Here is a 144,179-nt window from a genome sequence, read left to right on the forward strand (position 1 = left end):
TTCAACAGTTATTTAACTCTCCCTGGATCCCAAGCATGAAGCATTTCACTTGCCCAGAAACAACCTCAATGGGCACACAAAGACTCCAAGAAGTTTAATACATTGTCAAAGGTCACGCACCACAACAAGGAGGGAGTCATGATTTGAACCCAACCTTCTAACCCCCCAATTTAGAGCTCTGCACCATTCTGCTTTAGTTGGACTGTATTTTACAGACACTGTCCTATTTTACAGATGTTCTTCAATGTTAAATGTAGCAAGAATCCCAAGCTGAGCCTAAGTGTGCCCAACATGGAGCTTGGGAAGTTTGGTTGGATGGGTCTACCAGGAGTCTACCTGGAGATGTTGGTGGAAAACTCATCCTCAGGGGACAAAAGGTTCGATTCATGCTGGGATCTTAGCATTGGTAGGCAAGTGGCAAAATGGGCCAACTCTGGCCATCAAGTTGATGCTAGGCAGCACCATCGCCTGTGGTGCAGACTGAAGCAACATTAGCTCAGGGGTTGGCAACTTGGCAGCAGTCGTGGTGTTTTAAGCAGGTACCAGCATCCAGTCAGTGTCCTCTGGCGACCCTGATGGCCTTGTCTCCCTCTGTAGCATAACCACAACACAGCAGGAGGATGGGTTTCATTTGGTGACAGACCATTCCTGGTGGCTCCTAGAACAATTTGAGTGGAACCTCAGCAGGAGGAGTTTGGACAGAGGAATGCTGTTGTTTTGCGACTCCCTTTTTACTCTCAAGCTGTGTGCAATGAGTTATGTAGGTTATATGATTACAATCACCAACCAAGGAGCACGCAGAACCAGGCAGCGCTCAGATCTAGAGCTTTGGAAGAGAACTAGAAAACAACAACAATGAAAAACAATTTATTTTCAGAGAGCAAGGAAAATGACATATTTGTCTCAAGGAAAAGGCAAATGTCATGGGGAGGAGGGGGAATCAGCAAATCAGAAATCAGGAGATGCAAATTCTGGTCCCTGCTCTGTCCCAAATGTCCTACGTCACTGAGGAGCTGTTGCTATGTCCTTCGTCACTAAGGAGCTGTTGCTCGCCTCACTGGACTGCCTGCCTCATTCCCTACTGCACGAGAGGGCCTGTCTGGCTGGATGACTGACCTGGATGTCCACCGGCCTCACAAATGCTGTGATTCTGCAAACACTGACTTAGACATTCTAATATCCAGCTGACCTTTAAAATAGCTGTGCAGGGGACTCAGCCAGCAGAGATTATGCATAACAACAGCAGAACTATGTGACTTTCCAGGCCTCGGAATTCACGGTGGTAAAGCAGCAGGAAAACTGAATGCCCCCGTGCAGGTAGAGTAAGCCAGTGTACCCAGCAGGTTCGGTCAGGGAAGACAGGCTCCCTGTTTGGAAGTTAATGACTGCTTCTGGCCAAGCATGTTTTGGTCAAACTAATTGCACATGTGGGAAAATCATCAGAGAATGTACATTTCTTAGCTCACATTCCCACAGAGTGTATACCGATGGATTTAGTGGCCATAGGTAAAATAACATCACATTTTTAAAAGGCAATCAGTGAGAGAACATTTTCATGGTGTAATGCCTGATTAACATCTGGCTAAACTTCTTCTGTCTCTATTCTTACGTGACTCTCCATTACATTATGACTTCACAAAGCTGCGTGGGGAGTTAATTTTCATTAGGTGACCATCATGGAACTCCTGGGCTCTGGGGTTGGCATGCCCCTCTCTCCACGTTCCACTTCCCACTTGACAGTGAGGTGCCTTCCAGGCCTCTGTTTCAAATCTTCCTTCTGCATCCATCACGCATCAGGCAAAGGAGGCCATTCCATGGACCAAACACTCTGGGCTTTCTTGCCTGGTGCCATTTCTTCTGCTAACACCCCTCTTAATTCTTTATTATTCCACATCTTACCCATCCCTTCGCACCCTGAAGCTTTCAATTCTCCCCAAAGTCATCTAGACAGTTAATGCATTTCTGATCAAAATCTTGATGGTATTTGTTATGAACTTGATTCTGAAATTTAGAAAAGATTAAAACTAGCCAAAACAATTACAGGGAAGGACAAGATGGCCAAATTACCACGCCAGGTGTAAAAAGTGATTGAACACAAGACAGTGGGCAATGGCAGGGACAAACCAACCCATCAATGGAAGAGAAAAGTCAGGCCCAGAAACAGGCCCACACTTAAGCAAAAATTTGACATGTATGTGACAGAGATGGTCACAGAACAGAGGCCTTTAAACAAAGGATGTGGAGAGAGTAGGGGATCCCCATGGAAAAACATTCAATTAGATGTCTATCTCACCCTAACCACAAAATTCCACATGAGTCGGACAGAAGTATAACAGTAGATAGCGACGGCCACCTCAATACGAACTCATGTGTGCCTCCTATTCACAAGACCATCAAGGAAACAAGCATTATTGGCCCATTCCTAGTGAAGAGTGAAGCTTAGCTACATTAAAATACTTAGGCCTCATCAGACAGCTGACAAGTCACTGGTAATAATTACCGATTGTCCTCCCAAAGCTGTCATTTCCCCCCATGTCATATTGTCGCTCCCTCTTCTGAGCAGTCTTTCAATTATTTGATTGGTTTTTTAAAGTTTACTTCAATATGCAATATCTACCATTTTTCTGTGAATCTGTCTACCTGCCTTTGATTTGCCTTATCGGTGACATTTGCCTTATCTATCTCATTGGATTGGAGACCACATCTTGCTTTGTGGCATTTCTGCCAGAGGCCTGACATAGGGTCTTCACAGGAGACCTTTCTGGCATCCTAATGATCTCTGGACCATTCAAAAGCCAGATCTAAGAGTTATGGAAGAAAGGCTTTCTAGGACTTACCCCTTTTCCATTCCAATTCTAATGTATCCCCTGTGATAATACCTTGAGGAAGATTCAAGGAAATTGTATTCTGAAATACAATTTGTGTTCTGATCCAAGAATGTGTTTGTGATTACAAACAGGTCCATCCTTCCACAATGAAATAAACAGAAGAGTCAGGCCTGCTATGTTCTTCCACAACCATCCTCCCATCGGACTCAGATCTAAGTAAGATATGAAAGAGTTATTTCGAGAGAGGTTTCAAGATGGCGGCCTAGAGGGTGGCTGCATTTCATGTTGCTCCAGGACTCAGGATTCAAAAGAGGAGATATTGAGACGCTTGGGACCAACTCAAAGCAGCCGGGTGACTCTCACCCCCTGGGGAGGCATCCCGGATGGGACGGTGGTCCCGGAACGCAGGAAACTTTGTGAAGTAGAACTGCCGGTGAGACACCCCTCCCCCCGCTGGAGCAGTGAACGCGAACAGCTGGGAGCGCCGTAAAGGAGGCAACTCGGCACAGCGCTGGGACTCGGAGCAACCACTGGGGCTCCGGCGGCTGCCCAGGGGAAGAGTGGCGAGGAGAGCTGTGTGGACTCAGGACACCGGGGCCTGCCCTGAGGAGGAGGAGGAGGAGCGTGGCCACTTGGATTTGGAGTGACTGCACCAGAGCTACAAGCGGTTGCCAGAGGAGAAGCTGCGCGGCGAGCTGTTTGGACTCAGAACGACGCTTCTGAACACTGGGGCCTGCCCTGAGGACGAGGAGGAGGAAGAGGAGCGCGGCTGCTTGGATTCGGGGTGACTACACCAGAGCTACAGGCGGTTGCCAGAAAAGGGGCTGCGTGGCGAGCTGTTTGGACTCAGACCACTTCTGAACCCCGGGGCCTGCCCGGAGGAGTAGGAGGAGGAGGAGGAGGAGCGCGGCGGGCGTTTGGACTCGCAGTGACTGCATTAGCACTCCAGGCGGCTGCTCAGAGGAGAAGGCGAGTGGTGAGTTGTTTGGACTTAAAGTGACAGCGCCTGAACAAAGGGGGGCTGCCTGGAGGAGAAGCGTGGTGGGACGCTTGATCTTGAGTGGCCGCACCAGAGCTCCGGGCGGTTGCCCAGAGGACCCGTGCTGCGGGTCACGTGGACTCAGAGCCACTCAGAGCGACCGCTCCTGAACACCCCGGGGGTTATCTGGAGAAGGAGGAGGAACGGGGAGGGTCACTTTGACTCGGAGTGATTGATTGCCCAGGGCTACGGGTGGTTGGTGGGAGGAGGAGGCACGCAGTGAGTTTCTTGGACTCCTAGTGACCCCACCGGAATACTGGGCGGCTGTCTGGAGGAAGAGGCCTGTGGCGGGTCTCTGGGATTCAGAGCGATTGTACGGGGCCCCAGGTGGCTGCTCAGAGGAGGGGCCGCAAAGCCAGGCGATTAGGTGCAGAGCAGGGTCCCAGGATCTAGGAGGCTTCTTGGTGGAAGAGCCACACAGAGACAGGCTTAGGGCGGAGCGAAGGTTCCAGGCCTGAGGGCATATTCTCTGAGGAAGGGCAGCCTAAGGAGAGTCATCTGCAAAGGGTGAGGCTCCCAGGCCCAGGAGGTAGGGCCAGGCCCCTGGGAACTTTGCAGAGGAAGGCAGCCCAGCCCAGGTGGTAGCTGTAAATTGAGGGGAACCTCTAGGAGGGAACTGACCAGCGAGACCTCCCCACCAGGTGAGTCTTCCCTGCTGGGTGAGGTTTCCCCACAAGGACGGTAAAACCAGAGACTCAGGCCCAAACAGGCCTTGCCTCAGCCCACAGCCTAGGTCCCCTTTAGAGGACCATTGGTCAACAAGTGGAGGCACCTCTGCCCACTAGCAGGGATTATACCCCAACTGAAGGCCACCACTCCTAGAGAGGCAGCTTCCTTGTGGAGCACCGCATTATCAACTTCCTCCAAGACTTCAGCCTACTGAAGGCTAAGGGGGGATATATACAGAAATCTTCAGGGACATTGTAAGTCAATAGAGGAAATCTGCAATATCTCAGCGGTCCTCTGATACCTGAACAATATGAGAAAACAAGGAAAGAAAATGCTGCAAACAAATCTAGATGTTACATCAATAAAACCCAGTGACAGCATGGCAGAAGAAATGACAGAAAAGGAGTTCAGAATGTACATAATTAAAATGATCAGAGAAGCAAACGATGAGATGAAAGAGCAAATGCACGCACTGAATGATGAGATGAAAGAGCAAATGCAAGCATTGATTGATCGCACCAATCGACAGTTAAAAGAGCAAATACAGGAAGCAAAAGATCATTTCAATAAAGAGTTAGAGATATTGAAAAAAAACCAAACAGAAATCCTTGACATGAAGGAAACAATAAACCAAATTAAGAACTCCATAGAAAGCATATCCAATAGGATAGAACACCTGGAAGACAGAACCTCAGACATTGAAGACAAAATATTTAACCTTGAAAACAAAGTTGAACAAACAGAGAAGATGGTAAGAAATCATGAACAGAATCTACAAGAACTATGGGATATCATGAAAAGGCCAAATTTAAGAATTATTGGGATTGAGGAAGGCCTAGAGAAACAAGCCAAAGGAATGAACAATTTATTCAATGAAATAATATCAGAAAATTTCCCAAATCTGAAGAATGAAATGGAAAATCAAGTTCAAGAGGCTTATAGGACTCCAAATACACAAAATTACAACAGACCCACACCAAGGCACATTATAATGAAAATACCGAACATACAAAATAAAGACAGAATTTTAAAGGCTGTGAGAGAAAAGAACCAAATTACATTCAGGGGGAAACCAATACGGATATCAGCAGATTTTTCAATCCAGACCCTAAAAGCTACAAGGGCCTGGAACAACATTTTTCAAGCTCTGAAAGAAAATGGATGCCAACCAAGAATCTTATACCCAGCAAAACTTACCTTCAAATTTGACGATGCAACAAAATCCTTCCATGATAAACAAAAGCTAAAAGAATTTACAAAAAGAAAGCCAGCATTACAGAACATTCTCAGCAAAATATTCCATGAGGAAGAGATGAAAAACAAAGAAGCAAATCAGCAAAGGGAGGAATTATCCTAAAGGAATTGTCAAATAAAGGAGGAAACAAGTTGTGTCAAACAAATAAATAAATAAAATTTAAAAAATGAACCAAATGACCGGGAAACCAAATCATATCTCTATAATAACCCTGAATGTTAATGGCCTGAATTCATCAATCAAAAGACATAGACTGGCAGATTGGATTAAAAAGAAAGATCCAACAATATGTTGCCTGCAAGAGACTCACCTCATAGAAAAAGATACCCATAGACTAAAGGTGAAAGGATGGGGAAAAACATACCATGCACATGTACTCAGCAAAAAAGCTGGAGTATCCATCCTCATTTCCGATAATGTGGACTTCAAGCCAAAGTTAGTCAGAAGGGATAAAGAAGGTCATTTCATACTGCTTAAGGGAAGCATAAATCAGCAAGATATAACAATCATAAACATCTATGCCCCAAACAGTGGCTCATCCATGTATGTCAAACAAATCCTTCTCAATTTCAGAAACCAAATAGACCATAACACAATAATACTAGGTGATTTTAACACACCTCTCTCACCACTGGACAGATCTTCCAGATAAAAATTGAACAAAGAAACCATAGATCTCAATAACACAATCAATAATTTAGACTTAACGGACATTTATAGAATATACCATCCAACCAAGAGAGAATACACTTTCTTCTCAGCAGCACATGGATCCTTCTCTAAAATAGACCATATATTATGCCACAAAGCTAATGTTAGCAAATACAAGAAGATAGAGACACTACCATGTATTCTATCAGATCATAATGGATTGAAGTTAGAAATAAATGAAATTGTAAAACACAGAAACTATTCCAATGTCTGGAGATTAAACAATATGCTATTATATGATGAATGGATAACAGAAGATATTAGGAAGGAAATTAAAAAATTCTTAGAGGTAAATGAGAACAAAGAAACATCATATCAAAATCTCTGGGACACGATGAAAGCAGTACTTAGAGGGAAATTTATTTCATGGAGCGCATTTAATAAAAGAAGTAAAACTCAACAAATAAACGACCTAACACTACAGCTCAAAGCCCTAGAAAAAGAAGAACAGAACAGCACCAAAAGTAGTAGAAGACAGGAAATAGTTAAACTCAGAGCTGAAATCAATGAAATTGAAACAAAAGAAACAATACAAAAAATTGACAAAATAAATAGTTGGTTCTTCGAAAAAATTAACAAAATTGATAAACCTTTAGCCACACTAACAAAGAGAAGACGAGAGAAAACCCAAATCACTAAAATTCGGAATGAACAAGGAAATATCACAACAGACAGGATTGAAATACAAAACATAATTAGAAGCTATTTTGAAAATCTATACTCCAACAAAATAGAAAATTTTGAAGGCATCAACAGGTTTCTAGAGACATATGAATTGCCTAAACTGAACGAGGAGGACATAAACAATTTAAATAGACCAATTTCAAGTACTGAAATAGAAGAAGTCATCAAAAGCCTACCAACAAAGAAAAGTCCGGGACCAGATGGGTTCTCAGCCGAGTTCTACAAAACCTTTAAAGAAGAGCTCATTCCAATACTTCTCAAAGTATTCCATAAAATAGAAGAGGAGGGAACCCTCCCAAACTCATTCTATGAAGCCAATATCACCCTGATACCTAAACCAGACAGAGACTCATCAAGGAAAGAAAATTTCAGACCAATATCCTTAATGAACATTGATGCAAAAATTCTCAACAAAATTTTAGCAAATCGCATACAAAAACATATTAAAAAGATAGTGCACCATGATCAAGTGGGTTTCATCCCAGGGATGCAAGGTTGGTTCAACATCAGGAAATCAATAAACGTAATTCACCACATTAATAGACTTAAAGTCAAGAATCACATGATTATTTCAATAGATGCAGAAAAAGCATTTGATAAAATACAGCACCCCTTCATGCACAAAACACTAGAAAAAATAGGGATAGTGGGAACATTCCTTAACATTGTAAAGGCCATTTATGCTAAGCCCATGGCTAATATCATACTAAATGGTAAAAAACTGAAAGCATTCCCCCTAAAAACTGGAACAAGGCAGGCATACCCTCTTTCACCACTTCTATTCAACATCGTTCTTGAGACTCTGGCCAGAGCAATTAGACAAACCAAAGAGATTAAAGGGATACGAATTGGGAAAGAAGAACTCAAACTATCCCTGTTCGCTGATGACATGATTATATATTTAGAGGAACCTGGAAATTCCATCAGAAAACTCTTAGAACTCATAAGTGAATTCAGTAAAGTAGCAGGTTACAAGATCAATGCCCATAAATCCAACGCATTTTTATACATAAGTGATGAATCTTCAGAAAGAGAAATTAGGAAAACTACCCCATTCACAATAGCTTCGAAAAAAATAAAATACTTGGGAATCAATTTCACAAAAGAGGTGAAAGACCTCTACAATGAGAACTATACAACACTAAAGAAAGAAATTAAGGAACACCTTAGAAGATGGAAAGATCTTCCATGTTCTTGGATAGGAAGAATTAATATTGTCAAAATGGCCATACTACCTAAAGTGCTATACAAATTCAATGCAATTCCAATTAAAATCCCAATGACGTACCTTACAGAAATAGAGCAAGCAATTATGAAATTCATCTGGAAGAATAAGAAACCCAGAATAGCTAAAGTAATCCTTAGCAGGAAGAGTGAAACAGGGGGTATTGCAATACCAGATCTTCAACTCTACTACAAAGCAATAGTAACAAAAACGGCATGGTATTGGTACCAAAATAGAAAGGTAGATCAATGGTATAGAATAGAGGACACGGACACAAACCCAAATAAATACAATTTTCTCATACTAGACAAAGGTGCCAAAAATATGCAATGGAGAAAAGATAGCCTCTTCAACAAATGGTGCTGGGAGAATTGGAAATCCATATGCAACAGAATGAAACTAAACCCATATCTCTCACCATGCACGAAACTAAACTCAAAATGGATTAAGGACCTCGGAATCAGACCAGAGACCCTGCAGATTATAGAAGAAAAAGTAGGTCCAAATCTTCACCTTGTTGGTCTAGGATCAGACTTCCTTAACAGGACTCCCATAGCACAAGAAATAAAAGCTAGAATCAACCACTGGGATAGATTCAAACTAAAAAGCTTTCTCTCAGCAAAGGAAACTATCAGCAATGTGAAGAAAGAGCCTACAGAGTGGGAGAATATCTTTGCCAATCATACTTCAGATAGAGCACTAATCTCCAGAATCTATAAAGAACTCAAAAAACTTTACTCCAAGAATTCAAATAATCCAGTCGACAAATGGGCTAAGGAAATGAATAGACACTTCACAGAAGAAGATCTACAAGCAATCAACAAACATATGGAAAAATGTTCAACATCTCTAGTAATAAGAGAAATGCAAATCAAAACCACCCTAAGATTCCATCTCACCCCAATTAGAATGGCGATTATCAAGAATACGAGCAACAACAGGTGTTGGCGAGGATGTGGGGAGAAAGGTACACTCATACATTGCTGGTGGGGCTGCAAATTAGTGCAGCCACTCTGGAAAGCAGTGTGGAGATTCCTTAGAAAACTTGGAATGGACCCTCCATTTGACCCAGCTATCCCACTCCTTGGCCTATACCCAAAGGACTTAAAATCAGCATACTACAGAGATACAGCCACATCAATGTTCATAGCTGCTCAATTCACAATAGCCAGACGGTGGAACCAACCTAGATGCCCTTCAATTGATGAGTGGATAAAGAAACTGTGGTATATATATACAATGGAATATTACTCAGCCATAAAGAATGATAAAATGATGGCATTTGCAGGCAAATGGATGAAATTGGAGAATATCATGCTAAGTGAGATAAGCCAATTTCAAAAAGCCAAAGAACGAATGATATCGCTAATAAGTGGAGGATGACACATAATGCGGGGGAGGGAAGGGTTAGTGTTAGGGTTAGAGTTAGGGTTAGGGAGGGGGGCAAGTATGGAGGAAGGAAGTACTGTATAGAGGGTAAAGAGGGGTGGGAGGGGTGGGAGGAAGGGAAAAAATAACAGAATGAATCAAACAACATTACTCTATGTAAATTTATGATTACACAAATGGTATGCCTTTACGCCATGTACAAACAGAGAAACAACATGTATCCCATTTGTTTACAATAAAAAAAGAAAGAGTTATTTCATCTAAAACCTCTTTCCTTTCTAATATTAATTAAGTTATAGATTTCACTGCTGTTGTGAAAGTCAAATTAGTAGTGAATTTAAAGAGGTAATTTATTTCTTTTTCATATAATAAGCATCAACAATCCAGAGATAATTTATAGGCCAAAAATATTGGGGATTGGTGTCTCTTCTCTGGTTAATCTTCCTTCCTTTGCATCATCTGGTACTCAAGATAGCTGCTTCAGTTCCTACCACCACATTCCGATTCCAACCAGCAAGAAAAAGGTAAGAATAGAGAGACAATATTCATATGTACTTTAAATTTGTGAAGTTGATGTTCTATTAGTGGAGTAAGAGTAGGGAAGAGTTAATGTCTCACCACATGTTTATGGAATTCTTGCAGTCTAGGTGACTAGAATTTCTTCAGGTGTGCTTTGTCCTTGCTCTCTTCCTCCATTACTCATAGACAAGGCGATTGAAGCCTCTCCTTGTCCACACTGAAAGCACTCATAACACAAAAGAGGCATGTGAGTAAAACTGGCAAAGTGGCTGGATCAAAGCTGGCAAAGAGAGAAAGAAGCCAGAAACTGGGCAAGGCAACTGTGGCCTGGCATGACAGGTGACAACCACAGTGGGAACAAAGGGCAGCTGTGGCCAAGGGGACAGCTTATTCCCAACCCACAGAAGAACGAAGACAGATTCATAAGTTGCAAGAGGTGCCCTGAAGCTGGAGGGGAGTGTAAGGAGGGAACTGGAAGAATTGAAGCTGGAATCGAAGCTGTGGTCAGACTCTGGGGTTGGACTTCATCTTTTGTAGGAATTACCAGTGGAATTTTGAGGGTAGAGGGTGAGCTTCTCTTTAAGACAGAACATACTATGCATCATCATCAGAGAGACTGGATACAGAGAAATACTGTATAAAGGTAATTGTCTTAGTGTGCTTTGTGTTGCTATAACAAAGTAACTGAGGCTAGGTACTGAGATTTATTCAGCTCAAGTTCTGGAGGCTGAAAGTCCAAGATCAGTGCTATGGTTGGAAGAAGTATCCCAAAGGCCCATGTGTTAAGGGGTCTGTTCTCAACACCTGGCACTTATTGGAGGCAGTAGAGCCTATGGGAAGTGGGGCCTGGTGGGAGATTTTTAGGTCTTTGGGGGTGTGCCCTTGAAGGGGTTCCTGGGACACCCACCCCTTCCTTTCTCCCTTTTCCTTTCTGGTCATGTGATAAGTGGTTTTGCTCCACATGAACTTCCACCATGGTGTGTTGCTTTGCCACAATCCCAAAGCAATAAGACCAATCAATCATGGTCTAAAATCTCCAAAACCATAGCCAAAATTATCCTTTTCTCTTTATAAGCAGATTATCTCAAGTATTTGTGATAGTGACTGAAAACTGGCTAACCCAATCAGATCTTCCTGTCTGGTCAGCCTATGGTGAAGACCTTCTGGCTGCATCACAACATGGCGGTCAGCATCACATGGCATATAAGAGAGACTGCATGGCAAATGGGCAAAAGAGGAAGTGAGGGGCTGGGAAGGGTCTGACTTACTTTTTTATAACAACTCACCCTGGAGGAAGCCACTCCACTCTTTCAAGGTCTAACTGACTCTGAGACTGGCTTTGATCCCTTCCTGGGACCATGATGACCAGCCAGCTCCCACTAGGCCCCGCCTCTTAAGATCTGCCTCACCACCTCTCTATATCAGTGCAGTGGGGACCCATCTTCCACCACATGAATCTTTGGGGAAGACACTCAAATTGAATCCAAATCATAACAACATTTGTCATTAGTTTTTGTCACCCAGACCCTGAACCCTCGGCTATGGATGGAGACTCCCATATCTTTTGAATCTAAGCCCAACTTCCAACAGAGAAGCTGAAAAATCCCACACACTCAGCCTCTGTTGCTATCATGTACAACCCGCGGGAGGTAACCTTGACCTGCCTGCTTCGGACTTGAACTTGAAAGACAGTAACAGAGGGGCTGACCAACTGTCCCAGATTGCCTGGGTCTGTTCTACTTTGAAATTGAAATTCTAACATCCCAGGAAACCCCTCGGTCAAGGTTGCACTGAGTTGGTGGGTCACCCAAGCAGGGACCACCAGGAAAACATTAAGAACCCTCAGAGGCACACAAGTTAAGCCCCTGCCAGAGCCTGGGATAGCAGATGTGAGGGCGTGATTAATGGAATAGCTGTGGAAACCGCTCCCTCTGACAGGCAGGAGAAAGAAGGGACTGGAGGTGTCAGCACGTGGTCATGCGGGGGGCTGATGGCAGAAGGGCAAGAGCCTGGGTGGCTGAGTTTCAGGTTTGAAATGTCTGAGTGAAAAGGCATCATGCAGGAAAGACAGAGGGGGTAAGGTCAGTCTCGAACATGCTGAATCGAGGGGTCTGCAAACAATATCTAAGAGATTTTCCCAGGCCTCTATCCATGCTGCTCCAGAGCCCAGGAGACAGATAGATGGAGAAATTGGTAGGACATCTAGCATAGTCCCCATACTTGGTCTGTGTTGACAACTGCTGAGTGCTGAGTTCCCTCATCAGCACGGAGGGAACATGCAGTTCTTTGCTCACAACAGACACATGAGAAGTTCACGGTAATCAACTGACGACAAGTCATTCCTGCGTTCAGCACACGCAGATGTCTACCTTCAAAGTACCTTTTCCACTTCATTTATTGATTATGAAATGCAGAAGCCTGTTTAGAAGAGAAAATGTTCTCCTACTAGCTGTGCCCCACTTACAGTTTCTATCAGAACACTGTGTCCGTTTCTTGAAATTAGGCAAATGTGGGGAACTTCAAGACCTCCCATCAATTCTAATTCAAATCAAAATCCTTACAGTTTTACATCTTCTAAAGCATTACTCTCAAAAGGTCTGAGGATTGTATTTCAAGGACCTAGGTTGAAATGACAACACTATTAATATACTCTAAAACCAAGCCAAAGGAGGAAGAAACCAGAGTGGGGAAGGCAGAGCTTTCTTATTATTAATATGATCATTATTACTATGTTATTTTTAATCATGAGTAGCTTGGAGGAACTGATTAGTGGAGAGCAAATGAAAGAGGAGAATTAGGAATAGGAAGTATTTGCTCTTCTTAACCCCACTTTTGTAAGGGAAAACCAGGAGGGGAAAAATTAGTCAAGGTATTGGGTTGGAAGAAGAGTTAAGGTAACTGAAAGCCGCAGACTCACTAGCTGGCCTTTGCTATGTCCTTAGGACTCTGGCACCGTGCCAAGCACATATAAACGCCATCTTATGTACCTTAAAGTTTATTGCTATGTTATTTAATTTTTATAAAATATTGGTAAATGGGTATGTGCAGCAGTCAACAAGTATAGTAAAGATTAAGGGAAAAAGGGGAAGAAATAACAGATGAAGTTCTATGGTACATTCCTCCACCACTTGACTCAGCATCCTGCTGGCCAGAGATGATGATGATGATGGTGATGGTGATGATGATGGTGGTGGTAGTGGTGGTAATAATGGTGGTGATGGTGATGATGATGATGGTGGTGGTGGTGGTGATGTGGTGGTGATAATGATGGTAGTGATGGTGATGACGGTGGTGGTGATGATGGTGATGATAATGGTGGTGGTGGTGGTGATGTGGTGGTGATGATGATGGTGGTGGTGGTGATGATGGTGATGATAATGGTGGTGGTGATGATGGTGATGATAATGGTGGTGGTGGTGATGTGGTGGTGTAATGATGGTAGTGATGGTGATGATGGTGGTGGTGGTGATGGTGATGTGGTGGTAGTGCTGATGGTGGTGGTGATAATGATGGTGGTGAGGAGGATGATGGTGGTGGTGGTGATGATGATGGTTGTGGTGGTCGTGGTGGTGATGTGGTAGTGATAATGATGGTGGTGATGGTGGTGGTGGTGGTGGTGAGGATGATGATGGTGGTGGTGGTGGTGATAATGATGGTGGTGATGGTGATGGTGGTGGTGGTGATGGGGTAGTGATGATGATGATGGTGGTGGTGGTGATGATGATGATGATGGTGGTGGTGGTGGTAGTGATGGTGGTGATAATGATAATGATAATGATGATGATGGACTTAAAAACTAAGTCATGAGGCGAGAAGTAGGAGAGGTGTGCTCCTGTCCCTAATGCCATGTTTTTTTTTTTCCTTTTAAAAATAATCAGCATAATTGATGACTTAGAAAATGAGCCACCCCAAAACTCAACACCCATAAAACAAGTGACCCAATCAATAAATGGGCTAAGGACTGAACAGACACTTCACAGAAGAAGAAATATGATTGATCAACAAATATATGAAAAAATGTTCAACATCTCTAGCAATTAGAGAAATGTGAATCAGAACTAAGATTTCATCTTACTCCAGTCAGAATGGAAACTATCAAGAATACAGGCAACAATAAATTTTGGTGAGGACGTGGGGGAAAAGGCACACTCAGACTTTGCTGGTGGGACTGCAAATTGGTACAACCACTCTGGAAAGCAGTATGGAGATTCCTCAGAAAACTCGGAATGGAACCACCACTTGACCCAGCTATCCCATTCCTCAGTTTATACCCAAAGGACTTAAAATCAGCATACTACAGTGACACAGCCACATCAATGTTTATAGCATCTCAATTCTCAATAGGTAAACTGTGGAACCAACATAGATTCGCTTCAGCAGACAAATGGATAAAGAAAATGCGGTATATATACACAATGGACTATTACTCAGTCTTGAAGAAGAATGAAATTATGCAGGTAAATGGATGGAGCTGGAGAATCTCATGCTAAGTGAAATAAGCCAATCCAAAAAAAAAAAAAAAAAAAACCAATGGCCCAATGTTTTTTCTGATATGCACATGCTAATTCACAATAAGGAGTGGTAGGGGCTAGGGAAAAATAGAGGTACTTTGGATACGGTAGAAGGGAGTGAAGTGTGAGGATATGACTACACCACCCGTGGGATTCTACATCATGTACAACCAGAAGAAAGAGAAGTTATACTCCATTTATGTGTGATGTGTCAAAATGCATTCTACTGTCATGTATAACTAGTCCTCTCGTCTAAGGCTTCTCCTAAAAGAAGACCTGGAAATAATCAGAGTCTAAGAAGAAGTTCCTCACTTTCTTTTGGTATGAAGAAAATAGCTGAATATAGGACGATGGAGAAGAAAGGGCCCCACGACAGGCCTCTGCTCCTCTTGCGTACACGTGTGGGGTCTGGGAAAGGGACAGAAGGGCGGCCTCGGGGCCCCAGAGAGGAGCTGCCATGCCCGAGGGCAGGGAGAGGTGCAAAGGGAGGACAGCAGGCAGGCGGGGATGGGGCTCCACCTCCCTCCGCCTGACACTGCTGTCCTGTGGTTCCCACGGGGAAGATTTAGCCTCGGCTGACCCTGCCATGGGCGCGCCCCCCGCACAGCGGACACCCGCAGCGCCCTTGGCCCGGCACGTGGGCCCTTAGCACAGCATCTCGTGGCTGGTACCTGGACCTGCGCACCCAGAACGCAGAGGGACCCGCGCAGGACTTCAGTGTGCGGAAGGATCAGCAGCCATGAGCAAAGAGAGGCGAGCCCTTGGGGGAAATGGAAGGAAGACACAGCATGGGGTGCAAAATAAAAAGGAAGAAGAGGGAGAGAGGGAGCTGAGCCAGGGTCAGAGGAACGCGCAAGCGGGGCGGAGGCCAGGGAGAAGAGGCGCCGCTCCTTCCTCCTGCGCCCTCGCGTATCTCTCCAAACTCTTTTTTATCCAGGAGGCCACGGGGCAACGCTGAAGTGTGGCAAAATTATACATGCCTCCTGCACTCGTGATCTAATGAGTGCTGCTGCTTTCCTGTGTGGACGAGAATCTTGTAAACAGGATAAATGAAAGCCGAGAGGATATAAGGAACCCCGAACACCCGCTGCACCTTCTCAGAGGTTTGACTCCAGGAGGGCTCATCGCTGCGCCCCGTGCAGGGTGCAGGATGGGCGGGCGGGTGGAGCGAGCCAGCCCCAGTTCACCCAGCCGCACCTCCTCCGCAGAAGGCACTCAGGGTGGGCCCTGCACCGGGCAGAATCCGTGACGGTCCTGTGGTCTCCCTGAACTGAGCCACAGAAATCTGAGTGGGCTGGGAACCTGCTGATTACATGCTGCAGCCAGGATGCAAATGTCATTGCTATTTTCAGCACCAGGCTAATGAATTGTATTTAACTACATTAAAAAATAATGATTTGGAAAGGCTACAATTATGATATTTAAAACATAAATTGTACCCAACGGATATTAAATGTGGGCTTCCCATTTTGCCTTACATTCAGAGGCCAACAAATACCCTTTTATCCTCTGAAAGAAAATGGGCAAACAGAAAGATCAAATAGCTCACTCGAAGCAATTAAAACTTTCCATTACCATATGGAAGGATGTATGAATTGATCCAAAACACTTGTCTTTAATAAGGACATATTAACATCTGCCAACTGGAATTCAGACCTTAAATGAGATGGCAGTGGGGGAGTGGGAAGAAAATGATAAGGCAGAAAAAGCCCCATTAGTCTGGAAAAGTCATGAATATATCTGTGTATGTACACATATAAATGAAACTCTTCTGTAAACAAGTTCCAAATGAATCGTTTCATAAATGAGCCGGGTCTCAGGCTGTGCCATTCATTCTACAAATGATCTTCTAAAAACATCAAGCAGCCTGATAATTTGGTCCCTGATAGGGAAGCAGGATTAGAGATGCAAAGTTTATACCTGTTATTCAAGTCAGAAATCAACGTTTTCCCCAAAGCCAATGCCTCCAGCCACTGTCCCCTGCTCTTCCCTGCACATCCAACAGCTGGTGGCCCAGGAAGCAAAGCAAAACCTGAGCTCAGCGCCATCCCTGCCTCCTGTCCCACCCTTCATGTCTCACCTGCCCTGAGGAGGCACCCCAGGTACCCAGGTTTTCTTTCCACTATGTTTTTGGAATGTTTTTCATCCCCAATTCCTTGGAGATTTTTTCCTGACTTTGCTGTAGTGACAGTGGATGTAGTGATGGCTAAAGGGGAGGTCTGTAAGACCATCCTCCATTACCAAAATAAGTTAGAAATTCAACCTTTGGCCACCGAAAGCTTTCATGCACAAGTGTAAAGGATGTATTGTGTGTGTGTGTGTGTGTGTGTGTGTGTCCTTGCATGCACAATTCATACTGCTGCACCTTTATGGAGAAAACGAACCCTTCAGAACTGACCTGAATCTACATTTTGAATCTATATTTGCAATGGAGTAATATTTAGGATTACATACATTACAATATGATCACATATATGTAAAGAGTGCATGGTTACTTTCAAAAAAAATCATTCCCAATTATTATGCAAACATTTATATCTGACATAAGTACCATTTTAATCCTTCTGACTTCTTACCACATGCAGATACTATAAATGGCTCCATACGCGCATTATGAGGTTACTCTTTCCCAAAATACTTTCCCTGAGTTAATAGAGAATCTTCCCATTTTACAAAGAAGAAACTGAGTCCCAGAAGAGAAGAGCAACTGGCTGTGAAGAGAAGACACAGTAGCAAAGAGAGGAACACACCAAAACCTGCCTGGTTCTATGAACCAGAGCTGTCACCTGTGTCCTAAGGAAAAGTAGATACAAAGTAAGTAGAAGGTTGCCTTCAGGCGGCTGGGGAGAAGGCACATGGGTTTAGCTGACGCCTCTTCACTGGCATTTGGCCCACATTCTCCTGGAGCATGTCGGGATCTCATGGATATATTCAGGTGAGATTCATAGAACTTGCCTTATCTAGAAATGTAAGGAACCAGCGCAAATGTGTGACTTTGGGAAGGTCGCATGACGTGCCACCATCCTCTGCTTCCCTAAAGACCCCTGGAAAAGGTGTTCTAACATCTTTTACTGATCCGTTCTGAATCTAACAGCTGTCACTGTGGAGTCCACCTGCCAACCAAGCCTATTTCTCCACAGGCTCAGTGCACTAAGAGGTTGGTCACCATCTTTTTTTATAATTGCTTCTCATAGATTTTAAGGCAGCCACAAAATTTCTCTTCATTCAAGAATCATCATCTTTCTTTTAGTCTTGCTTTTATGCCTTCTCATTTTCAAGCTTTGATTAACTTTTGGGACTCTGTTCCCTGAGCCTGCTCCAAGCTTTTCAGATCTCTGTGAAAGCCACAGAAGACAAGCAGGAGAGAACAGTCCAGGCTCCACACGTGCCGCTGGGGATGGGCTTGCTGTTCCATCCCATTGGAGAGCCTATCCGGTTTCCTCCCTGACTCAGAGCCTTCCATTGCTGAGTCATGATGCTCTCTGGCATTCTCTGAATGTCACCTAGAGCCATGTCAAGGTCCTTTCTTCCCAGGTACCCTCGTCAAATTACAGTCTCAAAGCATCTGCTGTCATAAACCGGAGAGAATATTGATGGTTAAGACCATTGCTCAAGTCCTCCAGCTTCGGTGGAAATAAATTCAGCATTTATGACTCTAATTAGACTGGTCACATAGAAAATGCTCGAAATATGTTTGATGGACAAATGGATGGATACTTTAAAAAGAAACTCATTTGACTTTAGGAGACTATCAACTGGTACCCACATTTGGCCCTAACTCCACCGTGGAATCCTGTATTGCAGGGTTGAGGAGGAGCCTGGAAATGTCACCAAGGAACTGAGCAGTAGTGTGTGGAGATTCTAGAATTTGAGGTTTTTGTATTAAGCCAAGTTCACTTAGGAAAAGGCTTCCTCTGAAGGAGGTTTAAAGCAAAACCATTCATCTGGTCTCCCTGAGAAAATTAAAGATTAAATAGTATGCAAGATTTACTTAAGAAATAGTCATAACCTCACTCCTAAAATTGGTAAAATCCTCTCCTTCAGGTCTAAAAATGTTCACACCAGTGAAGTGCTTAAAAATATGGATTCAAAGTCAAGTGCTTTGGGCTTGAGTCCCAGCTTGCTGCGTTACTGACTGTGTGCCTTGGGGAGGTCGTTACACGCTCTGTGTCTCAGCATTCTCATCTTAAAATGGAGAGGATATTAGTTCCTGCTTGACAGTTGTTAGGAAGTGGAGCCCTGGGGATGGTGCCCAGCACACAGGGTCAGCTGTCATCGTCATCATCATCGTCATCATCAGTTATCTTCCATCTTCATACATTACAATCTAAGGAAAAGAAAAATATCCATGAGTAAGAAAACCAAAGCGAGGGACAGGATACCAACGCCATCGCTGCCTTCAGTTTGCAAGATGGGTGTGGAGGTCACTATAGGGAGAAAAAATGTGGGAACTTTCAAATGGACCAAGTAAACAGCTGGGGGTCTTCAGGGGACAGCTAGGTAGCTAAGTACACCACCTGGGTTACCCGATCCCATGGTATCTCTGTGCCTTTCAGTCTCTGAGCTCTTAAAGTTGCAAGATATTGCACAAGAATTTCTTGTCCATACACACATGCCAATGAATTTTGTTTCCCATGGAAGAGCAATTGATTCCCTCCCACACCCTACACAAGCCAGTTTTGCATCTTATTTACAAATTCATTTAACATTATCTTCTGTCTATAGATAAATGATTATTAGTTCTCCTTTGAACTAGTTATAACATCTTCCTTGTTTCCACGTTATTTAATGAACTGCATTCATTTTAGATTTGTTTGACACTTATCATAAGACCCTATTTTACATGCTACCCTTTAATAATTTATTCCTGATTATGCATTCATCTATTCACTCACTCACTCATCCATTCATTCATCACAAGCACTGAGTCCCCTACCGGCAAAAGGAATTATATTAAAATGTATGCTTAACACAAAGATGAATGAGCATGGTCTTGCCCTCAAGATGCTCACACAGAATTATAACTTAGTTATAATTCAAGATCATGAAAAGGGGAATTTGGAAGGAATACATTGTGTTTTCTTGGGAGAAGATGGAAGAATCCAGGAAGGGATTTTGCAGGGACTTGTGCCTTGCAGGATTCCAGCTTTCAGAGACGTGGGGAGGACACTGTGAGGAAGTGCCCGTCTGGCAGAACTTCAGTGTATGAAGCTGAGGGGCAGGAGACAAGCGTGGGAAGTAAGGCAGGTATGGTATAGGCAGGGAGTCACAGAAGGTTGCTGTTAGGGGAGTATCGCTGTCAAGCCATGGAATACTGAGGTCCCTTCTAGATGGAAACTAGTTTGGAAAAGAGTGCATTTGACTCCAGGGAAAAGATTAGGAGCCAACCACAGGGGTGCAGGGGAAAGCAGGAAACTGGACCTGGACCAGGGCAACCATACAGAGGATGGGAAAGAAGGGACCCAGACGGGTACTGCCTGGTCACCATCTTCACCCTCATGCCAACAAAAATGCTGGCACTTCTGCAATTTTCTCCCTCCACTTGTGGCTTTCAGAAACCAGCAGAGCTGTGTTCTTTATGATTTCCTCTATTCCACACAATTCCTTCAGCTACTGCTATCTGGCCTCCCTGTTTGCAGAGAAAGATTTCCACACCCCTTGTGCTCCCTCAGAGATCAGACACACCATTGCTTCTCAGTAAATGCTTTTAAATGACATTGAACTACCTGCTAAAGTACATCCATAAAGTGTTCCTATTTGACCTATGGGGACGCCATGTTCCAGGCCAGCAGAATGTTCTTGTGTGCTGTTAATGCATGACTGAGTACTTTAATCGTGACAATAAGCTCCCCATCAGTGGCATTTTGCAGGTACAGGTGCAGAGATTCGGCAGTGGCAGAGTGCACTCGGGCACCATGGCAACCAGAGCATCAGCCGGGTGCACTCAGCAGCCGTGGAATAGTCAGCTCGCCATTCATCTTAGCTGACAACAAAAACCTGAGATGTTTTGTCCTGCCTTTTCCTCTCCAACACGGCTGTCTAGTGAGGAGGAAAATGCTGGCATGTCCCAGGGCAGCAAGCATGCTGGTCTTCACACCCAGGAAAAGATAGGGTGGAGGCTGCAGCCCAATTTAACTCAAATGCTTTTAGTCCATCTGCAGAGGCTGCCTTCTGTTGGAGTTCCAGTCAGGGGCTGGCTGCTGTTGTTTCGTGTGGGTTGCTTTAAATTGATTTAAAACCACTTGCCGGACACCTTTTCTCGGCTATGCAGTCCCACATTTTATGGGCTTACGGAAAAATGTATATTTTGTGTTTACTATTATAGCCCTTGTGTAAAAACTGCCTAAGGTGCCAGGATGTTATTGCTTTCGGGAGAGTCTGCAGTGATGGAAATGCAACTCAATCTTGAGCAAAACTGGGTGGGGAAAGGCTTATGCAGCTGGGCAGTCTGAAGGTAGTGTTGACCTCAAGGACTCAAACACTATTTCTTTCTCTCTCCCTCTCCCTCTCTCTCTCCTTCTCCTCTCCTTCTCCTTCTCCTTCTCCTCCTCCTCCTCCTCCTCCTTCTTCTTCTCCTTCTCCTTCTCGTCCCTCTGACTCTCTCTTTCTCTCAACACTTACTCTAATTCTTTTCTTTTCCTTATGATCTGTATAAGTGCAGGGCCATAGGCATTTCTAGGTTTAAATTCCAGATTAGCAATGCCATAGCAAAGGAGACCATCTTTATGCCCATGTTTGCAAAGAAAATCCCAGGGAAGTGCTCTGATTGGCCAGTGCTGGGTCACATGTCTGTTGCCATAGTTCCATTGGGAACTGTGAGGAATAAAGCAGGTAAGGTACCTACCACTCTGGCCAGAGGATGAGTACTATAATTAGTAGCCCCAGAAAGATAAAAAGAAGGAGGAACTATTACAAGAAGAGGGGAAGAAGAGATGGTTGCCAAACCAAACACTAGGTGAAGTCAAAGATATGCAAAAAGATTTCTCCATCCACTAGCACTTCAGACTCCTTGGGATTTCCCACTTCCAGGGACACTGGCTGTAACACTACAGTTGCCCAAGACCAGGGTGCATCATTCACAGGTGTTCCAGGTACTGTCCTTCCAGGGATGTCTTCCATATGGATACCGGGGGAAATTACCTCTGGAGTTGTGCGACCTCTGGGATCTTGTCACTCCTGAAGTAGGGAGGAGGGAAGTGGTGTCAGTGGCTGAAGTCAAAGAAAACAAAGGTCTGGGAGATGGAAGCTCATCAAGGACCATGCAGCCTTGGAGGCTGGGTTTTAACAACAGCGGTGACAGGATCACGAAGCGCCGTCTGCTCCCAGGCAGCCACTTTCTCTAGAAGAACATGAACATCCCTAGTGGACAGGAGATAACTCCAGCTGGAACAACTGCTGTGGAGGGTTTGTGCCCCAGCTGCTGCAGGAACAGAAGAAGAGGAGGAGCCAGTGTTCTTGTCTTCATTGGTATGACCATCCCTGAAGAGGGGACAACCTGGCCTCTTGCTGACCTGCGCTGCCTGGTAGAGCTGCTCAGGCGAGTGCACTCTGCCCATCAGTGGTAGGGAGAGGGAGGCTGATAGCCCCACCCCTACCTCCAGTGTCCATTCCGACTGTCCCAGCCTGTCCCAATGTCATTAAGTACTTTTACTATCTCCCTGGTTGTGGGTTCCTGTTTATGATCTCTTCAATCATCTGCTCTCTCTTCCCTTTCAGGGACTCTAATTGCACTTACCAATTAGTAATACCACCCCATCCCATATATCTCTTTTCTATCTTTTGGTTCCTTCCAGTATTTCAGTATATGTTTTCAATATTTCTTGCACCAGTAACATCTTGAACAATGCCTAATTTTCTGTTAGATCTATTACTCTCTCCTTTTGTATTAAAATATACATAACAAAATTTATCATTTTAACCATTTCCAGTGAATGAATCCATTGCCCTCTTGGTTATTGTATTTTTTTAATTCTATAATTTCCATTTCCATTATCAGTTCTCTTGTTCAATCCTATCTTTAAATCCTTGAGTATATTAAGTATATTATTCTAAAAGTCCACGTGTTATGTTTTCACTCACTGGGTTTCCCATAGACCTTTTCAATTTTTGTTTCTACTTTCTCTGAGCTTTTGGGTCAATGCTTATCTCTTTGACTGCCAGATTTAATTGTTTCATGCTAGGAAATATATATTAAAAACTTTAAAGGAACTTGAGGCTCTGGTTGATATTTTCTTCCTCCTTTGCATCTGGCAGGCAACCAAGAAGTCCCAAAATACCAAGTGTTAGTGAAGATATGAAGCAACGGGAATGTACACATTTGCAGAAAACAATTTGGCACTAGACAAATTGAATTTTTTACTCATGGTAGTAATCCATGTTATAAATGAGGAAACTAAGATCCCCCAAGTTAAATATCTTGCCCCAAATAACATTGCTTTAGAAGTTAGGACTCAGAGACAGATCTTGAGCTACTTGATACCAGCGATCATGATCTTTTTCTTACATGCTCTTTGAGATTCAACTTATGTAAACACTCCTGCTTAAAGTAAATCATGATCAGTTCCCTGGGGTTATTAGTTATGCTAATCTACTGCTACATACATTTAACGTTTCAGGCCTCTATTTGTTGTCTAGAACAGGGTTGAAACGTAACAGGGACCTATTTGTTGAGTCATTTTCCCATAGCTCCCTACAATTCTCACTGCCTGGAGGCATTGGAGACCATCTCTCTGAACTATCCCATCAGATCCCACTCCTCTGCCCCATGCTCACTGACAACTGCTTTGCAGTCAGCTACCTTGCGGGATGAGAAATCTTTCCCCTGACCCCTTTCCTCCTTATACTCCTGAGTCAAAGAGAAGGATCTGGCTGAGAGGTAGCAAGGTTCCTAACAAGGGGGCGGGGTTGAATTTATTTTCCCTGCTAGCAACACGCAGGTCATGACCTGGAGCTTTGGCAGCCAGGAGAGATGGGCATAGATATCATACACATCTACTGTATATGCTCCTTTGGGATAGAGCCTCCTAGATCAATGTCGTCATCAATCTTCTCAAATCTAGGTATCACCCTCCAATTCACATTGATAGATAGGAAGTTCATTTCATTTTCTAAAATAAATAAATATATAAAACTACTTCCAAGCAAGAAATTTTGGAGTCATTTCCAAAAACACTATCTTCCACTACTTCCTGTCCCTGGCCAAAGAGAGCCACCTTGCATTTCTAAGTCCATCACTTGGTTGGCTCTCTGCTGTCTCCCTTGCTCCCCTCTTGCTCTATTTTGCTGTAACCATGACCTTGAACTCTCTTCTCTCCAGCAGAAGCACTCCCACCTTCTCCCCTACATTGTGACTAGGACTCTCATAGGAAGTGTGGGAAGGTGGGAGGGATCTAGAATAGGAGCCCATAGGAGAAGCAGGAAACTGAAGTTTTCTCACGCCTCTGCAGTCAGTTCTTGGAGATGCTACAAACGCATTCCTCCAGCAGGGCAGGATACCTGGCTCTTCATTTCTTACAGTTTGTTCTTCCCGTGTCTCTCTACCCCCCCCCCCCAAGGAGGAATATTCCAGAAGAACCAGTAATTCACTGGCAAACCTTCGGTTCTAAACATGAATCAAATATTATTCACCAAAATAAGTAATGAGCAAAAACTTAAGTTTGATTAAATTTGATAGAAGACAGGAGCAAGAAAAGAACACTGCAGTCCCACCTACTAAAAGACAGCCACCATGAGAGAGATAGATGACAGATGCTATTTCTTTCTATGCCTTTTCTTACTTGAGATCGTCCTGCAGATACAGTTTTCTAATTATTAATTTCTTTGGCTTAATATTATTTCATTAGTATTTCTCATGTCATTAAAAATGTTTAATTAGACCATTTTAGTGACTTCAGTATTCTATGGTGGTACCCTATTTTCTTATGGTTCTGAGTTTTGAACGGTTCTAAATTTTTGACCTCGTAATAATCTTTATCATCTCCTTGGCACCCTGTCCTTAAGTCGCACAGCTCAATCACATTTGTAAGGACTTCAAAGTGTCAGTATCATCTTTTCAACAGAGCTGCGGCATCTGATTACAGCTCTCTCACAGAGTGATAGTCTCTCACACAATTTTTTTTTTCCTTCATAGCACATTTTTTCTACTTTACATATTTTCCCTTCTTGCAATTTTTCAAAATCAGCTTCGAACTGATTTTAAATAAGTTTCTCTGTGGCAAGGTATTCTTGTGCTATATTCTAATCATCTTTATGGACATTTTGGAATTATATCAGATTTTAAACAAGAGCTATTTGGGAGATTTATGGAGGGCCAGTACTGCTGCATGGACAACTTTGTTTGGTAATAATAAGGAGAAACTGCAATATTTGAAAAAAGAAGTAAATGTTCCCTCCCACCCCAACAGCCAGATTTGTCTTAGAGCTTCACTCTGGAGCACAGGGAAAACGCTCCTGCTGGTGCGGAATGAAGGTGAGCGTGCTGGAGACAGTAGATCAGGCATCTGTCCCTGGCAAGGGGGGCTTGGAACTTGCCTTCCTTGCTGTCTGTGGCACGGCTCTTCTGCTGAATCCAGCATATAGGAAATGCGCTGAGAGATGCTTTCTGGGGTGGGAATGTCAGCTGTGGGCATTTGCAGTGTCTTTCAGTGACCGGACGCTCAGAGATCAGCTCACGTGGCTGTGGGCTTGAAATTCAGCTGACCTGCAAGGTGCAATTACGGGGCCTCAACGCCTGCCCTCCAAGGCTGCCCGGCAGCAGGGTGGGGGATGGGGCATGCAGCAGCTTTTGAATCCTACTCCTGGCAAAAGTCCAGTGAGGGTCTGCTGCAGGCCAAGCTCAGGGCTGTGTGGAGGCTGGAGAGACAACTGCTTCACCAAGCCGACCGACTTGTGGTGAAGATGAACTGGAAAACAAATAAGTATGACCCAAATGGGAAAGTCTGAGCACAGTAGGTGACAGCAGAAGAAGGGTTCCCTACTGGAGCAAAGCAACCCTGGGCAAGGGAGGGGACTCGACCTCAGTTCAAAGGGTAAAGAGGAAATCTCAGGTCAAAGTGGAAGCTGAAGTAAAGAAGTCTTGGAAGAGGAAGGACAATAATGGAATCGGTTGAACATTTTACCAGGTGGCCGGCTCTACTCTAATCCTCTTCTGATATTATCTCATTTAATCCTCACGACAATCCTACAAGGCAAGTTTCTTTTCCAGCCCCCATGTGCAAATGAGCCAATGCACAGAGGAGTTAAGAAACTTGCCCCAAGTCATACTGTGGTACTTTAACTGCCTTTACTTTGTTATTGCTGGAGCATAGTCTAGTTGGCATGGGGCCAGTCTTCAAAGAGCCTTGAATGTTATGCTAAGAGATGGGGTTTTAATCCTATCGGTTGCAAAGAACTCTATGTTTAAAGCTCTCTAAACATACATCAAATAAGTATGGTCAAAACTAGAGCTGGCGAGTCAATGAAGAGTCTATTGCAATAGTCCTGGGAAGAGTAATGAATCCTTAGTGAAGGGCGAGAAAGAGGGCAGAAGTGAGAGAAGTTAGGGAAGGGTGACCTACCTCCCCGGCTCCTTCCTTCATACTGTGTAGCATCCATCCCTCAGTAGGTCCAGACACAGTCAATAAAAAGCACACCTGACCTTCTTCCCAAGGTCCTGGTACAGTAAATAGAGAAGAAGGAAGTGTGGAGCCCACAGCGACATCACTTCCAACTCCAGCACCGGCAAGCGATCATGCCCTTTCTGCTGAAGATGGGGATCCTGTTCTCTAGGGGCTTCAGGGACAAACTAGGCAATGCGCCCTCAAGCCTGAGGTCCCCAGGCCCACTGTCAGACCGACCCCACTACTCAGAAGTGGTCCAGAGTGGGAGGTGGTTCTGAGATGGTCCTCCCCACTTTCTTCCATCCTACACTGGTAGATCTGCCAAAGGGTAGATGCACAAAAGCGCAAAGGAGCTTTTAGCAGCAGAGTAAGCACATGTCTGAAGAAAACCATTTTGGTTGATTCGTTCTCTTTCCGTTTGTTACACCAAGCCTGTGAACTATGACTATGGACTGTGTTTCTCCTTCAAAAACAAATGAGGCTCAGCTGTGTCTTCTTTTGCCGACTGAAGGTGTATGAAAGCTTTTTGATTAACTGATTAAAAAAGGGATACAGTCTCCTAATTGGGTTTTATAGAGCTATGGATTTTGTATTAAGTGGTTTCCTACAAATTGTTGGAAACATTGATTCAAGACATTAGATAATTCTGATTAAATTTGCAGCACATGGGGAAAATTTGGGCCAATTATAGGAATACAGGTCCCTTGTTGTGATGTTATTCCACCTAAAATATGATCTCTCTAGTGATTGCTTTACAAGTCAAACCAGTTCCTACCATCTTTTTGTGTCTTTAAACATTTTTCCCATTGAGAGGAATTGGCACACTTAGCTTTCTAGAACTGAAGTGAGTGTGTAGAACTCAATTATTAACTCTTTTTGGGGACCAGAAGACCAGGTCATTTTGTATTTGTTATTTGTAAGATTTAGCCACATGAAAGTTTTTAATGTCTGACAACGGATGACTTTTTTTAAAAAGACTGGTATATTAATAGAATGGAATATTGTACAAGCATATGGAATTGTTTTTGTCAAATCTATTGAATTACCTGTGAAATGTTCAGATCGTGATGCTAAATGGAAATAAGGTGAGAGACATATCACCATGTTCCGTGTGATCCCTAAAATATGAGCTCATATTTGTGCACTCACAGATGTTTGGGAGTCAGGGTTCTAGAACGAAATCTACAAAATGTGTATAGTGTGTACTTTGAGGATGATATGATAGCAAATTTCTATTGTTCTAATTTATTTATGATTTTCTAGAATTTTGGGATTTCCCACTATGAATATTACAATCAAAGAAAAAAATAATTTCATAAGTAACTGTTGTCCTTCCAGGTGCTTCTGTGGGAGGCCACACATTGACCACAATGACACTGCCTTTGATCACTTTTGCAATTAACCCCAAAATCCAGACCAAAACAACACTTCACTTACAGTTACATTTATTTTTCTTTCTTTTTTTTTTTTTTCTTAATTTTGAAAATGTCTTTTGTTCAGTCATCCACTTTATTCAGTTGCCTTGGCTTCACACAAAATTTGGCTGATTCCAAATGTGCCTTCTTAAGGACAAAGATTTGCTGTTCACAGATATTTAAAAGATTATATAAAGGCTATTAGTCAGCTCAAGCTGCCATAATAAAATACCAGACTGGGTGGTTTAAACAACTGTAAGTCATTTCTTAAAGTTCTGTAGAAAGTCTGAGGTCAGGAGCCAGCATGGCTGGGTCAGGTGAGGTCTGTCTTTCTGGTTCTCAGATGGCTACCTTCTCTTCATGTCCTGCCATGGAGGAGAGATGAAGAGAGAACTCTCTGGTGTCACTTTTGTTAGGACCCACAGGGTCAGGAACTGTCCCCTATCACCTCATTTAACCTCAGTTACCTCCTTAAAGACCCTGTCTTGAAACACAGTCACACTGGGGGTATCTCAACATGGGAATTTTGAGGGGGGTGGGCACATTCAGTTCACAACAGGTACTGAAAGCATGTCTGATGAAGACAGTCCAAAAGTATGGAGCATTCAATATGTGTTTCTTTAGTGCCAGTGTGGCTGGCTAGGAGACTCCCTAAGCCACTACACCTATCTCAAGACTTTGGGAGAGCTACAATACAGAGGAAGAAGCTGTAAAGATATTTCCTCCATGTTAAGGAAAAGATAATGAAGAAAACTTTACCCTGGATATACGTTTAATGTAGATGACACTGGTCACTATTAGAAATGAATCACGCAGGATTTAGTCACCCACGCCTGTCCCACAGTCATTCACCCACGCTTGAGCAGATACTGCCATGCCCACCTGAATACCAACGTGCTGCAACTTCTCATCTACCAATGCATGGCAGCCTCCATCTTGGGAAACTACAGCTGCCCCCATAACCCCCTCACATGGTAGTCTCCACCTTGGGACACCAGACAGGGCCTGAAGACAGCCACCTGCCACAACACCATCCACCACAGTGCTGCATCCCCCAACAGACTGCCCATCGTCACTGCATGGCCCACCCTCGCAGTCCAATCTGTGAAAGAGGTCACCTCCATCTTGGGACACTTCTGCCACCATCTTGGGTTACCTCTACTGCTGCCAGCACCATCTTTAGTTGGGGCAGCATCCATCTTGGGACACCAGCAGGAAACTGGAAGCCCAATATCAAGGTACCTACAGGTTAGCCACCACCACCAACAACAACAACTAAGGATGTGGTCACTTTCATCTAGGGATAACAGCCAGGGCCTGAAAGAACATCACCAAGGTTCCTGCAGGCTTGGTTACATCTGAGGTATCCCTGATAGGTGGGCTACTAGCCACCATCTTGCTGCAGAGGCAGGAGAGAGTCTTGCAAGGGGTAGGTAGGTTGGAAGAGGGTGGGGGCTAAGCTTGATCCCGGCTCACCCAGCAAACCAGCCTGGCACCCACCAGGATCCCAGAGACAACTCAGGCAGCACTTGCTGGGACCCAACATCAGCCTGGTCCATGACTTTCTCCCCAATACAGCACCCACCAATCACCTGGTCCCTCTGGCTTGGCAATCAACAGGGCCCTCCAGCTCCTCAATCCCCAGTCTCCCAACCACCCATTAGCCACCAACATGACCCAGCACTTGCAGATACGTGGCTGGCCCACAGCTCTCAACACCTAGTCATGATCTGCCCAATAGGGAACAATTTTCCTCGACAGGCTCACAGGTCCTGGCACTAAGCCTTCAGGATCTCTGGGAAGAGAGGTTCCTGATTGGAAAGTCAAAGGGCAGAGGCAGGAGAGATGCCATTTAGAGGCTAAATTATAGACCAGGAACTGTGGGGTCCACAAAGGAGGTGAGGGGCTAAGTTCAGACGCCTACATCACATGAGTGAGTGAACCCCAAAGGAGAGTCCTGGGGTGCTGTCTTCCAGTGGGACTGGAAATTGCTACACCCTGCCTCCAGGAGTCCTGCCTCCAGGTCTAATCCTCTCACATTAGTAACTGTCCATCCTGAGGGTGGAGTTACCAGCAAACTCCAGACAACCCCTCCTATCAGACGAGAAGGGAAGCAGAGAAGATATTGATCTCCAACAGAAACAATTGTTCAACCTTCCTTCAAGACTCCTTTCTACCCCGCCTATTTTTTTCTCTTTTCATTGTCTGCTCTCACATCCCAACACTTCTTTAAATCAAGTATTTTTCATGCATCAGGCTCCTGAGGACTGGGAGTTTTGAATAGTGTATTACAGTTTGGTTGTAGATTGCTTCATTTTTTATATTTTTATCTTTTTTTTTTCCCTCACTCTATTTTCCTCTCATGTATCTGTTTCCTCACAGTCTCCTCCTCTCTTGTCTCCTGCTAACAACCAACTTCTTTTATTCCTCTTTCACTCTTTCTATGATCTAACACCTATATATTCTCACCTCCAACCTCATTAACATCACATCCTACACCCTCCCCCATTCTCTCTGTCCACCATTATAAATCGGCGTTTCAATTTCAAACCTAATGCTTATGTTGTAGAGAAAATTGAACACATCATCTCTGTTTATTGCGACAAAACTTGTAACATCTTAATAGGGGCTATTTGGTTTAAGGCTGCATATTACGTGCACTGGGTGCTGTTAATATTGATCTTCCCCTTAAAGGCAAAGTATTGGAAACCTGAAGGGACACTATAAATCTCTAGGGTGGAAACTGTAATACCTCAGAGCTGCACTGCTAGAGGGGAAGACACATGGAAAAAAAAAAAAAAAAGGAGGAAGAAAGCACCCCAAACAAACCAAGATGCCATATTAATAGAATCCATTAATAGCACAGTAGAAGAAATGTCAGAGAAGGAGCTCAGAATGTGCATAATTAAAAAGATCTGCAAAGTAAAGGATGATATAAGAGAGCAATTGCAGGCAACAAAAGATTACTTCAGTAAAGAGTTAAAAGAGCAAATGCAGAAAGCAAAAGATCACTTCAACAAAGAAAAAAAAAGAACAGAAATCCTTGAAATGAAGGAAACAATGAACCAAATCAAAAACTCAATAGAGAGTACTCACCAACAGAATAGATCACTTGGAAGACAGAACCTCAGACAATGAAGACAAAATATTTAATCTTAAAAATAAAGTTGACCAAACAAAGAAGGTAGTAAGAAATCATGAACAGAACCTCCAAGAATTATGGGATAACATGAAAAGACCAAATTTAAGAATTATCAGGATAAAGGCACAGAGATACAAACCAAAGGAATGAATAATCTATTCAATGAAATAATACCAGAAAATTTTCAAAAAACTTGAAGAATGAAATGGAAAATCAAATACAAGAGGATTACAGGACATAAAATGTACTAAATCCACACCAAATCACATTATAATGACAATACCCAGCATACAAAATAAGGATAGAATTTTAAAGGCCACAAAAGAGATGTATCAGATTACAAATAAGGGGAAACTAAATCAGATATCAACAGATTTCTCAACCCAGACCCTAAAAGCTAGAAGATCCTGGAACAACATATACCAAGCTCCGAAAGAAAATGGATGCCAACCAATGGATATCCAGCAAAACTAAACTTTAGATTTGATGATAAAAGAAAAATCTTTCATGATAAAAGTTAAAAGAATTACAAATAGAAAGACTACACTACAGAACATTCTCAGCAAAATATTCCATGAGGATTAATGAAAAATGACAATAAAAATCAACAAAAGGAGGAACTACACTTAAGGAAAAGCTAATCAAAAGAGAAACCAAGTCAAGTTAAAAGTCAAAAATAAGCCAAAATGCAAACCATATCTCAATAATAATTCCGAATGTTAATGGCCGAAACTCATCAACCAAAAGACATAGACTGGCAGATTAAATTAAAAAAAAAAAAAGACCCAACAATATGCTGCCTTCAAGAGACTCATCTCATAGGAAAAGACATCCACAGACTGAAGGTGAAAGGATGGGAAGAAACATGTCACTCTCACGGTCTGTATAAAAAAGCAGGGGTTTCCATCCTCATATCAGAAAAAGTGGACTTCAAGCCAAAGATACTCAGAAGAGATAAAGAAGGACATTTCATACTGTTTAAGGGAATCATACATCAACAAGACATAACAATCATAAATATTTATGCCCCAAATAATGGAGCATCCATATACATCAAAAAACACCCTTCTCAATTTCAGGAATCAAATGAACCACAACATAATAATACTAGTGACTTTAACACACCTCTCTCACCACTGGATAAATCTTCCAAACAAAAATTGAAAAAAGAAACTACAGAACTCAATAATATAATCAATAATTTAGACTAGAAAGATATATTTATATATATATTATATATATGTATATATATATAATATTCCATCCATCAACAAGCAAATGCAATTTTTTCTCAGCAGCACATGGATCCTTCTCTAAAACAGACTGTGTTATTCCACAAAGCAACTTTTAGCAAATTCAAAAAAATAGAGATATTATGTTGCATTCTATCAGATCATAATAGAATGAAATTAGAAATCAATGATAAAATTAAAAAATAAAAACTATTCCAACACCTGGAGACTAATAATACACTATAGGATGATGCATGGATAGCAGAAGACATCAGGGAGGAGATTTAAAAATTCTTAGGGGCTGGGGCGATAGCTCAGTTGGTAAAGTACTTGCCTTGCAAGCACAGGGCCCTGGGTTCAATCCCCAGCACTGAAAAAAAAAAAAAAAAAAAAAAAAATTCTTAGAAGTAAATGAGAATACTAATATAACATACTCAAATCTCTGGGAAACTATGAAAGCAGTACTAAGAGAAATGTTCATTGCACTGAGTTCATTCATTAAAAGAATAAAAAGTCAAAATAAAAGAATAAAAAGTCAATATATAAATGACCTAACATTACATCTCAAAGCTCTAGAAAATGAAGAACAGAGCAACACCAGAAACAGTAGAAGACAAGAAATAATTAAAATCAGAGCTAAAATCAATGAAATTGAAACAAAGGAAACAATTGAAAAAACTGACCAAAAAATGTTGGTTCTTTGAAAAAAATAAACCAAATTGATAAACCCTTAGCCACACTAATGAAGAGGAGAAACAAAACTCAAATTACTAAAATCTGTGATAAAAAGGAAATATCATGATGGACACTATTGAAATACAAAACACAATTAGAAGCTATTTTGAAAATCTATACTCCAAAAAAATAGAAAATCTCAAAGACATCAACAAATTTCTAGAGACATACAATCTACCCAAACTAGGAGGACATACACAATTTAAACAGTTTAATTTCAAGCAACGAAATGAAATAGAAGATGCCATCAAAAGCCTACCAACCAAGAAGAGCCCGAAATCAAATTCTCAGCCAAGTTTTACAAGACCTTCAGAGAAGAACTTATACCAATACTCCTCAAAGTATTCCATGAAATAGAAAAAGAGGGAATCCTTCCATAATCATTCTATGAAGCTAGTATCACCCTGATACCAAAAGCAGACAAAGACACATCAACGAAAGAAAACATCAGACCAATATCCCTGATAAACATAGATGCAAAAATTCTTAACAAAATTCTGGCAAGACACATACAAAAACATATTTAAAAGATAGTGCACCACGATCAAGTGGGGTTTATCCCAGGGATGCAAGTTTGGTTCAACATCTGGGAATCAATAAACATAATTTATCACATCAATAGACTTAAAGTCTAGGGATAGTAGGAACATACCTCAACATTGTAAAGACTATCTATGCCAAGCCCAAGGCCAACATCATTCTAAATGGAGAAAAATGGAAATCATTCTCTCTAAAAACTGGAACAAGACAGGGATGCCCTCTTTCACCACTTCTATTCAACATAGTTCTTGAAATTCTAGCCAGATTAAGTAGACAAAAAGAAATTAAAGGGATACAAATAGGAAAAGGAGAACTCAAATTATCACTATTTGCCAATGACATGATTCTATATTTAGAGGATCCAAAAAATTCCATCAGAAAACTTCTAGAACTAATAAATGAATTCAGCAAAGTAGCAGGATATAAAATCAACACCCATAAATCTAATGCATTTCTATTCATAAGTGATGAATCCTCTAGAATAGAAATTAGGAAAACTATCCCATTTACAATAGCCTCAAAAAAAAAAAAAAAAAAAAAAACAACTTGGGAATCAATCTAACAAAAGAGGTGAAAGACCTCTACAGTGAAAACTATAGAACACTAAAGAAAGAAATTAAAGGAAACCTTAGAAGATAGAAAGATCTCCCATATTCTTGGATGGGCAGAATTTATATTGTCAATATGGTCATACTACCAAAAGCATTACACAGATTCAATGCAATCCCAGTTAAAATCCCAATGTCTTTCCTCATAGAAATAGAGAAAGCAATCATGAAATTCATTTGGAAAAATAAGAGACCCAGAATAGCCAAAGTATACTTAGCAAAATCAGTGAAGCAGGAGACATTGCAATACCAGAACTTAAACTATACTACAGAGCTATAGTAATGAAAACAGCATGGTATTGGCATCAAAATAGACCTGAAGACCAATGGTACAGAATAGAAAACACAGAGACAAATCCACATAAGCACAGTTATCTCATACTAGACAAAGGTGCCAAAAATATACAATGGAGAAAAGATAGCCTCTTCAACAAATGGTGCTGGCAAAACTGGAAATCCATATGTAATAGATTGAAATTGAACCCCTATAACTCACCCTGGGCAAAACTCAACTCAAAGTGAATCAAGGACCTTGGCATTAGACCAAAGACCCTGCACATACTACAAGAAAAAGTAGGCTCAAATCTTCACCATGTCGACTTAAAACCAGACTTCCTTAACAAGACTTCTAAAGCACAAGAAATAAAATCAAGAATCAACAAATGGGATGGATTCAAACTAAAAAAGATTTTTCTCAGCAAGGAAACAATCAATAACACGAAGAGAGAGCCTACAGAGTGGGAAAAATATCTCTACCTCATGCACTTCAGATAGAGCATTAATCTCTAGGATATATAAAGAACTCAAGAAACTTAGCACCAAAAATACAAATAACCCATTCAATAAATGGGTTAAGGAACTGAGCAGGCACTTCACAGAAGAAAATATACAATCAATCAAAAAATACATGAAAAAATGTTCAACATCTCTAGTAATAAAAGAAATGCAAATCAAAACTACTCTAAGATTTCATCTCACTCCAATTAGAATAGTAATTATAAAGAATATAAGCAACAATAAATATTGGTGAGGATGTGGGGGAAAAGGTACACCCATACATTACTGATGGGAATGCACATTGGTGCAGCCGCTATGGAAAGCAGTATGGAGATTCCTCAGAAAACTTGGAATGGACCCACCATTTGACCCAGCTATCCCACTTCTTGGCCTATACCCAAAGGACTTAAAATCAGCATTCTACAGTGACACAGCCACATCAATGTTCATAGAAGCTCAATTCACAATAGCTAGATTGTGGAACCAACCTAGACATCCTTCGATAGATGAATGGATAAAGAAACTGTGGTATATATACACAATGGAATATTACTTAGCTTTAAAGAAGAATAAAATTATGGCATTTGCAGGCAAATGGATGGAGTTGGAGAATATCATCCTAAGCGAGGTAAGCTAATCCCAAAAAATAAAAGGCTCTGATAAGTGGATGCTGATACCTAACGGGGTGGGGGAAGGGAAGAATGGAGGAACTTTGAATTGTGCAGGAAGGAATGAGGGGGGGTGGGGGCAGGGAATGGGAAAGACAATAGAATGAGAAGGACATTATTACCCTATGTACATGTATGATTGCCCGAATGGTGTGACTTAACATCATGTACAACCAGAGAAATGAAGAGTTGTACTGCATTTGTGAACAAGGAATCAAAATGCATTCTCTATTATGTGTAACTAAATAGAACACATTTTTTAAAAAAGTTAAAAAAAAAAAAAAAAGAAAGAAAGAAATGAACCACACATGGGTCCCAGGGTTCTGGGTTGCAAAGGACCCGTGCCCGACACACAGATCAGCACACAGTTTGACAGTTTGCACCAGGTCACGGTTTCATTGTATTTTCATTGGTCTTGTCTGTCCTTGGTTAGAAAGTACCCTTGTTTTTGTGGGATCTGCCTGATCTTATTTTCCCCGTAAATCCTGTTTTGGTCAATCCACAATTTTGCAAAAGACAATGCTTTCAGCCATACACGTGTGGAGTTATCTTAAAATGCCAGAACATAAGACATTTTATACTAACAAAAATGGACCAGTTACACCCTTTATAATCACTCCTCTCTTCCTCCTTTCAAACCTCAGCCCTTCTGAAAAGGCCTCCTGGCCACGGTTCCCAGCCTCCCCCACTGCTTCCATTGCCACCCCCATCCCTCTCCTTGGTTCCTATTTCACGGAGCCCTCTGCAGTGTGAGGTGAACTCTGGAAATCCACAAAAGAAGAAAGACTCACCTCTGTCTGTCAGTCCCCACACTTGTACAGACCTACCTATGTCCGTTAAGTGGCACTGGCCAGGAGAGGAGGCAAGCCCTTCCAATGCACGTGGCCCTAATCACTGTATCTAGCGTCCAGCGCAGGAAGCACTCAGTAGGCACGTGTTCAGTCACCATGTGTCATGACCAGTCAGCTGACCGTCTTGTCCGCATTTGAACCATCCTCCCTGAGATCTGCTCCCCACAGGGTAACTTGGCATTTTTTCCCAACACCCAAGAGCTGGCACGACTGGGAAACAACGTGCTCATTTGGACGTAAGCACGTTGACCTGCAGACAAACGTGCCAGAGAAGTCCACCATGAGTCAGGGCCTGGACAAAAGTCGGCCACATCTCAGGCCCTGACTCATGGCTCCGACTCCCTTCCACTTGGCCTTCTGTAACCGTTGCATCACGTTGGATGGCCCAGCTTCCTGCTAGAGGATGCAAATGGTGGAGGTGACCTGTGTGCCTCGCCAGGGACATGCCATCGTCCTGCTTGGCTCTCGTGCTGCTTAGACTGGATATCATGCACGTGGGGCACTCACATTTTTACAGAACTTCTAGGGGTTACAGAAAATGCCTACCACACCCAGCGTCTGGTTCATAAGCAGTAATCAGCACTTCCTTCTACCCTCCCTGGGAAGTCCATGCAGACTCTGCCCATTGCTCTCTCAGACCAGGATGACTGGGCTCTTGGCTTTTTGCAATTCTTCGTACTTACTTTATTGTTCCCGCCTGAGAGTCTTTGCCCTTGCGTCCCCCTGCCTGGAAAGTGTCCTCACTTAGTCAAGATTCTCTAGCTTTTCTATCTTACTCAAGCCTCTCCTCCTCAGGGAAGCCTTCTGCGACTCCCTGGTTACACCTAATGGCAGGTTCTCGGCACAACACCATCTCCCGCGACCCCCATCACGGACACAATATTACATGGACATGTCTGATTCTTGGAGGGGTATCTGCAGGACGGCAGACGCCGTTAGTTCTTGTTCAGTCCTGAACCAGCCCATTTGCGCTGGGCCCACCATGGACTTGTCTTGCTCTCTCTCTTTTGTGTCCCAACCACCGGCTCCCCTCTCGGTGCTGGCCCCGTATCTGGGTCAGTTTGCCCAAACTCATCTCAAGTCTCAGATGCACAGGTCTTTCAGGCAGAATCCTCTAGAGCTATCAGGAGCCCCACAGACGTGCAGCAAGAGGGGGAGGGGGAGGGGAGGGAAGGGGATGCTCCAGTCCTGAGGTCAGGCCTGGGTCTTGGGTCTTGGCTGAGCGTGTGTGCCTCACGAGCAGTTCTCAGGTTTGCTTTCTTTTGCCCTCTCCCCGCCGAAACGCCAGAAAGCACTGCGGTTGGCTATTTCCCTTTCCCATGTGGATTAGTCCTTCATTAAACACAAGGGTCAGGCCCTGCTAGAACCGCTCCTCTTGAAAGCCTTGTTGAGAACAGAATTTTCTGGACCAATTCAAAATGGCTACTTTTCCCCTCCCCCTGCTGGAAGCAGAAGATTTTTTTCTCTGATCTTCACTCTGAGAACTATATACACGGCACCTGAAGGTAAAAACGAATGAAGATGTAGATCCCCGCCCTCACCCCGCAAGACATAAAACGAGTCCATCTTCAATTTGCTCAGCATTTTTTCTGTTGTTTCAAGCTCCTCGCATGATAGAGCAGAAGCCAGAAGTGCAGCTCCCGACCCTCTCCTACCTGAGCAGCGGCGGCAGAGCCAGAGCTGACTCCTCTCGCTGCCCCTTACTGAGGTCCACAGGGTTCATGTTCTGCCCGCGTGGGTTCCAGAAGGATGAACTCAGCGTGACTCACAGAGAAGGTTTTGCAGTGGGTGAGCTTGCATACAGACACACAATCACTCGAAGCTCATAATGTTTCAGGACATCTAAATTTCATATGTGGATTTTTATCAGATGCCATTCGAGTAATCCGAGGTAATTGTGGGTATAGAACTAGCCCCATGGGACAGCAAAGGCTTAGACACATTTTTAAGAGGTCTTTATATTAATGAGGACAAACGAGAAAAGAATCAAGACAAGATGGCAGTGCGCATGCTGGCACCTCTGTGAGTGAGTCCGTGGCTGTCTTTCGAGTGAGTCCGGCCTGGGAACAGACAGGCCCTGTGGGGACTTGCTAACGAGTTTGTCATCTCACTGGAAGGCAAAACTGACGGGAACAACTGCATCCAAGGTTTTCATCACCTGGGGAATCGGATATCCACAGCATATCGATGCCCGAAGATTAAGAACACAGACGGATGACAGACAAGGACAGGGTCTTCGCAGAGCCATGGGGGAGGGCTGAGCCACGTGGAGCCACCATGGGATGCAGCCGGTCAAGCATTAGCTCATGGCTTCCCTCACGTCTACTCTCCTGTTGGTTTCCCCCTACAGCCCAATTAAGCCATTTTGTGCTCATTGCCTCAGAGGAAATGAGTGACTTTGTGGAAAGGAGAAGATAAAAAAGAATTCTTTATTTTCCATGTTTCAAAGGCAGATGCCCCTGGAGAAATAGAAAAGCTTGGATAAAATGACTGCTGGGGGTACAGAGGACATTTTCTCCTTCCCAAACTAGAAAAAGATTCCCCAGGCTTGAGGAAGATCAAAGAGAGACAGAAGGAGAGCATGTGTCAGCAGGTCTGTGTCCAGTGAGTGGGTCAACAGCTGGAAGGCAATATGGTAGACCCACACAAAGGGTCCTGGTTAGGGCCCCAGAGAGGCAGCAAACCTCACTGGAGGATTGGTAAGACTCAGGTGGAAGGAACCCACCTCTAGGCCTAGTTAGAGCCCCAAGAAGGAAACAGGACAGGCACTGTACGCCCACATGGATTATCGACAGAAACTCCAATGAATAATGGATGCCCCGGTGGGCAGGTGCCATAAAGGACCCGATGTTCCCCAATCCCACCTGAAGTCGGCGCTAGGGAAGCCACACATACACCCACCTGAAACGGGAGCAAGAGATACCTTGAGCACTTCCACTTGTCCCAGAAGAATGAGAACCTATGATTGAATTATAGAAAATAACAAAATATGTCTGTGGATTTAGGTCTAGAATCATACCAGCCATAGGCTAATTGAAAAGTGTGTTCCAACTAAAACTTAAGGAATGGCTGTTTTGTGTGAGGGTCTAAACTAAGTATTTCTGCTATTTAATGTGAACCAAAATCATAAGGAAACCAAAGTTCAGGGTATTTAGTTAGCTTAGCAAGGTTGCCAAGTTAGTGAGTGACAGATTAAGAATTCCAGGCATTACTGGATAATGGGTAAGTCTGTGCAATGAACCTTCACTCCATTCTTACTCCTCCTAGAAAGCAAGGTATAATGGCAAAATCTTCCATCCTGCCCTCACTGAGCTTACCGTGGAGGAGCAGTAGGGTTTCCAAGGAGACAAGTCCTGTCATAGTAAGTGAAAAAGTCCAACAGTCTGGATCATTACTATTACCTTTATAAGAAGGGACTCTCAGCTAGAGATGAAGAAACATCCAGATGTAGAGTTTGTAGTCTTGGTCTCTGAGTTTGAAAGAGTTTGGTGACTTGTGTGTTTATCAGGCAGATTATTAACCTAGCCGAGTTCACTGTCTTTCTCTTTAAAACAGGAATAATAAAGTTCATCTTTCAGGCTCCCTGTGAGAAGTCAATGAGATCATGTGGATTCCATATGTGAACTCCTTTCCTCTCCCCCATCACAGAGCATCTTCAAGAGCTATCACCCACCCTGATTCATTCCCAGGGAGGAATTCCCAAACCAGGAAGCCAGGTGGACCCTCTGAGGTGGAGGAAGCCCAGTTCCTGTATTCTTAGTGTCAGACCAGCTTGACTTTGACTTTCACTGTCTAAAAATTGACTTTCATTGTCCATAATCTTTTTTTATTTTATTTTTTTATTTTTAAAGGCTGCATTTGATTCATTGTACACAAATGGGGTACATCTTTTTGTTTCTATGTTGTGCACAATGTAGATTCATACCATTCATGTAATCATACCACTGGATAGATCCTCCAAACAAAAATTGAACAAAGAAACTATAGAACTCAATAATACAATCAATGATATAGACTTAACAGATATGTACAGAGTATTTCATCCATCATTGAGAGAATACACTTTCTTCTCAGCAGCTCATGGATCCTTCTCCAAAAGAGACCATATACTATGCCACAAAGAAGTAATTAGTAAATACAAAATAATAGAGATACTACCTTGTATTCTATCAGACCAAAATGGAAATCAATGATAAAATAAAAACAAAAACTAATCCTATACCTGGAGACTAAACAATATGCTATTGAATAATGCAGTGATAACAGAAGATATCAGGGAGGACATAAAAAAAAATTCTTAGAGGTAAATGAGAACAATGACACAACATATTGACACAAAAGTCTCTGGAACACTTTGAAAGCAGTACTAAGAGGAAAGTTCATTGCATTGAGCTCATACATTAAAAAAATAAAAAGTCAACAACTAAATGACCTAACACTACATCTCAAAGCCCTAGAAAAAGAAAAACAGATCAACACCAAAAATAGTAGAAGATAGGAAATAATTAAAGTCAGAGCTCAAATCAATGAAATTGAAATAAGAGAAACAATTCAAAAAATTGACAAAACAAAACGTTGTTTCTTTGAAAAAGTAAACAATTGATAAACCCTCAGTCACACTAACAAAGAGAGAGAAAACTCAAATTACTAGAATTTGTGATGAAAAAGGAAAGATCATGACAAACACAACTGAAATACGTAACATAATTAGAAGCTACTTTGAAAATCTATACTCCAACAGAATAGCAAATATCGAAGACATTGACAAATTTTTAGAGACATATGATCCTCCCAAACTGAATCGGGAAGACATACACAATTTAAACAGATCAATGTTCATAATCCTTTGAAGTTACTTCAGACTGAAAAAGTCATTCCATGCCTGACCTACCAACTCTAGCTATCTCTGAATCTGCCCCTCAATCCAAACCATGGGCCACCATCTGCCTCTTACAAGTACCATCCTCACCATAGCTTCAAGAGCCCACTTTCCAACCTCTGTGAATGTGTGTTGAGTTACCCTAAGCGAAAACACACTGTTTCATAGCAGAACAGAAGGACAAATAAGACATGGTCTTTTCCCTTGAGGAGTTCACAGTCTGGAAGAGGAAAATATAAAATATATAAAAATAACTGATACAAGCAACTGATAAATTACATAAGAGGAATTGGAAGTGCCATCAGACAGATTTGTACAGACCGGAGAGGGAGTAAGAGAAGGTTCCATAGAAGAACTAAAATTGAAGACTGGTGTGGGAGTCAGCTTTCCATCACTGTGACAAAATACCTGAGAAGAAAAACTTGTAAGGAGGAAAGGTTTGTTTAGTTCAGGGTTTCAGAGGTTTCAGGCCATGGTCACTTGGCTCTGTTCTTTTGGGCCTGTGGTGAGACAGCATATCATGGTGGGAGCACATGATAGAGGAAAGTACTCATATAATGATAGCCAGGAAGCAAAGAGAGAGAGATAGGAAGAGGTCTGGAGTCCCAATACCCCCTTTAAAGGCATGGCCCCAATGACCTAACTTCCTTCCACTAGGCCCCACCTCCTAAAGGTTCTTCCACTTCCCAACAGCACCACTGACAAGGGGCCAAGGCTTCAGTTCAAGGGTCTTTGGAGGATATTTTATATTCAAACTATAGCAAGTGGCTATGGTTGAACTCAAATAATAAGGGAAACCTGAAAGAAGAAGGTCAGCTAGAAGGAGACTGCAAAGGAGAGGGAACCCCTTAAGGAATGGCAGATGGCTAGCAAGTCCACAGTGTGTCCAGGGACAAGATGTGGCCCAAATTCACATGCAGTAGAAAATGGCCACGGATGGTCAAATACACGGATTGTTTTGTGAAATAACTAAAACCAAACTGTGTGAGTGGGGAAAGGGGTAATTATCCCACATGGTACAACCAGAGAGTTCAGTGCATCTTCCTTGATGTCAAAATGCCGAGTATCGTAATTGAAGTAAAACTTTGGCTTCTGCCTCTGAACTTAATACTTTCCCCCAAATCCAATGGTTATTGACTCAGCTGATACCTTGCAAATATATAAAGACAGGTGTGTAAACTACCTGAAATCGAATCTGTGATCAATAAATGCCGCTGCCTTCGTTCCCACAGTGTCCTCCTGACCAAATGACAGTTCCACAGTGCAGGTCACTTTCTTCCGGATGCCCTCCTCCAGGACCATAAATACCTCTTTGAAAATGAGCCCCCACAAGCTGAAGAGTTCTGCAGATGGGGGAAGAGACATAAACCACCACACTCTAGAAATAGTAGCTCTAGTGTGCTGTGGATCGTTTTTTCAAATACAGAATCAGGACTCCGCACTGACTGCTTGTATATCCCTTCATAGATGTGGTCACACGTCCATAAATTCTAAGTTCTTAGGATCGGGATGGAGTCTGAGCATCAGTAATTGTTTAATTTTAATTTCTCCAGGTGATTTTAATGTTCAGGCAAAGTTCAAATCCATGAAGTGTGGTCATTGGACCCGCAGCATCGCAATCATGCAGGAGTGTTTTAGAAATGCAGAATCTCAGGCCAGCCCACACCTACTGAATCAGAATTTGCATTTTCAACAAAATGGTTGAAATGTTAAGTATATCACAATTTGAGAAGCACCTATGTACCTAACACTACTGCCCAGGCCACACTGTCACCAAGCTCATTTCAGCCTGAAAAGGGAAAAAGTGAAAAATTCACAGATACAGATATGAGATTGTTACCAAATCACAGAACAAAAACCTAAGTAAACATCTCAGCTTTGCAAGGGCAGGACTTCACTACATGCAACAAATGACTGAAAAAAAGAAGAAAAGAAAGAAAAGAAGAAAAAAAAAAAAAAAAAAACAGTGAAAAGGAGCATTTGTTTTAAGTGAGAGAAATTCCTGACAGAAGCACAGAGTCCTAAAATAGTTCAAAGCAGATGGGACCAACAGAAGCCTTCGGTGACCAGGAGCAGCTCCCTGAGAAGTGAACATGACTTAGCCCATGTCCCTGGTGCAGCAGCCTGGGCTCATGGGACAGTGTGTCCACCCCAGGGGCTGCTCCAGGTTCAACCACGTGTTCCACTGAGATGAGACCAAGGTTTGTTCCTCCACCTCTGCCCACCCAAGACCTCAAGTTTATGATAGGTTTTGCATGTAGATCATTAAGCTGCGAGCCCCCAACGATGCTCGAGTCTAAAGGACCAGACATCAGGTGGCCTGTGCTAGAGACTACCATGCAGAAGCAGAGACCATTGCCAAGCACCGCCTGGGTTCAGAAAATGGTTTTGAAATTGCAACATTTTGCTTTGTGTTTAAAGTATCAGTCTGGTAAGAAGCCAAATCACTGGAGGGCACTAGAGCTGGTCAGAACTGGAAAAGTACATTGTAGCAAGGAAAACCCACCATGGAGCAAAGTAAACAGGTAGAAACATCAACTGTTCACTCCTTCAGTGGCTTCCAAGGTCATTCCTAGAGATGACCTTGAAAAAAACCTCAGGCTCCACGTGAGGGAAGAAATGTCACTGAGGTTTGAAGTCAGCCTGTAACCAAGTCTCAGTGAATGAAGAAGGGATTTGGAAATTTCGAAGCAACAATTTGCAACTGATTTCCTAATCTGTTTTATTAATGATGGCAAATCCCCAGATTACTCCACCACTTGTTTCCTTCATTGAAAAGGACAATGATACCAAAAGGTTAAACTCTCCTACCTGGATAGAATTCTAAAATGAATCACTTTCCAGCTTCCACAAAATGTTACTTTGGAGGCATAACTCCAAAGGAGAGCCAGATCAGAGAAGGCATCAAGCACACCTGGAGACTGTTCAGCACTGAATGGGATCCCTGGGGAGAGAAGCCAAGGCAAGCGTAGCTTCTGGTCATCACTTCCTGGTGACATGGGACTCCTCAGCCACCCCCTCAGAAAAGCAAGAGCCCATTAAGTGCTTGCTGGTATTGTAATCTTTATTGTTAATATTTTAGGCTGATACATGAAACTGATGTTTTTGTGGATCAAAAATATTCAGACATTGGAAGCTTATATGCTTCAACCTCCTGTTAAATTAGACAAAAGATGTTAAATAGTTAATAGTAGGAAAAGTTGTGGTGAATGTGGTAAAGATTGTTCAAACTCTCTTAGAAGTTATATAATTAATATAATCTTCTTAGAAATAAATTTGATAGTAGATGTAAAATGCCTTAATTTTTTTTCATACTGCATAATACAAAATTCCCATACCTAAGGTTCTATCACAGAAAATGCAGAAATGTATTTTGCAACATTGTCTAAAATAATTACTTAAATGTTCACTAATAGGAGTAGTAGAAAAATACCCTGTCACATTCATAGAGCAGAATGGTATATAACCATTAAAATTGTACTCTCAAGGAGCATTTAATGAAATAAGAAAAGGCTCATAATATAATGTTGAAGAATGCAAAAGTGGGCAAAAATGCTCAAAATATAAACTCTAGGAAATTTTTATTTTCTTTTTTACTTCTTAAAAAAATCTAGGTTTTAGAATTAAATAAATTAATTTTCATAATTTCCAAAGGAAAGCCAAAATTATATATTCTCAGACACAGCATGAAGACTGAAACCTGCAACTACCTGCATCCACAAACATAGAGAGAGACACACAATTTACTGTGTATTAGCATGGTATCCCTGTTCTGGAGGACCGTTGTTCAGGCAAATGTCTCCACTCTTCAGCACAGGAAGTTCCTGAAGGACTGGCCAGCTCTTCTGTGAAATAGGCATTGACATACAATGTACCCTCCATTTATCTGAATCCCTTGCCTTAAAAATCCTCCCCTCATTGTTGTCACCAATCCAGAACTATTCATCATGAACCTTATCCAGTCCTGATCGACCCCAACCCCACACACATACATGCTGGAAGACCAGCCTTAAGCTAAAGTTTTAATTTCCAATAAGCTCGAAGCTCACCTTCTCAAGACACTGCCAAAGCTCTGCCAGGAGTTCTCCCTTAGGGAAGTAAGCAAGAGACTCAGCTCTGCTGTACCAACAGGTTGTGCTGATGATACCTGGGGAGCCAGCAGATGACTGAGATGCTTATGAAAACAGGTATTTTTCCATATGTCAGGCACTGCACAATCCAAGTAGTAAGAGATTTTCTAGCCTAAGTAATCAAATAAGATCACCAATAATGCAGAGAATGATAAAGAAAAAAGAAGGTGTTATGGTTTGTATCTGAAACGTCTCGTGAAAGCTCATGTATGGAAGACTTGGTCCCCTATGCTCGGTATTCGAAGGTTGTGGTCTTTAGAAGGTGATCAGATCATGACGGCTCTAACCTCATCAATGGCTTAATCTATAGATAAAGTCATAGCTGAGCGGGCTATTGGAAGGGTGGAAACTTTAGGAGGTGGGGCCTAGTTGGAGAAGGTAGGCCACTGGGACATACTTTTGAAGGGTACTTTTTGTCCTAGGCCCCTTCCTCACTGTGTCTCTGCTTCCTAGTTGCCAAGAGGAGGGCAGCTTTGTTCTGACCACCATGATGGTCTGCCTCACCACAGACCCAGAAAAAATGGAGCCATGTGACCATAGACTGAAATGTCTGAAACCAGGAGCCAAGATAAGCCTTCTCTCCTTTTATCTCAAGCATTTTGTCACAGCAACAGAAAACTGACCAACACAGAAGATGTGGCAGCAGTAGTCTTCCATTCTCACTAACGTTCGCACAGTGAGATGAGATCAGGTGGCTCTCTTTGCTGAATGTTATAAGTAGAGTCATAGGATGACCCCCACAGTGACTTTTACCTTTGTGTGTTCCCTTCCCTTTTGAGAGTGGTGGACTGTGATGTGTTGAGATATCACCACTGTGATTATGTGAGTAAAGTTATATGGAAAAGGGAATTTTTCAGTGAACTGAGTTAATCAAAAGAGAGTTTATTCCATTAGAACTAATCTTATCACAAGAGACCTTTAAAAGCAGAGTTTTCTCAGGCTGATGGCAAATGAGATAGAACGATTCCAAGTGCACAAAAGGGGATCTCATGAAGGAAGTCACATGGGAAGGAATGTAGGTGGCCTCTAAGGGCTAAGAATGACCCCTACATGACAGCCAGCAAAGGACACCTCCATCCTATAATGATAAGGAACTGAATCCTGCTATCTCCATCCATTCAGATCACTATAACAAAATGTCATAAACTGGGTGGCTTGTAAACAACATAAATGTCCTTCTCAACACATTTAGTGCCTTCTTTATAGCCGGTGCCTTCTGTGTCTTCACATGGCAAAAGAGACAAACATACTCCCTTAGACCCCTTTGATAAGGACACTCCTCCCTTCACAGGGACCCTCACTTTCTTGGCCTAATAGTCTTCTAAAAGTCCTACCTCCTGAAGCCACCACCTTGGGGTCAGGATTTCAACATGTGAATTTGGGAGTGGCACACCCTCAGACCGTAGCACCTGCCTCAACCCAAAAGAGCTTGGAAGCAAATTCTTTCCCAAAGCCTTCAAATAAGAGCCCAGCCAACACCTTGGTTTGGGCTTGTCTTGTAAGATCCCATGCAGAGCATCTGCTAAGCCCACCCGAACTTCTGATCTACAGCACTCTCAGCTTATGAATGGGAGTTGCTTTGCATCTCTGAGCACGTAGGAATTCATTCTACAGCAGATAGAAGTGCAAGATAAACCAGGTGATCACCACAAAATTCTCAAACTGAACCCCAGTACAGCAGTGATTCCCAGAGGGACTGTCCCCCAAGCCTCTCACAAGGAAGCCTGGACAAATCAGTCAGAAGCATTTAGGAGGTGGGGCCTAGTTGGAGAAGGTAGGCCACTGGGACATACCTTTGAAGGGTACTTTTTGTCCTAGGCCCCTTCCTCACTGTGTCTCTGCTTCCTAGTTGCCAAGAGGAGGGCAGCTTTGTTCTGACCACCATGATGGTCTGCCTCACCACAGACCCAGAAAAAATGGAGCCATGTGACCATGGACTGAAATGTCTGAAACTAGGAGCCAAAATAAGCCTTCTCTCCTTTTATCTCAAGCATTGAGCAGTTGAAAGAAGTTCTGGGCAACCAGGTGGGGGCGTGCCGAACACCAGGTGACTAGGTGACATTGGAGCTTACCGTAGGTGTCTCGATTTCACTTACTCCAGTGGGGTGGGCTTCAGTTGCAGGCAAACGAGAGACAAGGTGCAGCATTGCATTATGAGCATAACCAGGACTTGGCCTGGTGCCGGGTCAGAGTGGGGCAGCAGGTGGCTGCCGGAGTCACCAGCACCATAGGAAGGTGTTACCAGACAGAAGGGTTGATGGAGGAGCAAGTTAGACAGACAGAACTCCCAGTTCTTTCCTGGGGGCACAAGGTTCCCTTCAGTAGTTCTTGCCTGCTCTTCTGCACCACCTTCTTTCTTCCTTCTTTGTTTTTTTTTTTTTTTTTTGTTTTTTTGTTTTGTTTGTTTGTTTTGTTTTGTTATTGCTGGTGGTGGTGCTGAGGATGGAACCCAGGGCCTTGCACATGCTAGGCAAGTGCCCTACAGCTCTACCACCTTTTTATTCTTCCTTCAGGGGCCAGTAGAAGTCCCATGTCTTCCAGGATGTCCTCCTTTAAAACCCCTGTCTGAAGTTACCTTTTGTATCTGCATTTCAATTTCCAACAATCCTGATCAATAGGAGGCATCTCCTACTTGATTAGTCCCAAAGCCAGTGACCTAACTTCTTCAAGCAATATCCCATCCCATTCTGAGACAGCTTTAACCATTAAAGGGTTTCTCCTCACACTGAGCCACGAGCCACCACTTAACAACTGTGCAAAGCAAGGGACTCTCTCTCTGAGACCCTCTTCCCGTTCATGAAGGCAATGAAAGTACTACCTTTCTCAAGATTGTTGGGAGGATTAAATGCAACAACCCACGTGAAAGGCCTTCTAACACATCTGACAGAGTCAAAGCTTGATAAATGGTTGTTGTTGTTGTGGAACCGTTGAAGGAAGTGTTGCAATGCATCCATTACAAGGACTGTCACAATGTCTGGTGCCCAGTAGCCACTGGATGAGTGGCAGTCATGATAATGCTCAGCGATGGCAGCTGTCTGAACTCACGTGGATCCCCACTCCCTGATGCCGTCCAGATATTCCAAGACAGGTGTGTAAACTGCTGCCTGATATAGAATCTATGATCAATAAATGTCGCTGCCTTCATTCCCAAAATGTTCTCTGGTTCAAGTAGAAGTGCCACATTGCAGGTCACTGTCTTCTAGATGGCCTCCTCCAGGATTATAAATACCTTTCCCCAAATGAGCCCCCACAGCTGAAGAGAGTTCTGCAGATGGGGTGAGGAGTCATAATCTCTCTTGATCTAGAAACAGTAGTTCTAATTGGCTTCAAATACTTGAAACAAATGTAAATTCAGGATATTTGTTTCAAATATAAATTCAGGACTTCGCACTGATTGCTTGTAGATCCTTTCACAGTTCTCTCACTTAATCTGAGATTATTTGAAGTTTTTATTCTATCATTTATCCTACTTGCCTTTTTTTTTTTTTTTTTTTTACTTTGTCTTCTGAAAAATTGAGCATCTGCTTCCCAAGTCTCCATCACCATTTGGCATTAATTTTGCTCACATATCTGATTTCCCCACTAGATCTCAAGATGTTTATGATTAATAATTTCTTGGCTTTATAATATCCTCCAGAATAGATTTTTTAAACTTCAATGATGGCAATCCAAAGTGAGAAATACGTTTCACATTGCAACCAGCCTATTTACATACGTTATCTGACATAAATGTTTCATAAAACAATAATTATCTTTATGATACCTTCTGATATTGTCCATTGTATTTTTATTATTGTTAACGCTTAATCAATGCCCACTTGATTGATTTCATAACCCATTACCAGGTCATGGCCCATGGTTTGCAAAACATTGTTTTATAAAACTGCTTTTAATATTTTTGCACGGAAGCAGGAGATGAAAGTTCATCTGTATTCTAAGGTCAGAAAGAAGTAGCTATGCTGCCCTAAGAAGCCTTTTCTTTGTCTTTAAAATCCTTTGAATTATTGTATACAGCGTATGATACATCTGTTTGTTTTAGTAAAAAGTTAGTGGACCTTTCTCATTTTTTCTAATAAAAATATGATCCAGGGAATAGTTCAAGTTTTATCCCATGGTCTTGTCTGCCCTGTGGTTCTCCACCAGGAACTCACTCACTGAAGGGTAAACTGGCTTGAAGAGAAAATTTCCTCACATGGCTGTTCCAATATGAATGACTCAGTGTATCCATAGAGTATATCCCTAAAGAAAGGAGTGCACGTGAGAGAGGATGAAGTAATCGTTCCATTAAACAAATATTATTTGAGCTTTTCTTGGGATAGAAGGACAGATGGGATGAAAGAGTGGTGTAAGATAGACCAGGAAGATGGGCTTTGTTAGGAGAGACTTGCCAGGAGTCTCCCATATTTCTGCATTTCTTTTGAGCAGAGCAGCAAAAGTTGATACTCTGACTACCACTGTTACAATGAATAGTACATTGTCCTTTATTTCAGTCCTAGAAGTCTCATATCTCCCACCAGTCTACCTGATATTGTAGCAGGGTACTTGTCAACTTGCAAGTAGGGTAAAATCTCAGACCCTTCTCAGGTCTTGATGGTCTCATGTTGCCGATTATAACAGACAAGCTTTGAAATAATGAGTTTATATTTGATTCTTTTTTTCATTTATTCATTCAGTAAATGAATATTTATTAAGTGCCTATTCAATGATAGGTAACTTCCAAGAGGCTGCAGATAAATAGATCCAGCATTAGGAAAAACAAAATCTCTTAATAAAAACAAAAGTCTTATATTAAAATCTAGCGAGAGAAGACAGAAAATACTCAAGTAGTCAAATAAATAAACAAGATAATTTCAGGGAGTGAAGTGCTAGAAAGGAAACCATCCAGGATAATGTTTCGGAGAGTTACTAGGGTAGATGCAGAGGAGGAGGACTGGAGACTGGGTGGTTAAAGATCTCTCAGGGACAGGGAAAGGGGAGGTCAGCCAGCCTGAGGAATCCTTGCAGATGCCTAAGGCAGGAAAGAGGGCGATGACGTATTCAGGAAGCGAATGGCCAGAAACCATGGCAAGAAAGATGAGGGTGGAGTCAACACAGGTGGGCAGGGCCAAGTCCCAGTCAGCCATGGGGGCCCACAAGGGTTTGGTGGCCATTATCTCCTTCTCAGTGCCCTTTGGACACTCCCAGTGCCCTCACGTGTTCTTCCCCTCTGGATGTGTCTGCCTGGGCATAATCTTGATGGAGCTTCTAGATGGAGTCTTTGAGTAGAAAGTGAAGGACAACTGCCCAACCCTTTCATGTATGGCCCACAGGAATTATGGATTGTCAATGTCAATATGAGGAATTTTTGAAGACTGAGAGTCTCTTAGAGTCATCTCCAAAAGTCAAATTTCAGATGCTTAGTGTCACAGAAGAGAGATTTGGGGGCAAATGCCCTGCTGGAACTTTTCCTGTGATATTGGCAGAAGGGAGAGATTTCTTCTAGTCCAAGTTAAATTCCAGGATGTAGACACTCATCTCTGACAGTAAAGAAATGAAAAGTGGCTTCCAGTGGCTTATGTAACAAGCTTCTGGCACTTCCTGAAGAGTCTTATGTGGCACTCACCAATTAGTGCCTCCTGAAAGGAAGAAAAAAGAAATCGACCAACATCTTATGATGAGGAGTCATTAGATAATTCCATCAAATTCCTTGCATCTCTACAAAGTTCAAAAATAGTTTAGCCAAACCTAACAAATTAGTTATATTTCTCAATAGAGTAAAATTCATCTATTGATTAAAGCAACTGAGATACTGCAAGTTAAAAGTCTTTACTGATACAAATGTCTAAAAGAAGTCTGGTATTCTTTCAAGTAAGTAGAGCAACTCAAGATTACCATTCACTCAGAATATCCAAAGAGATTCTGCAGAACCTGGTTCCATGAATGGAATGTTCTGTGATACCACTTGATCTAGACAATGATGTAAATTCATATGGTCTATGATTGTATACATGAGTTTTGGTTCCCTTTAATTCAACAAGATTCCTATAATTTCATCTTTAGGAGTAAGTTTTTCATAGCTAATCCAAAGGTTGTGGACCATCATTACCACAAATGCCATATTATTGGTGTCTCCATTGATGAGGTCTCTGAAGTCCTATGATGATTCAATCACTGCAGATGATCTTAGGGAGATTGAGGACAGTAGAGAAGGATGTAGCCGTCTGAATTCTCTGAGCTAGAAATAGCAGAAAGCAGCCATAGTGGTAAGAGCTAGAGGTCCATTTCAGGGACCTGGTCCAGGTGGGTTGGATCTGAGAGGATGCCCAGCAGGCATAGCGTCCACAACTGAGGTGCAGTCCACTGCAGAGCACCATGGCCGCTGATCTGAGCTCCAATTTATTCTTCCCAAAGTTCAATTAACACATACTAAGAGTTTCTCCAAATGGCTGAGTCACAATATTTATGTTCTCAGGTTTGGAGAATGCAATGATTTTAGGTTCAGAGAGATCTGGAAAGGCTGGTACTGGGAATTTCCATGGCATGGGGATTTCTGAATGCTGTTGATCCCAGGGACACAGTGTGTGCAAAGCCAGACTGCCACCTACTGACACTCGAAGGGGTGGCCGGCACTGACTATTCTCAGGTATAATAAAGGTGCTGTTGGATACAAATGGTCTTCTAACCAATCCATGTGCCAATTGTTAAAGACACAATAGAAATGAAGGTGTGATTGATTGGAGACTGGGGCTTTTTTTATTGAGAAAAAAAAACGTTAGAAAGTATTTAGTATCTGCTGATAGGTCTGATAGGTCAAAAATAAAAGAGGAAGTTGGTTGTGTTGAGTCTGAGTGGGCAAACACGGTTCCAGGGTCAACAAGCCTCTTATTTCTTCCTCCCAGACGTGAGACAGTGGGCTTGCTCCATTTAATCGAGAACTCTGTGAAGGCAGGAATGACATATTATGCCCCCCTAGATCTGATATCTATCCCCGTGTATATTAAAGGCTTAACAATGGTTTGTTATATGGGTGTTTGCAATTTTAATTATAATATCAATAATGAAATTAAAATGCAAATCGGTTACTCTCCCTGGCTATCTTGTTCAATACTGCCAAATAGCTGCGCACTTTGGGCAGCTTACTTACACATTCTGCTTCATTTCTTCACCTTTAACACGAAGACAACATGAACCACCTCATTATATTGACTTATGAGGACTAAATTACATCACATATATGATGTGCTCAGCACACAAAAATCTTCAATGAACAGAAATGTTTTCAAAGGGTAAAGCAGGCCTGTCCTTATCCTGGGGAATAATCTCTCAGCTCAGTGATCCTCCTGTCTCTGCCTTCATTAGCAATGAATAGAGGTTTTTCCAAAGGACAGAAGTTCACCTCCACCCAACCTGTGGACACAACCCAGAGAGCAGAGCAGAGCAGAGCAGAGCAGAGCCGGCGGGGGAGGAGGGAGACCGGCTGAAGACTTTTCCTGTTGTTATTTTGAGTCATGACTCTGCAGGAACTGTGTTGCTGGATACTGCATCTCTGGCTGGAAGGCAGAAGCACAGGGGGAGGAGGACTGAGCATTAATCAGAAGGAAGCAGGGCAGGAAATTGAGACAGGAAATGTCAACACGGGAATGTCCTACCCAGGGTCAGTCTCCGGGTCCATCCACGCCCCGCAAGCTGAACCCAGGGGCTGACCGCAGGCAAAGCCGAGGAAGGGAAGAAGGTAAGCCGGAGAAAATCAAACCAAAATAAATCAGCACGTTTCCCTTCCAAGGCAGAGGGACTGGATCCTCTTAGACTTGGCTTTTAAATTCTTGCTAAAATTCTGGGAATTCATCACAAAAGAAAATGCTTCACATGGATGAGCAGATGCCAGAACAAAGGGGGAGGGGCACCGCTTCCTGGAACTTTCTGGGCCTCCACTTTTCAATCTGTGAAATGGAGATAAACGGTGTGCCTTTCCCCCCTTGCAGAGCCATTAAGGAGACCAAAAGGATGAAGACAGTGACAGTAGGGTTGTTGTGACCCTGGTAGTTCTTTTGACCACTTTGTCTTAATAAAGGGTTGAAAGCCAAACCTTGCCTCAACTGAGGTTGGGCAAGGGTGGCCGCAAAGTGCCCTCACCATGGAGAGTCACCCAGTGCCCAGAGCCGCCCACATGCGTGCACTTGATCTGCTTCTGCAGAATACTTCCTTTGCTTTCCATTTGATTTTTGTTAATAATTGAGTTACCCTTGTTAGTATTGCAAATTAAGCCCCCCGAGATCAATTAATTAAATAAATGCTTTCATTATAATAGTTTCTATCCCTAAAGAATCTTTTATTCTCAATATTATTTTAATTGTCAGATATTTGCCCTGTGTAGGTGAGTGATTAAAAATTCAGGCTTGGAGTCAGATCTGAATTCAAGAACCATGGGATCAGCCTACATTGTGCACCCCTCGGTGAGTTGATTTATCTGTGCCCCAGTTTGCTAATATGTAAAGGGGGCAAAATAATGGCCTCAGAATCTGCTGTGAAGACTGACACATAATAAATAACCCTTCACTGAAGATTAGCTGGTAAATTGACAATGCAACTAGACCACAAAGTTTAACAGCTTATCTTTTTAATGAGTCAGCAGATTCACATTTGCTTGTTCAGCACAGATTCCAGACTGGGCACCAGGGGAAATAATTTCCTTACCAAAGTGACCAGAGCTGGGCCACTCAATGTAGCAGGTAAGAGCAACATGCAGATAAATCCCTGCAATTCCACGTGATGAATGCTGTTTCAGAAGAAAGTTCTAAATTCATCTGATCTCCAAAGAATGAAGTGATGGACTCTGCTCAGATAGAGCTGAGATGTCTTAGGAAAAGAAACTCATACAGAAACTCAAAGAACGAGGATTTTTCCAAGAAGCATTAGAGAAGAGCAATGTCCAGAGACAAATGGAATATTCTGAAGCAGTCGTAACATAGCAGGATAAATTGGGTTGATTGACTAATTTGGCAGATGGAAGCCTGAAGTGCTTCTAAGGCGATGGCAGGACTTGGGACTTAAAGGTACTGAGTCCTCAGAGGGTGTCCTGTCCCACTCTAAGGAGCCCAGATAGTGTCTTGTAGAAATGGGTTGGTTTTGAAAGGTTTCAGGCAAGGGAGCGATGATCAGGTAGTAGTTTCAAGGTGAGTTCCGCGACCTGGTTGGGTAGGAGTGCAGCCTAGGGGCAGTCACCGTAGGTTGAAGGTCATGTAGGACCAGCAGAGCTACACTAAGGCCAATGACAGGAGGGACAGGAGGTCACAGGTAAGGAGGCGTGAGGAAGCTCCACTGTTAAGCCTCAAGGGCCCTTTGCCACACATGGTGTAAAGGGAGAATTTGGCCTGAATGAACCTTTAACAAAGTTCAGGGGTTAGTTTTGATTTATTTTTTTAATTTCCCTGGGTGGTTTGCTAGGGAACAACAATACAGCAATACAGCAACAAAGGACCTAGCCCCAGTGATGAGGGGACCGCATGGTCTCATGGGAACCCGAACTGGAGCCAGCAAGGGTCTTGAGTGCCCAGCAGGGCCTGCCGTCCGTTCCCACCAGTTACCACATTGGCATTCAGTCTCCGGTGTCATGACAAGAACTTACATCTCTGTAACAGCTGAGGAAACACTCTTGAGAGGAAGAACTGAGCAGAGAGGGGTCAGGGGGCTCAGAGAAGAGGCTTCTCCGCATTCTACAGAGCAAGGACCAGCCGTGGTCTGCCAGGAGCCGTGCAGTAAGCTGGTCCACCTTAAGGTACAGGGCACTTCAGGCAGAGAGGAGAGTGCGTGGGCTGCAGCGGCTGGAGTTCACGTGCGACCAAAAGGGGCAAGGACTGAGGCTCCTCTAGGTCAGCAGACTGCAAGCCAGCAGGAGTCGGCAGCAAGGGCCGCAGGAAGCTCAGCTTCCCCTGGACCAGTAACTTGCTCCCTCTTGAAGAAGGCTAGACAACATCCTGTGAACTCCATGCCCCCCAACACACACGTACAGTCAAATCATTAGGTGCTGGGCAGCGAGCATTCCAAGATTCCTGCTGGACGCTGCCCAGTGCAGAAGGTCTGCTGGGCCTGAGCTGCCTGTGCTCCCACGGACATGATTGGAGAAAAGAAGTCACCAGGTCCAACCACAGGAATGGTGTCCTGGCCTAGCACATCTCTCTGGAATAATAAGTCAGGGGACCAGTGGCTACTCTTCCTCAATGACCTTTGATCAATGTTAGTTTTTCATTTCTCCAATAAAGCCCAAATTAAAACCCAAATTGTGTAGAATTTTTATCTAACCCAGATGGAACTCACTGGCCCAAGATGGAGTTCCAGAAGGAACACATCCTCAGGACAAGTACCCATGATCCATGTTAACCAGGACTATATGCAGGGGAAGCCTGAGGCAAGCGAGCAGGCAACCTGAAGCCAGAAGTCCCCAACACAGATATGTGATCTGGTGATAAGTTTTCAAGATCCCTGTTCTCAAAATGGACGACCTCCAACTTTCCAATGACCACAGGTAGAAAACCGAAGTCAAATAAAGCCAAAACCCAAGTTCTCCATGGATGTCATGAAGTCCACTGAGCTACTGCACCTGACATCACGTGATCTCTACCGGTGACTTCTTGTTGCTCAGGAGGGAACCCAAGGTTTTCTTGGGCATGCCTATTGTTCACACATCCAAAACCCAAATGTGGGACTTTGCTCTGGAATCCTTTTGATTGCCACAAAAGTATACCAGAATCCATTCTGCCAGATGTTGTGGCACCTGGGTATGCAATAAACATGGTGGAAGATGAGCTAGGTCATTGAAGTCTCTACAGGTAACCCAATGAAAAGACAAAAGGTGCTAAATATAGCAACAACGTATTTTTCCCCAAGTGTCACTGTGCAGTGAAGGCTTGGGAGCATGATAAAGATGCAGCTGATGGCCACCTTAATGAGAACATGACATATAACCATTTATGAGATGCATCTGCCTGACGTTTTGAAGTATGTTTGGAGATAGCTTCTGGGGCGCCACGTGGTCAGAGCACACTAAAAGAACAACAGGTTGTTTATGCCTCTGTTTCAAGATTTCAGGCGCTATACAGAAAAAAACTGATTCGAGAACAGGAAAAAACTCAGACGATTTATAGCATTCTCTGGGTGCCTAATGCATGCTGATTGAATAATTGATTGCATAGGGGCGGGGAAACAAAACCGTGCTCAGTTCTCACGTGGTACAACTCAGCAGTGCTGAGCACAGTGGAACAGTTGTCCCCACATCAGTGGATGCCACCTACAACTGGTCCCAAGAGGCCAGGTTGCTAATGGCCTGAGCTGATTGTGACCACGTTTCCAGGATACATCAGAGAGCAATGACAATCACTTGGTTGACCTTGGCAGCAGGACCAGCCCCATCTAAAACACTGAGATCACAGCTATAGCTCTCCTCAGTATTTATCCCAAAGAATTAAAGTCATCTTACTACAGGATTCGTGCACATCCATGTTTGCAGCATCACAATTCACAACAGCCACACTATGGAACCAGCCTAGGTGTCCATCAGGGGTCGAATGGATAAAGAAAATGTGGTAAATATGTATAATGGAGTTTTATTTAGCCATAAAATAATGAAATTAGGTCAATTTCAGGAAAATGGATGGAACTAAATACCATCATGTTAAGTGAAATAAGTCAAACTCAGAAGGTCAAAGGATGTGTGTTCTCTCGTAGGCAGAAGCCAGAGAGGAAAAAAGAAAAGAAAGGTGGGGCAGATCCCGGGTGAATCAAAGGGAGACCAGTAGAGGAAAGGAACCAAGGGGGAGGGGCAGTGCTGGGGAGTGACATTGGTCAAAGTCTATGGGTGTATTGTGTGCATGTATGAATACGTGACAACAAATCACATCGTTATAGGCAACTACAATGCACCGATTAAAATGTGGAAAAAAATAAATACAACACTGAGGTCAAAGCATTGCTCTTCTTGAAAGTCATAACGATGCCAGAGGCAGAGAAAAAAACTTGGCTGTCCAAATACAAGTCTGACCATCAGGAGCCACACAGGTTCTGAAAACTTCCCAGCCTCAAGCACACAAACGAAACAGCAAGTTATGCTAAGAGTCCCTGGCAGAGCTCTGAACTACCGTGCTTCGTGGACCTTACAGAGATCACTGCACATACGCGGGTGAAGACCTTTTGAGTCTCACTGGGAGGGGGAGGGGGACTTAATTCATACTCAGCATCATTTCTTTGGTAACTAGTAAAGTGATCCTTTGTACAATCACCTTGGAAGATTAGGAATCCAAGACATCAATATGGTTACTCCTTGCTACAGATGATTTTTTTGTGTTGGAAATCAATGGGTAATTACCCACAGCTCAAAGACACCAGCAAAAACACAATCAACCCCAGGCTGTGGGCACACACCTTCACTAACTCTGGCCCTGTAGAGAAAATGTTTTTGAACAGGGGGAAAAAGGCAGGCATAACAGCAACTGGCTACAGTAAACGCTGTCAGGAAATATGAGCCCTCAATCCCCAGCAGAGGGGTGGGGGCAGAAATGTGCACAAAACTAACACTAATTGTGATGGAAGAGTCGTGCCGACAGTTTCTGCCTACCAACTTACGGATGTTTTCCTTGTGCTACCTGAATCTCAAAGCCCTGAGTCGTAGTCTGAAGGTCACTGCAAACCTAAACATTCATCGCTTGGTTTTGATGGGAATGACTGACTTCTGTATATTTCCATAACCTAATTGTCCACTGCTCATCCACACCCTCCCTGGCACTGTTTTGTTCATATAGAATATTGTAATATAATGACATTCTTACAATATTAAGTGAACAAAGAAGGCGACCTGCATATACACAAGGCTTATCTTTATATTGTTCACATCCATTTAAAAATACCTATAGCAAGAATAGAGGAAGAATGGATTGTATAGAGGAAAATGAGGGGTGGGGAGGGGGCAGGGGGAAGGAAAAATAACAGAAGAAGACAAACGTCATTACCCTATGTACATGTATGATTAGGCAAATGGTGTGACTCTACTTTGTGCACAACCAGAGAAACGATAGTTGTACCCCATTTGTGTACAATTAATCAAAATTTAAAAAGTACCTATAGCAATTGTGTCAGAAATTCCTACCAATATTTGGAGCACTGGACCTAGATCATATTTTTCCCTTGTTAAAATAACAAAACCCTAGCTGAGTGCAGGGCACATGCTTGTAATCCTAGAGGTTTGAAGGCTAAAGGCAGGAGGATCACAAGTTCGAGGCTAGCTTCAGCAACTTAGTGAGGCCTTAAGCAACTTAGTGAGATCCTATTCTCAAAAAATAAAAAAGGGCTGGGGACATAGCTCCAGTGGTTAAGCAACCCTGGGTTAAATCCCCAGTATCAAAACCAAAAAAAAAACAACAACCAATTTTCCAGCATGTTCTTTTCAAGGTTGTTATAGTTATCCTAGTTCAGGCTGCTATGGCAAAGTGCCATAGACTGGGTGGCTTATAAGCAACAGACATTTATTTCTTCCAGTTCTGGAGGCTCAAGTCCAAGGGCAGGGTGCCCGTATGATCAGGCTCTGGTGAAGGGTCTCTTCTGGGTTGCAGACTGCTGACTTCTCAAATCCTCACATGGTGGCTAGGCAGTGAGAGAAGCTCTCTGGCTTGTACTTGTAAGTGCACAGATCCTATTCACCAGGGCTCCAGCCTCCTAATCTAATGACTTCTCAAAGCCTCCACCTCTAATTTCAACCTATGAATTTTGAGGGGAAATAAATATTCCGTCCACAATAGTTGTGTTTGTTTTTCATCGGGCACATAATAACTGAAAACTGTGCTTATCTTCAAGGATACAAGATAATTCTCAGAGGGATCAGAAAGCTGCCAAGTGCGAGATCTTAAATATATTTATGTTATGTGTTTGTAATATTCAAATCTAAAGCACAAGTAGGTGGTTTCAAGATGGACAATATCACTCTGATTACCAAACTCTGAATTAACATTCGCCTTTTACTTCTAAGAGGACACACCTGCTTTTGCTTACCAGGGAGTTTAATTTCTTTAATAACTGCAAATTGGCAGATTATGCCTTGCTTAGTCATAGAATTTCAGTGTTTGGAAGCCAGCCTACCTGTATTTCAACAGCCTTTCTATGTTTCCACATCTCATCATCAAACCACAGTAGCAAATGCACAAGGGTGCACAGTGCCACGATTTGGGGGTTATAATCCAGTTGACATCATTTTAAAATACGCATGTAAAAAGTTAAATTGCAAGAAATTATTTATCATTTAATGTTTTAAGATAATACTGGAGGAAATGCCAATATTTGGCACATGATTGATTATAAGGATTCAAATTCAGATCTGCCTAACTCTAAATTCTGTTCTCCCTGTTCCATAGACATTTCCAGAAAGCTCCGCCAAGCTTGCAGTGTCTGCTAACCTACTTGGAATTTGTCTTTAGTAAAAGGTCTCTGAAAGGCCCACCTGCCTTTCAAACAGAGGAGAAAGGAGGCAGTCATGAGGTATGCAGGCTTTGATACAAGTCTTAGGGACTGATATGCCAAAAGGACTGTAGAATGTTCCTCCCCAGCGGGGGCACCTCCTAGCTATTGTCCACTGTTCCAGAACATTGAGGAGAGTCATTGAACTGAAATTGAAAATGACAGTAATGATTGGGTTCTCTAAATGCCAGCATGTTAAACTTCGGAAGGTTTTTACGAGAGAATTTGCTCCTCTGAAGATAATTCATAGTGGTTTTGCTCATGTAGCCAAGATGCAACCTGGGGGAGACCAGGTGGAGGCTACCTAAGTTCTCCCTGTGCACTATGTTTGCAATTTCCTGTAAATCTATAATTATGTCAAAATTCAAAATCACAAAAATAAATAAATAAAAAGGTAACCTGTCTAGTTCAGCAGGAGACATGCATTTTCTTAGGTTGGAATTGGAAGAGGATCCCATCCCCCACAGCTCTAAAACACAGATGTCCTGGAGCCAGGGTTCCTGGGGGGCTGCAGGCAGCCCAGTATGAAATTTATTAATGGGCCTTACAGGACTGGACTGAGGTCCTGATTCGCCCACTGACTGATGATCTTGGGCATGCCACCATCCTCTGGGTCTGCTTCTTTATCTGTAGAATATTTCTTCCTCTCTCCAAAGACTACAGATTCAGTGAGACCAGGATGACTCAGTGAGCTGATGTGGAGTCTGTAAAGTAACACATGAGCACTGGTTATTCTGACAATCACTTCTGCCAGGTGTGGCCCATGAGACCCGTGTGAGGCCGGCAGCCCCTTCCATGTGACACTCAAGTCCCTTGGTTGCCACAGTAGCAGCTTCTGAGATGGCCTCTCGGTTGGTGCTGGATTCCTCTAGGCCTCTTCACAAATCCAAAGCCTTCACTCTAAAGAAGTGATTTTGTTCCTCTTCTTTGCACACAGCTGCCTGCTGTTATCTATCCTCCACACTCTCCAACAGTCTCCTGTGGAGACGCCTGTTGTGTGACGCCTGCCACTGATCACACGTGTGGCCACCATCACGGCACACGTCATTGTCAGCTCTGACTCAGGGCCAGTCCCTGGGCTGTCCTCCAGGGCTGGTAGTTGGAGGCTTTGCCCCACCCTGGCGTGTCTCAACAGCTGAGGAATAGCACTGAAGGAAGGGTCAACAGTGCCCAAGTGCTCGGGGGCTGGGTGTCCCTTCCCTGTGGGTAGTTGAAGGCTATCTTGCCTTTGACCCCGAGCTTGAAGCCACATGTGTTCTTGAAGCAAGAGCTGGCTTGCTTGATTCCTTCTCTAAGCTTCAGTGCTCTGGAAAGCTTTCCTGTCTGCCTGGTCCAGGGTATCAGCCAGGTCAACTCGGGAAAGGATGCCGTGCTCTGAACTCCACATACGGTGGGTCTTCCCTCAGGGGATAGAAGCACTGAAGCAGTTGTCTATGTGACTGGTGATTCTCTGAGTGTGGCATGAGGACCAGCAGCATCAACATCACCTTGGAACTTGTTGGAAATGTAAATTTGGGGGACTCTACCCAAGACCTCGTGAATCAGATACTCTGGGGGCAGTTTCTAGCAACCTGTGCTTTAACAGTCCATCCAGGCCCCTCTGGTGAGGCTACCTTTGAAATGCCATTGCCCTGGATCTTACATCTGCCTCCAGCTGCCTCCCAGGCCTCACCTGCTTGTCTCCCCTTGAGTAAACCTAGGACATTTAGGGGAGGGAGATTCTGAGCCACACATTGCCAGCTTCTCTGCAGAGCAGGTCTCACACAGAGGTAGTGATGCTCTCGGAGACTGACTAGCACACCCTGTAAATACAAATGTGATTGAAACACCTCAGGCAGTTCTGGCCATATGCAGCTCTCCTCAACTTCATTAGCCACAAGGATCTCCCCTGCGGCCTTAACATGTCAGAGCCTCAAAGTCCAACATGTCAGAGCCTCAAAGTCCACCATTAGAGACCTCTTCTCAGGGACATGAGATCCTCTTGCCGGCTTTAGTGAAATGCTTACAGTCCAAGGATTTTAAGGGCTGAACTTCAGTACCCCAGAAACTTCTCTCCACACATGGATGGCCATAGCCCTCCGCCTTCACATAAGCATTCACATCAAGAAGTCTTTGGGGCACAAGTAGAGATATCTACCCAACAATGCTAAAGGTAGATAGAGTCTAACAGAGAACTCACACAAGGACATGGGGGTTCATAGTAATAAAACTCCATCTCATCTTTCTTTTATTTGGAAAAAAAGTTATACACAGCAGTCCAGGATTTAACAGTCACCAACATCTTATACATGCATTCACTTATAGGTCGATGTTCTAACTCACAGAGGTATTTCGACAGCGCTGGGAACCTGCAAAGAAGGTGAAGAGGGAGGAGGAAGATGAAGGAGAGGCTCTGTGGGTGTTGGAGGGGGTCATAAGCACACCTCCCCAACTGTAGACCCTTGAGAAACTGTGGGTAGATTCCACTTATTAAAAACAAGCTCTGAAGACATAAGGGGAAAAAAGACAGTCCTTCTCTCCAAGGAGGTTACATTCTGCTAGGGAGAAAAACAAAAGAACAAAATAAATTAAGCAATATAATTAGTCCTACAGTCAACACAGGTAACTCATCATGTGACCAGAGAGCGGGAGTGTGGCTGTGTGGCGGGTGTGCAGGGGTCTTCTGTTCTCCTCTTGTGTCTACCTTGGGCCCTTCTGCACCCTGCAGGCAGGCTAGCTGTGATAACAGCCTCCAAGGTAGCACGCAGTGATCCCTCTCACTGTTTTCATGTCCCCACGTCAGCCCCTCCTACACTGTGAGGGCTGGTCTGCTTCAGAAGCAATGGTATGTGACTTTCTAGATGAGGTCACAAAACAGCACAGCATCTCAGTTACTGTCTCTTGGGTCACCTGCCACATCATGAGGACACTCAAGGAACCTCGTGGAGAGGCCTGAGTGAGAGGGCATTGAGGTGTCCAGTTGAAAGCCTGTGAGTGATCTTGAAAGCACACCCCAAACTTCAGGTGACTACAGCCTCGTTGACTTCTTAAATGCATCTCAGAAGATCCTAAGCTACAGAATCCAGCAGCCGGAAGTCCTGCTCCCTAGAGACCGAGATGTTAGCCTTTTTTGAGCTGCTAAGTTTGGGAGTATTGGGTACAAAGCGATAGATCGCTAGAGTCCTGGCCTTTCAGGCTGCATGGGGAGCCTCCCTGGCCTGGCTGTGGCTTCCAGGTGGACTGGGAGGGTGGCGGTAGGAGCATGGAGGAGTGAGGTCGTGTTGGCTTCCACATCTTCCTCTCCACTGAATCACTGTGCATTGGCCCATGAAGATCTCGGTTCCTCCTTTTCGGTTCCCCTTTATAGCTGCTGGCAGCAGGTCTCCTGTCTTTTCAGGCCCTGGTGTTAGAAGCTCCAAGGTGTCACATCCATAGCCACAGACCAAAAACATACGTGATTCCAGGATAGGCCTGCCCTGGCTCAGTACTAATCGGACACCACCCACAAGTCATTCCATGTGACTGGCATCTAGGATTATGGGATAAGGTCATGACTGTGGAATTAGATTTCAGTCCACATCCAAAGGTGTGTCTGAAATATTACTTTCTAAATTTTCTATAATTTTTATTTTAAACATCTTGTTCTGTAAATGACAAAACCTTTTAATCAATTTGAGGTTTCTGCTCTCTCCCTGTTCCCTACTATGGAATGGGGCAATCAGAAAATTTTTTAAAGTAACTACTTCAAAAATTCAGTTACTTTAGATTAGGTAAAGGGGAGTAAAGGGAAGGGAGGGAATCTGGGGGTAGGAAACATAATAGAATGAGTCAGACATTATTACCTATGTACATATATAACTATGCGACTGGTGGATTCTGCATCATGTACAACCAGGACTCCATCTATACATGATGTATTGAAATGCATTCTACCATCATGTATAACTAATTAGAATCAATAAAAAGTAAATAAAACCTTCCACAAGATCCCAGTTGTCCCTAAAGTTTTATTGACAGTTCAGAACTTGGTATATTTTCAAAATATCAGAAACAAAATTACAATGAAAAGCTATTTCTCAACGACAAGAAAAAATTCAGTGACATTCAATAACATTCTATTTCTCTGTGTGCGCTAATTCAGTCTTTGTTATACTTCACTGCAGGTTAGACTGGAGTTCAGCGCAGCCTCTGCAAAGAGGTTCTGCCAAGCCACTGATTAGACCAACCAGGATTGTAAGAGTACACTCAATGCCTGGAAGAGAGCAAATCATTTTTAAGGACTTGAACCCATTAACTATTTGTATGCAAATAGGCTCCTAATTATAAGTGAGTTTTATCTACTCAATACAGCAGCTCAGCAGGACCTCTACTTGGAAGTCATCTGTCAGAACTTTGTGAAAATTTAGTCCGAGTTGCTGTTTGCATTTAAAATACAATTCTTTAAAAACTGACTCTAATTCAGTCTGGAACTAATTTGCATTGACCTTCCACCCAATTAGTGCCTGTCAATGAGGCTTAACCACAGCAATGACAGGGGCGATGTCAAAGGGGGGCGGGGCAAAAGCATAAGAATATAATCTCTAGGATCAGCGAGGCCCAGTGAAATCTTTTCAAATCCAGATTATGAGAAACCCTCGAAATAACTAATTAAAATAAGAAACAACCACCCATTCAAACAGCTGAGCTGAAGAATTTACCTAATAAGGTTATTGGCCGTAACATTGTAGATGAGCAAATGGAAAAGACCCCCAAATCACAAAGGCCCAATTGAGGCCAAAATTAATTATGCTGATCCCTGCTTTAGACCTGAGGTAAGATGCAGAAAGGCCAGGGCTTACCACTGACTAAGCATCTGCTCCGCCTCTTTTTCTGCTTTCATAGAACACCTGCCGGGGAAGTGGGCAAAATTATATGATCATTTGAAACCAGAACATGAGCTGATCGTTACATCCGGGTACACTGACCCAATGTGTCCATCATAACCGCTGAGCTGAGGATTGAGCCAAGAAGACAAGGCCCGCCTTGCTTCCTAGCCAGCCATGCCAAGAAAAAACTCTGCGTTTTGCATCGAAGGCACAAGAACGGCTCTGATGCTGGTTTCTGTCAGCATCATCCCTGTGGGCTGGGCTCCCAGGCTCGGATGAGGAAGAAGGAAACTGGTCTCAGTGTCCTTAACCGCTGCATCATCCGCTTTCACAGGAGCCGCCAATGGGAACACACATCCACGGTTCCCAAATCGTATGTCCCACTCTCCTGTGAAAATAGAGGCTTCATGCACCGTGTTAGTCAGCCTTCCTGCTGCTGTGACTAAATGATCTGACCAGCACAATTATAGAGGAGGAAAGGGTTATTTGAGGGCTCAGGGTTCCATAGAAGGCCGGCTCCATTCCTTGGGGTTCGAGGTGAGGCAGAACATCATGAGGGGGTCAGTGTACCCGGATGTAACAGTGTGTGGCAGAGGGAAGCAGCCTGCATCACCAGGAAGCAGAGACAGTCCACTTGCCAGATACCGATCTATACCCCAAAGCCACACCCTGATCCCCCCTCCTCCAGCCACCCACCACTTCTGTCATCACTCAGTTAATGCCTATCAGGGTATTAACTCACTGATTGGGTTAAGGCTCTCACAACCCAGTCATTTCTCCTCTGAACCTTCTTGCATCTCACATGTGAGTTTTGGGGGACACCTCTTATTCAAACTATAACATGCCCCATATCAGTTAGATTAGACCAGGTATGTTACGGAACAAACATCCTCCAAATGTCAGTGGCTTCAAAAGAAGCAAAGGTTTATTTCTCACTTGCGTGACATGTTCTTCATTATCATCTGGGGGTTCTACACATTCTGAGACCCAAACTGATGGAGTAGCCAATCATCTGGAATGTTACCAGCTTTATGCCAAATAGCACAATCATTCTTTAATCTTCTGCTCACAGTTCATTGACCAAAGCATGTCACCAGAACATTCCTGAGTTCAATTCTGCCATGCACTAAAACAGGAATATTTGTGCACAGTCCTATAACCACTACATCCTTTTGAAAAGTTCAAGCTATTCCTGCTGGAAGGAGATCATTAAATAGTAGAAAACTGCAAGGAAACATTAGTACAAAGAAGAACAGATTAAGATGCAGCTATGAGAAAATGTGCTGGGGGGGATGGATTTGTGCAGATGATTCTTAGTCACTATGACCTATATTTAGATTTTGACAGTTGCATATGCACCAGCAATCTCTCTTCTCACCTTCTCCCTGCTTTGGCTCTTCAACTGACAAGGAGTGACAGGCAGGGAGGGTGGTAAGCTGACAAGATGGCACCGTGCGTGTGAGTGCGTGTGCATGACTGCATGTGTGTGTGTGCGTGTGTGTGAATGTGTGAGTTGTTAGGAATGCTCTGTCATGTGAAGTTGGTTGCTTTATTAATCCTACACGAAAATGACCACCGTTGAGGTGTCTGAGCATCAGTGGCAGCTACAGATGGCTCTTGTTAGGATTTGTGTAGGTGTCTATAGTTCTTCCCACCAGGAGTCCCTTGGCTAAGGGAGAGGGAGAAGTGTGACCTTTTGTAGGACGTGTTCAATGCACTGAGATGTGTGAGTCAAAAAATGCCTCAGGCTGGGGAGGGATGCTCAGCTCTGACCTGGGGAGCAGAGTGGACCTCTGTGTGTAGATCTGCTAAATATTAGCCAAAGATATATTAAATTTTTTAATCCAGTGGGCAACACCATAAAAAGGGTTGGGAAATCGGGATATTATTTGGGGAAAATAATTCCATTTAAACACTTGCTTCAGCATTCCATTCACTGATATAAATTCTACTTAGGTTAAAAAAGCAAGAATTTCAACTACACCACTGAAAAAAAAAAACATTGAAGAAAAGATAGGTGAACATTTATGTATTGTCTGGATAGGAGGGATTTTTTTTAAAACATAAAAATTATCGAAATAGAATTACAGAAGATCAATAGATTGGACTGTGTCAAGGTTTTAACTTATCTATCACAAAGTCTAGATTAAAAGGTAAATGTGAAGCTAGGAAGAAAATTACATCTGATGTGATAAACAAAGAATTAATATAATGCATTAAGAACTCACATAATTCAATAATAAATTATATGGTCAAACATAAAAATTCAATCCCAACTAATGAATAAAACAATAAAAGTTTAAAATAAAATATAGGCAGTATTTTTATCTACCAAATTAAAAAATAGTTTTATATTATAATACTCAGTGATGGTGAAGATTCAATGAAAATAATACTCTCAATCAATGAAAGGGAAATACTATATATTATAACATCAATAATGATCATCTCTGGGTGATTTTGTATCTCTCTCTTCTGAAGTTCTAGGTTTTCTATCATTTCTATCAGAAAGGGACCTCTACTCCCTGCCAAGATGAAGCAATAGTGATGAGATTTACTTTCTGTAAGGAATCCCACAAAAACCACGCCAGACACGGGAAATCATATGAGGGAGTTTATTAAGCAAACAGAGTCTCCCTGCAGGGTAAGAGAGAAAATGAGAGGAAAAGAAAGGGAAAGAGAGAGGGGATGGGCTAGAGAGAGTGGAAAGCGAGGAGGAGAGAAAAAGCGAGTCTATGGAGAGAAAAGCAAGAGAAAAGATGGCGGTGAAGCTACCTTTAAGAATCTCGTGAGCTAACAGGGGACCAATAACGGAGAAAGATACTTGCAAGCTGACTGATGAACCAATAGCTAGCTAGGATGTTCACAGACTGACAGTAGTTGGGAGGAAGGGAAAATGGCTGTACTGGAAAGGGCGGGGAGAGCAGCTTTCAGACTGACAAGCTAGGTTGTGATGCAATGAAAAGGGCGGGGGAGAGCAGCTTTGTATTACACTTTCCTATTGCAAACAAGCAAAACACTGAACAAACAACAACAACAAAATGATGATTTCAGCACAGTGGATATCAGGCAACAAAGAATACTAGAAATCATTGAGACAGAAACCAAACAAGGTGAACCCCTTGAGTTCCCAAGTTACCACCTTGGGAAACTTTCCAGGTTGCAGAACCTGAAAAGGGACCAAAAGGAAGGCCAGCAGACTCCCTAAGTGAAGAATATTAAGTTGGGGGCTGGTGATATAGCTCAGTTGGTAGCGTGCTTGCTTCGTAAGCACAAGGCCCTGGGTTCAATCCCCAGCACCGCAAAAAAAAAAAAAAAAAAAAAAAAATTAAGTTGGGAACTCAGAGGGACCCAGCAGATACAGCAGATAGATCTGAGAACAGAAAAACAGAGGGGAGGGCAACATGGTAGGGAACGCCAGAGATAGTCACAGGGCCCCCGATGCATTCAGAAGAGTCCTGATCAGTATATTTAGGTGAGGACTCTGCCTGAGGTTGAAAAGAGACGCACTGAAGGATTGAATGGAGCAAATACCTAATACATAGGGCTAACAATATGACCTGTCTTCACCAGACAGACTAATAAACTTCATGGGGCATTGGATAGAACATTCAGAGGATCTTGCCTTGGAGGTAGGGAAAAATAAATCATACAGCACAGCAGGGTGGCACATGCCTGTAATCCCAGTGACTTGGGAGGCTGAGGCCGGAGGATCACAAGTCCAAAGCCAGTCTCAGCAACTTAGCAAGGATGTAAGTAACTTAGTGAGATCCTTTCCAAAATAAAAAATAATAGATGAAAAGGGCTAGGGTGTAGTTCAGTGGTTAAGCACCCTGTGTTCAATCCTTGGTACCAAAATTTTAAAAAATAAAATAAACCATACATCACCAGTTTCCAACCAGGGGTAATTTTATCTCCAGGAGGCATTGGGCAATGTCTGTAGACTTTTTTATATTCTTACCACATAAGGGGGCTACTAGTGGCATCTAGTGGGTAGAAGTCAGGGATACTGATAATAATCCTACAAAACAGGTTACCTAGTACAAAATGACAAAGGGCAGAGGTTGAGAAACCCTTCCCTGGTCTCAACGCTTCTCAGGTTTTTGCCTAAAAACAAGATCTGAACGTTTCAAGCTGTTTCCAAGTAACTTTTCCAGAATAAAGCTCAAGAATATTTATATGAATTATAAAAAGGTAATGTTCACAATGTCTGGGATCCAAAATACCAAGCATGGAAAGAAATAGAAAAGTATAACCCAAAATGAGAAGAAAAATCAGTCTATCACAACTGAATTAGAATTGGCACAGATATTATACTTAGCAGACAAGGACTTTAAACAATTATTATAACTGTATTCCATATGTTCAAAAAATTAAGTAGACACATAGATGATATTTAAAAAGGAACCCAAATTTTCTAAAGGGAAAAATACAATGTCTTAAATGAAAAATATACTGAATGGGATTAAAATAAAACCAAACTTTATGGAAGAAAAGATTCTTAAACTGGAAGAAGTAACAATAGAAACTATCCAAAATGAAACACACTGATCTAAGAATTCCAAGTCCCAAGCAAAATAAACAGGAAGAAAACTGCAACAAGTCTCATCATAATTAAACTGCTTTAAAAGCAATTACAAGTGATAAATAGGAACTCATAAAAGCAGCCAGAGAGGGGGGAGCAGGTTTAAATACAAAAGTACTGATGACAGAAGACATCTTATCGGAAACAATGCATGCAAGAAGGCAATGGAGCAACATCTGTAAGGCACCCCCCCCCCCCAAAAAAAAAACAATCCTGTCAACTTAGAGTCTTAAATCTAGGGACAACATAGTTCATGCATGAATTTTAAACATAAACTCTTTCAAACATAAAAACTCTGAATGACTTTCTCACCAGCAGATGTCCACAAGAAATGTTAAAAGGAAATCCTTCAGGAAGAAGGAAAATGATACCAAATAGAAATGTAATCACACAAAGGAATAAAAAATATTGAAAATGGTAACTCTCTAGGGTTCTGTAACTTATCTCCAATGTCTGAAGATGCCAGTCTTCCTGACATTCTCCACAAGCTGCAAAATCTGTGTTAAGGCTCTTTGCCTAAATACAGGAGAAACACACATGTCAGTATCATTTAAAGTCAATTCCTGATCATTCCAATTCCATAGACAAAAAGAAAACATACTACAGGATGATGTGCTGGGTTCAATTTTTTTTTTTTTTTTTTTTTTTGTACTGGGCATAGAACCGAAGGGCACTAAACCTCTGAACCACATCCCACCTCTTTATTTCTTTAAATTTTGAGACAGGGTTTCACTAAGTTGCTTAGGGCCTCACTAAGTTGCTTAGGGCCTCACTAGGTTGCTGAGACTGGCCTAGAACTTGCAATCCTCCTGTCTCAGCCTGTTGAGTCTCTTGGATTACAGGTGTGCACCACTGCACCCAGCGACGGTATCAACTATTGAAGAGTATCTTTTATCCACAGCAGAGGAGTAATAGATTTCACATATTTTATCGTCTTTATCTTTGTTCAATGTGTTTTTTAAAAAATTGGAATTGAAACATTTTTTTTAATCTTCAGGCTATAATAAGTCAAATATTTCATGATTCCTCCATGATCAGCCAACTGAAATACTCATCTCAGCTGGATGCATTTCATGTAAATCCACAATGTAAGTCTTTATTGATTCATTCAGTAAATACTTCATTCACTAGACCAATATTTATTGACCACCTTCTAGGTACTAGGTATTGTGCCAGTGCTATGAATACACAGTGAATAGAAAGACATAATCCCCAATCTTGAGAGTTTATTTATTCGCAATCCTATTGATTTTAAATCCTTCACAGATTCACTGTATTTTTAAAAGCAAACCATATGGGCAGACATGTATAACAACTTTAAATGGTTTCAATAAATCTCTCCTATTCTAAAAATGTTTCACTACTCCAAATTATTCATGCATGAATATCCACAATTCCTCTGTCTTCAGGTTTTTTTTTTCTCATACAAATATCCACATATCAAAGTTGAAATCAGGATATGAACCCCAGTAGGTCATTTTCTTCATCTGTAAGAATTTAATAGAGCTCTTCTCTGCTCTAATCAGATTCTGATGAGAAGATATCTGAGCTGAGAGAGCTCAAGGTTAGTGGGATGCTCAGGTAGGTGGACAGAAGGGAGAGCCTACAGACTGGGGAGTCCAGGGTGATAGACAACCATGATTCTGTTCCATGGCTGGAACGTGCCATAAGCAGACTGTTTATGGATCAGTAAGTGCCTTCAGCAGCCCCTGCAGGTAATCACCTGGCAGCAGCCCATCTCTCTGCCTCTGCCCCTGCACTTCCACAGTGACTGCTATTTTCCCATTCTGCCTGGAATCAGTCACAAATTTCCTATGCATGGCTGACGCTATTGTGTCAGATACTTTTTAAACTCATGTTCTTTTCATTTGTTCAGCTTTGGGCTCTCCCAATCAATAGCAAGTCTCTTAAAAGCATGGGCTCTGTTTTTGTATATCTTTATCAAATAGAGCTTGGTCAAGTGAAAAGATCAAGAGATGGACTCAAAGTTTCCCACCGCTGCGTTTATCTCCTCTGAAACATGTTGAAACTTGATTCTCAATGTAACGGTGTTAAGAGGCAGTAGGGATCTTTCACCAGTTTGGGCCTGCAGTAGCCATGGACGCCTTGGATCGAGTTATAAAACCCAAAACAAAAAGGGCCAAGAGATTCCTTGAGAAGAAAGAACCGAAGCTGAGTGAAAATATTAAAATTGTCATGCTGATTAAAGGGGGAAATGCAAATACAACAGTGACACAAGTACTTAAAGATGTGTACGTACTGAAAAAACTGTATGGCGTTCTATATAAAAAGAAAAATATTACAAGACCATTTGAGGATCAGACATCACTGGAATTCTTTTCAAAGAAGTCAGATTGTTCTTTATTCATGTTTGGCTCCCATAACAAGAAGCGGCCAAATAATCTAGTAATAGGTCGCATGTATGATTACCATGTGCTGCTGGATATGATTGAATTAGGTATTGAGAAGTTTGTGTCTCTCAAAGATATTAAGACTTTTTCAGAGGCCCCATAGTATCAAAATATTCGCCTGGCTGGATTAGAGTATGTTCTGCATTTCACTGCAATGAATGGGAAGATTTACTTTCGAAGCTATAAGTTGCTGTTGAAGAAATCTGGTTGCAGAACACCACGGATTGAATTGGAAGAGATGGGACCTTCATTGGATCTGGTTGTGAGGAGGACACACCTGGCATCAGATGACCTTTATAAATTATCTATGAAAATGCCAAAAGCCCTCAAGCCAAAGAAGAAGAAAAATATCTCCCATGATACTTTTGGTACAACTTATGGAAGGATTCATATGCAGAAACAAGACCTAAGCAAACTACAAACTAAGAAAATGAAGGGGTTGAAAAAGCGATCTGCAGAAAGGATAACTGAAGATCAGGAGAAAAAAATCAAAGAAAATGAGAAGAAATTAGTGGAACTTAGCCAGCCCCTGCAGTTTTATTCTGGTCTCTTAAAGGAGTTGTCAAGCTTCAGTTCATTCAGTTTCTTACAAGATTTTATCATAGGGCTGGGGATGCAGCTCAGTGGTAGAGTACTTGCCTAGCATGCAGGAGGTTCAATTCCTAGCACCACACACACACACAAAAGATTTTATCATATATTTTTATAACACAACTTACTATATATTATTATGAACAGTAATATAAAGTAAACCTTTTACTTGTAGTGTTAAAAAAAAAAAAAGAGGCAGTAGGGCCTTCAAGAGGCTGTCTTCATGGAGGGATCCAAGCCATTCTCACGAGTGAGTGGGTTTTCGCCCTTGCAGGACTGGATTCGCTACCTCAAGAGTGAGTTATTATAAAACCAAGGTACTCCTCACGTTTTGTCTCTTCCCTACTACCTACTTCCCCTTCTGCTTTTCTGACATGTTATAATTTAACATAAGGTCTTTGCCAGATGCAGCGACCTGATCTTGGATTTGCAGCCTCCAGAACTGTATGCAAAATAAACCTCTATTTTTTTTAAATTACCAGGTCTTAGGTATTCTGCTATAGTATAGAAATCAAAATAAGATACCCCTGATCTTCCTTTTAGACATATAATCTTACATAAGCCTCCATTGCTATCTGTCAAATAGAAATAATGATGTGTTTGTGCCAGGTTTCAATAGGAATTCAATGACATGATAAAAGTAGCAGTTTATGAACCATAAAATGTCATATAAATTCCCAAGAAGCTTGCCACTACTGTTTATACATAATAAAATAAAAAGTTATCCTTTTGCAGGTGGTACCAGGTACTCTACCAATAATTTACGCAATTAAACCTGTGAGGTCAGTAGTGTCAGTATTGTCCTCATTTTCCAAAAAGAAAACTGAGAGACAAAGAGGTTAATAACACAGTCATACAGTGGGTGAGGGCTCAACTATCCTGTTGTTCCTTTTATCTGTATTTCCCCTTGTGCCTAACAGGGGGCATCACGGAGGGTACAGGGCATTGTGAACACTGATTACATGGCTAAGCCTATTCTCAGATTCACCTAAGGAGACAGGACCATCTTGGCTTTTGTGGGCTGCCCCGTGGTCAGAGGCCTCTCCTGTGTGTTAAGTCTAAAGAACTTGACTCACCAGGTCTATCGAAATCCTGTGGCAGTGTGCGCTGTGTGACAGCGTGTGACTGCCCTCACAGTCAGGTGGCCTGGGCTTTCCCCTCAAGCTCTTGGTGCTTTGTCACTGGCTGTAAGTCAGCCTCCGTCCTGGTGAATAGTACTTGCAGTGACTCATCCGATTTTTCTTCTCCCTGAGCATCTTGCCTGGACATCCCTGGGTGGAGCAGGCTTGGTCTAGATGTGCAGCCAGCCTCCTGCCTCTCAGAGCACTGGCAAGTTCCCGAGGGCCCTGAAAGACAAGAACCAACACTGCTCATCATGAGCACAGCTCCTTAAAGGTTTTACCTGCCCTTCACCCTGGAATACTGATTCCTGGTTTCCAAGTTTCCCATTTGATCACACTCTTAAAGGATAATTGATCTTGTTCAGGTGCAGGTGAAGACTCTGGGTCAAAGTATCCAAATATAAAACATGCTTCAATGCAGGCTCGAGCATTTGCAAAACAAGCAGAAACCCAGTTTGTCTCTCTCTGTCTTCCTGTGCTTCCTCACACAGGCTGAAAGCACTCTTACCGGACCCCTAAAATAATCAGACCCCCATCAGAATTTCAGAGTTGACATCTCACAGGTGAGGAATCAGAGGCCCAGTGAGGGGGCATGGCATGTTCCTGGCACTGGTTGGTACAACTCCTGCTCTCCCGGGCTCCCATCACACCATGCCTTGTCACCCTTTAAGGATCTTATTTTGTCCTAACCCAGTCATCAGATTCCCAAGTGTCCCCAGCTTATAAGGCTGGTGGAGTGAAGGATTACTTCCCCCAAACCTAAGGTTACAGATGACCCTGAGGGGGGAAGGGGGGCTTCTGGAAATTCTGGTTCCTGTTCCCCTGACCTTCTCCATCATCTCTACTTAATGAAAATTCGAATATTACACCAAGTTCAAGAGCTTGAGATCACTAGCCATCAATCACACCGCTGAGAAATGAGGGCTCTGGAAGGCAAGGACACGAAAGTTGTGTTGGTGTCAAACTGGCAAGGTTTTCTCACCACAGTAGTCTAGAGAGGTGAAATTAAAGGCTTAATGACCCTGGGACTCCTGAGGGGTAGTTGGACTCTGAGTCCAGCCTGGCATGAGCTCCTCTGCTCAGGATCCTCCAGGGAAATCTGCAGTGTCTTCCACATCCGCCCAGGAGCGCGGCCAGGAGCCCACAGCAGAGCCTGGGTCTCTCCTGTCCTGGTGTTCACGCCTGAAATTCCCAAGAAGCTCCAGTGCTCTCAGAGCCTCTGAAGAGTTGGGAGAAAATAGAAAATAAAAACGGCTGGCAGCCAGGGACCCAAGCGGAGCGTGCAGTTGAGGACGCTGATGTATCTCTAGGGCTCCAAGGCGGTCAGCTCTCACCTCATCTGCTCCTGCTCCCATCTTGCTGGTGCATTTGATGGAATGTGTGGAGCATGCAGATTGCCCCAGCTTTGCTACCAAGGGGCTAGTAACGTCATCACCAGAGGGAGCATGTTTTACTTGGGAAGAAATGAGACAATGAATTTATACCTGTGAATCCCTTGCCCTGTGTGTGTGTGTGTGTGTGTGTGTGTGTGTGTGTGTGTGGTGTGTGTGTGTGTGGTGTGTGTGTGTGCGTGCACATGCATGTGCACTCTGGGGATGGAATCCAGGGCTTCATGCATGCTGGACAAGTGCTCAACCACCAACCTACCTCCCTAGCCCCCTTATAATTATTAAATCAAATGCTAAGAAACTTGTACACTGGCAAGGAGGCAGTGGAAGGAGAGGCATGTTATCTACTTGCCCAGGTTTGTACTTCTGGCTTCATTGACTTCCCCTCTACTCTGCTCCACAGGTTTCTGCTTTAAATTAACACTAAATTAAATAGAATTAAAATATGATGAAGTAGTCGCTGGGTGATTCTGCTTTGCATTTAAATCCTCAAACGACGTTGCATTTCCAAGTTCTGAAGACCTCTTAGTTCAAAGCATAGTTCGAGTTTGAGGATAAGAGTGATTTTTATAGCTCCTTTTCAGGAGAGAAGAAAAGATTGCTAAATTTAGCAAAAAAGAATGTGAGGGGTGAGGAACAAAGACTACTATGTCTAAGAGAATAGCTGCTGGCCCTGCCGCTGGGTCCACAGTGTCGAGCGTGGAGTGTGGAGAATGGAGATGGCCTTTGTATTCATTGGCTGCTTCGCTGCTGTGACCAAAGGACCTGACAAGAACAATTTTAGAGGAGAAAAGGTTATTAGGCACTCATGGTTTCAGAAGTCTCTGTCCACAGATGGCCGGCGCCATCGCTCTGGGCCCACGTTGAGGCAGAACGTCATGGCCGAAGGGTGTGGAGGAGGAAAGCAGCTCAGGGCATGATGGTCAGGAAGCAGAGAGAGCTCCCCCACCAGGGACAAATATAAATAAACCAAGGACACGCCTCCAGTGACCCACCTCCCCCAGGCACACCCTACCTGCCTCCAGTGACCACTCAGTGAATCCCTTTAAGAGGATTAAAGCTCTGATTAGGTTAAGGCTCTCCTACCCGATATATTCACTTCCAAATTTTCTTGCATTGTCTCGCACATGAGTTTGGGGGGGACACCTCATATCTAAATCATAACAGTTTTTCTTATGGGTTGAACAAGTTTAGCAAAGCAAAGACCCTTCAGATTGGGTCTTTCTAGTACCTTCCAATTCTGTGATATGTGACCATAAGACCAATTCAAATGAGATATAGTCCTTATAGACTGAAACTACTTGTTCAATTCCCTTATCTTCCCCACCTAGCTTTATTGAATAACTTGTCCAAGACCATTCTGTTGGACAACAGCAGACTGACAGTCACCACTAGCCCCCCGTGTCCCATCCTGACTACTACAACATTCAGGGCTCCATGCTGAAAATTTGCAGCCACTCAGATAAGTCCGTGAGAACCCCAAGAACTGTGAGCTACACAATACACCTGATAAAAAAAAAAAAAAAAAAATACCATACGACTGAGAAAAAAGAAGGCCCTTAACTCAACCTGAGATCAACTTTTTGAGAGCTGTGTCATAGTCTCAGATTTAGAAGAATTCCTACAGGTTGAGGTGACCAACCTTCCTGAGGATGCAGACTTTTTTGTGTAAGTTGACAGGGAAGAAACTTCTTCATGCACACAGACACAAACCCCTCACTCCATCTTAAGAGTTCTGAGACTGTGTTCTAGGATGGTTACATGAGAAGATCTTCCTATATGAATCACACTTGGGAGAGAAATATAAAGACAACGATTGTAACTGCTTGATAATTGAAGGAATTAAATCCTGTGTTTACGAGTAGAAAGAGAAGAGTCTCAGGCTGGGTCCTCAGAAAATAGTCTCCTCTGTGCTGTCCACATTCTGAAGTTCACACAATCTCCTGGGAAGTTCTACAAAGCACAAATGTTCAAGGAGGAGTCAATGAATTCCTACATATAAACCATCAGATTTCAAGTTCAGCTAAACAGCCATACTACTGAATATTTATAAAAAAATGAAGCTTGCACTAAAAGCAAGATAGAAAATGGCCTGAGAGAAAAGCAAGAATGAAGAAATACAAATAGTGAAAAAATCTCAACTGTGCACTGTGTGGTAAGGTTTTTATATGTCATATACAAAGAAATCATTTTAAAATCATAATTTTCAAGTCTTTTCACACTTCTCATTTAGTTCTGGTAAAGCTTACATTTTTAGAGAATACTTTGAAATATTATGGGCACTTAAAAATTCATACTCTTTAGTTCAGTGATTTACCCATCCGTAGAAATTTCAGAGTAATAGTGTATTAGTTAGCTCTTCATCTCTGACCAGAATACCTGACAAGAACAACTCAGAGGAGGAGAAGCTTATTTTGGGTTCCGAGTTTCAGAAGTGTCAGTCCGTGGTCTGCAGACTCCACTGCTCTGAGTCCAAGATGAGTCAGTGCATCACAGAGGATGGTGTGGCGGAGAAAGCTGCTCAGCTCATGGTGGCCGGGAAGAGAAATACAAAGGCAACTGCTGTAATTGCAGTTTCGATCGGAGGTGTCCTCAAAAAACTGCTGTGTGAGACAACACAAGGAGCTTCGAGGTGAGTACATTAGGTTATGAAAAGCTTAACCTAATCAGATTTTTATTAGAATAAGAAATCACAAATGAACAAATAGTAGAGCTAGAATGATCCATGGGTAATGGATTAGAATCAGTAAAAACTGATGCACAGAGACACAAAACCATTAACCACTAACTCAATACAGACACAAATGGCTGCATGAAGAAATGTTCAGCATTGTCACGATGGGTCTGGTGCGGTTTTAATGTTTTGCCCAACAGGTCCCAATCTTGGTCCCCAGTATATTGGTATTGAGAAAGGTGGGTCTTTAAGAAGTGGGGTGTATTATGGGAGGAGATGAGCTCATGGGGATGCCCCTCTTACAAGGAACTACTGTAGTTCTTACAGGACTGGGACAGTTCTTCCGACAGCAGGTTAGTATGTATTGAGTCCATCTCATTACTTGTTCCCTTCTGCATTCAGCCACTTCCCCTGCTGCTTCTTGCCATGTTGTGGTGAAGTCAGGGACCCTCACCAGATGCCAGCACAATGATATTCAGACTTTCCAGGCACAAGAATCATGAGCTGAATAAACCTCTTTTCTCTATATATTACCCAACATCCAGTATTTTATTATAGCAACACAAAACAGATGGAGAGAAATGTGCACATACGCTGGTTAGAATGTACAAACATAATTACTTGCTCCGTCAGCTGAGAAGACCTAAAGGCAAAGACAGGCTAGTAGTAACAAGTACTTCCAGCATCCTGTTTTTTTTTTTTTCCCTCAAACCATCAGTAAAAGGAATACCCTGGTTCCATGGAGAAATGACCCATCCTCGAACTGCAACAGGAAGTATCTAAGATGAGCCTAGGGTAACCTATAGTTCCAGGGGTAATAAGTGCTAAAACTTTTTAAACTGAAAAAAAAAAAAAAAAAAGAGAGGGAGACCACTTCACAATCATGGAGGTATGTCAAAAATCTCTCAATAATTAGAAGCTAGGACCTACTAGAACTAGAAGCTAGGACAATTTTAGCAACAAAATAATGTGGCTTTGGACTATAACCTGTATAGAAGATAAATATTAAGTCCAAACTAATATTTATAAATAAGTGACCGAATAGATAGGTACATGTTGGATAAGAGACAAAGCTATCTCCCATGCAGAATTCCAAATAATTTGTGTATCCTCAGCTCTCAGGGAAGTACAATGTAATTACCAGCCATCACGTGCTAGCTAAGCAGAGTGACTTTCTCCCAAAGACTATGGTATGGGAAAGGTGGGAATAAAGTTTGCAGTAGAGAAAGGTGGTAAACGCTACCTCATCCAGGAAATCAAGGTCAACCTCAAGAGCGAGAGTCATGTCAATAATATGAATCCTTGAATGGATGTGCTAAGGATGTCACTTTACCTATGTGGTCCTCCTCCAAAAATCTCATAACCCCAGTCTACCCATGAGAAAAAAACAAAATGATTCCCACTAGAGGGGCAGTCTACAAAATACCTGACCAGTATTTTTTTTTCTTACTATAGTTATTTTTTATTTGTTCTTATTAGCTATGCATGATGGTAGAATGTATTTAGACATACTGTACATACATGGAGTATAATTTCTCATTCCTCTGGTTGTACACGATGTGGAATTACATTGGTCATGTATTCATATGTGCATTTAGGAAAGTAATATCCAGTTCATTCATTTTTCACCTAACCAGTATTTTAATCCTCAAAGCTGTCAAGGTCATCAGAAATGAGGCAAGTCTGTAAAAAACCGTTACAACCAACAGGAATCTACAGAGCCATGACTTCTAAATGTCTTGTAGTATCCTGGATGTAATCTTGGAACATAAAAAGGATATTAGGAGAAAAATGAACAAAATCTGAATGAAGAATGGACTTTAATTAGTAATAACATATCAAAACTGGCTCATTAATTGTACCAAATGTATCATACTAATGTCAGTAATACGGAAAACTGGATGTAGGGAGGGGACGTGGGGACTCTGTAGCTCCTTTTCAATAATTCTGTAAATCTAAAAGTGTACTAAAATTAAGAACTGCATCAACAACAACAAAGTGCAACCCCCTGTGGTAAGTATGTTCAGGAGGGGCACTTACTAAGCATTTAATCTGCTATCTGCTTTCATTTTGGTTCAAAAATGAAATGGGCTACATCCAGGATGGAATGAGGGGGTCTCCCAAAGGCAGCAAGAGGCTTATCTTGGCTGCATAGTACCACTTTGCTTGGACTCCCAGAGGGTGCCCCCTGCCCTTCTTTATGTGTACACCATATTACAGTGATCTCATGAAGTTGAGAAGAGAGCATCCTCTTCAAGGGGCTATTCAGTATTGAAACTGGATTTTCAGTCTCTGCTGCAAGACCCCAGTCATCTCCCAGAGCCTCCTTTCCAGGTTCTTTGTCTCATGAATTAAAAAATGAAATCCACAGATGAGGAAGAGGGAACATAAGGGCAAGATTTATTCAATTGAGAAGAAAAAAGGCAGAGCTCTCGCAGAGCAAGAGGGGACCTCGGAGGGGTTGCCACCTAAGTGTACTAGACTAGGAGCTTATGAAGCTACTGGGTGGGGGCACCGATCAAACAATAGCTATGCTAACCAGGTCTTGGAAAAGTGCCAAGGCCATTGGTTCAACCTGCGTCATTCTGATAGGTCAGCCCTTGAGTCTGCAGCTTTTACTCAGGCCCCACCTCCCTGTTTCTGCTGCCCCGGGACAGAGGAGTTGGTTGGAGTGTGTGGAAGGTTCCTACAGGTTCGTTTCGTGGAGGAGCCTGTTCGTTTAGAGAAGTCTGGGAGGAGGGCTTCCCTAACTGCCTTTTTCCTATCTGTCTATCCTACCTTGCTCAATGATAGACCTGATCCTCATCCTTTCAGCTTAGCCATGAGGAAATTAGTACTGAAATCACATTAAATCTTAATTGAGCATATTTTATTAAACAGAAAATGGGAATGACCAGGTACTTAACTGCACCCTAATAAAGGAACTCTAACGGAGTGCCCAGCACCTCTGGGAGCCTCTCATGATGCTTTCCCTCACAGATCATCATGAGAGAACCAGGTATGGTCATAATAACATTGAAGATGACAATAATCACACACGTTTACTGAGCTCTTATTATTTTCCAGGTGCTAAGTGTTTTTTTTTTTTTTTTTTAAGAATAAGCTGGACTCAGAAGGAAGCAAGCCTAAAGCAATTTTATTTTCCTTCCGTCTATGATTTTCAGGTATGTCACCCCATCACAGGCCTAGTCAGAGGACATTTTACAAGTCACCCTTAGATAATAGCACACATCCTCAGTCTGACATATTAAAAAGTCCAACCGAGTCAATCAAAGCTTCAATCTCTCAACCAGCTGGAAGCTTCCCCTCTTTGAGTCTCAGGCCTGAGCTCAGTAAACGTGTGTGACTTGCAGGGGGCAGAGGTGAAGGGGTGACCTTCCACGGTAGTCCTCCACCTCTGTCCCCATCTCCATTCACCACATGCCTCTCACCAAGGTTGGAAGAAAGAGCAGGGCAGGGATGACCTAACCTGAGTCCTGCTGACGTCACCTTGCATTGGTGCCAGGGGCGGCACACAGCCCAGTGCTGACTCTCACACTCACGGAGCATTTGGGTGAGTCTCCTCCCTGGGGACTTCCTGTTCACCACTCCTGGGCACTGTTCCTCTGACCAGCCCCATAGAGTCCTCCTCAGCTCCAACTTAGACCATCCCACAGGACTCTTCCTCCCTGGGACTACCTAGCCCTGAGGACAGACCTCCTGTGGTAGGTCCTTAAAGACGATTGAAACCCACCTACCCGCCATGGGCTTCCCTCTGGAGATACACTCTGGGAAGCCGTCTTGCTCCCCTGTGGCCAGTTCTTTTCTTGTCAGCCATCAGGACAGCTCTGCTCACATAAGACTCTGCCCTTTCCACCAATCCTCCCTCCTCCATTCTTAATCCTAGAGGTGCTGGAAAGCATGGAGAAAGAAAGAAGGGAGAAGGAATTATCTTAGTCTGCTTAGACAGCTAGAACTGAACGCTTCAAACTAGGTGCCTAACCCTATGCACGACAGAAGTCTCTTTCTTACAGTTCTAGAGACAAGGAAGTACAAACTCATAGAGCTGAAGGGTCTGGTGTCTGGTGAGGGCTCACTTTCTGGTGTACAGATGGCCCCTTCTCCCAGCATCCTCATGGAAGGGGTAGCGGAGGCTTGCAGGGTCTCTCTCCGTCTCTTTTTTATGGGTAATAATGCTCATGACCACATCACCTCTCAGAGACCCCATATCCTAAACCACCACTTTGGGGATTGGGATTTCCACATAGGAATTCTCGACAGACAGAAACTTTCAGCAGAACAGGAAACAAATGAAACAATATTCACTCACATCTGTTTTCTCATAATAGATTTCTCCACATGTCAGACTGAGCCCAGGTGGGGGGGCAAGAAATTTTACACTTTCGTTTGAAACTTTGAACTTTTAGACTGATTCAGCTCAAACTTTTAATCGTTCAATTCAAAGGGAAGTTTTTACTATGTGAAAATAAAACCTGAAAGTGACCAGAGAAACAGTGGAATCAGCTCAAAATATAGCTAAAAAGTAGGGGAAAGAGAGAGAGAGACAACGTAGCACTGTTGAAAGACAGCAGCATGGGGGGAAAATAAAGTTTTTCATGATTTACTCAAGGACAGAGTGTTTCATAAGCTACACACACTAATTTATCCCTCTAACAGTTTTATGAGGTAATGTGGTAAGATGAGTTCTCTGGAGAAATAAGCTGTTCTTAAATGATACATTTTGATCTTCCATCAAAATAAACTGATTTTCACTTTCTGGCTTCTGGATGGATCTTTTAGGAATACACCTCCCTCCCAGCAACTATTGGTTGAGGTAAAATTCAAAATGGCATAAATCAAGTCAGGGAGATGTTTGGGGAAGGAGAACTTTCCTGGCCCCAATAAGGTACTTCAAACGTAACCTTGTGTCCAGGGTGGAGAAGAAGTGGAAGGGATCATCTGAGCACTGGGGACTCACCTCCCCACAGCCAACCTCCTTCTGATGGCAGATTCAGATTCCAGTGGTGCACAGGTCCTTAGCTGCCCCTGACCCTTTGTGAGGTCGTCACTAACCAGCTGTGCCCTTGTGTGTCCTTTCCTTTGTCATCCCCCCTTATCTCAAGACCGCCCTTGGTCTTCTTTATCAAGTTATGGCTATTATCTAATAATTAGTCTTCATTTATGGCTGACATGGAGTAGCACGTGAGATGATTTAACAGGATTAATTGTTGTCCTCACTTTCTATTTATTAACAGCATTTCCAAAACGATGAAAAACACCCAGAGGTTTTAATTTCAATCACTCCTTTTCTGGAAATTCTTGCCAAAAGTCATGTAGGGTTCTGATATTCCTTATTTGGACAAGGAGGCCCTCTTCAATTGACAAAAATATTCAGTGTTTTCTTACATTGAATACAGAAAATTCTGAAATTTTTGCACTTTTCCTTATTATTTTTTCACCTATTAAGGAGTTGTAGTTATAGCAAGGTTTTTGAAAATGGAATCAACCATTAAAATGCAAACAAACCAAGAATCAGTCTGGTTGCTTTGCAACTTATGGATTATGGGTACAAAATCTGAATTGGTGTGTCCCTACAGAGAGAGAAAAATAGTCAGTTTTAGCTACCTATCACAGGGCAAGTAATCACCCAAAACATACTCACTTAAGATGGGGTTCATGTTGTCTGAGGGTTCCTCTGGGTCAGGCGTTCCAGGGTGGCTCTGGCTCAAGATCTCTCTGAGGTTACAGTGGAGACAGTGGCCGACTTGCTGCATTTCAGGACTCAGCAGGCCCAAGAGGCTGCTTCCAAGATGGCCCAAGCTCGCCACCTGCATTCTTCACTGCTGTCAGGAGACCTCTGAACCTTGCCACGGCAGGACCACCTGAGATTTCACTTAGCATGATAATCTTCAGAGCCAGTCATTTACTGACAAATACCATAATTTCATTCTTCTTTTTGATTGAGTAATAGTCCTGCTTAAATAACACATTTTCTGTATCCATTTATCTGTTGAAGGGCACCTAGGTTGGTTCCACAGCTTAGCTATTGTGAATTGAGTTGCTATAAACATTGATGTGGCCACATCGCTATAGAAGTTGATTTTAAGTCCTTTGGGTATATACTAAGGGATAACTGGGTCAAATGGTGGTTCCATTCCAAGTTTTCTGAAGAATCTCCACACTGGTTTCCATAGTGATTGCACCAGTTTGCAGTCCCACCAGCAATGTGTGAGTGTACCTTTTTCCCCTCATCCTCACCAACATTTATTGTTACTTGTATTCTTGATAATTGCCATTCTGACAGGAGTGAGATAAAATCTCAGTGTAGTTTTAGTTTGCATTTCTCTAATTGCTAATGATGTTGAATATTTTTTCATATATTTGTTGACCAATCATATTTTTTTCTTATGTCAAGTGCCTGTTCACTTCTTTTGCCTATTTATTGATTGGGTTGTTTTAAGTTTTTTGAGTGCTATATATATCCTGGAGATTGATGCTCTATCTGAGGTACAGGTGGCAAAGATTTCTCCCATGCTATAGGCTCTCTGTTCATGTTCTGAATTGTTTTCTTTGCTATGAAGAAGATTTTGGGTTTGATACCATCCCATTTATTGATTCATATGTGTGTGTGTGTGTGTGTGTGTTTATACACATATATATACATATATATATATTAGTTGTCAATGGATCTTTTATTTAATTTATTTATTTACATGTGGTGCTGAAGATCAAACCCAGGGCCTCACACATGCTAGGTAAGCACTCTACCACTGAGCTACAACTCCAGTCCCCCATTTATTGATTCTTGATTTTACTTCTTGCACTTTAGGAGTCTTGTTGAGGAATTTGTTTCCTAAGCCAACATGATGGAGAGTCGGGCCTACATTTTCTTCTAGCAGGCGTAGACTGTGGTCTAATTCCTAGGCCCTTGATCCACTGGAGTTGAGTTTTGAGCAGGGTGAGAGATAGGGGTTTAATTTCATTTTGTTACACAGGGATTTTGTTTTCCCAGCACCATTTGTTGAAGAGGCTATCTTTTCTCCAACATATGTTTATGGCACCTTTGTCTCTCATGAGGTAACTGTATTCATGTGGGTTTTTCTCTGTGTCTTCTATTCTGAACCATTGGTCTTCATGTCTGTTTTGATGTATGGGCATGTTTTAAAACCACCACATTAGGATTTAGAGATGGCAGTTGTTGCTTTATCTATTCATTTGTTTTATATTTAAGTTCGCAGTAAACAGGAGTATCCAGGTAAAATAAATACAACTGTCAACTGCAGAGAATTATTTTAATACAGTGTGATTTTATTTTCAGCACAAAGGATTTTTCTGCTTCAAAGAATGAAACAGAAAAACTCCTAAAAACCTACATCCCCAAATCCTAGGTAAGAATTAGAACATTTTAAGATAAAAATACCTCTACTAGTTCTTTCTTTTTCCACAAAAAGTGATACTTGAATAAAGGAGAATCTATTAAAGAAACCGCTCAGGTTAGTACGGAGGTACATTCCTACCTTCAAAATGACTCGGACCCAATCTTGTTTTTTCCATAATAACAATAGTTTAATCAAGGGGGTAATTCTTGATGAAAATCTAATGCCTATCTTTTCAGAAAAAAATTACCACAGACTTCTCACTTAATCAACTGGCATTCATGGTATAAATTAACACTCAAGATTTAAAACTTTTGAGGTCTATGTAGATTGATTAAATAAGGTAAATCAGGACCCATTAAACAGGCTTCAATTTACTTCAGTCTTATGGAAGTTCACCCACATATTATTTATATTATCTTCCCTTTATATAATACCTTTTAAAAATCACAAGATGAATGGACATTTGTATTGTGGTTCAAGACTTCAGAAAAATCTCTCAGGGAATATGCCATACTCAACTTTGATAGTTCATGGCTGTTTTCTAAAACTCATCCACAATGGTTATTTTGATGTCTTCTTTTTTTCTAAGTATGGTTGACATATTGGGCATTATCCTGGCCTTGAAAATGTCTGTCATCAAAACTAGCATCGACACACTGCAGTACAGTGCCATTAAAAGCACGGCATCCCACCCCCACCCCCACCCCAGGTATCTAAACTCATAAGTGAACTTCCAATTTAAAGATTGTGGTAGAAATTCAGAATACTTTTCTCATTTTCTTAAGAATCATCTGAAAATCAAAAGGAAATGACAAATGTTAAAAATGCAAACTCCATTGGTGGTGAGACCAGGCAAGAGAAAAATCCACACAAGCAAATAGCTGGAAAGGCTGCCCAAAGCTGAGTGAACTGGGGCTGTGTGTGGTGGAGTAGCGAAAAAGATGCCATGGTCTTGGGTCCTGGAAGAACCAGCAAAGCATATTGCTTAGTGGTGAGAAGAAGCCTAATGAGCCAAATTAAAATTGCTTGTCTGCAGAAAGTATATACCAGCATCGAGAGTTTCCCCAGAACCAGGGAGCAGAGAATGTTGAGCCACATGAGAAGTCACATCGACAAGCTTCTTGACAGCTTATCTCTATAGCAGCCGGGGAATAGCAGAGAGCACAATGTGGAAACTCCGTGGGCCCCCTCTCCATGTGTCGTAAGGCTGAAGGCCCTGACATGAAGAATCCTGGGTCATCAGGAAAATTTCAGCTAATTCTGGAACATGTCCACAGCTCCTCCCTAAAATAAAACTTCTGAAAATTGCTGATCCAAGGAAAATTTTCCTCCACCAAATATGAGTAATCAGAATGAACCATCACAGGAGCTATTCAAAATACCCAAAATGGTGGGATCAGGGAGACAGTATAGGAAAAGATAAATGGTGGACAAGGACTCCTTGCTGCCATGTGGCTGACCAAACTCTATGCAGTCACTTTGAAATGTTTTAATGACTCAGTTGCCCCTTGGAAGCAACCGCATGGGAAGACCCTGTGTGATCTGACTTTACTAACAAATCCTTTCTCATTTATCCTATGGGTTCTGTCTTTCTGGAGAATACTAGCACAAGAAATGCTGCTCAATTCATGAATTGTTCTTTGTTCAAGTCAACTGTGTTATGTTCAATTTGTGGGAAGATCTTCTTTTAACAGTTCTTAGCAGCCTCCAGAATACCTAGTGCTGGGACAGCTTTCAGGTCCTGAGGGAAATTTCAGACTTAGGAGGCCGAAAGGCGTGGGATGGAGTCTGTGTCTCAAGGCTTAGGACTTTAACAAACCAAGCAGGATCACAGCAAATAACATTTTTATAAAAATCATAAATCAGTACTCCAGGCAATTTGGCATGGCTATTTTGCTCCAAGCAAAAGATGTAGAAATGTTTTTCTAAAATGTTTTGCATAGAGTTGTAAAGCTGCATAGACATAAAATTCACTAAGGACAAGTGTAGGTCAAAATATAAGCAAACCTTTTAAAACATAGTTCACTCAGAGAATTTTTCCATATTTCCCTGTAAAATTTTCTGTTCTTCTCAACATCTTCATGTCAACCAATGTAGCAATATTGCTCACCAAATAATCTAAGCCCCCTCCCTGAATGACCTTTATTCCTCCTCTCTTACTCTTTATTTCCCAGCAGCTGAAATAGTCTAGAGATGATTCCTTACATAAATAGCTGTCTCATCCCTCATCCCTCCGTTCACTGCTACCTCTTCTCCAACTATATTTAGACAGTTATTTTTAATTTCTTCTGATTCTCAAACCTTAAATCTAATACATACCAACAAGATTCTAAAATACTGCTTCATTCATGCAATTTCCCCTGTTCAAATGCATTCATGAACCCGACTGCCCAGAATAAAGCTGAAATGATTCAGTCTGACCTTCCAGACTCTCCACAGTCTGACTCCAGTACAAAGTATAATACTTCCTCCCCCCTGCTTTCTTCTTTCCCTCCTTCAGTTAGTTATTTTATGGTGCACCTAATATATTCCAAGCAGTGTGCTTGTTGGTAGAGATTCACTAGTAAACAAAGACATGATTCCAACCTCAAGAATCTGTAATCTCCTGTGGCTGGGTGGGGGGGGGGGGGATGAGGTGAAGACTTTAACCAAGATTGTAATCAAGTATTGACATAATTATAAAAATCACAATGACACTATAAAGAAAAAGTTGAGTGTGTTTTCCAAGTATATAACAAGGTTGTTGAGTTATTTAAGTGGAACATCCTAAACCTGCCCCTCTCCAGAGGCAACACTGACTCAGAATGGAGTTGTACAACATGGCAGCCGGATCTGGACAGGTAAGATCTGAGTAAGGGACACCTGGTTTTCAATCCAAAGGACATGTTAAGTTGACTAGGCTAAATGGAAGGGCAGTTCAATCCAGATGCAGGGATTCGTATGCACAAGACATTGAGGCAGAGGGAGCTTGACATGTTTGTGGAACTCAGAGGGAGCTGGGGCGCTGAGCTCAGAGAACACCCACTCTCTGAGTTCCATCCACCCTGGTCACCTCACTGGGCCCAGACCACACCCTGGAACCACCAGCTTCAGTGCCTTTCTTGTACATATTTTAAAACCCCAAACTATAAAATTTGTAAAAGAAAACATCAAAGACTCTGTGAACTTGGGTTAGCCAAAGATTGTTTAGGGACAATACCAAAAGCATGATATGTAGTTAAGAAACTTTATAAGTTATACTTCATCAAAATTAAACACTTTTGTTCTTCAAAAGATTCTTTCAAAGAATGAAAAGATAAGCCACACACTGAGAGAAAATATGGGCAAATTGCATATGTGATAAAGCACTTGAATTCAGAATACATGATGAAATTTCAAAACTCAACAGTAAGGAAAAAAAACAACCTGATAAAAAGTAGGCAAAATATTTGAATAGACAGTTCATGAAAAAGGATGCTTGAATTGTAATCAAGCAAAACAAAAGATGTCCAACATGATTAGTCCTTAAAGACGAAAATTAAAACCACAGTGAGCTACCACTGCATACTTATTAGCACAGCTAAAATGGAAGACACTGCCCAGACCAAGTGTCAGGGCTGACGTGGAGCAAGTGGGGTCTCATAGTCTTCTGGTGGAACTCTAAAAGGGTGCAATCATCCCTGAAATGGATTCCTCCTCTTTTGCTCTCAGTTTACACATTTATTCGGCTCTTAAACAGACATTAACTGTAAGACCTAACCAGTGCACCACCAGGGAATTACCAGAAAGACATAGAAGCAGATGCCTGGCAAAAAAATGTGCATGAATGTCCATAATAGCTTTATTTGTAAAACCCAGAACTTAAAACAAGCCAATGTCCACAAGCAGGTATGTGAATGAACAGATTGTGGTATATCCATGTAAAAATCACCACTCAGCAATGAACTATGGATACATGAAAAACCTTGGAGGAATTTCACAATAATCATACTATGCACAAGAAACAGACAAAAATTTCTAGCAAAAGCAAACTCCAGTGTCAGAGGGAAGATCTGGTGACTGTCTAGAGGCAGAAAGGTGTGAAGGGAAGAATTACAAAAGGGTGTGAGGAAACTTAGGGGATGATGAATACTTTCATTCTCTTGATTTTGGTGATAATTTCATGGGTGTGTACATATGCCTACATATATCAAATTTTATACTTTAAATAAGCAGAGTGGACGGATGCCAATTCCAATGCAATAAAGATGCCAAAATATAATTTTTTTTTTCAAAATAAATAACTCAAAACTTCTAACATATCTCTCTCTGGCCACCCAGATAACATTTTCCTCATCTCCCTAGGATCAAGAAGCACTTAATGCTTGTGTGCTTGTGCCATTCATTTGATTTCTAACGTTTACTGCCTTGTGATGCTATCGTTCATCAGGCATACTTTCAAGTTACCACTTCATGGAGCGGAATCAGCTTCTGTTCCTCCCTCGGTCCCTGGAACGATTCTTTTTGCACATAGTAGGCCCTCAACAAATACTTTGTTGAGAGATTCATACTACACCTCTAGAGAAAAATATTTTGTGGCACTGTCTTTTCAGAAGACAAATTGTGATGGCGCAGGTTTCAAGATGGCGGCCTAGAGGGTGGCTGCATTTCATGTTGCTCCAGGACTCAGGATTCAAAAGAGGAGATATTGAGACACTTGGGACCAACTCAAAGCAGCCGGGTGACTCTCTCCTGTTGGGGAGGCATCCCGGATGGGACGGTGGTCCCGGAACACAGGAAACTTTGTGAAGTAGAGCTGCCGGCGAGACACCCCTCCCCCCGCTGGAGCAGTGAACTCGGACAACTGGGAGCATCAGAGAGGAGGCCGCTCAGCACGGCGCTGGGACTCAGAGCAACCACTGGGGCTCCGGAGGTTGCCCAGGGGAGGAGCGGCGGGAGAGCTGTGTGGACTCAGGACACCGGGGCCTGCCCTGAGGAGGAGGAGGAGGAGCATGGCCGCTTGGATTCGGAGTGACTGCACCAGAGCTACAGGCGGTTGCCAGAGGAGGGGCTGCGTGGTGAGCTGTTTGGACTCAGACCACTTCTGAACCCCAGGGCCTGCTCAGAGGAGTAGGAGGAGGAGGAGGAGCGCGGCGGGTCCTTTGGACTCGCAGTGACTGCATTAGTGCAGGCGGCTGCTCAGAGGAGAAGGCGAGTGGTGAGTTGTTTGGACTTAAAGTGACAGCACCTGAACACAGGGGGGCTGCCTGGAGGAGAAGCGTGGTGGGTCGCTTGGTCTTGAGTGGCTGCACCAGAGCTTCGGGCAGTTGCCCAGAGGACCCGTGCAGCGGGTCATGTGGATTCAGAGCCACTCAGAGCGACTGCTCCTGAACACCCGGGGGGTTATCTGGAGAAGGAGGAGGAACGGGGAGGGTCACTTCGACTCGGAGTGATTGATTGCCCAGGGCTACGGGTGGTTGGTGGGAGGTGGAGGCATGCAGTGAGTTTCTTGGACTCCTAGTGACCGCACCGGAATACTGGGCGGCTGTCTGGAGGAAGAGGCGTGTGGCGGGTCTCTGGGACTCAGAGCAATTGTACGGGGCCCCAGGTGGCTGCTCAGAGGAGGGGCCGCATAGCCAGGCGATTAGGTGCAGAGCAGGGCCCCAGGATCTAGGAGGCTTCTTGGTGGAAGAGCCGCACAGAGACAGGCTTAGGGCGGAGGGAAGGTTCCAGGCCTGCGGGCAGATTCTCTGAGGAGGGGCAGCCTAGGAGATTCATCTGCGAAGGGTGAGGCTCCCAGGCCCAGGAGGTAGGGCCGGGCCCCTGGGAACTTTGCAGAGGAAGGCAGCCCAGTCCAGGCGGTAGTTGTAAATTGAGGGGAACCTCTAGGACGGAATTGACCAGCGACACCTCCCCACCGGGTGAGTCTTCCCTGCCGGGTGAGGTTTCCCCACAAGGATGGTAAAACCAGAGACTCAGGCCCAAACAGGCCTTGCCTCAGCCTGCAGCCTAGGTCCCCTTTGGATGACCATTGGTCAACAAGTGGAGGCACCTCTGCCCACTAGCAGGGATTATACCCCACCTGAAGGCCACCACTCCTAGAGAGGCAGCTTCCTTGTGGAGCACCGCATTATCAACTTCCTCCAAGACTTCAGCCTACTGAAAGCTAAGGGGGGATATATACAGAAATCTTCAGGGACATTGTAAGTCAATAGAGGAAATCTGCAATATCTCAGCGGTCCTCTGATACCTGAACAATATGAGAAAACAAGGAAAGAAAATGCTGCAAACAAATCTAGATGTTACATCAATAAAACCCAATGACAGCATGGCAGAAGAAATGACAGAAAAGGAGTTCAGAATGTACATAATTAAAATGATCAGAGAAGCAAATGATGAGATGAAAGAGCAAATGCACGCACTGAATGATGAGATGAAAGAGCAAATGCAAGCATTGAATGATCGCACCAATCGACAGTTAAAAGAGCAATTACAGGAAGCAAAAGATCATTTCAATAAAGAGTTAGAGATATTGAAAAAAAAACAAACAGAAATCCTTGACATGAAGGAAACAATAAACCAAATTAAGAACTCCATAGAAAGCATATCCAATAGGATAGAACACCTGGAAGACAGAACCTCAGACATTGAAGACAAAATATTTAACCTTGAAAACAAAGTTGAACAAACAGAGAAGATGGTAAGAAATCATGAACAGAATCTACAAGAACTATGGGATATCATGAAAAGGCCAAATTTAAGAATTATTGGGATTGAGGAAGGCCTAGAGAAACAAGCCAAAGGAATGAACAATTTATTCAATGAAATAATATCAGAAAATTTCCCAAATCTGAAGAATGAAATGGAAAATCAAGTTCAAGAGGCTTATAGGACTCCAAATACACAAAATTACAACAGACCCACACCAAGGCACATTATAATGAAAATACCTAACATACAAAATAAAGACAGAATTTTAAAGGCTGTGAGAGAAAAGAACCAAATTACATTCAGGGGGAAACCAATACGGATATCAGCAGATTTTTCAATCAAGACCCTAAAAGCTAGAAGGGCCTGGAACAACATTTTTCAAGCCCTGAAAGAAAATGGATGCCAACCAAGAATCTTATACCCAGCAAAACTTACCTTCAGATTTGACGATGCAATAAAATCCTTCCATGATAAACAAAAGCTAAAAGAATTTACAAAAAGAAAGCCAGCATTACAGAACATTCTCAGCAAAATATTCCATGAGGAAGAGATGAAAAACAAAGAAGCAAATCAGCAAAGGGAGGAATTATCCTAAAGGAATTATCAAATAAAGGAGGAAACAAGTTGTGTCAAACAAATAAATAAATAAAATTTAAAAAATGAACCAAATGACCAGGAAACCAAATCATATCTCTATAATAACCCTGAATGTTAATGGCCTGAATTCATCAATCAAAAGACATAGACTGGCAGATTGGATTAAAAAGAAAGATCCAACAATATGTTGCCTGCAAGAGACTCACCTCATAGAAAAAAATACCCATAGACTAAAGGTGAAAGGATGGGAAAAAACATACCATGCACATGGACACAGCAAAAAAGCTGGAGTATCCATCCTCATTTCCGATAATGTGGACTTCAAGCCAAAGTTAGTCAGAAGGGATAAAGAAGGTCATTTCATACTGCTTAAGGGAAGCATAAATCAGCAAGATATAACAACCATAAACATCTATGCCCCAAATAGTGGCTCATCCATGTATGTCAAACAAATCTTTCTCAATTTCAGAAACTAAATAGACCATAACACAATAATACTAGGTGATTTTAACACGCCTCTCTCACCACTGGACAGATCTTCCAGACAAAAATTGAACAAAGAAACCATAGATCTCAACAACACAATCAATAATTTAGACTTAACGGACATTTATAGAATATACCATCCAACCAAGAGCGAATACACTTTCTTCTCAGCAGCACATGGATCCTTCTCTAAAATAGACCATATATTATGCCACAAAGCTAATGTTAGCAAATACAAGAAGACAGAGACACTAGCATGTATTCTATCAAATCATAATGGATTGAAGTTAGAAATAAATGAAAGAGTAAAACACAGAAACTATTCCAACATCTGGAGATTAAACAATATGCTATTATATGATGAATGGATAACAGAAGATATTAGGAAGGAAATTAAAAAATTCTTAGAGGTAAATGAGAACAAAGAAACATCATATCAAAATCTCTGGGACACTATGAAAGCAGTACTTAGAGGGAAATTTATTTCATGGAGCGCATTTAATAAAAGAAGTAAAACTCAACAAATAAACGACCTAACACTACAGCTCAAAGCCCTAGAAAAAGAAGAACAGACCAGCACCAAAAGTAGTAGAAGTCAGGAAATAGTTAAACTCAGAGCTGAAATCAATGAAATTGAAACAAAAGAAACAATACAAAAAATTGACAAAATAAATAGTTGGTTCTTCGAAAAAATAAACAAAATTGATAAACCTTTAGCCACACTAACAAAGAGAAGACAAGAGAAAACCCAAATCACTAAAATTCGGAATGAACAAGGAAATATCACAACAGACAGGATTGAAATACAAAACATAATTAGAAGCTATTTTGAAAATCTATACTCCAACAAAATAGAAAATTTCGAAGACATCAACAGGTTTCTAGAGACATATGAATTGCCTAAACTGAACGAGGAGGACATACACAATTTAAATAGACCAATTTCAAGTACTGAAATAGAAGAAGTCATCAAAAGCCTACCAACAAAGAAAAGTCTGGGACCAGATGGGTTCTCAGCCGAGTTCTACAAAACCTTTAAAGAAGAGCTCATTCCAATACTTCTCAAAGTATTCCATAAAATAGAAGAGGAGGGAACCCTCCCAAACTCATTCTATGAAGCCAATATCACCCTGATACCTAAACCAGACAGAGACACATCAAGGAAAGAAAATTTCAGACCAATATCCTTAATGAACATCGATGCAAAAATTCTCAACAAAATTTTAGCAAATCGCATACAAAAACATATTAAAAAGATAGTGCACCATGATCAAGTGGGTTTCATCCCAGGGATGCAAGGTTGGTTCAACATCAGGAAATCAATAAACATAATTCACCATATTAATAGACTTAAAGTCAAGAATCACATGATTATTTCAATAGATGCAGAAAAAGCATTTGATAAAATACAGCACCCCTTCATGCTCAAAACACTAGAAAAAATAGGGATAGTGGGAACATTCCTTAACATTGTAAAGGCCATTTATGCTAAGCCCATGGCTAATATCATTCTAAATGGTGAAAAACTGAAAGCATTCCCCCTAAAAACTGGAACAAGGCAGGGATGCCCTCTTTCACCACTTCTATTCAACATCGTTCTTGAGACTCTGACCAGAGCAATTAGACAAACCAAAGAAATTAAAGGGATACAAATTGGAAAAGAAGAACTCAAACTATCCCTGTTCGCTGATGACATGATTATATATTTAGAGGAACCTGGAAATTCCACCAGAAAACTCTTAGAACTCATAAGTGAATTCAGTAAAGTAGCAGGTTACAAGATCAATGCCCATAAATCCAATGCATTTTTATACATAAGTGATGAATCTTCAGAAAGAGAAATTAGGAAAACTACCCCATTCACAATAGCCTCGATAAAAATAAAATACTTGGGAATCAATCTCACAAAAGAGGTGAAAGACCTCTACAATGAGAACTATACAACACTAAAGAAAGAAATTAAAGAACACCTTAGAAGATGGAAAGATCTTCCATGTTCTTGGATAGGAAGAATTAATATTGTCAAAATGGCCATACTACCTAAAGTGCTATACAAATTCAATGCAATTCCAATTAAAATCCCAATGATGTACCTTACAGAAATAGAGCAAGCAATTATGAAATTCATCTGGAAGAATAAGAAACCCAGAATAGCTAAAGCAATCCATAGCAGGAAGAGTGAAACAGGGGGTATTGCAATACCAGATCTTCAACTCTACTACAAAGCAATAGTAACAAAAACGGCATGGTATTGGTACCAAAATAGACAGGTAGATCAATGGTACAGAATAGAGGACACGGACACAAACCCAAATAAATACAATTTTCTCATACTAGACAAAGGTGCCAAAAATATGCAATGGAGAAAAGATAGCCTCTTCAACAAATGGTGCTGGGAGAATTGGAAATCCATATGCAACAGAATGAAACTAAACCCATATCTCTCACCATGCACGAAACTAAACTCAAAATGGATTAAGGACCTCGGAATCAGACCAGAGACCCTGCAGATTATAGAAGAAAAAGTAGGTCCAAATCTTCACCTTGTTGGTCTAGGATCAGACTTCCTTAACAGGACTCCCATAGCACAAGAAATAAAAGCTAGAATCAACCACTGGGATAGATTCAAACTAAAAAGCTTTCTCTCAGCAAAGGAAACTATCAGCAATGCGAAGAAAGAGCCTACAGAGTGGGAGAATATCTTTGCCAATCATACTTCAGATAGAGCACTAACCTCCAGAATCTATAAAGAACTCAAAAAACTCTAAGAATTCAAATAATCCAGTCGACAAATGGGCTAATAAATGAATAGACACTTCACAGAAGAAGATCTACAAGCAATCAACAAACATATGGAAAAATGTTCAACATCTCTAGTAATAAGAGAAATGCAAATCAAAACCACCCTAAGATTCCATCTCACCCCAATTAGAATGGCGATTATCAAGAATACTAGCAACAACAGGTGTTGGCGAGGATTTGGGGAGAAAGGTACACTCATACATTGCTGGTGGGGCTGCAAATTAGTGCAGCCACTCTGGAAAGCAGTGTGGAGATTCCTTAGAAAACTTGGAATGGACCCTCCATTTGACCCAGCTATCCCACTCCTTGGCCTATACCCGAAGGACTTAAAATCAGCATACTACAGAGATACAGCCACTTCAATGTTCATAGCTGCTCAATTCACAATAGCCAGACTGTGGAACCAACCTAGATGCCCTTCAATTGATGAGTGGATAAAGAAACTGTGGTATATATATACAATGGAATATTACTCAGCCATAAAGAATGATAAAATTATGGCATTTGCAGGCAAATGGATGAAATTGGAGAATATCATGCTAAGTGAGATAAGCCAATCTCAAAAAGCCAAAGGACGAATGATATCGCTAATAAGTGGAGGATGACACATAATTGGGGGGAGGGAAGGGTTAGTGTTAGGGTTAGAGTTAGGGTTAGGGAGGGGGGCAAGTATGGAGGAAGGAAGTACTGTATAGAGGGTAAAGAGGGATGGGAGGGGTGGGGGGAAGGGAAAAAATAACAGAATGAATCAAACAACATTACTCTACGTAAATTTATGATTACACAAATTGTATGCCTTTACGCCATGTACAAACAGAGAAACAACATGTATCCCATTTGTTTACAATAAAAAAAATTAAAAAAAAAGAAGACAAATTGTTGGACATCCTCCAACCCTTGATCAAGTTGATAAAAACAAATTTCTAATATATTCTTAAGTAGCACATTGCCAAACAGCAATTTCCAACGTGGGAGATATTAAAGAATCTAAAAGCTGCAATAAATCATGTGTGACAAAAGTCAGTGATTTTGGCCAAGGATTAGAGGAATTCACATCATAACCCATGCAATTAACCAACACTGCCAAATTAAATGTCTCAAAAGGAGCTAATTTGTGAATGTTCTTATTTGTTTGCTTATTTGTTTATTTATGCCTCAAACATCCCAAAGTATGTATGAGCAAAATAAAGGAAAAAGCAATACAAAAAAAGTATGCATTCCAGAATAATTTGGTATCTCATTTTTAGAAAATCTACCATTGTAAAGGTTTTGATTTTAACACATACAATATCACTGAGCAATTATTATCACACAAAGCACCAGTGTAGAAAAGGTGGCTCTGTGTAGCAAAGTCTGTATTTCCAGTTGAAACCCACATATCACCAGTGGTAATGATCCCTCCTCCGTTAATACTTGGTTAAAATGCTGTGAACCCTCATTCCTAATTCAAGTTTATATCTCTTGCTAAGATGTTAGCAAACTCCAAGGGAACTCATATTCTTACATCCAGGTTTTGTCTGAGGACTCTTCACTGGTGAATGATTTTCCCTTAGAAAAGTCTGGATCTTTCTCTCATGCTCTGCCTTCTGCATCACAAAGGAACAACCATGAAAACAGCAGCTCTTAGCTGGTTTTCAACAAAATTGCCACCCTCACAGAGTATTTGTGTGCATGGGCGAGGTTTAACAAAGCATTAGGAAGAACCAGTACTTCATCTTACTATTGCAGTAAACTTCAAATAGGACGCTGAACAACCACTCTGTACGTCGTCAGACCTGTGACTCCTAGGGATGCCTTTCCACAGGCCTCTTTCGGTCACTTAGAGTCTCACTCACTGTTCTCTGACTGGCTTCTCACCTCTTCTCCTCCCTCCCTCCAGCTCTCAATTCTCCTTCCACTACTGTGCAAAACAATCCCAACCCTTCACCTCTTCTTCACTCTGCCTCAGACCCATCTTGGTATAACCTCTCTAAAAAAGGTACTCGACACCCTGTTCCTTTCACAGTAGAACAAAACCAACCAAAACACAAACCCTTTTTAAATGTGGTCATATTGGTACATAGCAATTTCTAATTTCTATCCTATTTACCAGGCTCGATTTAAATCCAAAAATGGACTAATTATATCGGGAACCGTTCTAATGAACCATAAAATATTAAAAACCTTTCAGGGGCCAAATCTCAAGTGTGTTTTTTTCCCACGAAGGTTTTCTTGACTGCCCAGGTAGTTAGTTGCTGCTTCTACCTCTTCTCAGGTTTTATCTTGTCATGGTGTTTATGGGGTTTCCTCTTCCCCCAGCCTCTGCAGCTGCACCAGTGTTCATCCTATAATAGTCCTTCTTTGAATATTTGTCAAACCCATTATTTGATGCAAATTATATTTGGTTAAGATTGAGCAGCAAATAGTTCATTTCCAGACAGCTACTTGCAAATCCCTGCAAAAGTGAAACTGTAAAGCCAGAAGTTAGAAATGGCCTTTTAAACCCACACAGTCAACAAAAGCAGAGAGCTTCTCAGCACAGAAAGGTACACCGTGTACCTTTGATCGTCAGCTTACTCTGGAGGCAGGCTTCCTTCCAACCTTGACTTTCTACTTTCATAAATTTGTTCTAGCTGTGCTGCCTCTGGAATTCACTGTGCCCACTTCACTAGATGATGACTCATGCCCAGCATGGAACAAATTATTTCCATTTTGATATCATTTGAAGGTACTAAACAGAAAGACTATGCACTAATCCTACCACAAAGGATGGTCTCTCTGCAAAGAGTTTTCACCCACCTGTTCCCTCACTTAATTTTGCAAAGAATACTTATCAAGCAAAATTGCAAGCTCACTGAAAAAAAAATAGCTATGTCTGGATTTCCTTTATATAACACCTCGTACCATTGAGCTTATAAAGTATCCCATAGATACTGGATTGCATGGGAATAACCCTGAAGTGGATTGAGCACAACAGTGACTAACAGAATACCTACAGGTAGATGTAGCATTACATCCATATATGCACATATGTATGCCTGTATTCATGCACACAGAGAGAGGAAGAAGGAGTGATCCTGCACAGTAGGTAATAGTGAGTAGCTGTGTGTCATGGTTTGGATATGAGATATCCCCCCAAAATTCCAATTAATGCAGAAACATTCATAGATAAAATGATTGGATAATGAGAGCTGTGATCTAATCATGCCATCCTAGTTCACTGGGTTGTAACTGTAGGCAGGTGGGCATGGCTGGAGGTGTTCCCTGAGAGGGTGCGTCTTCCCTGTGGCCCCTCCTCCCCACAACTCTCTCTCTCTTTCTGCTTCCTGACCCCACCATGAGCTGAGCAGCCTTCTTCCACTGGGCCCTTCCCCCATGATGTGTGCCTCACTCCAGGCCCAGAACAATGGAGTTGGCTGTCTGTGGACTGAGACCTCTAAAACTGAGGCCCAAATACATGCTTCCTCCTCTAGGTTGTTCTTGCCAAAGATTTTGATCACAGCCATACAAAAGCGAATTAAAACACTGTATTTGTTTATTCATTATCCTATGTACATCACACTATGTCGTCTGTTTATTTACCCATTTGATCAGTATGTTTTAGGTTACAACATGTCAGGGAAAATTCCTAAGACTGGACAGAAAAGATTCTTTGTCTCTTTATGGTTGGCATATTCTTCTCTCTGGAGCAGAGGAGAGTAGGAGGGAAGGAGGTCATAAAGCCTCTTTCTAGCCAGCTCTCTCTTGGAGAATAAGATGATATTATCAAAGAGAGAAGGAATAAACCCAGCAAGGAAGCACCAAGAAGGTATGGAATACTGAATGAACACCAGGTCCTCGGGTAGCACAGTCTACCAGGCTCACGGAGACAAAGAGCAACCGGAAGAAAGCAACCACAGAACCCGCTTTACGAAAGGGAAGATGTGTGGGAGGCAGCTTCACCGCCACACCCAGTGGACGATGACGATGCGTGTTTGAGAGGGACATGTTTACCAGCCAAACCTTCTATCTCCTTAATATGTGGAGCGAAGGCGAATGGCCTAACACTTTCCACTCCTTGTGGGGTCAGAGCACACGTAGGAAATGATGATATGTGTGAACCTCTCTGGGATAAGCTAAGGATGTTGCTTAGGCAAGAAGGCCACTGGCTCAGCAATACTCCTGCGGCTGAAGGACTCACTCCTGAGACTCCGTTGGCGGGCCAGTCTCCTCACTCTACAGAAAAAAAAAAAAAAATGAATTCTTATTAAGATCACTCAGCTGGAAAGTCAGCCAGAGCCAGGAGTAGCATTACAAGTTTTTCTCTTAATTCATGTTTCTATCATTCCAGTGTTTCTCCAATATTGTCCCCAGAGCAGAAGCATCAACATCCTCTGGGACCTAGTTCAAATGCAAATTCTCAAGCCCTGCCCGAACTCCTGAGTCAGTCTGGAGGTGGGCCAGCGCCCTACTTCAACAGACCCTTTAGTGGGTGACTCTGCTTCTCGCTTAAGTTGGAGAATTTCTTTTTTTTTTAATTAAAATATTTTTTATTTTTACAGACACATTTTGATTCATTGTACACATATGGGGTACAACTTTTCATTTCTATGGTTGTACATAATGTAGATTCACACCATTCATGTAATCATCCATATATATAAGGTAGTACTATCTGTCTCATTCTGCTGTTTCTCCATCCCCACCCCCTCCCACCCCTTTTCCTCTACACCATCCAAAGTTCCTTCATTCTTCTCTTCCCCCTGCCACCCCCCTCGTTATAATATTGTCATGCACTTATCAGAGAAAACATTCAGCCTTTGGGTTTGGGGGCTTGACCTTTTTCACTTAGCATGATATTTTCCAACTTCATCCATTTACCAGCAAATGTCATAATTATATTCTTCTTTATGGCTGAGTAATATTCTATTGTGTATATAAACCACAGTTTCTTTATCCATTCATCCATTGAAGGGCATCTAGGTTGGCTCCACAATCTAGCTATTGTGAATTGAGCAGCTATGAACATTGATATGTCTGCATCACTGTAGTACGCTGATTTTAAGTCCTTTGGGTATAGGCCAAGGAGTGGGGTAGCTGGGTCAAATGGTGGGTCCATTCCAAGCTTTCTGAGGAATCTCCATACTGCTTTCCAGAGTGGCTGCACCAATTCACAACTCCACCAGCAATGTATGAGTGTGCCTTTTTCCCCACATCCACACCAACACTTATCATCGTTTGTGTTCTTGATAATAGTCATTCTAATTGAAATTACGTGAAATCTTAGGGTAGTTTTAATTTGCATTTCTCTAATTACTAGGGGTGATGAGCACTTTTTCACGTATTTGTTGATCACCTGTATATCTTCTTCTGTGAAGTATATGCCCATTTCCTTAGCCCATTTATTGATTGGGTTCTTTGAATTTTGGGTGTAAAGTTTTTTAAGTTCTTTATAAACTTTGGAGATGAGTGCTCTGTCTGAAGTGTGTGTGGAAAGATTTTCTTCCACTCTGTAGGCTCTCTTTTCACATTATTAATTGTTTCCTGTGCTGAGAAAAAAACTTTTTAGTTTAAATCTATCCCATTTATTGATTCTTGTTTTTTTTTTTTAATTTGTCTTTTAATTTTTTACAGGCTGCATTTTGATTCATTGTACACAAATGGGGTACATCATTTCATTCTATGGTTGTGCATGATGTAGATTCATACCATTCGTGTAATCATACATATATATAGGGTAATGATGTCTGTCTCATTCTACCATTTTTCATACGCCTCTCCCTCTCATTTCCTTCTACATAATCTAAAGTTCCTCCATTCTTCTCTCACTCCCCGCCACCCCCACCCCCATTATATATCATTCTCCACTTATCAGGGAAAACATTCGGCCTTTGGTTTTTTGGGCTTGGCTTATTTCACTTAGCGTGATATTCTCCAATTCCATCCATTTATTTGCAAATGCCATAATATTATTATTCTTTATGGCTGAATAGTATTCCATTATGTATATATACACCAGAGTTTCTTTTTCCATTCATCCATTGAAGGGCATCTAGGTTGGTTCCACAATCTAGCTATTGTGAACTGAGCTGCTATAAACATTGACGTGGCTGTATTACTGTAGTTTGCTGATTTTAAGTCCTTTGGGTATAAACTGAGGAGTGGGATAACTGGGTCAAAAGGTGGGTCCATTCCAAGTGTTCTGAGGATTCTCCACACTGCTTTTCAGAGTGGCTGCACCAATTTGCAACTCCACCAACAATGTAAAGTGTGCCTTTTTCTCCACATCCACGCCAACATCTATTATAGTTTGTGTTCTTGATAATAGCCATTCTAATTGGAGTAAGATGAAATCTTAGAGTTGTTTTAATTTGCATTTCTCTAATTACTAGAGATGTTGAACACTTTTTCACATATTTGTTAATTGACTGTGTGTCTTCTTCTGAAAAGTGTCTGCCCAGTTCCTTAGCCCATTTATTGATTGGGTTCTTTGTATTTTTTGGTGTAAAGTTTTGTAAGTTCTTTATATATTTTGGAGATAAGTGCTCCATCTGAAGTGTGTGTGGAAAAGATTTTCTCCTACTCTGTAGGCTCTCTCTTCACATTCTTGATTGTATCCTTTGCTGAGAAAAAGGTTTTCAGTTTGAGTCCATCCCATTTATTGATTATTGCTTTGATTTCTTGTGCTTTGGGAGTCTTACTGAGGAAGTCTGATCCTAAGCCAACATGATGAAGATTCGGGCGTACTTTGTCTTCTATTAGGTGCAGGGGTCTGGTCTAATTCCTATATCTTTGATCCATTTTGAGTTGAGTTTTGTGCACAGTGAGAGATAGAGGTTTAATTTCATTTTACTGCATATGGATTTCGAGTTTTGCCAGCACCATTTGTTGAACAGGCTATCTTTTCTCCATTGTATGCTCTTGGCTCCTTTGCCTAGTATGAGGTGACTGTATTTTTGTGGTTTTCTCTCTGTGTCTTCTATTCTGTACCATTGGACTGCCCGTCTATTTTGGTGCCAATACCATATTGTTTTGTTACTATTGCTCCGTAGTATAGTTTAATGTCTGGTATTGTGATACCTCCTGTTTCACTTTTTCTACTCAGGATTGTTTTGGCTATTTGAGGTCTCTTGCTCTTCTAGATGAAGTTCATGATTGCTTTCTCTATTTCTAGGAGGAATGTCACTGGGATTTTAATTGGAATCACATTGGAGCTCGCCCCCCACCACACCAAGGTCAGATGCCATCACTGAGCCTGCCCCCCTCACACACCAAGATCAGACACTTATGCTGAGCCCACCTGCCCCTCCAATGAGGTTGGAGGCCAGTAGCTGAGTCTGCCTGCCTGCCCCCCTACTGCAGAGGGACACTGTGCCTGCCTCTCTGCTGACTCAGCACACCCTCGCTGGGGCTCCCCATCTTCTTTGGAGGCTGGTGCAGGCATTTTGAATTCTTCCTGAGGGCGTGGCTATCATCATTGGAAGGGCGGCTCCCTTCCTGAGACACCTACAGGAGACTGGAGGCCCTTTGACAGGTACCTCTATTTACTCACTTACATCCTACACCCTTTCCCCATCCTCTTGTTCACAACCACAAATCCTACAAATAGTAATCAAACTGATCCTGTTTATTTTAATAATGTTAAAGTCTCTATAGGGGATATCTGGTTCAGGGCTACATTTTCTCCGTATTGGGTGCTATTGATTCTTGCTTTTATTTCTTGCGCTATGGGGGTCTTGTTAAGGAAGTCTGGTCCTAAGACAATGTGATGGAGATTCAGGCCTACTTTTTCTTCTATTTGGTGAAGGGTCTCAGGTCTAATTCCTAGATCCTTGATCCATTTTGATTGAGTTTTTACAGTGTGAGTGATAGAGGTTTAATTTTATTTTACTGCATATAGATTTCCAGTTTTTCCAGCACCATTTGTTGAACAGGCTATCTTTTCTCCATTGTAAGTTTTTGGCACCTTTGTCTAGTATGAGGTTACTGTACTTATGTGGGTATGTCTCCATGTCTTCTATCCTGTACCATTGATCTACCTGTCTATTTTGGTGCCAGTACCATGCCGTTTTTTTTGTTGCTATTGTTCTATAGTAGAGTTTAAGGTCTGGTATAGTGATACCTCCTGCATCACTCTTCCTGCCCTGGATTGCTTTGGCTATTCTGGGTCTTTTGTTCTTCCAGATGAATTCCATGATTGCTTTTTCTGTTTCTATGAGAAATGTCATAGGGATTTTAATTGGAATTGCATTAAATCTGTATAGCACCTTTGGAAATATGGCCATTTTGATAATATTAATTCTGCCTATCCAAGAACATGGGAGATCTTTACATCTTCTAAGTCTTCCTCAATTTCTTTCTTCAATGATTTGTAGTTTTCGTTATCGAGATCTTTCTCCTCTTTGGTTAGATTGATTCCCAACCAAGGTTTTTTGTTTTGTTTTTGAGGCTATTGAGAATGGAGTTGATTTCCTCATTTCCCTTTTAGATTTTTCATTGCTTATGTATAAAAATGCTTTTGATTTATGTGTGTTGATTTTATAACCTGCTATTTTGCTGAATTCATGTTTGAGGTCTACAAGTTTTCTGGAGAAGTTTTTTGGATCCTCTAAATAGAGAATCAAGTCATCAGCAAATAGTGAGAGCTTGAGATCCTCTTTTCCTATTCATATCCCTTTAATTTCTTTGGTCTGTCTAATTGCTCTGGCTAGTATTTCAAGGACAATGTTGAATAATAGAAGTGGTGAAAGAGGGCATCCCTGTCTTGTTCAAGTTTTTAAAGGAAATGCTTTCAGTTTTCTTCCATTAAGAATGATGTTGGGGGCGATCCAAGATGGAGGACTAGAGGGTGACTGCATCTCCAGTCGCTCCAGAACCCAGGATTCAAGAAGGGGAGGCATTGAGAGACTCAGACTAAAATAGAGCCACGGTGTGAGTCTCCCCCACCCAGTGAAGTGCTGCCCGGGCGGCAGGCACGGATTCAGGTGGCTTATTAGAGTAGGGCAGGGCAGCTAGAGTCTTCCCCAGGCAGCCCTGCGCACTCTGGCGGTGGGCTCCTCCCACAGGGCCAGATTCTCCAGCATCTCGGAGCAGGCCCCCCAGTGAGAGCCTTTCTGCACAGAATCAAGCTTCAAGTCCCTGAACCAGGGCGACGAGTTTCTGCCCACAGGTTGCTTCAGGGACCAGGACAGGGCAGCCAGGGACTTCCCCAAGCAGCCCGCAGCCTGGCCCCCTCTGGCAGGAAGCACCTTTCCAGGCTAGCTTCTCAGAGCAAGCCCCCCAGTGAGAGCCTTTCCACACAGAGCCAGCTTCAAGTCCTGGAACCAGTAGTGGGCTAGGGGCAGCTTTCCTTGGAAGCACTGCATTATCAAGTTACTCCAACACTTCAGGCTACTGAAGGCAAGAAGGTGATACACTGGAAATATACAGGGACACTATAAGCCAACAGAAGAATTCTGCAATATCACAAAGTCCCACTGACATCTGACCAATATGAGAAAACAAGGGAAGAAAATGTCCCAAACAAACCTAGATACTATATCAATAAAATCCAATGACAGCACAGCAGAAGAAATGTCAGAAAGGGAGTTCAGAATGTACATAATTAAAACAATCAGGGAAGCAAACGAGGAGATGAAAGAGCAAATGCAGGCATTGAAGGAGGAGATGAAAGAGCAAATGCAGGCATTAAATGATCGCACCAATCAACAGTTAAAGGAGCAAATACGGGAAACAAGAGATCATTTCAATAAAGAGTTAGAGATATTGAAAAAAAACAAACAAACAAATCCTTGAAATGAAGGAAACAATAAACCAAGTTAAAAACTCCATAGAAAGCATAACCAATAGGATAGAACACCTGGAAGACAGAACCTCAGACATTGAAGAAAAAATATTTAATCTTGAAAGCAAAGTTGAACAAACAGAAAAGATGGTAAGAAATCATGAACAGAATCTACAAGAATTATGGAGTATCATGAAAAGGCCAAATTTAAGAATTATTGGGATTGAGGAAGGCTTAGAGAAACAAACCAAAGGAATGAACAATCTATTCAATGAAATAATATCAGAAAATTTCCCAAATCTGAAGAATGAAATGGAAAACCAAGTACAAGAGGCTTATAGGACTCCAAATATACAAAATTACAACAGACCCACACCAAGGCACATTATTATGAAAATACCTAACATACAAAATAAAGACAGAATTTTAAAGGCCGCGAGAGAAAAGAATCAAATTACATTCAGGGGAAACCAATAAGAATATCAGCAGATTTTTCAATCCAGACCCTAAAAGCTAGAAGGGCCTGGAACAACATATACCAAGCCCTGAAAGAAAATGGATGCCAACCAAGAATCTTATACCCAGCAAAACTTACTTTCAGATTTGACGATGAGATAAGATCCTTCCATGATAAACAAAAGCTAAAGGAATTTACAAAAAGAAAGCCAGCATTGAAGAACATTCTCAGCAAAATATTCCATGAGGAAGAGATGAAAAACAACAATGCAAATCAGCAACGGGAGGAACTAGCCAAAAGGAACAGTCAAATAAAGGAGAAACCAAATCATGTCAGAAAACAAAAATGAGTCAAATGACTGGGAATACAAATCATATCACAATAATAACCCTGAATATTAATGGCCTGAACTCATCAATCAAAAGACATAGACTGGCAGAATAGATTAAAAAGAAAAATCCAGCAATATGCTGCCTGCAAGAGACTCATCTCATAGAAAGAGATACCCATAGACTAAAGGTGAAAGGATGGGAAAAAACATACCATGCACACGGACACAGCAAAAAAGCTGGAGTATCCATCTTCATTTCAGATAATGTGGACTTCAAGCCAAAGCTAGTCAGAAGGGATAAAGAAGGACATTACATATTGCTTAAGGAAAGCATAAATCAGCAAGACATAACAATCATAAACATCTATGCCCCTATCATTGGCTCATCCATGTACATCAAACAAATCCTTCTCAATTCCAGAAATCAAATAGACCACAACACAATAATACTAGGCAATTTTAACACACCTCTCTCACCGCTGGATAGATCATCCAAACAAAAATTGAATAAAGAAACCATAGATCTCAATAACACAATCAACAATTTAGACTTAACTGACTTATATAGAATATGCCATCCAACAAAGAATGAATACACTTTCTTCTCAGCAGCACATGGATCCTTCTCTAAAATAGACCATGACTTATGCCACAAAGCTACTGTTAGCACATACAAGGGGATAGAGATACTACCTTGTACTCTATCAGATCATAATGGATTGAAATTAGAAATAAATGACAGAATAAAAAACAGAAACTTCCCCCATACCTGGAGATTAAATAATACACTATTGTCTGATGAATGAATAACAGAAGACATCAGGAGGGAAATAAAAAAAATTTTTATAAGTAAACAAGAACAAAGACACATCATATCAAAATCTCCGGGACACTATGAAAGCAGTACTTAGAGGAAGATTTATTTCATGGGGCTCATTCAACAAAAGAAGTAGAAATCAACAAATAAACGACTTAACACTACAGCTCAAAGCCCTAGAAAAAGAAGAGCAGACCAACACCAAAAGTAGTAGAAGACAGGAAATAGTTAAATCAGAGCCGAAATCAACGAAATTGAAACAAAAGAAACAATCGGAAAAATTAACAAAATAAATAGTTGGTTCTTCGAAAAAATAAACAAAATTGATAAACCCTTAGCCACACTAACAAAGAGAAAGAGGGAGAAAACTCAGATTACTAAAATTCAGAATGAACAAGGAAATATCACAACAGACACGAGTGAAATACAAAACATAATTAGAAGCTATTTTGAAAATCTATACTCCAACACAACAGAAAACCTTGAAGACATCAACAAGTTTCTAGAGAAATATGAAATTACCTAAACTGAACAAGGAGGACATACACAACTTAAATAAATCAATTTCAAGCAATGAAAGAGAAGAGGTCATCAAAAGTCTACCAACAAAGAAAACTCTGGGAACAGATGGGTTCTCAGTCAAGTTCTACAAAACCTTTCAAAAGAGCTCATTCCAATACTTCTCAAAGTATTCCATAAAATAGAAGAGGAGGGAACCCTCCCAAACTCATTCTATGAAGCCAATATCACCCTGATACATAAACCAGACAGAGACACATCAAGGAAAGAAAATTTCAGACCAATATCCTTAATGAACATCGATGCAAAAATTCTCAACAAAATTTTAGCAAATCACATACAAAAATATATTAAAAAGATAGTGCACCACGATCAAGTGAGTTTTATCCCAGGGATGCAAGGTTGCTTCAACATCCAGAAATCAATAAATGTCATTCACCATATCAACAGAATAAAAGTTAAGAATCACAATATTATTTCAATAGATGCAGAAAAAGCATTCGATAAAATACAGCATCCCTTCATGCTCAAAACACTAGAAAAAATTGGGGTAGTGGGATCATTCCTTAACATTGTGAAGGCCGTCTATGCTAAGCCCATGGCCAATATCATTCTAAATGGTGAAAAACTGAAAGCATTCCCCCTAAAAACTGGAACAAGGCAGGGATACCCTCTTTCACCACTTCTATTCAACATTGTTCTTGAGACTCTAGCCAGAGCAATTAGACAAACCAAAGAAATTAAAGGGATACGAATTGGAAAAGAGGAACTCAAACTATCCCTGTTCGCTGATGACATGATTATATATTTAGAGGAACCTGGAAATTCCACCAGAAAACTCTTAGAACTCATAAGTGAATTCAGTAAAGTAGCAGGTTACAAGATCAATGCTCATAAATCCAATGCATTTTTATACGTAAGTGATGAATCTTCAGAAAGAGAAATTAGGAAAACTACCCCATTCACAATAGCATAAAAAAAAAAAAAATACTTGGGAATCAATCTCACAAAAGAGGTGAAAGACCTCTACAATGAGAACTACAGAACACTAAAGAAAGAAATTAAAGAAAACCTTAGAAGATGGAAAGATCTCCCATGTTCTTGGAGAGGCAGAATTAATATTGTCAAAATGGCCATACTACCAAAAGTGCTATACAAATTCAATGCAATTCCAATTAAAATCCCAATGATGTACCTTACAGAGCAAGCAATTATGAAATTCATCTGGAAGAATAAGAAACCCAGAATAGCTAAAGCAATCCTCAGTAGAAAGAGCGAAGCAGGGGGTATTGCAATACCAGATCTTCAACTCTATTACAAAGCAATAGTAACAAAAATGGCATGGTGTTGGTACCAAAATAGACAGGTAGATCAATGGTACAGAATAGAGGACATGGACACAAACCCAAATAAATACAATTTTCTCATACTAGACAAAGGGGCCAAAAATATGCAATGGAGAAGATAGCCTCTTCAACAAATGGTGCTGGGAAAACTGGAAATCCATATGCAACAGAATGAAACTAAATCCCTATCTCTCACCCTGCACAAAACTCAACTCAAAATGGATCAAAGACCTCGGAATCAGACCAGAGACCCTGCATCTTATAGAAGAAAAAGTAGGTCCAAACCTTCAACTTGTTGGTTTAGGATCAGACTTCCTTATCAGGACTCCCATAGCACAAGAAATAAAAGCTAGAATCAATAACTGGGATAGATTCAAACTAAAAAACTTTCTCTCAGCAAAGGAAACTATCAGTAATGTGAAGAGAGAGCCTACAGAGTGGGAGAATATCTTTGCCACTCATACTTCAGATAGAGCGCTAATTTCCAGAATCTATAAAGAACTCAAAAAACTCTACACCAAGAATACAAATAATCCAATCAACAAATGGGCTGAGGAAATGAACAGACACTTCACAGAAGAAAAGGTACAAGCAATCAACAGATAAATGAAAAAATGTTCAACATCTCTAGTAATAAGAGAAATGCAAATCAAAACTACCCTAAGATTTCATCTCACCCCAATTAGAATGGCAATTATCAAGAACACAAGCAACAATAGGTGTTGGCGAGGATGTGGGGAAAAAGGTACACTCCTTCATTGCTGGTGGGGTTGCAAATTAGTGCTGCCAGTCTGGAAAGCAGTATGGAGATTCCTCAGAAAGCTTGGAATGGAACCACCATTTGACCCAGCTATCCCACTCCTTAGCCTATACCCAAAGGACTTAAAATCAGCATACTACAGAGATACAGCCACATCAATGTTCATAGCTGCTCAATTCACTATAGCCAGATTGTGGAACCAACCTAGATGCCCTTCAGTTGATGAATGGATAAAGAAACTGTGGCATATATACGCAATGGAATATTACTCTGCCATGAAGAATGATAAAATTATGGCATTTGCAGGCAAATGGATGAAATTGGAGGATATCATGCTAAGTGACATAAGCCAATCTCAAAAAACTAAAGGACGAATGATCTCGCTGATAAGCAGATGAGGACATATAAGGGGGGGTAGGAGGTGTTAGTGTTAGGGTTAGGGTTAAGTTTAGGGTTAGAGATAAGAAGGGTGGTAAGAATGGAGGAAGGACGGACTGTATAGAGGGAAAAGAGGGGTTGGGGGAAGGGAAAAAATAACAATGAATCAAACACTATTGCCCTATGTAAATTTATGATTTTTAATTAAAATAAATAAATAATAAAAAAAGGAATGATGTTGGCTATGGGCTTAGCATAGATAGCCTTTACAATGTTCAGTTATGTTCCTACTGTCCCTAGTTTTTCTAGTGTTTTGAGCATGAAAGGGTGTTGTATTTTGTTGAACACTTTTTCTGTGTCAATTGAAATAACCATGATTCTTATCCTTAAACCTATTGACATGATGGATTGCACTTATTGATTTATGAATGTTGAACCAACCTTTCATTCCCAGGATGAATCCCACTTGATTATGGTGCACTATCTTCTTAATATGTTTTTTGATACACTTTGCCAATATTTTGTTAAGGATCTTTACATCTATATTCATCAAGGATATTGGTCTAAAATTTTCTTTCCTTGATGTGTCTTTGCCTGGTTTGGGTATGCAGGTGCTATTAGCTTCATAGAATGAGTTTGGTAGGGTTCACTCCTTTTCTATTTCCTGGAATACTTTGAGAAGTATTGGAATGAGTTCGAGTTCTTCTTTGAAGGTCTTGAACTCAGCTGAGAATCCATCTGGTCCTGGGTTTTTCTTGGTTGGTAGGCTTTTGATGGCTTCTTCTATTTCATTACTTGATATTGATCTGTTTAAATCCTCCAGGTCAGTTTGGGAGGATCATATATCTCTAGAAATTTGTCAATGTCTTTGGTATTTTCTATTTTCTTAGAATATAGATTTTCAAAGTAGCTTCTCATTATGTTATGTATCTCAGTGGTGTCTGTCATGGTATTTCCTTTTTCATCACAAATTTTAGTAATTTGAGTCTTCTCTCTCCTTCTCCTTGTTAGTGTGGCTAAGGGTTTGTCTATTTGGTTTACTTTTTCAAAGAACCAACTTTTTGTTCTGTCAATTTTTTGAATCATTTCTTTTGTTTCAATTTCATTGATTTCAGCTCTGATTTCAATTATTTTCTGTCTTCTATTATTTTTGGTGTTGTTCTTTTCTTCTTTTTCTAGGGCTTTGAGCTGTAATGTTAGGTCATTTAGTTGTTGACTTTTTATTCTTTACTTGAATGCGCTCCATGCGATGAATTTTCCTCTTAGTACTGCTTTCATAGTGTCACAGAGATTTTGATATGTTTTATCATCATTCTCATTTACCTCTAAAAATTTTTTTATCTCCTCCCTGATGTTTTCTGTTATCCATTCTTCATTCAATAGCATATTATTTAGTCTCCAGGTGTTGGAGTAATTTCTGTTTTTTTTTTCATTGATTTCTAATTTCATTCCATTATGATCTGATAGAACACAAGGCAATATCTCTCCTTTTTTGCATTTACTAAGGGCTGCCTTGTGGCATAACATATCATCTATTTTCAAGAAGGTTCCATGTGCTTCAAGGAAGAAAATAAATTCACTTGTTGATGGATGGAATATTCTATATATGTCTGTTGAGTCTAAGTTATTGATTGTGTTATTGAGTTCTATGGTTTCTTTGTTTAGTTTTCATTTGAAGATCAATCCAGTGGTGACCGTGGTGTGTTAAAGTCACCCAGAATTATTGTGTTGTGGTCTATTTGATTCCTGGAATTGAGGAGGATTTGTTTGATGTACATGGATACACCATTGTTTGGGGCATAAATATTTTTGATCATTATGTCTTCCTAATTTATGGTTCCCTTAAGCAATACAAAATGTCTTTCATTATCCCTTCTGTCTAACTTTGGCTTGAACTCCACTTTATCTGAAATAAGGATGGAAACCCCCACTTTTTTTACTGAGTCCATATGCATGGTAGGTTTTTTCCCATCCTTTTACCTTTAGTCTGTGGATGTATTTTTCAATGAGATGAGTCTCTTGAAGGCAGCATATTGTTGGGTCTTTCTTTTTAATCCATTCTGCCAGTCTATGTCTTTTGATTGATGAGTTTAGGCCATTACGTTCAGGGTTATTATTGAGATATGCTTTTTATTCCCAGTCATTTGGGCTTATTTTTGGTTTTTAACTTGACTTGGTTTCTCCTTTGAATGAATTTCCTTTTAAGGTAGTTCCTCCCTTTGCTGACCTACATTGTTGTTTTTCATTTCCTCCTCATGGAATATTTTGTTGAGAATATTCTGTAGCACAGGCTTTCTATTTGTAAATTCTTTTAACTTCTGTTTATCATGGAATAATTTTATTTCATCTTCAAATCTGAAGGGTAGTTTTGCTGGGTATAGGATTCTTGGTTGGCAACCATGTTCTTTCAGAGCTTGAAATATGTTGTTCTAGGCCCTTCTTGCTTTTAGAGTCTGGGCTGAGAAATCTGCTGATATCCGTATTGGTTTCCCCCTATATGTAATCTGATGTTTTTCTCTCACATCCTTCAAAATACTATCTTTATTTTGCATGTTAGGCATTTTCATTATAAAGTGCCTTGGTGTGGATCTGTTGTGATATTGTGCATTTGGTGTTCTGTAAGCCTCTTGTATTTGATTTTCCATTTCATTCTTCAGGTTTGGGAAATTTTCTGCTATTATTTCATTGAATAGGTTGTTCATTCCTTTGGTTTGTATCTCTGTGCCTTCCTCAATCCTGATAATTCTTAAATTTGGTCTTTTCATGATGTCCCATAGTTCTTGGAGATTCTGTTCATGATTTCTTACCATCTTCTCTGTTTGGGTAACTTTATTTTCAAGATTAAATATTTATTATTCATTGTCTGAGGTTCTGTCTTCCAAGGGTCTAGTCTTTTGGTGATGCTTTCCATTGAATTTTTTATTTGATTTATTATTTCCTTCATTTCAAGGATTTCCATCAGGTTTTATTTATTTATTTATTTTTTTAGAATATCTCTTTGTTGAAATGATCTTTTGCTTCCTTTGCTCTTTCAACTGCTTATTGGTGTGATCATTCTTTGCCTGCATTTGCTCTCCTATCTCATCCTTTGCTTCACAAATCATTTTAATCATGTATAATCTGAAGTCCTTTTCTGACATTTCTTCTATCATACTGTCCCTGGATTCTATTACTATAGAATTTAGGTTGGTTTGCATCATTTTCTTCCCTTGTTTTTTCATGTTGTTCATGCATCTTCCCCTCTAGCAGTGCAGATCTGGGGTATTGCAGTTTTCCCCTATAGGCATATAGTGACCCTATAGATTTCCAAAACCTTTTCTTTAAGGGGGAGATTGATATTAGCAGTGTCCAATTCAGACAGTATGCAGCCTGAAACCAAATAGCCCCTATGAGGATGTTAACAATATTGTCATAATAAACAGAATGAGTTCAATTATTATCTTCAGTATAACAAATAGATTTGCAATAAGGTCTGCAGTTTCTAATGGAGTACAAAGAAGATGGGGAGGGGTGTATTATATGTAGCTATTAATGTGATATGAAAAGAATATCTAGAAGTTCTAGATCATAGAAAGAGTGAGAGTGGAATCAAAAGAAGTTGGTTGTTAGCATGGGAAAAGGGAGAAAGAGACTGAGGGAAGAGTTAAACAAAAGGAAAAGAGAGTGAGAAAAGTAAAGAAATAAAAACTTAAAATTTTTCAATAAGGAGAAAAAAGAAAAACTACACTATAACAGTCATATTGTATTCAAACCTCCCAGTCTTCAGTAGCCTGATGTATGAGAGGTACCTGACAATGAGCTTCCAGTCTCCAGCAGGTGTCTCAGGATGGGATTTTCCCCACCTAAAATGGGAGATACGGCTTCCAGGATTATCCAAGATGGCTGCTCTGGCTTCCAATGTGTTGGCAAATGGGGAGCTGCAGCTCAGGGTGTGGGCATGGTCAGTTTGAGGTCCTGGAGGCTGGGTGCAGTTGGTCGGGCAGGGGTCCTGGAAGTGGGGTGTTGTTGGTCTGGTTGCAGGATCCTGGAGGCGGCGCACAGTCAGTCAGTCTGGGGGTCCTGGTGGAGGGAGCAGTCAGTTGATGTCAGGGCCCCAGAGGCAGGGAGTGATCGGTTGGGAGAGGGATCCTGGAGACAGGGCTCAGTCAGTCTGGCCCGGAGTCCCACAAGTCCTGGCTATTATCTCAAAATGGCGACAGCCATGTGTAATCAGATCTGCAGGTACTGTGACAGTGAACTTCCAGGCAACAGCCTAAGTTGGAGAATTTCTATTATCATCCATATTGACTCTTGAGGCTTCAAGAGCTACTAGGTTAACATTCAGGGTAACATTCAACTCAAGGGTTGGCAGAGTTTTTCTGGAAAATTAATATTCTAGGCTCTGTAGGCAATCCAGTCTCTGTCACAACTACTTAATGCTATCACTGTAGCGTAAAATCAGTTATAGGCATTCCATAAACAAATGGGCAAGGCAGTGTTCTGATAAAACTTCATTTACAAAAACAGGCAATGGAGGGCTGGGGAGATAGCTCGGCTGGTAGAGTACCCGCCTCGCAAGCACAAAGCCCTGAGTTCAATCCCCAGTACCGAAAAAAAAAAAAAAAAAAAACAGGCAATAGAGTAGATTTGGCCTGTGAACCGTACTTTGTCAACCCCTGTTATCTGATGATTGGAATAGATTCCTTAACTTCATTATTTAAATTCTTAGCCATTGTGGTTAATATCAAAATTACTTGGCAACTTCTGGCATCTATCAATGTTGGTGTCGATATCTGTCCTTTTTTTCTCTTCAATTAACATGTGCTAAATGTCTCATAAGTGTAAAACTCTGAGTATATGGGCATAAAAAATTCAATCCATCCCCTAAGTATTAGAGTTTCATGCAGTGGAGAAGCAGGTAATAAGACAAAATTATATTATTTTTTTAAGATGGCCTTGTTAAAGAAAGAGCCCACTTAAATGTATGGATTTTGTTACTGAAGGTGTTTAAATTTTTCATTGAAAAATGGACAAAAGGCATGGTAATCCATACTCCAAATTCCAAGGCAGCAGGGATGGTCACTATTTGGGCAATCACCATTTTATTAGGCTCACAGATACTGGGGGTCAGGAATTCAGACAAGGCTAATTGAGAATGTTCCTATCTTCTCATGATGTCTGGAGACATTACTGGGAAGACCTGAGAGGCTGCAGAAGACTCAAATCAACAGGGAAGCCTCTCCATTTGCCTGTCTTGCATCTGGGTTGAGATGACTCTACTAAAATGGAATTGTTAGCCAGAGCTCCTGCACGTGGACTCTACACAACATGGGCTTCTCACTGCATGGTGGCCTCAGAGAAGTCAGACTTCAAACAGAGAAGCCAAGTGGGTGAGGACCAAGCGTTCCAATAAGCAAGGCAAAAGAAGCATGGTCTTCTGTGATCACACCTTAGAAGTCACATCACAGCATTTCCCCACACTCTGTTGATTAAGGAATACAGGTCTGCCCAAATCCAAGAGTGCAGAGCATCCTACCTCCAGACAGGAAAGGAGTCACATAATTTTCAACCATGTTCTGAAAACATCAACCAAGAAGTCAACAATGTGGCATGGTCCAAGTATAAGGGACATTCATAAAAAAAAAAAAAAAAAAAAAAAAAAAAAAAAAACTTAAATGTAGCTATATAATAAATCAAAGCCAACTTTGCTAAAACTCCACAATGGAAGAAAGCCTGGAAGTCATTTGATTTGAATGTGATCATCAAATAGTGATCCTCCAAGGGAAGGTATTTAGGATATGTTTCCATCTGTCTGTGAAACAAGGACTGTGGATGATGCCTAGACATGAGGAACATACAGTGGACGCAATCTGACTGACAACACAGAAGGTCAAGTGCTCAGTCCTCACCATGCTGTCCTAAATCCACTTAAAGAACAAGGAGGGGATGAAAAGCATTTATTTGCAGATTTATTTGTAGGGGTATACATAGATTTTCAGAAGAAGTAAACTTGAATTTTATTTCCCTTGTGTTTGTTCTTCACTTAAAATTGCTTACTTATCTGAGAAATCAGAGTACCAATTTAGATATAACTTTATAATCATTTAATGTAAGGCCAAGTGGATGTTTCCCTTGTTAAATAGTGAGTTGTGTGCTCTTACTGCACATTTTTTTGCATCATCTGCTTAAGGAATACCAGGACAATAAACGATTAAAATTTTCTCAAGTTCTTCCAACTGAAGAATTTGTTTTTAAAGAGGTTTAACCTACAGAAATATTTTTTCTCTATTTTGTGTGATTTTTCTAAAAATAAAGAATAGTTTGCATGGTAAAAAGAAGTGAGACTCTTCAACAGAACAATAAAGTGAGTGGGTGGAGATAATGCAAATCTATTCCTTTTAAAAATAGAACTATGCACAGAGAAGTTTGAACACTTAAGTCATGGTGGTCTGATTAGTCACAGGTCCTAGATCTTTACATCCATAATGGGGCCCTTACGAATGATCTCGTCCAACCCCGTCATTTTGCAGATGACTGGACTAAGATTCAAAGACGCAAAGAATGGCAGAGAGGGTTGGGTTGCTGCTCAGTATTCCAGACGTCTCCCTCATTTCCCAGTTCCCCCTGCAGCTAGGTTTCGGTCATGTGATTATTCAGTCACATGACTAGTTGTGGTCCATAGTTATGCACAGCAGTCGCATGTTACTTCCCAGCTGGAATGGTGAAACTTTGATGTTCTTTCTCTCCTCCCTCCCTCTTTCTTTCCCCATGTTGAGGTGGGGGGACCACCACAGGAAAGCTGCCCAACTCTCTGATTCATCTCTCAGAAAAAGCAGCTCCAGAGAGCTGTCCAATACCCATGGGATTTTCCATAAGCAAGAAACTAACTTCTGTGGCAAAAAACAAAGAGATTTCAGTTTATCTATTCCCACAACATAATCACCCTATATTAACTAAAACACTCAGCGCCTTGCTCACTTTTAGTTAGCAAGTCAATGGCAGAGTTGGGATTAATAACCAAGTCCCCTCAATTATCCATCCAGGGCCACATTTTGTCACTCATAGAAAAGTCAGGACAGGCACCAGCAAATCAAATCTTAAAAAAAAAAAAGGGGGGGAGGGCGGTCAGTGAAAACAAATGAACTTGGTCTCCTGGGCTGATAAAGAGGTGGCGCTTGCAGTAGAAGACCAGAGAAGCCAGTCACCAGCTGGGAGGGCAGAAGCCTTGCCTGTCCCTGACAGTCCCTTTTATCCCAATTTATATATTTTCCTCAACTGGTTGACAATTTCTCCCAGACCCTGTAGCCCAGTTAGGAAGTTAAATGCCCAAAGGGAAATGTTTCCATCTTCTTATTTGTGTCCAACAGCTGTCAAACATAAACAGGAACCTTGTGCCTCAGACCCAGATTAATGCAATGTAGGATTTTTAAAAACAACAAATCGAGGGGGAAATGAGTTGCTGGTTGCTAGGTAACGTCAGTACAAATCTCTTTCTTTGCCATCAAGAGGGCTCTCTCCATCCTTGTGGACAAAAGTGGGAGAGTACTTAGTGACAGGCATCTATTTGGTTGTGACATCAATAGACATCAAATACATTTTTCCCCGAGGCGACATACTGCAAGACTTCAAGCACTCTGGGTTTCTGAACGGCCGCCCTCTGGGCATGGGATGATGTTTCCTGTTGTAAAATGTTCATGCTTCGCTATACGAACAGCTTAGATGGCTATCTTTGGGCAGTAATCAAAATAGAAGTAGCGATTTCAAGCAAGTCTGTTCTCCTTTTCCAAAGAATGACCGGGTCAGCTGAGAAGCTGAGACCATCCAGCATGAGAATGTCCTTTGGTTACCAACCAACTTAAGTGAAAGGGGAGTCCCTCTCTTCTCCTGTCCCTTCCTGAGACAGACACTTTCCGCTATATACAGTCACTCAGCTATGAACCAAAAGCAAAGCTAACAATAAGCAGGGACCACATCTTCCGATCAGTCCAGACTACCGTCCCCTGACCCACCGAATTACACAGCACTCCTGCATTCCTCTGCCCACGTTCTCCTTGTCCCCCGCCCTGTCAGCTTGACTTCATCCCCTGGCTGAGATAGACACCACAGAATCCCTTATCCTACATCTGTTTTAGACCCTATTCGCAGAATCAGAGCTCAGTGTTTGCTATTCTTCAGCTCCAAACAGCAGGGACAGTTCCCTGGCAGTGGGTCACCAAAGCCTTCAGGGCCACTGTCCAAGGCTCAGCTGCCCCACCAACACCATGTGCCCTGAAGGAAGCAGGACATAGGATGGTTTCCATGGTATTTCCACCAGGGATGCAGAAAGTTTCTCAACCTAGACTTCCTGAAGTTCCTATTATGTGTACAACACTGTTCAGAACTGTAAAGAATATTTTTTTAAAAAATCATTATGATTCTTGGGTAAACTAACACAAAAGAAGACAGAGCAGGTCATTCATTTTGCCTTTATGAAAATATTACGAGAGATAAAGAGCCCAGAGAAAGGGGCAGAGGTTAAGATGGAGTTGGGCCACTTGGTGCCATAAAAGTTGTCAGAATCAAAATGGAATCACTTTTGTCAAATCCTAACCAAACCAACAAATAAATAAAATTGGGAGATTATGAAGGAAGGACTCTCATGCATGGATGCCTGATAACAATAACCGATCACAAAAGACCATGTCAGAACCTTACCTTTGCCCAGAGGCCACTGCCACCTTACATGAAGAATACTTCTGCAAAGACATCTGTCCAGCCTTGGACTGGTACCACCATATCATTAATACTTGTGGTTGAGGATTATTGCATCCAAGTAATTTTGTGTAACTATTTTTGGTTTTACCTTTAAAAACTTCCCCTTTCTTTAACTTCCTTGAATCCACTCATGGCTTACTGTGGTACATGTATTTCCATTGCAGAGTTTGGCTATTCCCAAATAAACTTACTAATATTTGGAGAAACCTTCCCTGTTCATTATTTAGGTTGACTGTGGTAACACCAGATTCTAAGTGGCACTCCTTTTGGCCAGAGGAGGGCAGAGGTGTCCTCATTAGGGTCCAAGAACACTGTTACCTGGTAGAAACTGGTACCTGCTTATCCTAACTCTATCACTTGTCCTCTGTTGATCCCTGCTGCTCTGATCTGGGAATGTTTCTTGGTTTGGAATCTTACTCTCATTACTCTCACTCCTGATGGGATTGACCTGCTTTATTTCCAAAACCTGAGCCCCTCCAGCCCCCTTTCCCCAATTTCCTCTCCCTCTACCACATCCATCTTTGGGATTGGTTGGCCCTTATTAAGTTCCTGAGCTCAAAACTTTACCTCCCCACCCACCCTACCCCTACCTTATGTTGTCTCTCCCAAAACTTTGGCTGAGCTTACACTACTTGTTAGGCACCATGCTGATAAGTACTGGGAACACAAAGACAGAAACATTGCCCCTTTCCTTAAATGACTGAGCATCCTAAATAGGCAACCAATATGGAAAGTTACAGACTAACTGCAGTTTACTAGGGTGGGCATTTTGTGAATGTCAGTAGGCAAATTCTTCAATTCATCTCAACTGAATCTTGAGCAAATGTAACTGCCTACAAAGAAAAAAAAAAAAAAAACCACCAACCAAGTTGGTGGTGTCCTTCAAAAGGACAATGCTTGGATTTCTTACTTAACACAATATTCTTAGCCTGGGGCGTTGTTAGGCACAGAAAAACATACTCACTAAATACATCAGGATTGAAAGATAATTCATTCAAAGGATTGGAACTTTGGCTGTCCCCACTTCTCCTCCACACACCCCCGACACACCGTCCACCCTCTGACTGCCATTTTTCATGCAATGTGTTTTAAATGCCAAGAGCAATGGACAAACAACATTGCTGAAGACACTCTGGACCACACAGAAACCTGTTCTGCACATCCCTTTTCCTCCACCTCCCATACTATCCTGGAAATGAGGTCAACATCCCAGGAAGAATAAATCCCAAGCCTAATGAAGGAGCCGTGCTTCATCAGCATCACCCAGACTCAGGCATCCTGAAGGAGCTTACTTGAGAAGCATTCTGGTCCTAGAATCTTTGCAAAGTTAGGGAAGATTATGTCCTGGGCTTCCTTGCCATCAATCAGGCTTTGTCCCTGAAAAATTAAATTGGTCAGCTGGGATTTATATTTTCTATGGTTTTGTATTATTTCCCTGGACTCTATTCTTCCATGGGGCTTTCAGATGCAGACAATTTCCTTCAACATTCCTGAAGATAAAGAAATGCGCCTTTTAGGATCTCATCCACACTGAAATCTTGCAGAGATAAGGGTTCCATGTTGGTTGATTTAGTAGAACACAGTCATGGCACAAAGGTACTGCCCGTGTCCCACAGCCTGATGGTCAAGTAAATGGTAGTTGTAACAAGTGGCCTGTGTTCTGGATATGTTGTAAAATTAATTAATTGTTGAAGCTGGGCTTCTAATCCTAAGGCAGGTATATAAGAAATAGAAAGTTAGCTCTATTAAACAAATCCAGATCTGAGGTCAGGAGCTCCTTAGGTAGTTGTTATGGCTTGGATGTGAGGTGTTCCTCCAAAGCTCATGTGTGAGACAATGCAAGAAAGTTCAGAGGAGAAATGATGGGATTGTAAGTCTTATCCCAATCAGTGAGTTAATCCCGAATGGGGTTAACTGGGTAGTAACTAGAGGCAGGTGGGTGTGGCTGGAGGGAGTGGTTCATTGGAGGCGGGGCTATGGGGTATATATTTTGTATCTGGAGAGTGGAGTCTCTGTTTCTCTCTCTGCTTCCTAATGATGCAAGCTGCTTCCCTCTGCCACACTCTTCCGCCATGATGCTCAGCCTCACCTTGAGCCCTGAGGAATGGAGCCAGCCTTCTATGGACTGAGACCTCTGAAACCGTGAGCCCTCAAATAACACCTTCCTCCTCTACAGTTGTGCTGGTCAGGTCATCTAGTCACAGCAGCGAAACAGCTGACTAAGACAACAGTCAAGCAGGTCGCCTCGCTGGTGCCAGGAGTTCAACCAGTCACAGCACAGCACAGACTTCTGAAATCGATGAATGCTATTTGGAGGTATGATCTAGCTCTTCCAGCGTTCTTCCTTAACTCCCAAGTTCTGAGTACTTCAGTGTGAGCACTTTCAGCAGGAGGAAAATGCATTTTAAATGACTTGGATTTTTTTGCAATTGATGTCCAATAAAAATAAATTCCTTCTTGAAAAGGGAAGGGTTGAGGGGGACATGATCTGAAATTGAATTCCATGCATGTAATGAGTCTGTCAGAATGAATCCAACTACTACAACTATAAAACTCTAATAAAAAATCATGTTAAAAATATTCAGTGAGTTCAACAGCTAATGACATATTAAAAATTAAATATGCTTTCAAATGGTTTCAAAATACTTTTACTATTTATCCCAAGTATAAGATTGTAAGAAATACCCAATCATTGATATCAAATTGTAGAAATTACACATTGTTGATATGGTGCTGTGTGTTACATAAAGATTATTGTTTAACACAAAATAAACAGATTCCTTTTTGAAGACTCTAGAGCTTTGTTTCAGACCTCAAAGAGACAAATATATCCACGGTCAAGTTGGAAAGTGTTCTTAAAACTGTTTCGGAATCCTGGAGTTCTAATACTTCCTGATTACTGCTTGTCTGCTGTGCTCCACTTTCCTACATTAAAATGTTTTCTCCAAGCTGCAAGAAGTTCCTAAATCAATAGATGGGCATTTACTGGGAACTTACCATGTGCCAACATTGTGGGATTAGTTTGTGGGAAACAAAAAAAATCTGTATCCTATGATATCTGTCCCTAATAAATTATTATCTGCTTATGAAACAATAGCAATTAATGGACTCATTTAAGAATAGTTAACATTCAAACAGTTCAACCCCACCCTAGACACAGTAAGAGGCGAAAAGGGACCTGCTTCAGAAGCCAGACAGGATCTGGAATAGTCACTAATTTCTCTATTCCAGGGCCTTCTCTTGTAGTTTCTTCAAACACCCCTGGCCCAACCTCGAAATCAAATTTAACTGGCCCCTCATCCATGAAGTCTGCCGGTTTTCTGGGTTGGCTTTAATTGTTCCCTTTGCTGAACTCTGAATTTGTATTTTTCTCATCCCGTGTTAAGTTATTGCTTAATTCTGCTCTGATTTGTAGCTAACGAGTAATTCCCATCAGCCCTCTTAAGGCTTCTGAAGGCATAGATTCAGACTCCATCTCTGTCTTCTTCCCAAAATCAGCACCTTGCTTTTATTGTTGTTTTATCAATGTTTAATAAATATTTGCTGACATTATTTAATTTCATCAATACAGAGATCATACTTTCATATAATAATTTATGTGCTGATTTTGTATTAGTTCAGAGTTTTCTCTGGGAGTTTTCCAGGTGTACTAAAATATATAAACTTCCACTCTACCATACACCAGTAAATTGTATAATATTCAGATTTTTGATAATACATTCCTTTCCTTTGCTTTACATCAGATATTTTTTCTACAGAACAGAAATTAATTCAGTTCAACATCACGATACCGTTACAATAATATCATGAAGTTTCTGTCTTCTTTAACACTCATGTTTGAAAACAAGAACCTGGCTAAGCACAGGAAGCTCTTAGATGACATACAACATATGTGGAATAATTTTTTAAAAAGTTATTTGAGTTGTTATTTTAATAATAGTGAATGTATATTATGCATTTCTTGTGTGCCAGGCACTGTATGAAGTCTTTTGTATGAATTAGGTCATTGATTTCTTACAAAAGTCCAATTTCCTAAATTTTGTTGCTGTTAGTACCTATGTTGTTCACTCTGATGAGTTTGGTTTTTGTTTTTTGTTTTTTTTTTTTTTTTTCTTTAAAGAGATCTCTTCATTTAGTTTTGGTGGTGTTTCAGGAAGCAAAAAAACTTGATGTTTGTGTTCAGCCAGTTTCTTAGCTTGGCCAGAATCCATGTTTATCTAAATGAAGGCATTTTAGTGCCGTGGTCAAAGAGCAGGCTCTGAACTCAGACTGCCTGAGCTTGAATCCAGGTTCCAACAATTATTAGCTGGGAGTCCTCTAAACACTGTTTAGAGAAAGAGAAATGGAATTTAAAACAGCTTTAATCTCCTGGGAGACATAAGAGAAATTTTCATCCAGGAACAATTGACAGGATGCTATTTAAAAAAAAAAAAAAAAAAAGAAGAAGATTCAGGACGCACATGAAAATGGTTCTTAGAAATTAAAAACATGATGGTACAGATTAAAAACTCCATCGAGGTGTCAGGAAGTAAGACTGGAGACATCTCCTATGATGACATAGTATAAATGTGAAAGAAAAGCAAGGAAAAGCAGAAGACCAGTCCTGAAGTTTAATCTTTAATAAAAAGAAATTTTAGAGAAGAAAATGAATGAAGAAATCACCAAGGAAATATTGCAAGAAAAAAATCAGAATGGAGGGTATTGTTTTAGTCACTGTTGCAACTAAAAGATCTGACCAGAACAATTTTAGGGGAGGAAAAGTTCATTTTGGGGCTCAGGGCTTCAGAGGTCTCTGTCCATGGACAGCCGGTTCCATTCCTCGTGGCTGGAAGTGGGGCAAAACATTATGGCGGGAAAGTGTGGCAGAGAGAAGCAGCTCACATAATGATCAGAGAGCAGAGAGAGACTCAGCTAGTCAGATTCAAATATATACCCTAAAACCAAACCCCATACCCACGCCCTCCAGCCACACCCCACCTTCCTCCAGTTACCACTCAATCTCATCAGGTGATTAGTTCACTTATTAGGTTAAGGTTCTCACAACCCAATCATTTCTCCTCTGAACCTTCTTGCATTGTCTCACACATGAGCTTTTGGAAGACACCTCACATCCAAACCAGAACAGGTATGAATTTTCAGATTGCAGGCTCATCACCAAGTACCCAGAAAAGCAGATAAAAATAAGTCTACCAAAAGACACATCACTTAGAAATTTCAGAATATGAAAGTAATAGAAGATTCCAAAAGTCAACAGAGAGGGAAAAAAATAGATCACATGCAACAGATGGGGAATCAAATGACTTCAGAAATCTCTACAACAACACAGGAAGGAGGAAGACAACGGAGAAATGGCTTCAAAATTCTAAAGGCAAATAATTTCTGCCATTTCCAATTTGGAAGACTCTGTGAACCAAATCACTGATTAAATATGAAGTTAAAATGCATTTTCATAAATTCAATGTCTCAAAATCTTTACCTCCCAGGCACCCTTTTTTAAAATTATTATTTGTTCTAATTAGATATGCATGACAGTAGAATGTACTCTTGATTGGAAGCTCCTGAAAGATGTGTTCCTGTAAAATTAGGAAATAAACATGGAGGTAAGAGGAATTTCCAGGAAAAGAATGAACAGAGACCCCTGGCTGAGGATTAAGCAGAAGTCATAGAGCAGTCCAGATCGATGTGACCCAGAGACACCTCAGCAGGACTGATCATCAGCAGGTGACCGCTCCTCTTTGCCCCGAGTCCAGAGAAGTCAGGCAAGCTAGGCGATTCCAGCACAGAGAGATCGAATGTACATGTACACACGTGCATGCACACACACACACACACACACACACACACACGCACACACCTATCCATGTGGAATGTCCCGTATGTAAGGCAACATTCCTAGAGCTTCACAAATACTAGCTCATCTGTTCTCTAAGTTAGCCCACTAAGGATGGGTTATTATTAGCCTCTTTTTACAAATAAGAAGCTCAGAGAGGTTACACAGCCCCAGGGTCAAGGAGAGGCCAAATTTCAAACCCAGGGAAACGAGCTCCAGAATCAAGTCCCCTTTTTTATTTTTTAAACAATTCATAAGTTTTCTTTTATTTGTTTATTCATTTTGAAAACTTTATCATTTGAATTGTACATATTTATAGGGTGCCATATGATAACTTGAGACCTGTGTACTAATCAAATCGGGGTAGTTAGCTTGTCTGTCTTGGTATTACCTTGTGTTTGGAGAGTTCGATCTCCTCTCCTCTGGTTATCTGTAAAATATAGACTAGTTCACTGTACACCACAGCACCCATGTGCAGTTAGCACACTACACTGATTACTTCTGTCTAACCTGGTCCTGGAACCTGATGTCCAACCTCCTCGATTCTACCCCACCCTTCCAGCCCATAGTATTCTACATTCAGATGACTTTATTTTAGCTTTTACCTATGAGACAGAAGACACCATATTTGTCTTCCTGTGCCTGACTTATTTAACTTAACATAACGTCCTCCAGTTCCATCCATTTTGCTATAAATGATATGATACTACCGAATCCACACTTTTAACCGTGGATTCTCACTGTGTGGTAGACAATGAAGTTTCTGCTCTTTTTAATAATTGCCACACTGGCACCAAAAGAGATACGTAGACCAGTGGTACAGAACAGAAGACACAGAGACAAATCCACATAAGTACAGTTATCTCATATTAGACAAAGGTGCCAAAAACATATGTTGGAGAAAAGATAGCCTCTTCAACAAATGATGCTAGGAAAACTGGAAATTCATATGTAGCAAAATGGAATTAAACCCCTATTTCTCACCCTTCACGAAATTCAATTCAAAGTGAATCAAAGACTTGGGCACTAGAGCAGAGACCCTGTACCTAATAGAAGAAACAGTAGGCCCAAATCTTTACCATGTCAACTTAGGAACCAAATTCCTCAACAAGACTCCTAAAGCACAAAAAGTAAAATCAAGAATCAATAAATGGGATAGATTCTAACTAAAAAGCTTCTCAGAAAAGGAAACAATTAATAATGTGAAGAGAGAGCCTACAGAATAGAAGAAAATCTTTGCCACCTGTACCTCGATAGAGCATTAATCTCCAGGATATATAAAGAACTCAAAACACCTAACACCAAAAGAACAAATAATCCAATCAATAAATGGGCTAAGGGACTGAAGAGACACTTCACAGAAGAAGAAATATGATCAGTCAACAAATATTAGAAAAAACGTTCAACATCTCTAGCAATTATAGAAGTGCAATTCAAAACTAGGATTTCATCTCACTCCAGTCAGAATGGCAATTATCAAGAATACAAGCAACAATAAGTGTTGGCGAGGATGTGGAGAAAAGGGTTCACTCATACGTTGCTGGTGGGACTACAAATCGGTACAACCCTTATGGAAAGCAGTATGGAGATTCCTCACAATACTTGGAATGGAACCACCATTTGACCCAGCTATCCCACTCATTGATTTATACTCAAAGGACTTAAAATCAGCATACTACAGTGATGCAGTCACAGCAAAGTTTATAGCACTCAATTCACAATAGTCAAACTATGGAGCCAACCTAGATGCCCTTCAACAGATGAATGGATAAGGAAAATGTGGTTCATATACACAATAGACTGTTACTCAGCCTTGAAGAAGAATGAAGTACGGCATTTGCAGGTAAATGGATGGAGCTGGAGAATTTCATGGTAAGTGGAATAAGCCAATCCAAAAAAAAACAAAACAAAACAAAACAAAACTAAAGCCCAAATGTTTTCTCTAATATGCAGATGCTAATTCACAATAAGGGGAGGGAAGCTAGGGAAAAACAGAGGTACTTTGCATTAAGCAGAGGGGAGGGAAAGTAGGGGAGCGGTTATGAGGAGAGGAAGGATAGTAGAGTGAATTGGACGTTATTACCCTGCATGCATATATGACTACATGACCAGTGAGATTCTACACCATGCACAACCAGAAGAATGGGAATTTATATTCCATTTATATGTGATGTGTCGAAGTACATTCTACTGTCATGTATAACTAATTAGAACAAATTTTTTAAATAAACAAATGAAAAATAAATAAATGGAAAATTTTTAAAAATAAATAACTAAAATAATTGTCGCCTTGGTCTGGGCGGAGTGGCACATGCCTGTAATCCCAGTAGCTTGGGAGGCTGAGGCAGGAGAATTGCGAGTTCAAAGCCAGCCTCAGCAACTTAGCGAGGCGCTGAGCAACTCAGTGAGACCCTGTCTCTAATACAAAAAGGACTGAGGATGTGGCTCAGTGGTTAAGTGCCCAAAGTTCAATCCCCAATACCAAAAAAAAAAAAAAAAGTCACCTTGGATGAGTAGCAGTGGGGACACACAGTCAGCCCTCAGAGGAGCCCTACTTGGGCATCCTCTTGATTGGGGAAGACCATCTTCCATGAGCTCAGAAGCAGAAAACATGGAGAAGCTAATGGCTCCAAGATCCGCAGAACAGCCCGACCAGGGCCCTGACTGTTCCAAGCACTGCCTTCCAAGACTCAGAGCCTCTCCTTGATTTTCCCTGAGGGCTCTTGTAAGCTCTGAGGAGAGCTGAGCCCAGCCATGACCCTGAGGTCAGCTCATTCCACCAGAGTCTCCAGCAGCGACAATGTCGTCCTTTCCTTACACAGCTAGACAGCTAGAGGTGTGCTTGTCACCCCGTCTTTCAAAATAAATAACGTGTCACTAGGAATACGTACTTCAATAACAATAAAGAAAAGCAAAAGCATGCTCAGCATGAAAGTCAGGGTTTCCACTACCTCTGGGGGAAGGAGAGCCAGGTCCTTACAGAGAAGCAGCCCGGGATTCCACCTACCTGGGACTGAAAAGGCGCCGCTTCACCCAAGAGATGGGTACATGGCACACATTTTATATCATTCTTTAAACCACATGGGCATATTTGATACATTCTTGTATTTGAGTGATACATTTTACAACTTTTAAAATTCAAAAATAAGACTTCTGGCATTTGAGTTAGAATACGCCAGTCCCATCTCTACCCGCTGCTCCCCATATAATGTTAGATAATTCACTTTTACTCCTGAGATTCCATTTCCTGGAGTGCCTTTAGGACCAGCTCTCTTCTACACTGGACCCCACACTGGAAGGAGCTCCGTATGCTGCAAAGTGATTTACAGGCGGCAATAATGATGACATGGTCAGAGCCTCTTTGCTAAGGACATGGCTAAACAGATATCCCATTTTAGGGTCACTGTGTCACATTCCTCCTGTGCTTCCCAGAAATTTTTATCAGGCTCTTTGCTATTCTTGGATGCCCTTTGATTGGATCACAAATATTTGTTCTCCCTTGGGAATCACTAGACAAAATGAAATTCCTGCCATCGGTCACTTTTTCTAGAGAGAAGGCACAAAACTGGCGTTCTTCATCTCCTGGTATGCTAGCAGTAGCCTTAGTTACGCATTGATCATCATGGAAAGGATCTTTTTAAGCTGTTTCAGTCAAAGGACCTGTGAGCAGGGTCAGCCGTGGCCATAAAGCAGTGCTTGAGTAGCAGCTCTTAGAAGAACCTGGAGCATCACAAAGAACAGGAAAGACCCCTGAAGCCAACCTTTGGGTCCAATTCATCTCCTGGCCCAGAAAAACTCACTTTTAAGCTGCACTTCAAGTTCAAAGCAAAATTCCGTTTCACAAAACTTCAGTGGTCATCTAAAGTGCTGTTACCCCAGTGAAAGTCCCATTAATGAGACCTGGGCAGAGACAGTTTAATGTATGTTTTGCTTTTTTTCTTTTTCAAATCAGTTTCCTTGTGAAAGGCACTGGGATGCCCCAGATAGAAGTTCTTTGCCATCAGCCATAGCATTTAGCTAGATTCCATCTGTTCGGCATTACGACGGCTGGTAGCACATCTCATTTCATGGCATTTGTTCACTGAACCATTTGGGGCTTCTGAGAACAGAAAGGGCTGTGATAACCCCCACACACCCACAAAGAAACCAAGACAGCATCGATTCCATGGACCAAGCAAAAAGATGGATGTCTAGTAACCCAACCTATCAGGGCTGCAAAGTGGGTTCGTTTGTCATTACCAGGCTGCTGTGTTCTTCTGATTTGCACCAAAAAGAAAAAGGGATCCATAACTATTTTGAAAAGGTTGTTATAAGTTAACCTGGGTCCCTCTACCCCAAATTCATGTGTTGAAGTCCTAACCCCCACCCCCATACCTCAAAATATGGAAATAGGGTCATTTGAGATGCAGTTAGCTAAGGTTAATGAGGTCATGAGGGTGGTTCCTGATCCAATAGGACTAGTGTCCTTATAAAAAGGGAAAGCTGAGTAGACAGACAGACGTGCACAGAGGAGGGATGACATAAGACATAGGGAGAAGGTAGTCATCTACCAGGCCAGGAGACAGCCTGGCACCGATGCTTCCCTCATGGTCCTCAGAAGGATCTGGCCCTGCTGCCCCCTTGATCTTGGATGTCTAGCCTTCAGAAATGTGAATCAATACATTTCTGTTCTTTAAGCCACCTAGGGTGTGGTATTTTGCTATAGCAGTCCTAGGTAACTAAAACAAAGATAAAGAGGAGACTGAAAACATTCAGTCTGTGTGGAATAGAAGCCACGCCTTGTGAAGTCTTCCTGACTTTCCTTTTCACTTAGCTCTCGGTACCTTTGCAGTTTCCTGGAGCCTGAGACAGATGCAGCTGAGGCGGGTGGATGTGCCAAGAGGCTTAAGGGGCTTTCATTCTTATCATTGTGCAGTCACGAAGCCTGGGTCAGCCCGACTCTCCGCAGCAAGGACTCAGGGTGTGAAACAAAGGCCCAAGCTCCTGGCACCTGTCTCTTCATCGTTTAGAACCCCTCGTTTAGAGGCGTCTAACTGGCTGAGCCCACTGGCCTGGCCTCCAGGGACCCCGCCAGCTGTGGGCCCCAGCATGCAGAACCAGCCCAGAGAAACAGCTGGCTCCTCCAGGCCTGGTTCCAACCTCTCCCGCATCTGCCTCCCCCAAGCAGACCTCCTCAAACACCGCACCTGCCTCCTTGCCTTCCCCCTCTTCATTCACTGAAATAAATATGACATTGAAGTGGGGGTGGCCTCGTGGGACCGTGCCCTGCAACTAGAGAAATCCGACAATAACTCCAGGGGATCATCCAGAACTGATCTGTCAGACACCCAGCTGATGCAGGAAAGCAGGAGAACCGAGGGGAGGACCCACAGAGACAGCAAGGCAGGGTGCCATTCAGCTTTCTCTCAAAAGAATGACCAGGAAAGAAGCCCCAGGGGCCACCCCTTGGGGTCCCACCTTGCATCTGTGCTGAGGAACACAAAGTAACCAACGTGTTCTCAGTCTCAGCAGTGAGGTCTCGGATGGTGATGACCCCTCAGTCCCGGGCACCTACAACAGCTGGTCACTCAGTGGCTCTCGCACACTCGCTCTGCCCGCGGGCAGTAGCTGAGCACCAGGGAATGCTAGCACAGGCTCCTTCTGCTGGGTGCAGGATCTCCTCACAGACTTTGCTGGGGGCTTCCCATCGGCCTGACCAGACTGTTCTCAGAACAGCGCTGCTGTCTGAGGATCACCTTCTCCTCCCCTCTCCGTCGGCTCCCAGAGGTCAGCCCTGGCGGTGGTCTGAGGGCTGGCTGTCCCTGCCTGCCCCAATCTTCCCTCTCCAGCTTTCACAGGCGTGGTGCCCAGTAAGTCTCTTGCTGTCCAGTTCCATTTGGGCATCTGGCTCCCAGAGAATCAGAATCCACACAGAGACCCACTTAACAGCATTTTTTAAGTCTCCTGAATTAGTTGTGATGAGAACTACCATCCCATGTGTTAACCACCAATGTGTCTGCTGCCCATAGTTGTGTGTGTGTGTGTGTGTGCGTGTATGTGTGTTGCTAGGGTCCAGCCCAGGGCCTTGCACTTGCATGTGCTAGGCAAACACTCCATCACTCAGCTCCATCCCCAGCCCAACTCTAGTCTAGTGGGGAGAGCAACCTGCAAATTCATAATGCCAGCTCAACAAGGGAAACATGGCAGCAAGAACATGAGCAGAATGTTCTAGAAGCACTGAGGAAGGAGCAACTAAATTGCCCCAATGAAGGAGGAGATGACAAACAACACACGTTAGCCTCTCCACAGAGAATCCTGATCATTTTTCTCATCACATCACACCACTGTGATAAAATCCATCATGAACTATAAACAGAAATTCACAAGACTAAGATCTGACTTCCCGTGAATTCTACTGAAATCAATAGAAAGAAAACTGACTTCCTCAAAAACCCTGGCAAGAGGAGCTGGGGTGTGTGTGTGTGTGTGTGTGTGTGTGGTGTGTGTGTATGATGCTACACCCTCACCCTGTCACGTTAAACAACACACATACTTTAGAAATATGGAGATTTTTACATCAACTGTCTCCAATAATTTCTGGTTTTCCTTTTTAAAAATGCATCACTAATTATAGGATAGTTATCCCAGCTGGAAGTCTTTTATCCTTGCTGGATACAACCACTTCCCAGCAATGCTAAAAACCAGATAAATGCTATGTGTGGCATTTAAAAAGTCAAATATTATACAAGGTCATGTATGAATCACTTTTTTCCTAAATTAACACATTATTTTGATGTTTCAAGAAAAAAGTTCTAGTACATATTTCCTTTTAGCTTCAACTATGAAGCAATTTGAAACAGGCCCGTATCACATCCCTTTGGACCGCCCATCCCAGGACGGAAGGATTCACACAGCCGAGGAAGCCTCCGTGAATGAGCTGGGGTAAGAGGAGAAAACACTGAGGTCTGCAGCCTTTTCCATGCCGACTGCAATCTGAAGTTGGAGGGGTGGCCACCGTGATCGTTTCTGTGGGTAGGCTTGTTTGTCATTTGTTTTCTTTATTGCAGTAAAATGTATAAAACATAAAATTTACCATTATTGCATCTGATCTTCACAGAATATAGGTTCCTGGAATCATATGGTATATTCACATCCTACACACACACACATGCACACACACACACACACACATACGCACAGATTGACTCACATACTCACTTATAGTCACTTGTATACATAACTCACCCAGAAAGACTGACACATTCATACACACACACTCAGTAACTCACATACACACACATATACTCGCACACACATACTCTTGAACACTCATTATATATAGTCACCCATGCATGACCATAGTCACAACAGAGACACACGGATGCACACATTCACACACTCACAGTCACTCAAGTACAACTTGTATACCAACGCACATACCCTCATCATCATTCAGTCATTCTTACACACTTGTGCACACATTCACACATCCATACACCCACACACTCAGACACACAGAGAAACAGTCACAAAGACACACACACAGAGTCACAAACACAAGCACCCTGGGAATCCTGGCAGTCAATTAAACACGATGCTTGTAAAGAGGAGAGGAGAGGAGACATCACCCACAAGGAGAACCAGGAGATGGAATTTCCATAGGGAATAGGGAGATGGAATTTGTCCCCACTGGGCAGTAAACAGACATAAAGATCTAAAACAAAAGGAGAGTATAATTTTGTTTCTTTAGCTGTCTATCATGCCTTGGTGCAAAAGCAAGAATTTAATGTGGAGTTTGGGAAACATAGAGGGAGCCTGTTCCTGGAGTGTGCCTCCCTGAGCCGCCTCCACAACTCTCACAAGCAAAGCTCTGGAAATCACAGTCTGTACTTGCCATGGATTCAATAGTTGTGCCTTCTCAAAATTCAGGTTTAGACCCTAGTCCCAGTGTGGTGGCAACACAGCATCAATTTGAAAGCCTACAGGGTGAGACTGGGTACAACTGATGCTAAGGCAAAATTTCTCTCCAGCTGTTACTCTGCAAAACCAGGTAAGTTATGGACTTCCAGAATACAATGACGGGACGGGACTGTGATTGACATTCTCATTTCCAAGAGGAACAAATGGGAAAGAAGAAAAGGGCAAAGGGTCCCAGACATACCTCAACCCAGTGAGGCAAGTTCCATGAGACGTTAGGACTCAAGAGCAATTCTCTCCTGGCTCAATGTGCCATCTCCCAAGTCCACGGGGGCAGGAGCATCACCCCCACAGCTTTGTAGGGCTGCCCCATGCGTTTGGCTCTCTGCGAGGGCACTGCCCCCTGATACCAAGGAGGAAATGGCCTCCCCTGGGGTCAGGGGATGAGAGCACTGATGGTATTTTGATCACCTGTAGGAACTTTCCACCCCTTTCTTGAATAGCACATGTTCATGTCCAAGTAGCTCTGCAGACACTTCCTGTGGAGTCCAGGAATTCTGACAGCCCGTCTCCATTCTGCTCCACTTTCTCTGTCCTTCTTGGTCCAGACAGACATGGCCTCTGCAATGTAACACCACCTCTCTTCCTGTCTCTGTTCAGGTGGTGTGTGGCACCGTGGTGGCCTCTTGATGGAGTGACTGTCCAGTCACACCCGTAACACTCTGTCCACCATGAGCTTCCTCACTTTTCACACTGTGGATAGGCTGAGAACTGTCCAAATCTGTAAGTTCTGGTTCCTTTCCGCTTGACAACCCTTTCTTCAAGTCCTCTCTCTCCTCATGCATTTCACTGAAGGAGGAATGAGCCTCCCTCTGATGCTTTTCTTAGAACTCCACTCAGCGACATAGCGAGTTTCATCCTTCACAAGCTTACCTTCCACCAAACACTAGCATACAATTCAGCTGGGATTTTTGCCACTTTATAACAAGAATAATTTTTTTTCTAGTTTCCAATAATCCATTCCTCATTTCCACCTGCAATTTCACCAGAATGGCCTGTAACATCCAAATTTCTGCCAACATCCTATTCATGGAAATCTAGGCATTTTCTAACATGCAAGTCAAGCTTCCACCCATCACCCACTTCCAAAGTCACTTTCTTATTTTTGGGTATTTGCTATAGCAGCACTTCGCCTCTTCGTTCAAAAATCTGCATTAGCTCAGACTGCCATGACAGATGACCACAGACTGGGTAGATTAAGCAACAAGTACATTTCTCACGGTTCTGGAGACTGGAAGTCCAAGACCAAGGCTTGGCTCATTAGGTGTCTGGCAAGGGCTCCCTTTCTGGTTTGCAGATGACCACTGCTCTATCAAGGGGAGGGGTGCAGGGGCTCAGGGAATTTTTTCTTATAAGTACACTAACCCTGTCAGACCCAGGTCCCACACTTATGCCTCACTTTACCCGAATGACCTCCGAGGGCTTCCCTATGTGAATGCGGGGGGTCTATTTGAGTGCGTAGTACATAGCATGTCTCAAGCTTCATCTCATCCTTGACTCCTCTCTCTCACATCCAGCTGGAAACCCCCATCCATGGGTTGCTGGTCCTTTCTCCTTGGCACATTCCTCTCTCTCCACCCCCATCAACACACCTCCAGTTCAGGCCCCCGTGGACCTTCCGGGACCACTTTGCTCAGTTTTCATGCTATCTTTCTCCCTAGTCTTTACACTTGGTGCTGCCAAGTCAGCATCCAAAATAACTGATCTCATCAGATGTCTCTGCTGAATAAATGGAAGGTTCATGGCATCTTCTTCCACCATCAAAACCCCACCAGACACACCGTTCTCTGGTCACACTGATCTCCTGGCCTCCCAAGTATGTGCTACCCACCTTCATTCCTGTCTCCCTTGGCCAGGCTCTTCCTTCTGCTGGAATGGGCTTCCTTCCCTTCTTCTCTTAGTGAGTTCCCACCCATCCTTCAGAGCCCGGGTTAAATATCCCTTCCAAGAAGCATTTCTCAGGCCCATGCACTTAGCTGCCCCAGCTCCCCATTCTTATCCCTGTCATAGCACATTCCATGTTTATGCATCTATATCCCCCGTTAGCATTTGGTTCTTCACAAATAGTGACCAACCGTCTTAGTCCACTTGTGTTGCTATAACAAAATACCTGAGACTGGGAAATGTATAAAGAACAGAAATTCATTTTCCTCAATTCTGGAGGCTGGGACAGCCAAGATGAAGTCACCACAGGTTGGTATCTGTTGAGGACCTGGGGCATCACTGGCAACTTCCTGTGGTAGCATCTTCATGTGGCAAAGGGTGGAGGGGCAAAAGGGGATGATCACGGGTTCCCCCAGCCCTTTTGTAAAGTTGTTAATCCCATCCTTGAGGGGGGAACCATCGTGACGTCAGATCTTCCCAGAGGCCCCAGCTCTTAAGACCACCATAGCAGAGACTAAGTTCTAAAGGGGATTTTGGAAGGGACACATTCAAACAACAGTAGCAACTCCCCTTTGACACTGAGCACCTGGGCTCTACCCCCTCGAGTATTTGATGTGTATGAATGGCAGCCTGCTGTGCTGCTGGAACATGTTCTCAGTTACAAAGGAAAGCCTTAAATATCTCCAACTCTGTATCGCTATGGACCATTACCTCCGTCTGAATGTAGAAGATCAAACTTTAAATATAGATGCGTTCATCATCTGGGCATAACATCACTTTAAAAAAAAAATTGAGGAGACCTCCTAGATGTTGAGCCAATTCTTCCATTCTCAGAAGAAATACATAACCCTCAACTAGGCTATTTAATGTATGTTTCAAATATGACTTTTCAATCAATTATGTGAAGGCAAGGACCATTATACGTTCCTATCACCTAGTTCTAATATTTCACTTTACAGTTAATTTTAAGTAAACCTAAAAAAAAGTTATTGATATTCTTCAATTTAAAGATCCTTCTAGAATTAATGCCATAACCTCTATCCAAAAGCACCAGAACTTTTAAAGATTATCTAAAAGATGGGTTGACATTAAAACCAAAATCTTTTTAATTAACCAGAATAATCCGCGTGTGTTTCTGTCTCTCTGCTCCCAGGAGAGCATCTTTTCACAAGAGTCCTTTGAAATGTCGACCAGAGGTAGAAATTTTTATACAAAAGCACACTGGCTCTTGGGAGAGGGGCAGCACTCGGAGCACCGGCAGCCTTTACAGAAAACCCTTCTTTCAAGCCAGGTTTCATAAAGCGGCTGCAGGAAAGGTTTTTCGTTAGCGTTATTCCTATTGTGAAGAAACTCGAATACATAAGAACGTTCTGGAATCAGGATGGGAGTACAATGGTGGATGCTGCTTGAATATTCTCCATCTTCTGGAAGCCCTGGCGCTTCTTCCACAGCTGAGCAAGCATGTGTCCCCAGCCAGGTATCAGTTTTGTGAAGCTAAGTCACTGCTCCCCCGACCAGAGCTTATCTTGATTGGAAGCAGGAGAGTGGCCCCAGGTCACTTGCTCCACCAGGGTTTTCCGCACAGGACTCTAGTGTTTGTTCTCTGCAGAGGCAGAAAGCTCGGCTTGCTCCTCTTCCTGGGGAACTGAGCACCCCCATGCCCTGTGCCAGCCTGTCTTGAGAGGTCTGTCTCTTCCCTCTTCCTGCTGCACACTCTGGTCACCAGCCTCCCCAACGCCTCACTCATGAGCCACGTTCATCTTGATATTTTGCTGCTATGCAGCCACCCCTGTGTCCTGGAAAGCTGTTTTGACAGCCATGCCCCGCCCCTTCACCTGGAAATTTGCCATTTGATCCTTAAAATTTAGTTCTGCCAGGTAGATGTTGGCAAAGTCAACATGAAGTGACTTGTGTCAAGCCCTAAAAACAAATAAAGCCAGGAGAATTATAAAGGAGGGAATCTCATGCTTAAGCTTGATCACAACAGAGAGCACCAAAGCCCTGCAGCACCACAACCTTGACAAAGGCTGCTACGACCTCACACGGAAGTCCCTTCTGCAAGGATGTCTGTCCAGCAGCTGTTCACCTTTGCCCTGGTGCCACCCTTGACACTTGAATACCCTCATTATGAATCACTGTGGCCAAGGATTAATGTGCCAAAATAACTTCTCATTTGCCTCCCAAAACTTCCCTTGCCTCAACCTCTCTGCACACACACATGGTTTCTGATGGTGTATGGCTTGGGTGCGAGGTGTCCCCCAAAAACTCCTGTGTGAGACAGTGCCAGAAGGTTTGGAGGAGAAATGATGGGGTTGTGAGAGTCTTAGCCCAATCAGTAGATTAATCCCTGGTGGGAATAACTGAGAGCTAACTGGAGGCAGGTGGGTGTGGCTGGAGGGAGTGGTTCATTCGGGGCGTAGCTGTGGGGTATCTACTTTGTATCCGGAAAGCGGGAGTCTCTCTCTCCCTCCCTCCCTCCCTCCCTCCCTCCCTCCCTCCCTCTCTCTCTCTCTCTCTCTCTCTCTCTCTCTCTCTCTCTCTCTCTCTCCCCCCCCCCTCCTTCCTGATGATGTGAGCTGCTTCCCTCTGCCACACTCCTCCACCATGATGTCCTGCCTCATCTCAAGCCCTGGGGGTGGAGCCTGCTGCCTAGGACTAAGACCTCTGAAACCATGAGCCCTTACATAAGCTTTTCCTCCTTTACAGTTGTTCTGGATGGATCTTTTAGTCACAGCAGCAAAAAAGCTACAACAGATGGTGTGCATATTGTCATTGTGATGCTACTCCCGAACTCATTCATCTCTGGAGAGCCTCTCTCTCCATCTCGGTTGACATTCCTCTCCTCCAGGATGCCTGACTTAATGCTCCTCCCCAAAGCTGAGGTGACCTCCTATCAGTTGCCTAAAGCTTCCCTGAAGAAAGAACAGCAAACTGGGTGACTCGAGCAAGAGAGAGGCTTCGACTCTCTGTTCCGGAGGCTGGATGGCCAAGATGACGGTGTGGCAGGCTTGGCTCCTTCCCAGGGCTGTCAGGGGTCTCTGTTCCATGCCCCTGGCTGAGCTTCTGTGGCTTGCTGGTGGTCCCTGGGGTTCCAGGGCTCGTAGAAGCATCCCCCAATCTCTGCCTGTATCTTCTCACGTCCTCTGTGTGTCTGTTCCGCAGTCCCCTTCTCTAAGGACATTGGTTACACTGGATTAGAGCCCGTCCCAATGACATCCTTTTACTTTGATTACCTCTTTAAAGACCCTGCTTCCAAACAAGATGGCATTCCGAGGGACTAAGTGTTAGGATTCCAACATGACCTTGAGGGGGACACAACTCCTAACAGAGTCCATTATCTGGGTTTCCATAAACCTCTCTACTTACCCTGATTATTGCTTTATAATGACCAATGAGAAGACTGTTAGTGGGCCTCTTTGCAGAAGGAACTGTACTATGGGATCGTTACACACCCAGGCCCAGCAGAGTAACCAGAGCACTTAAGAATGGAATGAATGAGTGAATGAATGAATGAGTGAATGAATGAGTGAGTGAATGAATGGGTGAATGAATGAATGAGTGAGTGAATGAATGAGTGAACAAAATGTGCAGGGCTGCTGAGAAGACCCCAAACAGCATGGAGGGAGGGAGCAGAGACTCCCTTCACAGCCAGTCCAAACATGCCTCTTCTGTGTCTGTTTATGTGTGCATGTATGTGTGTCAACCTTTTTGCTACTGTAACTGAAGATCTGACCCAGAAAAATTTTAAAGGAGGAAAAGTTTATTCGAGGGCTCTGGGTTTCAGAGGTCTTAGTCCATAGAAGGCCGGCTCCATTCCTCAGGGCTGGAGATGAGGCTGAACATCATGGTGGGAGAGTGTGGCAGAGGGAAGCAGCTCACATCAGGAAGCAGAGAGAGAGAGACTCCACTGGCCAGTTACCGAATATATACCCCAAAGTCAAGCCTCAATCCCCACCTCCTCCAGCCACACCCCATCACTCCAGTTAATCCCACCAGGGGTTCATTCACTGGGTTAAGACTCTTACAATCCAACCATTCCTCCTGTGAACCTTCCTATGTAGTCTCACAAGTGAGTGTTTGGGGGACACCGCACATCCAAGTCATAACAAGACCATGACCAACCCCAAATATTACACGCGGATAGGCCGGCCTAGTAAACACGGTGTAACTGCCATCCCTCCTCAGCTGTGTGTCTGCCGGGGTGTTGCCGGCCCTGAATCAGACCCCTGCCTTGTTTCTTTGGTTTCACCTTTTCAGAAGCCTTTCTATCCACCCAAGAGGTCTCCCCAAGTCGGAGCCTTTTGCTGACCACAGAGCACATGGTGGCTCTGCGCCCAGAGCTCCTCCCAGACGCAGCTCCTTCTGCTGTGTTCCCCACCAAGCCCTGTCCCTGGGGTGCCTGGCTGGCTAGGACTTCCCCCAGGGGAGGTCTGGGCAGGAAGGGAAGCACGCTCGGGCAGAAGGCTGCCCGAAAAAGCATCCCTGCTTCCCACAATTCTTAGAAATTGCTTCGTAATGATTTCCCGATTCTATCTGCAAATATCAGCACAGCAAGTACAGAGAGCGAGCCAGCCAGGCTGGGGTGTAATGGCCAGCTGGCCTCAGGTGCAGGTGCTCCTCTCAAACTCTCTTTCCCTTGACACTTCAGTGTCACATGCCTAGAATAGTTTCAAAAGCTCTGGGCAGTCTCTGAATTAGGGTCTGCTCTGGCCTCTACTTAGTTATCTGTGGGTCCTTATCTGCATTATCTGCCTCTCTTGGAACCTTCCTTACCTGAGCTGGTAGGGGAGGCAGCTGGCATTCAGCACAGCAGGCTCGGATGTTGGAAGGAAGATGCCTGCATGTGTGTTTGGTCTTAAAAATTAAATACTAGCCTTATTTTCAGTCCCACCAATAGTGGATAAGTGGACCTCTTGCCCCACATCCTCACCAGCAATTATTATTTGTATTCTTGGTGACTATCATTCTAACTGGAATGAGATGAAATCTCATCTCCCCGACTACTAAAAGGATCCGTGAACATTTTTTTTCTTCTTTATTGGTCATTTTTTATTTCTTCTTTTAAGAAATATCTGTTTCTATCCTTTGCCCCTTTATCAGGATCTTATTAGGTTTGGGTTTTGTTTTTCGAGTGGTCTGTATATTCTGGGTAGCGACCCCTGTCGGAAGAGTAGCTTCCACTCCACGGGTTCCCTCTTTGCACTTCCAGTCCTTTACGGGCTGTGCAGCTCTTTAATCCGATGCCATCCCACTAACTGGTTCTTGGTTTCATTTCTTGACCTTTGGGAGTCTCATCAAGGAAGCAGAAACCAGTGCCTGCGCGTTGGAGACTGGCCCTCTGCTTTCTCCCAGCAGCCGCAGTGTTTCTAGCCTGATCCCTTGTCTTCGATCCTCTCTGAGTTGACATTCGTGCAGGGTGAGAGAAAGGGACCTGGTTTCATCCTTCTACTCTTGGATATCTAGTTTCCCCAGCACCATTTGTTAGAAAGGCTCTTGTTGCTCCAACTTGTGTTCTGGCACTTTTATCAAGGATCGTGCAAGTGTACCCATGTGGATTGGTCTCTGTCTTCCATTCTATTCCATGGGTTTTGAATCTACCAAATGATTCCATGTCCATGTACCAAGACAGCCCCACAAATCCCACTCATATATAATTATAATGTACTAATTCAGATAATTAATAGTAATAATAGAAGAGAGATCAGTAGAATAGAGCAAGAGGTTCAGGGAGGGAGACGGGAAGGGAAAGGGAAGGTTCTGGAAACTGAGAGTGATCGCACTGTGTTCTGTGCATTTACACATATGACCACGATTCCCACTATGATGTTCAATTACACCAATAAAAAGTAAAATACTGGCCTGATTCCCACAAGCATTTTTAATGCATACAACATTAAAGTTCAAGAACAAAAATCGTATCCTGAGGACCAGTGTGGCTCAAGGTTCCTAGGAGCAAAGGCACTAATGGAAACAAGTCCGTTTTGAAGCTACTACTGGGCTGATGAGAAGGGTCCGTCGGGGCTGACCTCCCAGTCACTTAACCCCAAGGCTGATCCAGACACCAGGTAGGAAAGACTGGCATTCTTGACCTTCCTCTGCTACTTCTTCACAGAGCAACCTTAGGCAGGTTGCTATGATTCTCTTCCTCTTCTGCAAAATGGTGATATTAGCAGTAGCTAACTCACTGGTTCCTGACCATTAAACAAAGTGATCAATCATGTTTAGAGCTTGAGTCAGTGTCTAATGACACAGGATACCCCCTGAATAATTATTAGTTAGAATTATCAGTGTGTATCAGTCTGTCTGGCTCACTATACACACCCTGAAATATGATGTCCAGGAAATGAATACTATAGATTTTTTTAAAATTTTTCACGTTTTTCACCTTATAAAGCTGTATATAAATACATGGACACTATTTATATATGATCTATCAAAATGTATAAATGCACTCTACTGTCATGTACAACTAATTACAACAAATAAACTTAAAAATAATTAAATTAAAATGACAGAATAGACAAAAATAAATAAATAAAATACATGGCAAAATACAAAATAAAAAATGAAGCAAATCCTCTTTTCTAAATACCTCCTGTACCTGATCACCTTCTGCTGTCCCAGAGGCATGGCTGTGACTGAAGCCACCATCGCCTCTCAACCAAGACTATCTAAATGGCAGTATGGTACGAGGTGTGCCCGCTCTGCCCTCTCCTGCCCTCCCTCCATGCCCTTCCATGCAGCCAGGCGGCTCTTGGCTCTTATTCAGACCCGGGTCAGACCCGGTCCCTCTCCTGCTCAAACACTCCTGTTGTGCTTGGTGCAGAGAAGAGAGCTCACTGGGAGACTGACAGGCTGTCTGACCACACCTCATTGAGCTCTAGTCACGCTGGCCTCCTCCCCACTCCGTGAACCTGCCAAGGAATTCCTGTCTCAGGGCCTTTGCACTCGCTGTTCCCTCTGCCCAGATTCCTCCCTCAGGCACCGTGGTCTCTGCCATGCCCTCCCTCCCCAGGGACTCTTCAGTGGCCCCGCCTTACATCCCCTCACTCTCCAGCTTACATTTCTCCAGCACTCTTCTCCGTCAGGTGGTATAGACCTCTTTATTTACTGTTTGACTCCTCTTCTAGAATGTAGCTCCACAAAGACAAGCTTTCATCTGTCTTTTCTTTCTCTCCCTTGTGTTCCCAGCCCCCAGACCAGTGCCTGCCACATACTCAAAGAGCAGGACATTCTTTCCAAATAAACATACCGACGGCCGCTGGACCCAAGGCTGCAGGTCCAGCTGGCAGGCGTCCGTGTGGGAGAGGGAAGGCCCATCGTGGGTGACCCTGTTAAGCACCTACCGCACCCTGTTAGGCTTTAGTACCTAATTTTACTTAATCCTTAAAAAAAGACCTTTTCCTCTTTTTAGCTGCGTGATCTTGGACGGTAGCTGAGCGCGTGTGACCCTCCGCGTTTTGCTCCTCAGAGCAAAAGCACCTACCTAAGCGCGTGGGGATGAAAAGGGCCGATTCGGCCCTTCGCGCAGCAGCTGGGGAACAGGAGGCTGTTAGTCACCTCAGCCAGAGCCACGGGCACTGCTCTCCCGTCTCTCAGACAGGAGGCCTGAAAATCGTCCCTGGGAGTCACGGACCGGAGGTCACCTGAGTGTCACTGGCGAGGACCCAGGAGAGAGGAAGTAGTTCACCAGGAGACAGAACAGCTGGCAGGAGCCGGGAAATGAGCCCAGGCAAGCAGGGCTGAGGAGACCCACCGTCTGGGAGGCGGCTCAGGCCCGGGGACAGTGTTTAGCAGGAATAGCGCTAGCCGCTGGAGTCGGGCTCTGGTCCCAGGGCAAGGGCTCTGTTCAGCTTTGCTCTTCCTGGTGGTCAACAAACACCAAGGCAGGAGCAGGGGACAGGGAGTCCTGGGGTCACGGGAATGCCATGGCTACCTTCTCAGATGGAGAAGTGCGAAGATGACCTCACTTGGTGGAAGAGGCCACTTCGCAAAAGAAAGGAGACCCCGTGTGAGAGACAGAGGAGCACCAACCCCGAGAATTCCAAGACGACCCGACTCGGAAAATAAGTTCATGTGAGTAGTTTCCTAATTTTCTAGCACGTTAAACGGCTTCCTATCCCACTGCGGTAACTAATGTGCTTATTTACTAAGTGACCCCGTCTCAGACACCAGCTTCAGGCACCAGACCCAGAGCCGAGTCTATTTTTGTAAACTCGACAGAACCCATCTCGAGCATGGTGTAGCATCACAGTGGAAGCAAATAACAAGCAAATGCAAATAAACATGTAATTTGAATAGAGATAAGTGCTGGGAAGAAGGTCACAGGAAAGAATATAAACTCTTTGGAGTGACTCATCCAACGAGGCTTTTTTGAGGTGGGGACATTTAACAGAAGCCAAAAGGAGGAATAGAACTCAGCTGTGAAGAAAAGAAGAAAGTGTCCCAGAGTAAGGACCAGCACAATGAAACTGGAAAAGAAAAACTTACCTACAGCTCCAGAAACCCACGGGGGTCCCTGGAAATGGCCCCCATGTTAAATCTACAGGGAATTCCATTTATTGTTCTCTCTCCATCCCCAATCTCAAGCTTGCCCCAGACAGTTCATGTCATGTGGCCCGTGGTCTTTAAAAGGAGGAGGACTGCCTGCCCTTCCTTCCCTCTTTCCCTGAAATGTTGCTGCTGCTCAAGATGTCCCTCTGACGAGGCCAGGCAGCCATCTGACTCTAGGCCTCAGAAACCAACGTTGATCCCCCCTCCCTATAGAAGCACTTTCCTTGTGAGTTTTCATTTATATAAACTTGGCCCCATTTTCCACAGCAGACAGTCTGTCTATTTGTAAAGATTACCTGGACCCTTGTGGTAGAGAAAGGAGGCAGAAGAGGAGGAGGAGGAGGAGGACCAGGGTATGTCTGATGGCACTGTGCTCAGTCACAATTTTAACAGTCAAAATGACCACGATTCCAACTACAAAGGTTTCCCCCCCCCCTTTATTTTATTCTTGCTATGATTTGAATATAGTTTGTCCCAATCAAACTGAGGCCTAATTTCTCAATGTAGCAGTAGCGGGGTGTGAGGTGTCGGGTCGGGGGGCCAAGACCTCATGAATGAATTAATGTCTTTTTCTCAAACCTTTATCAGTCACTGAGGGAGTTAGCTCCCTTTTCTTTTTCTGCCTTGAGATGTGGCAGCATGAAGCCCTCACCAGATACTGAACCCATGCTCTTGGACTTCCCAGACTCTAGAAGTATGATCCAAAATAAACCTTTTTTCTTTATAAATGACCCAGTCTCAGGTATTCTGTTGTAGAAATAGAAAACAGATGAAGACAATCCTACTCCACCACATCTTAAACTCAAAAGCCTGAGATTGCAAGACTAGAATCTACAGTGTTTTTTAGGTCTGGACCCAAGTGTTGGACTGTTTGTGCACCACATGCTACAGCCTAGTTACCTGGTAGAGAGAGGTAAACCACAGACTATTGTTGAGGTGAGAAAGCACATAGGTAGAGTCACCCCACCATCACCGTATGTATCTCGGATCATGCACTGACTCATTCCACATTCTGGCCTTTGTGTAGGCAGAAATAAAAGAATTGAGAGTTGAGAGAACTGAATATATAGGAAAATGAGAAGAAAGGAAAAGAGGTCAAGTCACAGAGGGAGAATTCCTCAGGAAATTGTGCCTTCTCACAATGGAGTAGAGAAATGTTTAAATAACCAGCAGACGGGTTTTCCACCTTCCTGTACTTTCTCCCCAAGTATATACTCGGTCACATGATCCCACAAGACACACAGTCCTATTTTAGAATAACTCAAAGGAAGAGTTGTCTGCCAAGACTCAAAACACTGATCTCATGATCCAGGCTACCCTTTCATGTATCTGTGTATACGCGTATTTTTATTTTGCTTTTCCCAATAACCCACGCCATAAGACAATGCCTTATGCACACTTTCAGAAATGTTTCAGCATAATCCACTTTCTAAAGTGTTTTAGATGCTGCCAAAAACTTTTCTGGCCT

The 144,179-nt window shown here is 42.4% G+C and overlaps 1 pseudogene across 1 annotated transcript; it reads left to right on the forward strand.

Annotated features, from left to right (window-relative positions):
- Positions 1-71,381: 71,381 nt before the first annotated feature.
- Positions 71,382-72,439, forward strand: LOC306659623 (ribosome production factor 2 homolog; annotated as a pseudogene). Its single transcript has one exon. The product of its transcript is annotated as a ribosome production factor 2 homolog (transcript).
- Positions 72,440-144,179: the final 71,740 nt, after the last annotated feature.

The sequence above is a fragment of the Sciurus vulgaris genome, assembly GCF_902686455.1.
Source record: "Sciurus vulgaris genome assembly, chromosome: 4".
In the NCBI taxonomy this organism is placed as follows: Eukaryota; Metazoa; Chordata; class Mammalia; order Rodentia; family Sciuridae; genus Sciurus; species Sciurus vulgaris.